General features: G+C 46.3%; 3 protein-coding genes across 3 annotated transcripts; 2 read left to right on the top strand and 1 right to left on the bottom strand.

The window, feature by feature from the left end:
• Positions 1 to 6,156: 6,156 nt before the first annotated feature.
• On the top strand, positions 6,157 to 81,774 carry LOC143768065 (uncharacterized). Its single transcript, XM_077256739.1, has 7 exons — positions 6,157 to 6,270; positions 38,151 to 38,291; positions 38,417 to 38,593; positions 38,676 to 38,799; positions 38,883 to 38,980; positions 39,179 to 39,269; positions 79,524 to 81,774. Exons 2-7 carry the CDS (start codon positions 38,214 to 38,216, stop codon positions 80,891 to 80,893), a joined length of 1,938 nt encoding a protein of 645 aa, XP_077112854.1. The 5' UTR covers positions 6,157 to 6,270; positions 38,151 to 38,213; the 3' UTR covers positions 80,894 to 81,774.
• A 2,876-nt stretch (positions 81,775 to 84,650) lies between these two features.
• Positions 84,651 to 92,833, top strand: LOC143768261 (uncharacterized). The gene is made up of 5 exons (XM_077256955.1): positions 84,651 to 84,721; positions 84,815 to 84,824; positions 91,764 to 91,905; positions 91,981 to 92,131; positions 92,215 to 92,833. The coding sequence occupies exons 1-5, from the start codon at positions 84,651 to 84,653 to the stop codon at positions 92,831 to 92,833; spliced, it is 993 nt and encodes a 330-aa protein (XP_077113070.1).
• A 603-nt stretch (positions 92,834 to 93,436) lies between these two features.
• Positions 93,437 to 116,187, bottom strand: LOC143768260 (uncharacterized). The gene is made up of 6 exons (XM_077256954.1): positions 116,021 to 116,187; positions 114,985 to 115,274; positions 112,928 to 113,475; positions 95,592 to 95,686; positions 95,368 to 95,514; positions 93,437 to 94,355 (listed from the first exon to the last, which is right to left on the bottom strand). Exons 1-6 carry the CDS (start codon positions 116,185 to 116,187, stop codon positions 93,437 to 93,439), a joined length of 2,166 nt encoding a protein of 721 aa, XP_077113069.1.
• Positions 116,188 to 119,063: the final 2,876 nt, after the last annotated feature.

The raw sequence follows: 119,063 nt of genomic DNA, 5'->3' as shown, positions 1-119,063 counted from the left end.
TCGTGAGGGTTCGGTGACCCCTCCTCAGGGGGGGGTACTGTTGTGGATTCTGTTTTTTGGCTCCCTCTGGTGGTTACAACTGGTACTGGGTGACTTTGGTGGGTTGCGGTCTCTGGTTTCCACCTGTCCATCAGAGGCTGGGTGTTTCCTATTTAACCTGGCTTTCCTGTCATTCCCTTGCCGGCTATCAATGTATCAGTGTGTCTCTGTTACCTTTGCTACCTGCTCCTAAAGCCTTCAAGACAAGCTAAGTCTGGATTTCCCTGTTTCATGTTTGCTTTCATGTGTTTAGTCCAGCTTGCAGATATGTAATTCTCTGCTGCTGGTTGCTCTAGTGGGCTGAAATTACCACTCATGTACCATAAGTTGGCACATGAGTTCAAGTAATTTCAGGATGGTATTTTGAAGGGTTTTAAGCTGACCGCGCAGTTCACCTTTTGTATCCTCTGCTATCTAGCTTTTAGCGGGCCTCATTTTTGCTGAATCTGTTTTCATAACTACGTTTGTGCCTTCCTCTCATTTCACCATCATTATATGTGGGGGACTGCTATTTCTGTGGGCATATTTCTCTGGAGACAAGCGAGGTCTTTGATTCTTCTGATAGGGGAAGCTAGATCTCCGGCTGGCGCGAGGCGTCTAGAGTCCCCCCAGGAACGCTCCCCGGCTACTGTTAGTTGAGTGTTGAGGTTCAGGATCGCGGTCAGCTCAGGTTCCATCACCCTAGAGCTCGTCCTGTTTTTGCCCGTGTTTTGTTGTTAAAATTCCCTGCCATTGGGAACATGACACTTTACCTTTGCTTTCTGATTTGTTTGCTTGGATTAAGGGGGCTAGTTGGTTTACTAAGATTGACCTTCGAGGGGCGTATAATCTTGTTCGTATTCAACAGGGTGGCGAATGGAAAACAGCATTTAATACGCCCGAAGGCCATTTTGAATACCTTGTGATGCCATTCGGGCTCTCCAATGCTCCATCTGTGTTTCAGTCCTTTATGCATGATATCTTCCGGAATTATCTTGATAAATTCATGATTGTATATTTGGATGGTATTTTGTTTTTTTCCGATGATTGGGAGTCTCATGTGAAACAGGTCAGGATGGTATTTCAGATCCTTCGTGATTCATGATTGGATTCAACCCACATCTGTGAAGAGCCTTCAGAAATTTTTGGGCTTTGCTAATTTTTATCGCCGTTTCATTGGTAACTTTTCCAGTGTGGTTAAGCCCCTGACCGATTTGACAAAGAAGGGCGCTGATGTGATGAAATGGTCCTCTGCGGCTGTTGAGGCCTTTCAGGAGCTTAAACGTCGTTTTACTTCGGCCCCTGTGTTGCGTCAGCCAGATGTTTCTCTCCCTTTTCAGGTTGAGGTTGACGCTTCTGAGATTGGGGCAGGGGCCGTTTTGTCTCAGAGAAGTTCTGATGGCTCTTTGATGAAACCGTGTGCCTTCTTCTCCAGAAAGTTTTCGCCTGCTGAGCGTAATTATGATGTCGGTAATCGGGAGTTGTTGGCTATGAAGTGGGCTTTCGAGGAGTGGCGACATTGGCTTGAGGGAGCCAAGCATCGCGTTGTGGTCTTGACCGATCATAAGAATCTGATTTACCTTGAGTCTGCCAAGCGGTTGAATCCTAGACAAGCTCGATGGTCCCTGTTTTTCTCCCGTTTTGATTTTGTGGTCTCGTATCTTCCGGGATCTAAGAATGTGAAGGCTGATGCCCTTTCTAGGAGTTTTTTGCCTGATTCTCCGGAGTCCTTGAGCCGGTTGGTATTCTCAAGGAGGGGGTGATTCTTTCTGCCCTCTCCCCTGATTTACGGCGGGTGCTTCGGGAGTTTCAGGCTGATAAGCCTGACCGCTGTCCAGTGGGGAAACTGTTTGTTCCTGATAGATGGAGTAGTAAGGTAATTTCTGAGGTTCATTGTTCAGTGTTGGCTGGTCATCCTGGGATTTTTGGTACCAGAGATTTGGTTGCTAGGTCCTTTTGGTGGCCTTCCTTGTCGCGGGATGTGCGTTCTTTTGTGCAGTCCTGTGGGACTTGTGCCCGAGCCAAGCCTTGCTGTTCACGTGCTAGTGGCTTGCTTTTGCCTTTGCCGGTCCCTGAGAGGCCCTGGACGCATATTTCCATGGATTTTATTGCGGATCTTCCTGTTTCCCAGAAGATGTCTGTCATCTGGGTGGTTTGTGACCGATTTTCTAAGATGGTCCATTTGGTACCTTTGCCTAAGTTGCCTTCTTCCTCTGATTTGGTTCCATTATTTTTTCAGCATGTGGTTCATTTGCATGGCATTCCGGAGAATATTGTGTCTGACAGAGGTTCCCAGTTTGTTTCTAGGTTTTGGCGGTCCTTTTTTTGCTAGAATGGGCATTGATTTGTCTTTTTCTTCAGCATTTCATCCTCAGACAAATGGCCAAATGGAGCGAACCAATCAGACCTTGGAAACTTATTTGAGATGCTTTGTGTCTGCTGATCAGGATGATTGGGTGACCTTCTTGCCGTTGGCCGAGTTTGCCCTTAATAATCGGGCTAGTTCGGCTACCTTGGTTTCGCCTTTTTTTTGTAATTTTGGTTTTCATCCTCGTTTTTCTTCAGGGCAGGTTGAGCCTTCTGACTGTCCTGGTGTGGATTCTGTGGTGGACAGGTTACAGCAGATTTGGACTCATGTGGTGGACAATTTGACGTTGTCTCAGGAAAAGGCTCAACGTTTTGCTAACCGTCGTCGGTGTGTTGGTCCCCGGCTTCGTGTTGGGGATTTAGTCTGGTTATCTTCTCGTCATGTTCCTATGAAGGTTTCTTCCGCTAAGTTCAAGCCTCGCTTTATTGGTCCTTATAAGATTTCTGAAATTATCAATCCGGTGTCTTTTCGTTTGGCCCTTCCAGCTTCTTTTTCCATCCATAATGTTTTCCACAGATCTTTGTTGCGGAGATATGTGGTGCCCGTGATTCCCTCTGTTGATCCTCCTGCTCCGGTGTTGGTTGAGGGGGAGTTGGAATATGTGGTGGAGAAGATTTTGGATTCTCATTTTTCGAGGCGGAAGCTTCAGTATCTGGTCAAGTGGAAGGGTTATGGCCAGGAGGATAATTCTTGGGTTGTTGCCTCCGATGTCCATGCTGCCGATTTGGTTCGTGCTTTTCACTTGGCTCATCCTGATCGACCTGGGGGCTCTGGTGAGGGTTCGGTGACCCCTCCTCAAGGGGGGGTACTGTTGAGAATTCCGTTCTTGGGCTCCCTCTGGTGGTTGTAAATGCACTTTTGTGAATTCTGCCCTTGGGCTCCCTCTGGTGGTTTCAAGTGGAACTGCTGCTCCTTGGGTTTAGCATTTGCAGCTGTTTTCACTTATCTTCTTTCCTGGCTTTGCTATTTAACCTGGCTCTGGTCTTCAGTTCGTGCCAGCTGTCAATGTTTCTGGGTTGGATTCAGATCTCTCTTTGGATTTCTCTTATGGCCTGTCCATTTCAGCAAAAGATAAGTTCTTGCTAGTTCTTTTGTTGTCCATTTGCTGTGGACTTAATCGCTCAGCTCATGTTATGTCTCTTTTTGTCCAGCTTGTCAGTATGATTTATTCAGTCTAGCTGGAAGCTCTGGGGAAGCAGATTTGCCCTCCACACCATGAGTCAGTGTGAAGATTATTTTTGTAAACTCTGCGTGGACTTTTAGTTTTTAATACTGACCGCACAGTATCCTTTTCTATTCTGTCTATCTAGATTAGTAGTGGCCTCCTTTGCTAAAATCTGTTTTCATTTCTGTGTATGTCATTTCCCTCTCCACTCACAGTCAATATTTGTGGGGGGCTATCTTTCCTTTTGGGGTTTTTCTCTGAGGCAAGATAGCTTTCTGTTTCCATCTTTAGGGGTAGTTAGTTCTCAGGCTGTGACGAGGTGTCTAGGGAGTGACAGGAACAACCCACGGCTACTGCTAGTGTTGGTGTTAGGATTAGGAACTGCGGTCAGTACAGATACCACCTCCTCAGAGCTCGTCCCATGTTGCTCCTTAACCACCAGGTCATAACAAGCCTGGAAAACTCAGAAGCTGAACACAAACTGAGCTAACACATTGCACAGGCCCAGTCCACTGGGTGGAGCTGCACTAAATACCTGAGGCCTCTTGGTAATTGGTCAGGAAAGGATTAGACAGGTGCACCTGATTCCTGTAAGAACCAGAGAGTTCAGGTGCCGCCCACCTATGCACACAGCCAGGAAGCATGCAGAGAGCAGAGGAACAGAATATGGAGCTGGCAAGAAACAGAAACCACATCATGGCCTGGAGCAGTGGGTAAGATAGTGTGAGAGATGAGAGGCCATGCCGTGATGCTAGCAGAATTGTTACACCAACAAACAGGGAAATACTGGGAATAGGGGAGACAGAGGGAGTTAACAGACACGGGGCAATCAGGGATCACAGCAGGACAAATCAAGAGCTACCAGAGTCAGGTACACACGCCGAAGGCAGAACTAGAGCTGACACCGCCAGCAGGATGCAGCGGAGATAAATAGCAATCCTGAGCCCAGAATGAGTCGGAGCAAAGTTAACCCTTGACATGATCCACCCGAAAAGAGGTATTAAACCCTGAAACAGATCATGACAATATGAAGCTAGGTCTGGACAATGGAGATGTTTACAAATTTAACATATGTGTGTATGCATTAAAATACATATGTATTTATGTCAGCTAAGTATTGATTTATGAAGATTTTAGTAGACATTTGTCTAAATGGAGATTTGAGAAAACACACTTTTGTAAGGTTAATATGTTATGAAAAACATATACAGTAACTTACGGATTAAGCTCCATGATTGGCCTGAGAAATACTAAATTGCGGGAGTACACATATTGTCTCATTTTTGAAGCACCTGATGTGCAGAGGAGGGTATTAAATTCACTCCTGAACTGGTCCCTCCCTGAGCTCCATCGCCGTTTAACCAAATCAAATGTTGGAACTTTAAAAAAGCACACTGATGACATCCTGTGCGGTACGTGTTTACACAGACCCATTGACTTGTATAGGTCCATGTGATCCGAGCAGCTGCACAAAAACAAAGACGTCTCCAGGTGGGGCACACGGTCTGTGGAAACACTGACATGTGCACAGATTCATTTAAATGGGTCTACGTGTGTCAGAGTCTCCGATACGTGTGAAAACGGTCACCACACGTACGGGACCCACTGACGAGTGAAAGAGGCCTAACATAGATTTCTCCCAGTTAATACGAAGCCTCGAAAAATCCCCAAACTGGTTAATCATAGATATAGAGTTTATCATTGACTCCTCTGTGTCCCCAAGAAATCCCAACAGGTCATCTCCATCCATTGCCTCCCTTCCTTCCACAGAGCGATGCACAAAACCCTTTATCTCCACACTAGTCCGGAGTTTAATTATTATTATTATTTCTATAGCACCATTAATTCCATGGTGCTGTACATGAGAAGGGGTGACATCAAAATACAAATATCACTTACAGTAAACAAACTAACAATGACAGACTGGTACAGAGGGGCGAGGACCCTGCCCTAGCGGGCTTACATTCTACAGCCAGGGGTTGTATCACCAATGCGAACAGCCCAGGGGGGACAGGGGGCAGCCCGGCCTAGTTCCCCTACACAGCGCAAATGTCTCTGACCTACAACCATTTATTGTAATTCTGGCACATGGATTGCAGTATAAAAGCTTCACCCAGGACAGGAATACGGGACCGAAACCCAAGACCCTCAACCGACCACAAGTACTGCCACTCGAGGTTATCAAAAGGTTTCACCTCATCGAGCGAGAGATCTGCCCTCCCCCTACATTCTGCGACTGTGCCTGTAGATTAATAGAGACGTCTCAAATTTACACCTCGTACACACACGGCTCTGCTCCGTACACCTCGTACACACACGGCTCTGCTACATCCACACTGTAAACCCCTCCTGACCCCACACAGAAACTTCCCCTCATCCAGCACCATGACAACCAGCACAGCAGAGTCCTGCATACACTGAGGCCCCTGATCATGTGACCCCCTGACTCCTCCCCTCCTGTGACCTCATCACAGGTCCTGTGTGGCTCTGCGGGTGGAGGTCGGTGCTGGAGGCTCCATTATTCTCTATGTGGAGTGCGGCTCTGCGGGTGGAGGTCGGTGCTGGAGGCTCCATTATTCTCTATGTGGAGTGAGGCTCTTCGGGTGGAGGTCGGTGCTGGAGGCCCCATTATTCTCTATGTGGAGTGCGGCTCTGCGGGTGGAGGTCGGTGCTGGAGGCTCCATTATTCTCTATGTGGAGTGCGGCTCTGCGGGTGGAGGTCGGTGCTGGAGGCTCCATTATTCTCTATGTGGAGTGCGGCTCTGCGGGTGGAGGTCGGTGCTGGAGGCTCCATTATTCTCTATGTGGAGTGCGGCTCTGCGGGTGGAGGTCGGTGCTGGAGGCTCCATTATTCTCTATGTGGAGTGCGGCTCTGCGGGTGGAGGTCGGTGCTGGAGGCTCCGTTATTCTCTATGTGGAGGGCGGCTCTGCGGGTGGAGGTCGGTGCTGGAGGCTCCGTTATTCTCTATGTGGAGGGCGGCTCTGCGGGTGGAGGTCGGTGCTGGAGGCTCCATTATTCTCTATGTGGAGGGCGGCTCTGTGGGTGGAGGTCGGTGGTGGAGGGCGGCTCTGCGGGTGGAGGCTGGTGCTGGAGATACAGGGTCAGTGGTTGCCCTCGTCCGCTGTCTCGGTTGTCTTTAGTAAGACTGTATGGACCAGGGCTCACACCACTGCATGCCCGCCCTTTATCCCCGTGGGCAGGAAACTACTCAGACAACACAGGGTGAGGGTAACACAGTGTGGCAATGCTTTTGAGTTTCCCGCCAGGGCCGTGGGGTTCTTGGTACCGTTTCCGGTGCTTAAATGGGATGTCACGGTGGCTGCGACACTGTTCGTGGCCCTGAGCGCCCAATTAAAGGGAAAGGTCTTTTTTAGGGGAATTGTAAGTAAAGTCTATTGTTCTAATAGAAGATAGAGGGCACCATCAACAATAATATTCTATGTGCTCAACCCGCAGCATGTTATACATAGACAATGTAATAAAAAAAAAAGAAACATGCATAAACGCGGGGATCAACAAACAAGATAACAAATTTTATTAAATGTGTTTTAACCACACAACTTGAATTTAAAAACATTTAAAACCGCAAAAAGCACAAAAATTACACCCAAGAAAACAATAAGGGAAGACATAGGATAATAAACAAGGGGGAACAGTCCCTAATACACTCTCCTCTGAAGTCATATAGTATCCAATAGAAAATGGTTAGCTCTGATTTGTACCATAAATAACCCCAATATTGTGGATTGGTACCCAATATAGGCAAAAAGGTGCAAAGTGCAATCTGAGTAATAGCCTGATAACCAGGAGAAATAAACATACATATATGTAGCCTAAATGCACAGATAACAATTTAGTACCATACCCACACCCATATAAACAATTCAATGGCACATTAGCACGTTGTGCCAAAAAGATGAACCAAACCAGTGTGTGCAGAGCAAAAAATAATAAGCTCCTAATGGACATGCTCACACTCTGTATGTAGCTGAGGAGTTCGAGATGGAAAACAGGAACCGGCCCGCATGTAGCCCACCCAACGCGTATCGTCACCTAATTGACTTCATCAGGCGTGAAGACACCCCTGATGAAGACACCATTGGGTACCAATCCACAACATTGGGGTTATTTATGGTTGATCCCTGCGTTTATGCATGTTTCTTTCTTCTTTTTTTTGTTATAAAGTCTATTGTTCGTGAAGCCACCTGTGGTATTCGGTCAGTAAGGACAGACGCTGCTTAAAGGGGTCCTCTGGGGTGATGGTATTGGAGCTAGATGGTATAACTTCCCACAGGTGAAGTAGGTCCCCAGGGCTCCCGTGTGTGTAGATGCAGATGGTGAATGATGCAGTGAAGAACGAGGACACAGGTTTGCAGTCTCTTTACTGAAACTTCAGGCAACCGCAGTCCAGGGCACCAGATCACAGGTACAGGCAGGGTTCGGCCGGCTTGGAAGAGAGTTCAGAGTCCCTTTCATCAGGTGGAGATGAAAGCCTTCCTCAAAGCGCGGTGGTGTTTTAGCCCCTTCCTGTCTATGGCTTTTGATAAGGTTCTCGCAGTTCCTCTCTGTCCCCCATATAGGTTAGGACACAAACCCGTATGACAGGTGACTCGAGCCTTTTTATAGGGAGTCTATCATTACCCGGGCCCTATACGTCACTGTGCCTCCTGGGTGTAAAGTCAGACAGGTAACTTAAAGTTCAGCTGTCCTGCAATTTTCAGCTATGTCCCTTAGAGTCCGACATAGACTCGGTCTTCCGGCTACCGGAATCTGCGCTAGCCAGTGAGGTAGCCAAATCACTGCTCTGCTCCCCTGGTGTCACTCTCCTGTGCCTTTTCTCTCCTGCACACTTTCCACAAGTTGTTCTTTCCTTCTAAGTTTCCTCTCTCCAGGAGCTGTAGTACCTCTGACTACACATCCCCTTCAGACCTTCTGACACTCTATGTCCGTCTGCCTTCGTCTCTGTCCTCTGACAGAATCTTTCCTCCGCCACTGTCTGCTTCAGACTGCTGTCTGGCACACTCCCCCTCCAGCCAGAATATAAGGAAGTTCCCCTTAATCTGGGCTCAGAGCTCCCCCTTCTGGCCTGGAGTATGAACGTGTTGTGTTTATGTAATTCCCTGGTGAAAGATATCCTTCATCATTTCCAAGCGTGACATCACTCTCCCCGGGAGGAAAACAGTGGCACTGTGACGACCAGGGCCCTGGGGTGTCACACTTTATTGAACCAAAAAACAGGCAGATATCACATAAAACAGTCATGGCACAATACCCAAGATGTTGCACATTACAGAGTCTCACCCTTCCGCTGACTCGCCAGGATAATGGCAGCTGTGACTTCAGATCTTCCAGGGTCGCTACCCCACCTGTGGCACGCACACAGAGAGGAGGTAACGACAAGTGTAGGAAGAGGACAGTCCATGGAGTCCACACAAGGTGCAAGACCAGTTGTTCAAATGATCACAACCTGGCTTATCAACATCTCCATGGAAACAGACGACCGGCAGGTCCCAATCATGGCTTTCTCCAAACGTATCCATGGTTCAGCAATGGTCAAATGTGGCAACTCTGTATTTCTTCAGTTGGAGTGATGATGCCATGACTTCTGTAATGTAGACTCCCCGAACACAGGCAGATCCTCCTTTTTATAGGTCACAACTTCTCATTCAGTGATTCCTCCACAGTCTTGGGGGAAGGTGGAAGGAGGCCATCCTTCACTGTTGGAGTGTGAAAGCATGCATAGATTGTCCTTCATATTACAGAACACCAATGGGTCATCAACATATTAACAAACATTCAAACATTGTGCCTTTATTTCCCAATGATAGTAGAACAATGCTAGGACAGATACAATAGCTAATCGGCAGCCAGTGAATAATAATTAAGTGACAATAAAGGCCAACATTCTTTGTCACATGAACTCTAACTCATGTCCCTGGGCCTACTGAAATAATATGTCTGGATAATTCGGATTAAATGCGATGTTGCCATGATGGGCGTTGGGGACTTTAACCCCTTCAGCACTGAGACTATTTTGAGGTCTCTGTGTGGTATCACAGTCACCTAACAGCTGCCACTTTGCCTGGCTCTTCCCGATTGCCTTGGTGCGTTTGCATTCAAGGTAATAATTTGATTAATAACCCAGTAAGCTGAAAGGAAAAAAAAGCACTCAGAAAAATATTTTGTTTGTAAAAAACTAACCTAACCCCTGGTACACCAATTTATTAAAAACAAAAAATTTAAAAGCCATGCTGGTTCGAAGGAGTCCAAGGATTCCAACATAGTCCACAAATGGCAACCTGAAAAAACTAAAATAAAAAGGGAAATAAATGAATAGACAAGAGACAGTCCTTCATTCACCATCATGGTATAACATGGAGCCTTGTTCCAAGATCGAAGCATCATAGGTCACTATGGTTCTCACAGTACAACCATTCCCTCACACAGTATAATGTTCCACAGTACCACCATCCCACCCCCCAAACACTGTATATTTGTGATGCTAGTTACTACTCATGGACAAGCTGCAAGGCTGGGTAATCAAAAGGTCAGGAGCCAGGAGGGTACGTTATAGACGGGTGATTCAAAAATACTGTCAGGTCATGGTCCTGGAATCAAAATACCAGGGAGATAGCAGATAAACAAAGGGTGAAAACACATTGAATCAGAGCACGGTCCCAGGTCAGGCAGCAGTAGAACAGAGCAAAGTGAAACACGGCAAACATACACCAGTGAGGAAGAAGCTACAATTTGCACTAATCTGAGGCAGAGAGCTGCCTAAATACCCAGGTAATTATCTGAACCATCGTCAGTACATGAATACATCATCATTATTATTATTATTATTATTATACAGCACCATTGATTCCATGGTGCTGTACATGAAAAGGGGTTACATACAAATTACAGTAAACAAACTATCAATCACAGACTGACACAGAGGGGAAATGACCCTGCCCTTGCGGGCTTACATTCTGCAGGGTGGTAGGGAAGGAGACAGCAGGTTGTGGGTTTGCAGCAGCTCTTGTGTTGGTGAGGCGGTAGCTCCGGTAGTGGTGAGGAGGCAGCGGGGTCATTGCAGGCTGTAAGCTTTGCTGAAGAGGTCGGTTTTCAGGTTCTGTCTGAAGGATCTGAATGTGGTTGTGTAATGACACCAATGGTGTCACAGGCGCAATATAGGGGGTGCTATCGGGCCAAGGGAACAAGGGCACGGAGTAGGGGAACAAAGCACACAGCACAAGGACCTAAGACTAAGCAGTGAGCACAGGACCTGGAACTAAGCAGTCATGTGATAACAAGGCGGAGGAGACAACGCGCGTACAGCCAGGGAAGGCAGCTGGGACTACAGGGCACAGAATGTAAGTGTAGTCAAAGGAGAGCCGAAGGTCAAAATCCAGATGAGAGCATGGTACCTAGGGATAAGACAAAGAGACGAGCCAAGGGGTCAGATAACCAGGAAGGGCAGGGCAGTACAAACGCAGGATAAAGTGGCAAAAGTCAGGAGACAAACTGAGTCATACACAGTTAAAATGTAACGCCCTCCAGGCTGCTCGTCATCTCGTCCTCCATGTTCCTGCCTGCTTCACCATCTGGTTCTCGCTCTCTTCTGTGGGGGCAGAGTGTTATGATCCCAGTGGCTGAGGATCACAGGAAATACTAGCTAAGTTACTAGGCATAGAACAAGCTCTAGGGAGGTGGTAACTGGACTGACCGCAAACCTGATCCTATCCAAACACACTAAAGGTAGCCGGTGAACGTCCCTAAAATCCTGGACGTCTCGACGCAGCCTGAGAAACTGACTACCCCTAAAGAGAGAAAGCAAGACCTCACTTGCCTCAAGAGAAATAACCCCAAAGATATAGGAAGCCCCCAACAAATAATAACGGTGAGGTAAGGAGAAAAGACACACGTAGGAATAAAAACAGATTCAGCAAATGAGGCCCGCTAATACTAGATAGCAGAAGACAGATAGAGAACTGTGCGGTCAGTGGAAAACCCTACCAAAATATCCATGCTGAGAATTCAAGAACCCCCACACCAACTAACGGTGTGGGGGGAGAAACTCAGCCCCCTAGAGCTACCAGCAAGCAGGGAAATCACATATTAGCAAGCTGGACAAGAAACATATTGAACACTGATGATCAAAAAATGAACAAAACGGAAACTTAGCTTCTCTTGAAGAGACTCGTAGCAAGGTAGTCAGAAGGAATCAGAATAGCACTGAATACATTGACAGCAGGCATAGACTGAGAGTCCAAGTGAGCTTAAATAGAAAACCAGCCCACAGATAACGAGACAGCTGATGCCAGTCACAAACCTGCAGAAAGACAGCACTCACACAGTACCACTTGTTACCACAAGAGGGAGCCCAGAAATAGAGTTCACAACAGTACCCCCCTCTTGAGGAGGGGTCACCGAACCCTCATCAAGACCCCAAGGGCGATCAGGATGAGCCGCATGGAAGGCACGAACCAAATCAGCCGCATGAACATCAGAGGCGACAACCCAGGAATTATACTCCTGACCATAGCCCTTCCACTTAACTAAATACTGAAGCCTCCGTCTGGAAATACGAGAATCCAAGATCTTCTCCACCACGTACTCCAATTCGCCCTCAACCAGCACCGGAGCAGGAGGCTCAACAGAAGGAACCACAGGCGCCACATACCTCCGCAACAAAGACCTATGGAACACATTATGAATGGGAAACGATGCTGGGAGGTCCAAACGAAAAGACACCGGGTTAAGGATTTCCAAAATCTTATAAGGACCGATGAAGCGAGGCTTGAATTTAGGAGAGGAAACCTTCATAGGAACATACCGAGAAGACAGCCATACCAAATCCCCAACACGAAGTCGGGGACCAACACCGCGACGGCGGTTGGCAAAGCGCTGAGCCTTCTCCTGTGACAACTTCAAATTGTCCACCACATGGTTCCAAATCTGCTGCAACCTATCCACCACAGAATCCACCCCCGGACAGTCAGAAGACTCAACCTGACCCGAGGAAAAACGAGGATGAAAACCAGAATTGCAGAAAAAAGGCGAAACCAAAGTAGCAGAACTAGCCCGATTATTAAGGGCAAACTCGGCCAATGGCAAAAAAGTCACCCAATCATCCTGATCAGCAGAAACAAAACATCTTAAATAAGTTTCCAACGTCTGATTAGTTCGCTCAGTTTGGCCATTCGTCTGAGGGTGGAAGGCCGACGAAAAAGACAAATCAATGCCCATCTTAGCACAAAAAATCCGCCAAAATCTGGACACAAACTGGGATCCTCTGTCAGACACAATATTTTCAGGGATGCCGTGCAAGCGAACCACATTCTGAAAAAATAAAGGAACCAAATCGGAGGAGGAAGGCAACTTAGGCAAGGGCACCAAATGGACCATTTTGGAAAAACGATCACACCCAGATGACAGACATTCTCTGAGATACTGGAAGATCTGAAATAAAATCCATGGAAATGTGCGTCCAAGGCCTCTTCGGCAAAGGCAAAAGCAAACCGCTGGCACGAGAACAGCAAGGCTTAGCCCGAGCACAAATCCCACAGGACTGCACAAAGGAACGCACATCCCGCGAAAAGGAAGGCCACCAGAAGGACCTAGCCACCAAATCTCTGGTACCAAAAATCCCAGGATGACCTGCCAACACCGAAGAATGAACCTCGGAAATAACTCTGCTGGTCCATCTATCTGGGACAAACAGTCTCTCTGGTGGGCAACGGTCGGGTCTATCAGCCTGAAATTTCTGCAGCACTCGTCGCAAATCTGGGGAAATGGCAGACAAAATCACTCCCTCTCTGAGGATACCAGCCGGCTCCGAAACTCCCGGAGAGTCAGGCACAAAACTCCTAGAAAGGGCATCAGCCTTCACGTTCTTCGAACCAGGCAGGTACGAGACCACGAAATCGAAACGGGAGAAAAACAACGACCAACGAGCCTGTCTAGGATTCAGGCGCTTGGCAGACTCGAGATAAATCACATTTTTGTGATCAGTCAAGACCACCACACGATGCCTAGCTCCCTCGAGCCAATGTCGCCACTCCTCAAATGCCCACTTCATAGCCAACAACTCCCGATTACCAACATCATAATTCCGCTCGGCAGGCGAAAACTTTCTTGAAAAGAAGGCACAAGACTTCATCACAGAGCCATCAGAGCTTCTCTGCGACAAAACAGCCCCTGCTCCAATCTCAGAAGCATCCACCTCGACCTGGAAAGGAAGAGAGATATCAGGCTGACATAAGACTGGAGCTGAAGAAAACCGGCGCTTCAGCTCCCGAAAGGCTTCCACTGCCGCAGGAGACCAATTAGTCACATCAGAACCCTTCTTGGTCAAATCCGTCAAGGGCTTAACCACGCCAGAAAAATTAGCGATGAAGCGACGGTAAAAATTAGCAAAACCCAAGAACTTCTGAAGACTCTTAACAGATGTAGGCTGAGTCCAGTCATGAATAGCCTGGACCTTGACTGGGTCCATCTCAATAGTAGAAGGAGAAAAAATAAAACCCAAAAAGGAAACCTTCTGTACTCCGAAGAGACATTTTGAGCCCTTCACAAATAAAGCATTAGCACGCAGGACCTGAAACACCATCCTGACCTGCTTCACATGGGACTCCCAATCATTAGAAAAGACCAAAATGTCATCCAGATACACAATCATAAATTTATCCAGATATTCTCGGAAAATGTCATGCATAAAGGACTGAAACACAGAAGGAGCATTAGAGAGTCCAAAAGGCATCACCAAGTACTCAAAATGGCCTTCGTGCGTATTAAATGCTGTTTTCCATTCGTCCCCCTGCTTAATACGCACAAGGTTATACGCACCACGAAGATCTATCTTGGTGAACCAACTGGATCCCTTAATCCGAGCAAACAGATCAGACAATAATGGCAAAGGATACTGAAATTTGACCGTGATTTTATTTAGAAGACGATAATCTATACAAGGTCTCAGAGAACCATCCTTCTTGGCCACAAAAAAAATCCTGCACCAAGAGGGGAGGAGGATGGGCGAATATGTCCTTTCGCCAAAGACTCCTTTATATAACTCCGCATCGCGGCATGTTCTGGTATAGACAAATTAAAAAGTCGTCGCTTAGGGAACTTACTGCCAGGAATCAAATTTATAGCACAATCACAATCCCTATGAGGAGGCAGGGCACCGGATCTGGGCTCATCAAATACATCCTGGTTGTCCGACAAAAACTCAGGGACCTCAGAAGGAGTGGAAGAAGCAATTGACACCAAAGGGACATCGCCATGAATCCCCTGACAACCCCAACTTGACACAGACATAGCTTTCCAATCCAAAACTGGATTATGGGCCTGCAGCCATGGCAGACCCAAAACTACAACATCATGCAAATTATGCAGCACAAGAAAGCGAATCACCTCCTGATGTACAGGAGTCATGCACATGGTCACTTGAGTCCAATACTGAGGCTTATTCTCAGCCAATGGCGTAGCATCTATTCCCCTCAGTGGAATAGGAAATTCCAAAGGCTCCAGAACAAAACCACAGCGCTTGGCAAACGACAAATCCATAAGATTCAGGGCAGCACCTGAATCCACAAAAGCCATAACCGAGTAGGATGACAAAGAACAGATGAAAGTAACAGACAAAATGAACTTAGGCTGTAAAGTACCAATGGTGACAGGTTTAGCGATTTTTTTTTTTTTTAAGCGCTTAGAGCATGCTGAGATAACATGAGTAGAATCACCACAGTAAAAGCACAACCCATTTTGACGTCTATGACTTTGTCGCTCAATTCTGGTCAGAGTTCGGTCACATTGCATTGACTCAGGTCTCTGTTCAGAGAACACCGCCAGAGGATGCGCAGATTTGCGCTCCCGCAAACGCCGATCAATCTGAATGGCCAAAGCCATTGAATCACTCAGACTTGCAGGCGTGGGGAACCCCACCATAACATTCTTAATGGCTTCAGAAAGACCCTCTCTGAAATTTGCATCCAGGGCACACTCATTCCATTGAGTAAGCACTAACCATTTCCGAAATTTTTGACAGTACACCTCAGCTTCATCCTGACCTTGAGAGATAGCCAGCAAAGCCTTTTCTGCCTGGTTCTCAAGAATTAGGTTCCTCATAAATCAGTCCAAGCGCCAGAAAAAATGCATCCACATTCAGCAATGCAGGATCTCCTGGCGCCAGAGAGAAAGCCCAATCTTGAGGGTCGCCGCGTAACAAGGAGATAACAATTTTAACTTGCTGAGCGGAATCACCAGAGGAACGAGGTCTCAAAGACAGAAACAATTTACAATTATTCCTAAAATTCAAAAACCTAGATCTATCTCCAGAAAACAACTCAGGAATAGGTATCTGTTATGACCCCAATGGCAGAGGGTCTCAGGAATAAATACCAAGTCTGCAAACACAAAAAACCAGCTCATAGGGCAGTGGTAACTGGGCTGACCATATATCTAATCCTAGCACCACAAATAGAAGTAGCCGGGGAACGTGCCTACGTTGGTTCTAGACGTCTCGCGCCAGCTGGAGAACTAACTAACCCTAGAAGGGAAAAGAAAGACCTTTCTTGCCTCCAGAGAAAAGCCCCCAAAAGTTGGATACAAGCCCCAACAAATAATAACGGTGAGGTAAGAGGAAAAGACAAACATAAGAATGAGCTAGGTATTTAGCAAAGAGAGGCCCACTAGCTAATAGCAGAATATAGTAAGATGACTTATATGGTCAGCAAAAACCCTATTAAAATATCCACGCTGGATATTCAAGAACCTCCGAACCGTCTAACGGCCGGGGGGAGAACACCAGCCCCCTAGAGCTTCCAGCAAGGTCATAAATCACATTTAGTACAAGCTGGACAAAAATAGTAGCAAAGCAAGTAACTCAAAAAACAAAGAAGCAAGACTTAGCTTAATTTTGCAAGAGCCAGGACCAGCAGACAGGAGCAACAGAAGGATCTGATTACAACGATGCCAGGCACTGGACTAAGGATCCAGGAAGTTAATATAGCGACACCCCTGGACTAACGACCCAGGTGAGTGCCAAACAGAAAAAAGACAATCCCAGAGTCATACCACTAGTGACCACAAGAGGGAGCCAAAAAGTCTAATTCACAACAGTACCCCCCCCCCTTAAGGAGGGGTCACCGAACCCTCACCAAGACCACCAGGGCGATCAGGATGAGCAGCGTGAAAGGCACGAACTAAATCGGCCGCATGCACATCAGAGGCAACAACCCAGGAATTATCCTCCTGACCATAGCCCTTCCACTTGACCAGATACTGAAGCCTCCGCCTGGAGAGACGAGAATCCAAGATCTTCTCCACCACGTACTCCAACTCGCCCTCAACCAACACCGGAGCAGGAGGCTCAACAGAAGGAACCACAGGTACAACGTACCGCCGCAACAAAGACCTATGGAACACGTTGTGAATGGCAAACGACACAGGAAGATCCAAGCGAAAGGACACAGGATTAAGGATTTCCAATATCTTGTAAGGACCGATGAAGCGAGGCTTAAATTTAGGAGAGGAGACCTTCATAGGAACAAATCGAGAAGACAGCCATACCAAATCCCCAACACGAAGTCGGGGACCCACACCGCGGCGGCGGTTGGCAAAACGCTGAGCCTTCTCTTGTGACAACTTTAAGTTGTTCACCACATGATTCCAGATCTGCTGCAACCTATCCACCACAGAATCTACCCCAGGACAGTCAGAAGGCTCCACATGTCCCGAGGAAAAACGAGGATGGAAACCAGAGTTGCAGAAAAATGGCAAAACCAATGTAGCGGAACTAGCCCGATTATTAAGGGCAAACTCAGCCAACGGCAAGAAGGTCACCCAATCATCCTGATCCGCAGAAACAAAACACCTCAAATAAGCCTCCAGAGTCTGATTAGTTCGCTCCGTTTGTCCATTAGTCTGAGGATGAAAGGCAGACGAAAACGACAACTCAATGCCCATCCTAGCACAAAAGGATCGCCAGAACCTGGAAACAAACTGGGATCCTCTGTCAGACACAATATTCTCAGAAATGCCGTGTAAACGAACCACATTCTGAAAGAACACAGGAACCAGATCGGAAGAGGAAGGCAGCTTAGGCAAAGGTACCAAATGGACCATCTTAGAAAAGCGATCACATACCACCCAGATGACAGACATGCCCTGAGACACCGGGAGATCTGAAATGAAATCCATGGAAATGTGTGTCCAAGGCCTCTTCGGGACAGGCAAGGGCAAGAGCAACCCGCTGGCACGCGAACAGCAAGGCTTAGCTCGAGCACAAGTCCCACAGGACTGCACAAACGACCGCACATCCCGTGACAAGGAAGGCCACCAAAAGGACCTAGCCACCAGATCTCTGGTGCCAAAAATTCCCGGATGCCCTGCCAACACCGAGGAATGAACCTCGGAAATGACTCTGCTGGTCCACTTATCAGGAACAAACAGTCTGTCAGGTGGACAAGAGTCAGGTCTACCAGCCTGAAATCTCTGCAACACACGTCGCAAATCCGGAGAAATGGCTGACAAGATAACTCCCTCTTTAAGAATACCAACTGGTTCTGCGACTCCCGGAGAGTCAGGCACAAAGCTCCTTGAAAGAGCATCAGCCTTCACATTCTTTGAACCTGGTAAATATGAGACCACAAAGTCAAAACGGGAGAAAAACAATGACCAGCGGGCCTGTCTAGGATTCAGGCGTTTAGCAGACTCGAGGTACATCAGATTTTTGTGATCAGTCAAGACCACCACACGATGCTTAGCACCCTCGAGCCAATGACGCCACTCCTCAAATGCCCACTTCATGGCCAACAACTCCCGATTGCCAACATCATAATTCCGCTCAGCAGGCGAAAACTTCCTAGAGAAAAAGGCACAAGGTCTCATCACAGAGCAACCAGGGCCTCTCTGCGACAAAACGGCCCCTGCCCCAATCTCAGAAGCATCCACTTCAACCTGAAAGGGAAGTGAGACATCAGGCTGGCACAAAACAGGCGCCGAAGTAAACCGGCGCTTCAACTCCTGGAAAGCCTCCACGGCTGCAGGAGCCCAGTTAGCAACATCAGAACCTTTCTTGGTCATATCCGTCAAAGGTTTAGCAATGCTAGAAAAATTAGCAATAAAACGACGGTAGAAGTTAGCAAAACCCAAGAACTTCTGAAGACTCTTAATTGACGTGGGTTGAGTCCAATCATGAATAGCACGGACCTTGACTGGGTCCATCTCCACCGCAGAAGGGGAAAAAATAAACCCCAAAAAGGGAACCTTCTGTACTCCAAAGAGACACTTTGAGCCCTTAACAAATAAAGCATTCTCACGCAAAACCTGAAACACCATCCTGACCTGCTCTACATGCGAGTCCCAGTCATCAGAAAAAAACAGAATATCATCCAGATAAACGATCATAAATTTATCCAGATACTTCCGGAAAATATCATGCATAAAGGACTGAAACACTGAAGGAGCATTAGAGAGCCCAAAAGGCATCACCAAGTACTCAAAATGACCTTCGGGCGTATTAAACGCGGTTTTCCATTCATCTCCTCGCTTAATGCGCACAAGGTTGTACGCACCACGAAGATCTATCTTGGTGAACCACTTGGCACCTTTAATTCGGGCAAACAAGTCTGACAACAGAGGCAAAGGATACTGAAATTTAACAGTGATTTTATTCAAAAGCCGATAGTCAATACAAGGTCTCAAAGATCCGTCCTTCTTGGCCACAAAAAAGAATCCCGCACCAAGAGGGGAAGAGGAAGGACGGATATGCCCCTTCTCCAGAGATTCCTTGATATACGAACGCATTGCGGTATGCTCAGGTACAGACAGATTAAATAGTCTTCCCTTAGGAAATTTGCTACCTGGAATCAAATCTATGGCACAGTCACAGTCCCTATGAGGAGGCAGAACACTGGACCTGGACTCGCTGAACACATCCTGATAATCAAACAAATACTCAGGAACTTCCGAAGGAGTAGAGGAAGCAATAGACTCCGGCGGGGAATCACCATGAATACCTTGACAGCCCCAACTTGACACCGACATTGCCTTCCAATCCAAGACTGGATTATGAGTCTGTAACCATGGCAACCCCAAAACGACCAAATCATGCATTTTATGCAGAACAAGAAAACGAATCACCTCCCGATGTTCAGGAGTCATGCACATGGTTACCTGTGTCCAAAACTGCGGTTTATTTTCCGCAAATGGCGTAGCATCAATACCCCTCAGAGGGATAGGATTAACCAACGGCTCAAGAACAAAACCACAGCGCTTGGCAAATGACAGATCCATAAGACTCAGGGCAGCACCTGAATCCACAAATGCCATAACAGGGTAGGAGGACAATGAGCAAATTGAAGTCACAGACAAAATAAATTAAGGTTGCAAATTACCAATGGCGACAGGACTAACAACCCTTGTTAGGCGTTTAGAGCATGCTGATATAACGTGTAGAATCACCACAGTAAAAACACAACCCATTCTGACGTCTATGATTTTTCCGCTCATTTCTGGTCTGAATTCTATCACATTGCATCAAATCAGGTGTTTGTTTAGACAACACCACCAGAGGATTAGCGGTTTTGCGCTCCCGCAAACGCCGGTCAATTTGAATAGCCAGCGCCATGGAATCATTGAGACTTGTAGGAATGGAGAAACCCACCATCACATTCTTAATGGCTTCAGAAAGGCCATTTCTGAAGTTTGCGGCCAGAGCACACTCATTCCACTGAGTAAGCACGGACCATTTCCGAAATTTTTGGCAATACACTTCAGCTTCATCCTGGCTCTGAGAAATAGCCAATTTCAAGATTGGGTTCCTCGTAAAGCAATCCGAGCGCCAGAAAAAACGCATCAATATTTGCCAATGCCGGATCTCCTGGCGCTAGCGAGAAGGCCCAATCCTGAGGGTCGCCCCGTAAAAAAGAGATAACAATTTTAACTTGCTGAACTGAGTCTCCAGATGAACGGGGTCTCAGGGATAGAAACAATTTACAATTATCCCTGAAATTCCTAAACTTAAATCGGTCTCCAGAAAACAGTTCAGGAATAGGTATTTTAGGTTCAGACATAGGACTACTGGTAACAAAATCTTGTATGCTTTGCACACGAGCAGCAAGCTGGTCCACACTAGTAATCAAGGTCTGGACATTCATGTCTGCAGCAAGCTCAAGCCACTCAGAGGTAAAGGGGAGGAAGAGAGGAAAAAAAAAAAAATAAATCAGAATTTCCTTTCTTATATCCCACTTCTGCAATGCATTAAACATTCAATGTAGGCCTGGCATACTGTTATGACCCCAATGGCAGAGGGTCTCAGGAATAAATACCAAGTCTGCAAACACAAAAAACCAGCTCATAGGGCAGTGGTAACTGGGCTGACCATATATCTAATCCTAGCACCACAAATAGAAGTAGCCGGGGAACGTGCCTACGTTGGTTCTAGACGTCTCGCGCCAGCCGGAGAACTAACTAACCCTAGACAATCCCAGAGTCATACCACTAGTGACCACAAGAGGGAGCCAAAAAGTCTAATTCACAACAGGTATCTTTGGCTCAGACATAGGGCTATGAACAACAAAATCCTGAATATTTTGCACCCTTGCAGCAAGATGATCCACACTAGAAGTCAGACTCTGAATATCCATGTCTGCAGCTGAGCTCAAAACCACCCAGAGATTAAGGGGATGAGAGAAGCTGGACAGACTGCAGCAAAGGAGGAAGAAAAAAAAAAAAAATTGTACTCAGGACTTCTTTTATCCCACTTCATGAGATGCATTAAACACTTTTTGGCCTGCTGTACTGTTATGATCCCAGTGGCTGAGGATCACAGGAAATACTAGCTAAGTTACTAGGCATAGAACAAGCTCTAGGGAGGTGGTAACTGGACTGACCGCAAACCTGATCCTATCCAAACACACTAAAGGTAGCCGGTGAACGTGCCTAAAATCCTGGACGTCTCGACGCAGCCTGAAAAACTGACTACCCCTAGAGAGAAAGCTAGACCTCACTTGCCTCAAGAGAAATAACCCCAAAGATATAGGAAGCCCCCAACAAATAATAACGGTGAGGTAAGGAGAAAAGACACACGTAGGAATGAAAACAGATTCAGCAAATGAGGCCCGCTAATACTAGATAGCAGAAGACAGATAGAGAACTGTGCAGTCAGTGGAAAACCCTACCAAAATATCCATGCTGAGAATTCAAGAACCCCCACACCAACTAACGGTGTGGGGGGAGAAACTCAGCCCCCTAGAGCTACCAGCAAGCAGGGAAATCACATATTAGCAAGCTGGACAAGAAACATATTGAACACTGATGATCAAAAAATGAACAAAACGGAAACTTAGCTTCTCTTGAAGAGACTCGTAGCAAGGTAGTCAGAAGGAATCAGAATAGCACTGAATACATTGACAGCAGGCATAGACTGAGAGTCCAAGTGAGCTTAAATAGAAAACCAGCCCACAGATAACGAGACAGCTGATGCCAGTCACAAACCTGCAGAAAGACAGCACTCACACAGTACCACTTGTGACCACAAGCGGGAGCCCAGAAATAGAGTTCACAACAGCAGAGCTTCTTCTTCCTCCTCCCGCCATTAAGGATCAGGAGGAGGATCTCAGTTACTGATGGGCATGTCCTCATGGTGCAAAGGTATTTGGAGTGGGCAGCCATTGTTTTCGTGCCCCACAGCTAGTCTCTGCCCACGATGGCGCACTTTTCCAGCGCTCCTCGTGGCGCTATAATGGCGGCAGTTTTTGTGGTAATTCACAATAAACAGTCTCTCAATAAATCACAATTAGGCACAGTCTCTTAGGCGCACATGACCTGATTCTCAGGGTCGGTCCATCCTGTTCGTGACCCCAAAAATGAGTGGCCCACCAGAGCCGTAAGGTACCCGGTATCGTGTCCGGTATCGTGTCCGGTATTCACGGGGATGTCACGGTGGCGACCCGGTCCGTGGCCCTGGGCGCCCATGTAAAAGGGAAATTGAATATAGTTTATGTTCGTGACGCCACCTTTGGTATTCAGTCAGTGAGGACCGACGCTGCTTTAAGGGGTCCTCTGGGGTGGTGATATGGCAGCTAGATGGTATAACTTCCCACAGGTGAAGTATATCCCCAGGGCTCCCTGTGTGTAGATGAAAGATGGTGAATAGTGCAGTAAAGAACGAGGACACAGGTTTGCAGTCTCTTTACCGGATTTACTGTAGCTTCAGGCAACCGAAGTCCAGGGCACCAGATCACAGGACAGGCAGGGTCCAGCCGGCTTGGAAGCGAATTCAGAGTCCCCTTTACTAGGTGGAGTTAAAAGCCTTCCGCATAGCGCGGTGGTGTTGTCCCTTATTGCCTATGGCTTCTGATAAGGTCCTCACAGTTCTCTCTGTCCTCTATAAAAGTGGGACATAAACCCGTATTGCAGGTGACTCGAGCCTTTTTACAGGATCTCTATCATGACCCGGGCTCTATGTGTCACTGTGCCTCCTGTGTATTAGGGCAGACAGGTGATGTGCAATCCAGCTCTCCTGCCGGTTCCTGCTGTCAGTCTTAGAGTCCCTCAAAACCGGCTACCGGTATTCTGCGCCAGCCAGGGAGGTAGCTAATTCACTGCTCTGCTCCGCTGGTATCACTCTCCTGTTCTTCGCTCTCCCACACGCTCACTACAATCGGTTCGGCTTTCGGTATTATCTCTGTCTAAGAGCTGCAGCACTTTCTCGTGGCTGCACGGATCCTCATATGTTCTTCCTACCTCAGACTGCTCCAGTCTGCTCTCTGGCACTATCTGACTAACTTTCCCTCCAAACCACAATATATCCCTATATGCAGGGGAGTCATCTAGAAATAGGATCACAAGCTCCCTCTTGTGGCCTGGAGTGTGAACATGTTGCATGTTTGTGTTACCTAGTGAGAGTTATCCTTCATCGCTTCCAAGCGTGACATCACTCACCCAGTGAGGAAAGCAATGCCACTGTGATGACCAGGACCCTGGGGCGTCATAAAAGCTCACACGCACAGAGGCACAACGATTACGGACGAGTAACCTGGGTGAGCAACCACAAACCGAGTAGACGGAAGTATCATTGACACCAAACCCAGGAACTACCAAAATTAAATAGCCACCCCAGAACCAAAGAAAGGTGGACTAGAATGAACCATTACCTGACCAGGATGGAGGTGGAACTATCCTGTCATAGTCATGACAGGTTGATAGTCAGACTTGTTGGGGCAAAGAATTCCAGAGGATGGGAGATATTCTGGAGAAGTCTTGGAGGCGGTTGGGTGAGCAGCGAATAAGTGTGGAGGAGAGAAAAGGAAGTCTTGGGAGGATCGGAGATTACGTGAGGGAAGATATCGGGAGATTAGTTCAGAGATATATGGAGGAGTGAGGTTATAGATGGCCTTGTAGGTCATTATTAGTAATTTGAACTGGATACGCTGAGGGAATGGGAGACAGTGAAGAGATATGCAGAGGGGAGAAGGGGAGGAGTAGTGAGGAAAGAGATTAATTAGTTGGGCAGCAGAGTTAAGGATGGACTGGAGAGGTGCGAGGGTGTTAGCAGGTAGGCCACAGAAAAGGATGTTGCAGTAGTCAAAGTGGGAGATGAGGGCATACACAAGCATTTTAGTAGATTGAGGGTTCAGGAAAGGACAGATTCTAAAAATATTTTTAAGCTGGAGGCGACAGGAGGTGGAAAGAGCTTGGATGTGCAGTTTGAAGGACAGGGAAGAGTCAAGGGTTACTCCGAGGCAGCAGACTTCCGGTACAGGTGAAAGCGTGATGTTGTTAATTGTGATAGATAGGTCAGGTAAGGAAGATCTGTGAGATGGAGGAAAGATGATGAGTTCAGATTTGTCCACATTGAATTTGAGGAAGCAAGAGGAGAAGGAGGATATGGCTGATAGACACTCTGGGATTCTGGACAGCAGAGAGGTGACATCTGAGCCAGAGCGGTAGATCTGAGTGTCATCAGCATAAAGGTGGTACTGGAATCCATGGGACTTTGAGTTGTCCCAGGCCAAGTGTATAGATTGAGAAGAATAGGGGTCCTAGAACAGAGCCTTGGGGGACTCCAACAGAGAGAGGGTGGGATGAGGTAGTGTGGGAGGTATGCGGTTGGAAAGATGTGAGGAGATCCAAGATAGGGCGAGATCTTTGATGCCATATGAGGAGGGGTATACATAATAAAAACAAGTACAGTAATCTTAAATGGTACAAGTCACGACTGGTACAGGAGGAGAGAGGACCCTGCCGGCGAGGGCTCACAATCTACAAGGGATGGGTGAGGATACAGTAGGCGAGGGTAGAGCTGGTCGTGCAGCGATTGTTGGATCGGTGGTTACTGCAGGTTGTAGGCTTGTCAGAAGAGGTAGGTCTTCAGGTTCTTTTTTGAAGGTTTCCATGGTAGGCGAGCGTCTTATATGTTGGGATAGAGAGTTCTAGAGTAAGGGTGATGCGCAGGAGAAATCTTGAATGTATTGTGGGAAGGGAAAATAAGGGAGTATAGAAGGAGATCTTGTGAGGATCTGAGGTTGCGTGCAGGTAAGTACCCGGAGACAAGTTCACAGATGTATGGAGGACACAGGTGGTGGATCGCCTTGTGTGTCATGGTTAGGATTTTGAACTGGAGTCTTTGGGTAATGGGGAGCCAGTGCAGAGATTGACAGAGGGGAGAGGCTAAGGAATATCTGGGGGACAGGTGGATTAGTCAGGCAGCAGAGTTTAGAGTAGATTAGAGGGGTGCGATAGTGTTAGAGGGGAGGCTGTTGTGAATTCTGTTGTGGGTTCTGCTCTTGGGCTCCCTCCTGTGGTCATAAGTGGTAGTGCTGCTGTTTGTCCTTCACAGCAGTCATCAGGTGTGACCACTTTGGACAGGGCTATTTAGTTTGGCCTCACCCTTTGGTGAGTGCCAGTTGTCCATTGTCTTCTGGAGAATTCACATCTCTGCTTGGTTTCTCCTGCTGGATTGTCCAAATCATCAAAGATAAGTCCTGGCTTTGTTTTTGCAGTCCACATGCGGTGGACTTTATAGTTCAGTGAATTGCTATGTTTTTTCTTGTCCAGCTTTGTCTGTGTAAGGATTTATTCAGCCAAGCTGGAAGCTCTGGAGTTGCAGAGTTACCCTCCATGCCTTTAGTTAGGTGTGGAGATTTTTGTATTCTCTGTGGTGGATTTTTGTAGTATTTTAATACTGACCGCACAGTACTCTGCCCTGTCTTTTCTTTCTAGGTAGCGTGGCCTCTTTTGCTAAATTCTGTTTCCAGTCTGCGTTTGTAATTTCCCTCTCCTCTCACAGTCAATATTTGTGGGGGGCTGTCTTTCCTTTGGGAATTTTCTCTGAGGCAAGATAGTTTTCCTGTTTCTTTATTTAGGGGTAATTAGTCCTCCGGCTGTGACGAGGTGTCTAGGGAGTGACAGGAACATCCCACGGCTACTTCTAGTTGCACTGTTAAGTTCAGGGTCTGCGGTCAGTATAGAGGCCACCTACTCCAGAGCTCGTCCATGGGGCTCCTAGGCCACCAGATCATAACAGGAGGCCACAGAGCAGAAGGTTGCAGTAGTCAAGGCGGGAGATGATGAGGGCATGGGCTAGGGTTTTTGCAGATTCTCGGTTGAGGAATGTACGGATCTGTGAAATATTTTTGAGTTGAAGTCGGCAGGAAGCGGAAAAGACTTGGAAATGTGGTTTGAAGGAGAGATCAGTGTCAAGGATTACCTCGAGGCAGCGAGCTTGTGAGACTGGGGAGAATGAGCAGCCATGTATTTTAATGGATAGGTCTGTTGGGGGGGGGTCGAGTAAGATGGGAGAAAGATGATGAATTCTGTTTTGTCCATATTAAGTTTTAGAAATCTAGCGGAGAAGAAGGATGAAATGGCAGACAGACATTGTGGGATTCTTTTTAGTAGTGAGGTGAAATCTGGTCCACAGATGTAGATCTGTGTGTCATCAGCATAGAGGTGATACTGAAAGCCATGAGAATCTGTGAGCTGTCTGAGGCCGAAGGTGTAGGTGGAGAAGAGCAGAGGCCCTAGGACTGAACCTTGCAGGACTCCGACAGATAGGGGGCGAGGTGAGGAGGTGGTGTGCGAGTGGGAGACGCTGAATATCCGTTCTGTTAGGTATGACGAGATCCAAGATAGGGCCAAGTAAATGATGCCAAGAGATGAGAAGGTCTGTAATAGGGAATGGTCCACTGTTTCAAAGGCAGAGGACAGGTCTAGGAGGAGGACGACAGAGTAGTATCACTTGGCTTTGGCGGTTAATAGGTCATTGGTGACTTTAGTTAGGGCAGTTTCAGTGGAGTGATGCGGCTGGAAGCCAGGTTGTAAGCGGTCAAAGAGGGAGCAAGAAGAGAGGTGGGAGGACAGTTCAAGATGGACGTTTTGTTCCAGCAGTTTTGAGGCATAGGGGAGAAGTGATATGGGGCAATAGCTAGATTTAGACGATGGGTCAAGAGAGGGCTTTTTGAGGATAGGTGTGAATGAGGCATGTTTAAAGCTTGAGGGGAAGACACCAGTTGTTATAGGTTGAAGAGATGGGTTAGGGTTGTGATGAAGACTGTGGTGAGGATTAGGATGAAGTGGGATGGAATCGGGTCAAGTGCACAGGTGGTGAGATGTGATCTTGAGAGTAGAGTGGATCTTCTGTAATGGAGAAGTTTGTTTTGGAGGAGGGCTGAGTAATTAGAAGAAAGGGCTCTGGGTGTTGTCGACCAAAACTGTTTCTGATGCTATCAATCTTCTGCTTGAAAAATGAGGCAAAGTCTTCGGCTGAGATGAGTGGAGAGGGAGGAGGTGCTGGGGGACGGAGGAGAGAATTGAAAGTGAATAACTGTTTAGGGTTTTGAGACAGGGAGGATATGAGAGACGAGAAGTAGGTTTGTTTTGCTGCATCGAGTGTGGCCTTGAAAGTAGTGAGGGACTGTTTGAATGCGATGAAGTCATCGTTGGAATGGGATCTTTTCCAACTCCTCTCAGCAACCCTGGTAGCCCGTCTCAGTTCTTTGGTAAGGCTGGTGTGCCAGGGCTGTCTGTTGATTTTTTGAGCTTTTTTATCTGTGAGAGGGGCGACCGTTTCCAGAGCTACAGCTATTGTGGTGTTATATAGAGCAGCAGCGGCATCCGCATTGTGTAGGGAACGTATGTCTGTAAGAGGGAGGAAGGATTCGGACAGTGAGTGTAGATCGAGGTGTTTAAGATTTCTGCGAGGGTGTGTGAGTTCATGGAGTGGGGATTGTGGACAAGGAGTAGAAAAGAGAGAGAATGTGAGTAGGTTGTGGTGAGAAAGAGAGAGAGGTGAGTTAGAGGTTAGAGGGGGAGCAGAGGTGAAGATGAGGTCCAATGTGTGGCCATCTTTGTGAGTTGCTGCAGAAGACCATTGATTGAGGCCGAAGGAGGAAATGAGAGATAGACGTTTAGTAGCAGCTGAGAGGGAAGTGCCAGTGGGGATGTTGACGTCACCCATGATGATAGTGGGGATGTCAGCGGAAAGGAAATTAAGTAGCCAGGTAGTGAAGTGGTCAAAGACAGAAATGGCTTGCCCTGGGGGGTGGTAAATGACAGCCGGTTGGAGGGGGAATAGATGCGCACAGAGTGCACCTCAAAGGAAGGGAGGGTAATAGAGGGTGGCAGTGGAATTGGGGTGAAGGAGCAGTTATCTGACAGGAGAAAACCAACTCCTCCACCATGTGTGCTGCTGTGGCGGGTGGTGTGTGAAAGGTGGAATCCACTGTATGAGAGTGCAGCAGGAGAAGCTGTGTCAGAGGGGTGAGCCAGGTTTCAGTGATAGCGAGGAAGGAAAGTTTGTTAGTAATAGATCATGGATGTAGGAAAGTTTGTTGCAGACAGAGCGAGTGTTCCATAGAGTTCCAGTTAGTAGGTTTGGGGAAGCGGGGGCTGGGCGAATGGGTGTAAGGTTAGAGAGGTTACGGAAAGCTATGATAGAGCGTGGATGGGAGGTAGAAATGACTGTGGGAATGTGGTGAGGAGGACCAGGATTTGGAGCAATATCACCGGTAGTGAGGAGGAGCAGAGAGTGTTAGCAGGAGAAAGCATGAGGGGGCTGTCTGTGTTTGGAGACAGAGAATTGTATGTTGAGGAACAGTTTTGAGGAGGAGGTGAGCTGGATGGATGGGGAGAATTGAAGAACAGATGGACAGTTCCTTACTAGGTGTAGGGATTAGGGGGGTTAGCAGAAAGTGAAGGATTATAGGGGTCAGAGTGAAAACAAATAGAAACATTGTTTTCAGTGTATATTCAGTAAATGCACTCCGTACTTGGCTGGGGCTCCTTTGACATCAATTACTGTATCCAAGCAGCATGGAAGCGATCAGCATGTGGCACTGCTGAGGTGTTATGGAAGCCCAGGTTGCTTTGATGGCAGCCTTCAGCTCGTCTGCATTGTTGGGTCTGCTGTTTCTCATCTTCCTCTTGACAATACCCCAGAGATTCTCTATGGGGTTAAGGTCAGGCGCGTTTGCTGGCCAATCAAGCAAAGTGATACTGTTGTTTTTAAGCGAGGTATTGGTACTTTTGTCAGTGTTGACAGGTGCCAAGTCATGCTGGAGAATGAGGCCATGTTCACACGTTGCGGATTTTTTGACGCTGCGGATGTGCAGCAGTTTTCCATGCGTTTAACAGTGGCATGTTAAACTATGGAAAACCAAATCCGCTGCGCACATGCTGCGGAAAAAACCACGCGGGAACTCCGCGTTGTTTTTTCCGCAGCATGTCAATTCTTTGTGCGGATCTGCAGCGTTTCTGCACCCATTGACTTGCATTGAGTCAGGCAGATCCGCAGAAAGACCGCAGATGTAAAAAAAGATCTGCGGTTTAGCTGCGGGGGAAATGCTGCAGATCAGGAGGAGGGAAGAGTGTGGGCGGAGACTGTGCGTGCATGTGTGTGCGGGTGGGGTCCGCGTGTCTGTGTGAGTGGGGTCTGTGCAGGGCTGTCCCGGGGTCTGCGGGGATGTGCGGGGGGGTCTTTGTGTGTGTGTGTGCAGGCATCGTCCGATGGGAATAAAAGTCCCATCGGGCTATGCCTGCTACAGTCAGTGATTGACACATTAGCCAATGATGGGACACTAGCAGTCCCATCGTCCGGCTAATGTGTTGAATGTAAAAAAAACACATATAACATACAGTACATACAACATAGGACATACAGAACATACAACAGTACATACAGAACATATTACATACAACATATGACATACAGAACATACTACATACAACATATGACATACAGAACATATTACATACAACAGTACATACAACATATGGAAGTACATACAACATGACATACAGAACACTTCATACAACATTACATACAACATATGACATATAGAACATACAACAGTACATACAACATACGACAGTTCATACAACATATAACATACAACAGTACATAAAACAACATACAACAGTACATAAAACATATAACATACAACACAACATATAGCGCATACAACAGTACATACAACATATGACATACAGTACATACAACAGTACATACAACATATGACATACAGCACATGCAACATACAACAGAACATTCAACATATGACATACAGTACATGCAACATGCAACAGTACATATGACATACAGTACATACAACATGCCACACATGATGTACATAACATACTACATACAACAGTACATACAGAACATACAACAATAAATACAACATACAACAGTACATAAAACACATACCTATATCTACAGTACAGTATATTGTTGTGGATTCTGTTTTTGGGCTCCCTCTGGTGGTTACAACTGGTACTGGGTGACTTTGGTGGGTTGCGGTCTCTGGTTTCCACCTGTCCATCAGAGGCTGGGTGTTTCCTATTTAACCTGGCTTTCCTGTCATTCCCTTGCCGGCTATCAATGTATCAGTGTGTCTCTGTTACCTTTGCTACCTGCTCCTAGGCCTTCAAGACAAGCTAAGTCTGGATTTCCCTGTTTCATGTTTGCTTTCATGTTTTTAGTCCAGCTTGCAGATATGTTATTCTCTGCTGCTGGTTGCTCTAGTGGGCTGAAATTACCACTCATGTACCATGAGTTGGCACATGAGTTTAAGTAATTTCAGGATGGTATTTTGAAGAGTTTTAAGCTGACCGCGCAGTTCACCTTTTGTATCCTCTGCTATCTAGCTTAAGCGGGCCTCATTTTGCTGAATCTGTTTTCATAACTACGTTTGTGCCTTCCTCTCATTTCACCGTCATTATATGTGGGGGGCTGCTATTTCTGTGGGAATATTTCTCTGGAGGCAAGATAGGTCTGTGATTCTTCTGATAGGGGTAGCTAGATCTCCGGCTGGCGCGAGACGTCTAGAGTCCCCCCAGGAACGTTCCCCGGCTGCTGTTAGTTGAGTGTTGAGGTTCAGGATCGCGGTCAGCTCAGGTTCCATTACCCTAGAGCTCGTCCTGTTTTTGCCCGTGTTATGTGTTTAATTCCCTGCCATTGGGAACATGACAGTATAGCCGGCCCACAAAGTGTTAATTGTTTGGGCTGAAGCAGGAGAAAAAGAAGTGTTGAAGGGAAATTTTTTTTTTTTTCCCTCAGAGTTTTGCTGCCTAGCCCTTAATTGCTGTCTAGCTGCTTCTTACCTCCTCTTAACCGTTGAATGGCTCTGACCTTAGCTGTTTAACATGGATGTCCAGAGTTTGGCTTCCAGCCTGAATAATCTTGCTGCAAAAGTTCAAAACATACAGGATTTTGTTGTTCACACTCCTATGTCTGAACCTAGAATTCCTATTCCAGAGTTTTTTTCTGGAGATAGATCTACCTTCCTGAATTTCAGGAACAATTGCAAATTGTTTCTTTCTTTGAAATCTCGCTCCTCTGGAGACCCTGTTCAGCAGGTCAAGATTGTAATATCTTTCCTGCGGGGCGACCCTCAGAATTGGGCATTTGCATTGGCACCAGGGGATCCTGCATTGCTCAGTGTGGATGCGTTTTTTCTGGCACTGGGATTGCTCTATGAGGAACCTAACCTGGAGATTCAGGCTGAAAAGGCTTTATTAGCCCTCTCTCAGGGGCATGATGAAGCGGAAGTATATTGTCAAAAATTTCGGAAATGGTCGGTGCTTACTCAGTGGAATGAGTGCGCCCTGGCTGCAAACTTCAGAGATGGTCTTTCTGAGGCCATTAAGGATATTATGATGGGGTTCCCTGCGCCTACAGGTCTGAATGAGTCTATGGCTATGGCCATTCAGATTGATCGGCGTTTACGGGAGCGCAAACCTGTGCACCATTTGGCGGTGTCTTCTGAACAGGCACCTGAGACTATGCAATGTGATAGAATTCAGTCCACAAGTGAACGGCAAAATTATAGGCGGAAAAATGGATTGTGTTTTTATTGTGGTGATTCAGCTCATGTTATATCAGCATGCTCTAAACGCACAAAAAAGGTTGATAAATCTTTTGCCATTAGTACTCTGCAGTCTAAGTTCATTTTGTCTGTAACTCTGATTTGTTCACTGTCATCCATTTCCGTCGATGCCTATGTGGATTCGGGCGCTGCCCTGAGTCTTATGGATTGGTCATTTGCCAAACGCTGCGGTTTTAGTCTGGAGCCTCTGGAAGTTCCTATTCCTTTGAAGGGAATTGACTCTACACCATTGGCTATGAATAAACCGCAGTACTGGACACAAGTGACCATGCGCATGACTCCCGTTCATCAGGAGGTGATTCGCTTCCTTGTACTGTATAATTTACATGATGTACTAGTGCTTGGTCTGCCATGGTTACAAACTCATAATCCAGTCCTGGATTGGAAAACAATGTCTGTGTTAAGCTGGGGATGTCAGGGGGTTCATGATGATGCACCTCTGATTTCAATCGCTTCATCTACTCCTTCTGAGGTCCCTGCGTTTTTGTCTGACTATCGGGATGTTTTTGAGGAGCCTAAGCTCAATTCGCTCCCTCCTCATAGAGATTGTGACTGTGCTATAGAATTAATTCCTGGCAGTAAGTTCCCTAAGGGTCGTTTATTTAATCTGTCAGTGCCAGAGCATACTGCTATGCGGAATTATATTAAGGAGTCCTTGGAAAAGGGACATATTCGTCCATCTTCGTCCCCTCTGGGAGCAGGTTTTTTTTTCGTGGCAATAAAAGATGGTTCCCTGAGGCCTTGTACAGATTATCGCCTTCTGAATAAGATTACAGTCAAATATCAGTATCCATTGCCATTATTGACTGATTTGTTTGCTCGCATTAAGGGGGCTAGGTGGTTCACTAAGATAGATCTTCGCGGTGCGTATAATCTTGTGCGGATAAAGCAGGGTGATGAGTGGAAAACCGCATTTAATACGCCTGAGGGCCATTTTGAGTATTTGGTAATGCCTTTTGGACTTTCTAATGCTCCTTCAGTCTTTCAGTCCTTTATGCACAATATTTTCCGTGAATATCTGGATAAGTTTATGATTGTGTATTTGGATGATATTTTGGTGTTTTCTGATGACTGGGAGTCTCATGTTCTACAGGTCAGGAAGGTGTTTCAAGTCCTGCGGGCCAATTCTCTGTTTGTGAAGGGCTCAAAATGTCTCTTCGGAGTCCAGAAGATTTCTTTTTTGGGGTACATTTTTTCTCCTTCTACTATTGAGATGGATCCCGTCAAGGTTCAGGCGATTTGTGACTGGACACAACCTACATCTGTTAAGAGTCTTCAGAAGTTCTTGGGTTTTGCTAATTTTTATTGTCGGTTCATTACTAATTTTTCCAGTGTTGTTAAACCTTTGACTGATTTGACTAAAAAGGGTGCTGATGTTGCTAATTGGTCTCCTACGGCTGTGGAGGCCTTTCAGGAACTTAAGCGCCGTTTTTTTCTGCTCCTGTGTTATGTCAACCAGATGTTTCACTTCCTTTTCAGGTTGAGGTTGATGCTTCCGAGATTGGAGCGGGGGCGGTTTTGTCACAGAGAAGTTCCGATGGCTCGGTGATGAAGCCATGTGCGTTCTTTTCTAGAAAATTCTCGCCCGCCGAGCGCAATTATGATGTGGGTAATCGGGAGCTTTTGGCCATGAAGTGGGCATTTGAGGAGTGGCGTCATTGGCTTGAGGGTGCTAGACATCGTGTGGTGGTCTTGACTGATCACAAAAATCTGATTTACCTTGAGTCTGCCAGGCGTTTGAATCCTAGACAGGCTCGTTGGTCGTTGTTTTTTTTATCGTTTCAATTTTGTGGTTTCATACCTGCCAGGTTCAAAGAATGTGAAGGCAGATGCTCTTTCCAGGAGTTTTGTGCCTGACTCTCCTGGAGACTCTGGGCCTACTGGTATCCTTAGGGATGGGGTAATATTGTCCGCCGTCTCCCCAGACTTGCGACGTGCATTGCAGGAGTTTCAGGCGGATAAACCTGATCGTTGTCCACCAGAAAGACTGTTTGTTCCGGATGATTGGACCAGTAGAGTCATCTCCGAGGTCCATTCTTCTGTGTTGGCTGGTCATCCTGGAATATTTGGTACTAGAGACTTGGTGGCCAGGTCTTTTTGGTGGCCTTCCTTGTCAAGGGATGTGCGCACCTTTGTGCAGTCTTGTGAAGTGTGTGCTCGGGCTAAGCCTTGCTGTTCTCGGGCCAGTGGGTTGTTGTTATCCTTGCCTATCCCGAAGAGGCCTTGGACGCACATTTCCATGGATTTTATTTCAGATCTCCCTGTCTCACAGAAAATGTCCGTAATCTGGGTTGTGTGTGACCGCTTTTCTAAGATGGTTCATTTGGTACCCTTGCCTAAGTTGCCTTCCTCCTCTGAGTTGGTCCCTTTATTTTTTCAGAACGTGGTTCGTTTGCATGGGATTCCGGAGAATATCGTTTCTGACAGGGGATCCCAGTTTGTGTCTAGATTTTGGCGGATGTTTTGTGCTAGGATGGGCATTGATTTGTCTTTCTCGTCTGCATTCCATCCTCAGACGAATGGCCAGACGGAGCGAACTAATCAGACCTTGCAAACTTATTTAAGGTGTTTTGTTTCTGCTGATCAAGATGACTGGGTTGCCTTTTTGCCACTGGCCGAATTTGCCCTTAATAATCGGGCTAGTTCTGCTACTTTGGTTTCTCCTTTCTTTTGTAATTCGGGGTTTCATCCTCGTTTTTCCTCTGGTCAGGTGGAGCCTTCGGATTGTCCTGGAGTGGACGTGGTGGTGGACAGGCTACATCAGATTTGGAATCAGGTGGTGGACAATTTGAAGTTGTCTCAGGAGAAGACTCAGCAGTTTGCTAATCGCCGTCGCCGCGTGGGTCCCCGACTTCTTGTTGGGGACTTGGTGTGGTTGTCTTCTCGTTTTGTCCCTATGAAGGTCTCTTCTCCTAAGTTCAAGCCTCGGTTCATCGGTCCTTATAAGATCTTGGAGATTCTTAACCCTGTATCTTTTCGTTTGGATCTCCCAGCATCGTTTGCTATTCATAATGTGTTCCATCGGTCGTTATTGCGGAGGTATGAGGTGCCCGTTGTTCCTTCGGTTGAGCCTCCTGCTCCGGTGCTGGTGGAGGGAGAATTGGAGTATGTTGTTGAGAAGATCTTGGATTCTCGTGTTTCCAGACGTAAGCTCCAGTATTTGGTTAAGTGGAAGGGTTATGGTCAGGAGGATAATTCCTGGGTGGTCGCCTCTGATGTTCATGCGACTGATTTGGTCCGCGCCTTCCATAGAGCTCATCCTGATCGCCCTGGGGGTTCTCGTGAGGGTTCGGTGACCCCTCCTCAAGGGGGGGTACTGTTGTGGATTCTGTTTTTGGGCTCCCTCTGGTGGTTACAACTGGTACTGGGTGACTTTGGTGGGTTGCGGTCTCTGGTTTCCACCTGTCCATCAGAGGCTGGGTGTTTCCTATTTAACCTGGCTTTCCTGTCATTCCCTTGCCGGCTATCAATGTATCAGTGTGTCTCTGTTACCTTTGCTACCTGCTCCTAGGCCTTCAAGACAAGCTAAGTCTGGATTTCCCTGTTTCATGTTTGCTTTCATGTTTTTAGTCCAGCTTGCAGATATGTTATTCTCTGCTGCTGGTTGCTCTAGTGGGCTGAAATTACCACTCATGTACCATGAGTTGGCACATGAGTTTAAGTAATTTCAGGATGGTATTTTGAAGAGTTTTAAGCTGACCGCGCAGTTCACCTTTTGTATCCTCTGCTATCTAGCTTAAGCGGGCCTCATTTTGCTGAATCTGTTTTCATAACTACGTTTGTGCCTTCCTCTCATTTCACCGTCATTATATGTGGGGGGCTGCTATTTCTGTGGGAATATTTCTCTGGAGGCAAGATAGGTCTGTGATTCTTCTGATAGGGGTAGCTAGATCTCCGGCTGGCGCGAGACGTCTAGAGTCCCCCCAGGAACGTTCCCCGGCTGCTGTTAGTTGAGTGTTGAGGTTCAGGATCGCGGTCAGCTCAGGTTCCATCACCCTAGAGCTCGTCCTGTTTTTGCCCGTGTTATGTGTTTAATTCCCTGCCATTGGGAACATGACAGTGTATGTATATATATATATATATATATATATATATATAGTACATACAACATATGACATACAGAACATATTACATACAACAGTTCATACAACATATGGCAGTACATACAACATGACATACAGAACACTTTATACAACATTACATACAACATATGACATACAGAACGTACTACACATGACATACAGAACATACAACAGTACATACAACATACGACAGTTCATACAACATATAGCATACAACAGTACATATAACATGCAACACAACATATAGCACATACAACAGTACATACAACATATGACATACAGCACATGCAACATACAACAGAACATACAACATATGACATACAGTACATGCAACATACAACAGTACATATGACATACAGTACATACAACATAAAACAGTACATACAACATGCAACATATGATGTACATAACATACTAAATACAACAGTACATACAACATGCAACATACAGAATGACATACAGTACATGCAACACATACATATAGACATACAGTACATATACACAACACATATAGTAGATACAACATAGAGTACATACTCACCATCACCTTGATCCCCGAAGCCATTGCTCACCTGTAAAAAATATTAAAATAATAAACAAACAATATACTCCCTGATCCGCAGATATCCAGTTAATACTAGTGTCCCATGACGATCTCCCGTGGAGAGCTGCCACATCAGCTGATGTGACCGCTCTCCAGGGGCTCTAAGATTCAATGACTGAAGGTATCCTTACGCACTGTATGCCTTCGCTGCTGTGAGAAATAGTTCCTACTCTCACTTGTGGCACTGCTGTGTGGGAAATTTCCCACTCAGCTTTGCCATAAAGTGAGACCAATGAACTCAGGTAACCTCTTCAGTGATGCACTGCAGGAGCCATTGTCTCCTGTCAGTGTATCACTGGAGGCCTATAGAGCGGTGACATCACCCGATGTCACTGTTCTGTTGGGGAGATCGTCATGGGACACTCGTTATTAATTGGACTGCGTCGGACAGGGAGTATACGGTTGGTTTATTATTTTTAATTTTTTGTAGGAGATCGAGTATGATAAGTATGGTGAAATTAAGAATATTAAAATACTTTTTTCTGGATCTTTTTTTTTAACTTTCACTACTATAGGATTAGTAGTTTTTCACTATTTGCAACGGATCCGTTTTTTCAAAAATTCGCCGGATCCTGCCTGCCTGAAAAAAACCTGATGTGTGAAAGTAGCCTAACTATCCATATATCTATCTACATCTATCCATAGATATATCTATCCATACATATATCTATAGATAGATAGATACATAGATCTATCTATTCATATATCTATAGATCTATCTCATTCCTTCTATCTATCTATAGATATGGGATAGATACAAGGAACGGGATAGATAGATAGATAGATAGATAGATAGATATGGGATAGATAGATATATCTATCTCATTCCTTCATCTCATTCCATCTATCTATCTATCTTATCTATTTATCTGTGTGTGTAATGGAGTGTGGGTTGGACAAGAAATTACATCACAAATATTTTTTTTTGTTCAATAATACATCTTTATTTAGCTTTCAAAAACACATCAAAAATGCACCTGCGTTTTCAGCCAAGAGATGCAGATTCAGTGCAGAAAAATCCGCAGGCAAATTTGCAACGTGGGCACATACCCTGAAATTTCCATCTCCAAAAAGCTTGTCGGCAGAGGGAAGCATGAAGTGCTCTAAAATTTCCTGGTAGACGGCTGCACTGACTTTGGTCTTGATAAACCACAGTGGACCTACACCAGCAGATGACATGGCTCCCCAAACCATCACTGATTGTGGAAGCTTCGCTCTAGACCTCCACTCTTCCTCCAGACTCTGGTACCTTGATTTCCAAGGTCTAGTGTGAAGTATCCACAATCAATGATGGTTTCAGTCCCCAAAAACATATGATTCCTACAGCCAATAAGTTGCCTAAGCAGTGGCCAACTTAGCCTGTGATTGGGAACATGGAAGAGATGTCGTGGTCAGCAATTCAACTTGTGTTCCTGTCCATACAAGACTAGAGAATACAATATCTACATATTCTTTCTCCTGATATGCCTCCCCTTGTTGTCATTCTTTATGATGTTGCATTGGCTCATTTTCTTCCTATTCATTTCCCTACAGTATCAGATCCTCTCAGTGGACATCTTGTATATTAAGAGAATTTTTCTGAATTAATCCTCAAAGATGGATATGGACAGGGACAAGATGGCAGAAAGGATATTACACCTCACCCTAGAGATCCTCTTCCGGCTTACTGGAGAGGTGAGAGATTCTGATGACGTCACATTACATTATTCTTATCTATGAAAATAACAGGCAGAACTGGAGAGGTGAGGACTCTGGAAATGTCTGTAGTGAGATTTATTAATGTGTCTCTCCATAACCAGGATTACGCAGTAGTGAAGAAGACCTCTAGTGAACGCTGTCAGGACCCTGTGTCTGAGGGATGGAGAAGACCCCTGAGCCCAATCACGGGGCCTCCACCTCACCTGATACATGAGGACATCAATGACCAGAAGATCCTAGAACTCGCGTACAAGATGATTGAGCTGCTGACTGGAGAGGTGACACTGCTGGGAATGCTGGGACATTATACAGTAACTCTATGAAGAGATCGGGGGATGATGGTATCATTGTATGTGTCAGGTTCCTATAAGGTGTCAGGATGTCTCCATCTATTTCTCCATGGAGGAGTGGGAGTATTTAGAAGGACACGAAGATCTGTACAAGGACGTCATGATGGAGGTTCCCCAGCCCCTCACATCACCAGGTAATAGACAGGACTAAATACACACGGCCTATAATTATCTGTATGTAAAGAATGAATTCAGTCCCTGTATGTGTTTCCTCCAGATCTATCCAGTAAGAAGACAACACCAGAGAGATGTCCTCATCCTCTTCTTCCACAGGACTGTAAACAAGAAGATCCCAGTGTTCCTCAGGATCATCAGGTAGATGGAGAGAAGGTGTCATGAGATCTCCCCTATGATGTGTAGACGGCTGTGAAGGTCTTGTGCTCAGTCTTGTTTTATACACCAGTATTCTATATTTTATACTTGTGTAATGAGAACGGTGGAGATGGCAGGATTAAAGCTGATCATAGATGTGACTTCTCCATCTGTCGGTGACTTTTACAATATTTGTTTCAGGGTGAAGATCTGACCCATATTAATACTACAGAGACATGTGTGAGGGGTGATGAGGTGTGCAAAGAGGAGATTCCGACATATGGGTACCCAGGTGAGTAGTGACCACTAAATGCAGAGAAGTCACAGATTCTTCTCAGTGACCGGCTGTGGCTACTTTATCAGTTGTGTAGTTCGGCCGTATCACAATTGTGTGATCACCATTTTGCCTCTAGAATAGAACATTCTCCTCCATCTGAAAATGTTCAAATGATTTTGTGAAAGCCCTTTTCTAGTGAACTTACAACATGGAGGATCCACCTACCCCCTGGGATTAGTGTGGCACCCCAGGAGTTCTGGTACCACAGTAGTCCTGCCTTCCTCTCGGAGAGGGTAGTGCTGTGCCTGGGAACAAGAAGAATTTATTTGGCAGGTAAACCACACACACAACACCTTCTGAATCCAGGCCAGGAGGGGGAGCTCTAAACCTAGTTTCAGTGCAGCTTCCCTGAATAAAGATCCTGGTCTGGAGGAGGAGTCAGTTTAGTCTGGAGCAGACAGTGAAGGGTAAGGAGCAGAGGAGAGATCGAGGGCTAGAGGAGTGTTGTGAAATTGGATTTTGGGCTCCCCCGGTGGCCACTGGTGGAATTGAACTGGTGTGCATCATCCCCTCTGTTCACCTGTTTCCATCAGGATGTGGGAGTCGCTATTTAACCTTGCTCCTCTGTCACTTCCATGCCGGTCAACATTGTAATCAGAAGCCTTTCTGTGCATGTTCCTGCTGCTAGACAACTCCCAGCTAAGTTGGACTTTAGTCCTCGTTTGTTTTTGCATTTTGTTCCAGTTCACAGCTGTAGTTTCGTTTCTGTGTCTGGAAAGCTCTTGTGATCTGAAATTGCCACTCTGATGTTATGAGTTAATACTAGAGTCTTAAAGTAATTTCAGGATGGCGTTTTGATAGGGTTTTCAGCTGACCATGAAAGTGCCCTTTCTGTCTTCCTGCTATCTAGTAAGCGGACCTCAATTTTGCTAAACCTATTTTCATACTACGTTTGTCATTTCATCTAAAATCACCGCCAATATATGTGGGGGCCTCTGTCTGCCTATCGGGGAAATTTCTCTAGAGGTGAGCCAGGACTATATTTTCCTCTGCCAGGATTAGTTAGTCCTCCGGCCGGCGCTGGGCGTCTAGGGATAAAAAACGTAGGCAACGCTACCCGGCTACTGTTAGTTGTGCGGCAGGTTTAGTTCATGGTCAGTTTAGTTTCCATCCTTCCAAGAGCTAGTACTTATGTTTGCTGGGCTATGTTCTCTTGCCATTGAGAACCATAACAGAGGAGGCTGCGAGTGGGCCTCCTTAAGCCAGAGCGCAGAAACTGGGTACCGGAGCCCAAGGCTAGGCTGTGGGGAGCTGCAAGCCCCATAGCAAAACCGGAGGGCATAGGACTATGTGTGAGTTGCCCACACCACACCTGTAGTACAGCAGCATTCTGGAGCCTGGAGTTACCATGCAGAGACTCCAGAAGGAACGGCTCAAGCTGCCTTCCATGCAGGTACTGTCCCAGGACAGGGAAGAACGAGGACCTTGTGATGACATTTCAGGTAGCAAGGGACTAATAGTGAGTGCAAAGTGGAAGGCTCCCAACCTGACCTGCCAAGGGGACTTCCACTTGTTTCCGGGCTGCCTGGACTCCTTTTGTACCTGTTGCCGGTACCCTGGACTGAGGCTGAATATCATCTCAGTAAACCAGGTAAAGACTGCAACCCTGTGTCCTCTATTTATATATACCTTAGGAGCCCTGGGGACCCCGCTTCACCTGTGGAAAGCATCACCATCTAGCTGCCGTACCATCAGCCCAGAGGACCCCTTTAAGCGGCGTCGGTCCCCACTGACCGAACACCACAGGTGACGTCCAGACAAACTTTATTCAAAAACCCCTTTAAAGACCGTTCCCCTTTAATTGGGCACCGAGGGCACGGACCGGGTCGCAGCCACCGTGACATCCCCTTTAAGACCGGACCTGGTACCGAGTACCCCAGGCCCTGGCGGACGACCCATTAGAAGATTCTGATCTTTACCTGTCCAGATCTGTAAAATCCAAATAACAGTGCACGTAGAATGTGCTGACAAGTTAGAAAATCACTTGAAAAAAATATTATGATGGGTCTGTAAGAGAAAGCGGAGGGTAATGATGCTGTTGGCTTCCTAGAATCTCGATTAGGGATGAGCGAATGTGCTCAGTGATACTCGGATATCACTTGATTATCTGGGTGCTCGGATGTGCTCGTTACTCGGTGAGCATTATCCGGTGCTCACTTTCAAAATTGAATCCCCACCCCGCATGTATAGCCCCTGTTACACAGCCAAAAAGCATGCGGGGATTGTCTGTGGGTCTCTGTAATGCTGTAGCCATCTTGGTAGTGGCATTACACTCATTCCTGGCTGTGTGACATTATCAGGGGGTTGTTAAAATGGTAGGAGGCGTCAGGCTCGGCACAGTGACGCCATTGCAGAGCTCTGTGACAGTTGTTATTGGAGGGAGAGAGTGCTTGTCCAGGCGTGTGTGTGCGCAGTACAACGTCTCAAAGTCCTGTAGTGTAGATACTGGTGCTGAAGCTGAACCATCATACTAACAGCCCTTCTAATCTTGTGCATCTTTGTATCAGATGCAATCTGCTTTTAGCCTAAGGATTATGGGAGAGTTGCAGGAGCAGGGAGAGTGGCTGAATACAGTCTGTAGGCAGTGATTAGGGCAGGGGTGGGGAACCTCGTGCGGCCCGCAGGCAGGTCCCCGGAGTCAACAAGGCTCGGGCAGCAGCCATATCCTGCCAGCTGCCGGCCCCTTAACCCTCAAGTGCACAGTATTCAGCATTCATTACAGAACGCTGCCTGCATATGAATGATGTCATTGGGGTGGGCGGGATTAGTGCCCAATGCACTCCCGTCCTCCTGTTCCGGAAGAGGAGCTGCTGCTAGAGAGTTCAGAGTGATCTGTGTCTGCAGCTCTGTACTTTTCTGCTGGTGAGCTCTGCCCCTCAGCTGTGTGCCCTCACAGTTATTTGCCCCAATATGATCTCTGCGCCCCCCCACTCTATGACCCCCCTCTGATCTGTGTTTCCAGCTATGGGCAGCCCTGTGATCTCTGTGCCCCAAAGCTATATATCCCCTGTGATTTCTGTGACCCCCCCCCAGCTATGTGCCCCCCTTTCTATGATCTTTGTGCCACCCCACAGTGATCTGCTCCCCCAGCTATATTCCCCCCCCCTGTGATCTGTGCCACCCCTGTGATCTATGTCATTCCTGTGTCCCCCCTACTTTGTACCCCCTGTGGTATTTGTGCACCCATGTGTTCCCTGTGCCCCCTGTGATCTCTGTCCCCTCCAGCTATGTGCCCCCCCCGTGATCTCTGTGCCACCCTGTTTTCTTCATGCCCCCCCCTTCCCCCCGGTGATCTGTGTCCCCTTGGCGATCTATGTGCCTGCGTGATGTCTGTCCCTTCCAGGGCTATATATTCCCCTTCCCCCAGTGCTGTATATCTCCCTCAGGGCTGTATGTGCCCTCAAATGATATGTATATGGAGTGCCCCCAGACGCAGGGCCGCGGGGTACTCGGTACCGGGCCTCTCTGTCTCGGTCCTGGGGTTGTCACGGTGGCTAGACCCGATCCGTGACCCTGCTAAGGGGCGTCCAATGATAGGTGATGGTGCGTGGTACAAGATGCGACACAGGGTTGCAGCTACACTATTATTAACAGTAAACAGCTTGGCAAGTGTGACATATTTGGTTAGGTGGACTTCTTCCTCCCCACAGTTAAGAACACGTACTGGCACCCTCCCCTTGCGGACGTCAACCACCCCTTGGGCTGTCAGGAGGGTAGGCCTATTATCTGAATACACAGGTTCTACCAGGGCCTGATAGTCTTTACCCCTGAGGCCTATGGCTGCCCGACACCATATCAACATTTCACTCCTGGGGGGTATCGCAATGGGGTTTGAATCACTCACTGTGACCCGGCCAATTTCAACACCAGTCAACTCCACCTGCTGTCTCTGCATCAGAGCTCTGATTTCTTTCTGCAAGGCACGTTGTTCACTGTAACCAGCTGTTTCTGCTACCTGCTGCAACAAGACAATAACTTCTGCAAGACAATTTTCTATGACAATAGTACCGATGGTCATCATGGGGTTACATTCACGTCGGTCAATATCAACAATGACAATTCCCTGGGCCTCCAATTCTACCCGCCCCAGCTTAATGGTGACCTCTTTATACCCCACTTGTGGCAGTGGCTGACCATTACTAGCTATTATGGTAAAATCATCATCGGGCCCACGGGTAATATCGGTGTCCTCCCAATAACATTTATAAAGGATGTAAGGCATAGTCGTCACCTGGGAACCAGCAAAGCATTCATGGGGATACCGTCGATCACAATGGGGAGAACTGGTCGCCCTCCGATGTATTTGGCTCTCCAATTTTGCGGGCCTGACCGTCCTATTCCTGGGGGTTGGCCCTCTGCCCCAGGGGTTGCTCGTTTAAATGACAGTACCTTGCAAGATGGCCCACCTGGTGGCAGCGGCGGCAGATAGGTCATCCATCCCGATGAAAGCGATCATCGTCTCTGCCTCTGGTCGACGGAACCCTCCTCTGTCGCTGCCAGGGGACATCTTCCGGTCTGGAAGCCAGCTGGATCTTCTCCTTGGGGGCCTCCTGTAGGGACTGGACGGTCCGGGCTAGGGCTGCAACTCTCTTGGTCAGCTCCTGCATCTGGAGGCGTAGTCCTGCAGGGGAGTTGTCTTCCAGGATCTGGGCATCGGCCTCAGCGGAAACGGGCGCATCCGGCGCCACCTCCTGGTGGTACGTGAGGGCTTGATGCCTGGGAAGTACGGCACGGCTGGGCTGTCGCTCTGGTAGCGCCTGGATGGCTTTATCTTTGAATTGCGCAAAAGTCAGGTCTGGATTCTACATGGCCAGGAAGTGTATCTGGGCCCTTTGGTGACTGCACATGAGCCCCTCGATGAACCGCTCTTTCAGGAGTTTATCTTCATCTTGCATGCTGTTTGGGTCACTCTGCTTGATGGCCCGCAGTGCCTCCTGGAGATTAAGTGCATAGTCCCGTAAGTTATCCTGCGGCCTCTGCTTGCACCCATAGAACGTCAATTTAATTTCTGTAGCAGTGCGGGTGTCAAAGGTGGTTTTAAGCTTTGCAAAGACCTGTTGCGCAGTTCTCTTATCTGCGGCGGGCCATGACTTCACTTCTCTCAAAGCCGCTCCAAAGAGTTGGCCTGTTATCATATGAACTTTCTGAGGCTCTGTCAAGGGATAAAACTCGAGCAGGCTACAAATCCCCTCTTTAAAGTCAGTTAATGTATGGGATTCTCCAGAGTATCGCGGGAGCCAGGCTGCACCACGTAGATACGGCATAGAGAAGGGCATTATGGCTGCCGTAGCCGCGGCGGTATCCGGCTGGCTGATGGGGGCGGCAAGCTCCGCGGCATCCGGCGGTGATACAAGGCCCGCGGCTGCGTCTACTGCGGGGCCTGGAAGTGCCCCCGAGTCTGCGGCTGCGGCCGCCGCCTCAGCTCCTCCGGGACCCGACATGGCCGTTCCTCCCCCCTGCTAATCTGCCGGGGTCGGGGTTCCTCTTCCGGAATCGGCACCTCACCGCGTCTTCTCGCTCCGCGCTCTTTTCGGCCAGCTCCGCCCACAAAGCTATGGCTCCTCCCCTCGTGCTCCGCGCGGCGATGGCAGATTTTGGCGGCAAATAGCAATGCACAGTCTTTGCAATAAGTCACAGTTCAAGCACAATTCAATCACAGTTCCAAGGCACACATGACCTGATTCTTCAGGCTTAAAGCGAACCTGTCACCCCCCAAAATCGATGGTGAGGTAACCCAGGACTAACCCAGGCTGCAGCCTTTATTGCTGGGGTTATTGTGGACTGCAGTTGGGAGAGTTAGGACCCAGGAAGTGGTGCATGGACTGCGGGACCTAGGGTTGTGAGAAGAAACAAGGAGGTGAGCCAGGACCAGGACTTGAGAAATGCTATGGTGCCCACTAGCCACAAGGTACCCACAATTGGCATCTTGGGTGAGGTCACTGCATACAACTGGCATCGGAGATGGGAGCCCATAGAGTTCAGGTTCCTTCATCACATCTCGTTCAACCAGTGGGCAGTAGAGGAGGAACACTTGCTTTGAAGGCTGCAACTGCTGCCTGCTGGAACCAGTTGTCACGTTCCTCAAAATGGAGGGGCAACATCGCTGTTATGCAGTGGGTATGATCTGAGAAGGAAGGGAGCAGGATCAACCCTTCTTGAAGAATGAACGGGCCTGGGATAAGCTCCTCGATGCCGCTTGAGACCACTCCCGAGAGATCGTACTGTTCCCGGATTCTCCTCCTCTTATGTGAGAGCAGCCGATGTTGCAGGTGACAGAGTTCTGTTGCCCATTTCTATATGTCGGGGACTCCGGCACAGCCCGCAGTCAGGTCACTTACAGCCCTTGCACCTGGGCAGGGCTGCCACTAGAAATTTCGGGGCCCCATAGTGGCAAAATTTTCGGGGCCCCCTTGAGACTCCACCCAGGCTCCACCCCAGCCCCGCCTCCACCCCTCGAACTGTCCACAGTCCCACCTCTCTCTCTCTTGGAAAAACTCCACTTCTCACACATTAACAGTTCCCATCACTAGATCACACATATAGCTGGCAGCTTTTGTTTTGGCAAAAAGATTTTTGAAGCCCTGACGAAGAAGGTCCGGAGACCTTTGAAACGTGTAGGCAATTCGGTCCTGTGCGGCATCCGTCCTTTGCTCCTTACCTCTCTATCTAGGTGACGTCACCCAGAATAGGCCGCTCCCCTTTTCCTTCACCGCTCTTTGCAGCGGCTCTTTTCCGGCCCACGTGCACCGGTCAGCGGCGCTTCAGGCGCGCGGCGGTTGAGCACCTACCAGGGAGGACGCTCCCTACATCATCAGGTGTCTCTGCCGCCCCACGCTGCCTTTTTCGGACTGCATACCCTTGGATACCCGGACCGCTAGTGATCCCGCTCTGATCTAGCTCAGCACAGCGCCGGTACCTCCACTGCAATCACACCATTACCAGTAAGTGTGCGGTCTGCTAATTATATTTATTTATACATCTGCCACACATTTATATATCCCCTTTGAGACTTCTGTCTTATTTGTAATACTGCGGCAATAGGAGGTATTATGCTGGCTTTGTGAACACCTATTTATGAGCATTTATTAGCATTTACTTACATTTTGTGACACCCTCATTGTGCTACGCCCTTTTACTGTTGATTTTTCTGCTGGTGGTCACGGCCATCCCTATGGCTGTGTCCACTGTTGGTTAACTTCTATTCTAGTATTATGTTCACCCACTCCTCTGATTGTGTTCATATCTAGTTAGCGCGGTGTCCTAATATATTTTTTATTTCTCCTGTTACCCAATGACAGATCTAGCACAGTAGCTGTCTAGGCACCTGCAGCTCTCTAGTATATCCCTCTGGGAGTGCCGGTGTGTTTTTTTCCTTTTGAGATTTTTTAAGCTGCCACCATAACACTGTAGACACTTTTGGCCGGGCCCCACTCTGCTGTAACCTATTAAATATTTGTTAAAATACGCAATTCAATTTAGGTATATTTTTAATTATTTTTTAATTTTTAAAATGACCAATAATATCACATACAACGAACAAATACTGCTACACCAAGTCCAGACCACATATTACCACCACAGTGATCGAATAATATCACAAACAAGGGACAAATACCACAACACCATGACCAGACCACATATTGCCACCACAAAATGACCAAATAGCACATACAAGGGATAAATACTGAAACACCATGTCCAGACCACATATTACCACCACATAGTGACTGAATACTACAATACTGATCAGTAATAAAAAAAAAAATACAATACTATCACCATAAGTGCCATTATTCACAGGAGATCTGTACTTAGTATACAGTGTCTGTGTACAGGTAATACAGTGATCACTGGTGACATTATACACAGGAGCTCTGTATATGGTATACAGTGTATAGTGTCAGTGTATAGGTAAGGCTGGTTTCACACTAGCGTTTTGAGGAGCTGCGGACTTCCTCCGTGAAGCCCCGCCCTCGGCCGCTAGCTCCGCCTACTTCTGCATGCGGCCTGCGTACCTATCTTTAACATTAGGTATGCAGGTCGTGCCGCTGTATGCGGATGCTTCCGCATGTGTCTTTTTGAGTATGCGGAGAAAAAAAATTGCTACAAGCTGCGTTCTACGCTGGTCGCCGCATCGTCAAAACGACGCATGCGGAAGCATCCGCATAAAGCGGCACGACCTGCGTAACTAATTTTAAAGATAGGTATGCCGGCCGCATGCAGAAGTAGGCGGAGCTAGCGGCGGGGGTGCGGCCGAGGGCGGGGCTTCACTGAGGAAGTCCGCAACGATAATGTGAAACCGGCCTAACACACTGACTCACCAGTGACGTCTCTAGGTGAAGTCCTTCATCTTTGTTTTTCATCTTTCATCCAGCACAGCCTGGGCTCGTCTCTGCAGGAAATTACACAGTTATCTCAAGCTCCGCTTGCAGAACACATTAATTAATTTTTCCCAACTTCTACAATACACCACATGAAGAAAAAAAGGCTACATAGTATCACTCTACACATTAACAGGACCGCCCCCCCCCATTTAAAGCAGTATACTCAAAAAATAAATACATCACTAAAGTAATAATATCCCTTAATTAGCCCCTATGGTAATATTAATTCCCCATCCTGGCCCCTGTGTGTCTCATTCCTGGCTTCAGCCATATGGTCTCCCATTCTACCCTCATGAGTATCCATTCTGCCCCATATGATCTCCCCATCCTGCCCCATCTGTCTCCATCGTATCCATCCTGCCCCATGATCCTGCCCCATCTGTCTCCAATCATGCCCCCATGTCTTTCATCCTGCCCAGTGTCTCCAATCATGCCCCCATGTCTTTCATCCTGCCCAGTGTCTCCAATCATGCCCCGCATCTCCATTCTGCCTCCTATGTCTCCAGTCATGCCCCCATGTCTGCAATCCTGCCCCGTGTCTCCAATCATGCTCCGTGTCTCCAATCCTGCCCCATCTGTCTCCAATCCTGCCCCATCTGTCTCCAATCCTGCCCCCAGTGTCTCCAGTCATGCCCCGTATCTCACATTCTGCCCCCATGTCCACCATTCTGCCCCCATGTCTGCCCCATGTCCACTATTCTGTCCCCATGTCCACCGTTCTGTCCCCAAGTCCACCATTCTGGCCCACCTTGTCCAGCATTCTGCCCCCCCCCCCCCCCCGTGTCCAGCATTCTGCCCCCCCCCCTTGTCCACCATTCTGACGCCCCCCCCCCCCCGTGTCCAGCATTCTGCCCCCCCCCCCCCCCCCCGTTTCGACCCTGTGGGTCTTTTTCAAACCTTACTTATGGTAGAGGGAAATGAGAAGAAAGCATAATCCCAGAAGAGGTGCAGGAGTCCCGTTAGGAGCTATCCGTATGTCGCATCAGGCATCTGCGGTGGTAGATGCCTGATGCGACAGATGCTTGATCCGCAGATGCCTGATGCGACATACGGATAGCCCCTAACGGGACTCCTGCACCTCTTCTGGGATTATGCCCTCTTCTCATTTCCCTCTACCATAAGTAAGGTTTGAAAAAGACCCACAGGGTCGAAACGTTACCTTACACCTTACAACACTGCGGTGAATTATTCTATATATTTTGTTGGTGTTTTTCAAAATAAAAAAAAACATTTGTTTGGCTAAAACTCTGAAGATACTTTCTGAGTGCGACTGTTTTGCTTGAGACTATATCTTGGAGAATTCTCCACGTTCAGTCTGCACCACCACTAGCGAGAGTGCACGTCTTTTTTTTTCTCTTCTCTGATGGCAGCCCTGCACCGGGCTTCAGGAAACAGGGGACACAGTCACTCAAGCCTACCGAGGAAGAAGATGCTCACACCTGAAGATGATTACTGCATTACCCTCCTTATAATTTGTGATGAGCGAGTATACTCGTTGCTCGGGTTTTTCCGAGCACGCTTGGGTGGTCTCCGAGTATTTGTTACTGTTCGGAGATTTAGTTTTCATAGCAGCAGCTGAATTATTTACAGCTACTACCAAGCCTGAGTACATGTGGGGGTTGCCTGGTTGCTAGGGAATCCTCACATATGTAATCAAGCTGGATAGTAGCTGTAAATGATTCAGCTGCAGCGATGAAAACGAAATCTCCGAACATTAACAAATACTCGGAGACCACCCGAGCGTGCTCGGGAAAACCCAAGCAACGAGTATACTCGCTCATCATTACTTATAATGTTTTCATGGCTTTGCACATTTTACCAAGCCTTTTTTGATTGTAGGAGTACAGCAAATACATTTTAAAAATATTTGAATGAGGCCTGCCAGTTGTTGCCTTTCAGGGGTCTATGGATTATCTTCCTTTATAACAGGGGTTGGGAACCTCAGGCTCCAGGGCCATTTATAGCCCTCAATGACCTTTTATCAGGCCCCTAGCAGATTCTCAGGGACCTGTTATGACCTGGTGGTTAAGGAGCAACACTGATATGACCTGGTGGTTAAAGAGCAACATGGGACGAGCTCTGAGGTGGTAGTATCTTTACTGACCGCAGTTCCTAATCCTAACACCAACACTAGCAGTAGCCGTGGGATGTTTCTGTCACTCCCTAGACACCTCGTCACAGCCTGAGAACTAACTACCCCTAAAGATGGAAAACAGAAAGCTATCTTGCCTCAGAGAAAACCCCCAAAAGGAAAGATAGCCCCCCACAAATATTGACTGTGAGTGGAGAGGGAAATGACATACACAGAAATGAAAACAGAATTTAGCAAAGGAGGCCAATACTAATCTAAATAGACAGAATAGGAAAGGTTACTGTGCGGTCAGTATTAAAAACTAAAAATCCACGCAGAGTTTACAAAAATGATCTCCACATTGACTCACAGTGTGGAGAGGCAAATCTGCTTCCCCAGAGCTTCCAGCTAGCCTGAAAATATCATGATGACAAGCTGGACAAAAAGAAACATAACATGAGCAGAGCAATTAAGTCCACAGCAAATGGACAACCAAAGAACTAGCAAAAGCTTATCTTTTGCTGAAATGGACAGGCCATAGGAGAAATCCAAGAAGAGATCTGAATCCAACCCAGAAAACATTGACAGCTGGCATGAACTGAAGACCAGAGCCAGGTTAAATAGCAAAGCCAGGAGAGACGATAAGTGAAAGCAGCTGCTACAGCTAAACTCAAGGAGCAGCAGTTCCACTCGAAACCACCAGAGGGAGCCCAAGGGCAGAACTCACAAAAGTACCATTCACAACCACAAGAGGGGGCCCAAGAACGGAATTCACAACAGGGACCGCTTTCTTGGGCAAAGAGGTCTATTTTGATTACAACCAGCTCATTAATTTCTTCTTGGTCTGTTAGCACACATATGCAGTGTTCACTACTAAACACTGAAGGACATGCAATGAAAGATTACATCCTGAAACCAGTGCCAGTCAGGATGTACTTTTTGGGCGGAGTTTGTACAACCCCCGAAGGATTGTATAAATATCCAAATGGCCCTTGGCAGAAAAAAGTGTCAGGAGAAACCGCTGGATGGGCACTTAACAGCAGTTTCAGCAGTCCTGATAGTGAGAGCCAGCGCCTCAGACAAACTGTGACAGCTGAACTCGCAGCATCCGGGAGCTGGGCGAGATTACAGCTGTACAGTGGGGCTGCAGAGAACAGAGCGCTGGGTGGTGAGTGTACGGACAGGACCTGTGGCACGTGACAGCAGGTCAGAGGGGAAGGAGGCGGGGCCTCGGGTGCTGCTCCTGAAGATGAGTGATGGACGCTACCGTGACTCCGGGGTCAGGGAGAGGGGAGAGAGGCATGCCAGACACCAGTGGAATAACAGAAAACAGGAGGAAGACGGAATCCAAGACAAGAGGTGGTCAGTGAACCAGAAAGGCAAACACAGTACACAGGGGGCAGGCTTATCAAGAAAATTCAGGGACGAAGCAGGAGTCAGAACATCGGAGAAGCAGATACAGAGTACAGAATCAAAGGACAAAACCACAATGGGGAACAGAACCAGGTCAAAACCATACAAGCAAGCTAGAACACAGGCACAAGGCACAGGCACACAGGGGTCGTCACTCTAAGCCGAGGGCAGAAGTATAAACAACAAAGCAGGTCCCAGAAAGAGGCTATAAAAAGCCTCAGAGAAACCAAAATGAGGCTATCCGGATTTAACCCTAGATACTCCAAACAGAATATATCCAACAGATCATGACAGTACCCTCTTCTCAACAGGGGAGGCCTCCGCACCCCCAGGTTTCTCAGAATACCGAGCATGGAAAGCTCGAACCAACCGGTCAGCATGCACCAATCTGGCAGGCACCCATGATTGATCCTCAGGCCCGTTTCCCCTCCAATGTACCATGTACTGCAATGATCTGTGAACTCGGCGGGAGTCCACAATGTGTTGCACCTCAAACTCCTTGTGTCCATCTATCAACACCGGGGAAGGAACCGAACCAGGATCTTCTACTACCGAACCCGGTTTTTTTTTTTTTTAACCAATAAATTTTTATTGAAAGATTGCATATCAAACAACATTTCAAAGAAAAAAAAACATCAGGAGAGGGAAAGAAAGAAAGGGAGGGGGGAGAACAGGGAAAGGAGGGCAACAAAGACCCCAGTACATAATACAATAGGACCATAATGTAGTCAAAGCAAAACAAATAAAATCCACAATCACAGAGTCAGTCATGGCGAGAGGCAATAACAGAAGCAAAGGCTTTTTAAAAAAAAAAAAAACCTTTAAATAAACCTTTAAATAAAACTTTAAATAAAACTTTAAATGAGGGCAAGTGCAGACTGAGATATGTGTGTGGAGGAGATCCAAGGATCCCACCACGAAAGAACCCTAGACTTCCGAGACAGATCCTGCGCCATAATCACCTCATAACAGAAATGCAAATCAATTTTCGCAATCAGCTCGGCTCTGGAGGGGAGGGCCGGGGACTTCCAGTATTTAGCAATACATTGTCTGGCGGCAACAAGGACATTAGAGATTACGGGCCGGAGAGGAGAGGGGAGGTCGATGAGGGAAATACCCAGAACAGCAAGCTGCCCACTCAGCAGAAGGGGGAGATGTGTCAGCTCAGTAATCAGAGCCTCCACCTCACGCCAAAAAGCCCGAACTTGCGGACATGACCACCAGACATGAGAAGCCGACCCCACAGAGCCACAGCCCTTCCAACAGAGGGGGGAGGAAGATGGAGAGAACCTCGCCAGACGGGACGGAGTAATATACCAGTGTAGTTGTATCTTTTTCACCTGTTCCAAGTGGCCAATACATGAAGAGAATTTAGAGGGATGTATCATTGCGAACTGCCAGTCCTCCAAGGAAGCCTCAAAGCCCAATGAGGACTCCCAGGAAGTCATAAATTGAAATTTGTCAGCGACGCCACAGGATAGGAGGCCTTTATAAATAATGGAGATGCCATGGGACAATATAGTGGAAGGTCTAAAAAATCTATGGACCAAGTCCTCTGTCAAAGGCGGGGGGGCCCCGAATGAGCGACGAGTCCTGAGGAAACTACGGAGTTGGAAATATTGGAAAAAGTCAGAGGCAGTCAGGGAGAACCTCCCGGAAAGCACCTCAAATGACAGAAGGCCATCTGAGCCGAATAGGTCCGCCACCCGAAGCACCCCGCGTCTCCTCCAGGAGGACAGAGAGATGTGTCCGATGGCATACTCCAAAGCCCGTAGAGAAACATAATCATGCATGAACCCCAGAAGAGAGGGAATAAGCAGCGCCCACAGTTTTGCAGCAGTCCTGACAGAGCGGAGACACCTGCCCACAAAGGGAACCCGGAGGAATTGGAGTTCTAAGAGCAATTTTAGCGAGTTTTGGGGGGCAAAGTGAGATTCGATAAGAAACCAGGGCAGACACGAGTCCCCTTCCCACCATATTTTAAGAGGCTCAAGGATCGCCGCTTTATAATAAGATTGAACCGCCGGGACACCCAGACCTCCCATTGAATACGGTAAACACATAATCCGACGCCTGACCCTATGAGGTTTCTTGTTCCAAACGAACCTATCAATCAGCGATTGGAAAGCAGAGATAAATTTCGAGGGAATAAAAAGGGGAAGGCAACGGAAGAGGTACATAATTTTAGGTAGGAATAACATTTTCGCAGTTTGTATACGAGCCATCCATGATAGAGTCATATTCGATAAATGATCCATACCTCTTCTGACCTCTGTAAGGGTTTCCTCACAGTTTGCACGGACTATGTTGTCTAACCTAGTTATCTTGATGCCCAAGTACGTGAATCCCAGGGGAGCCCAGATGAACGCATATTTCGATTGGATTTGGACCTGAAGGGAAGTTGGTAGAAACAGAGGGAAAATTGTGGATTTGGTCAAGTTAAGCTTATAATACGAAACCGCTGAAAATTCAGTTAGAATGGAGGTGATGGCGTTCAACGAGGTTAAGGGTGAAGTGCAAGTTAATACCACGTCGTCGGCATAAAGACCGATTTTATGTTCCGATCCCCCCACCACAATTCCCTTTATATCCGTCGACTGTCTAACTCTCACAGCCAGGGGCTACATGACCAGAGCGAAGATAATCGGTGAGAGGGGGCAGCCCTGACGCGTACCATTACGAATAGGGAACGTCCGAGAGCTAAAACCCGCCGAGCGAACCGACGCACAGGGGTTGGAGTACAAAGCCATAACAGCTCTAGCAATCTGTCCAGTAAGCCCAAATCTCCCCAGAGTGAGTTCAATATAGTCCCAGTGTACCCTGTCGAACGCTTTTTCAGCGTCGAGTGACAGAAATACACTGGGAGTGCCCCCCCCCTCCACCACATCCAAAAGGTCTATCAGGCGCCTGGTGCCATCCCTGGTTTGCCTACCCGGGACGAACCCAACTTGATCTGGGTGAATAAGACTAGGGAGAACTGCGAATAGCCTATTGGCCCAGACCTTTGCATAGATCTTCACATCACAGTTTAGCAATGCTATCGGGCGGAAATTCCCCGGAGATGTTGGGGGTTTCCCTTGCTTGGGGAGAGTCGCAATGGAAGCCTCCAAACCCTCAGCCCTAATACTACCAGCCGACATCCAACTATTAAAAAGCCGCAGGAGGTAAGGGGAGAGAACAGAAAAGAACTGTGCGTAGTAGAGAAAGGAAAAACCATCTGGCCCAGGCGAGGAACCTTTATTAGCATCTCTGACAATTTGTGAAAGTTCAGACTCAACAATGGGGGAGTTTAAGAATGCGAGCTGCTCCTGGGTAACCGAGGGGAGATTAGCCCCATCCAAGAACGCCAAAATTGACTCCCGCGAAGGCTGGGGAATCCCTAGGCCAGACCCGAGGTCATAGAGCGAGGAGTAATAAGAGGCAAACTCCTCAGCAATCTGAATCGGGTTCCTCACCTGGGAGCCGTCAGGCCTAAGCAAGAATGGGATCTTAGACTGAGCCTCTCTCTTCCTAACACGTCTGGCCAGGACAGCGCCCGCTCGGTCCCCCATTGCGTAGAACTTCGCTCTAGTTTTCCTCAGGTTCCTCTCAGCCCTGTGGAGAAGAAGGTTACGGACATGCATACGGGCCCTAGTAAGGTCAGAAAGAAGGGCTGGAGTAGGAGATAATTTATGAGCAGACTCCAGACGAGATAAATCCTCCAGAGCCGAGTGAAGGACTGCATTGTACTTCCTCTTGGCCCTAGCTGCCAGTTTAATGAAGTGGCCCCTAATTACCGCCTTGTGAGCAAACCAAAGGGTGTCATCCGCTATGTCAGGAGTATCATTGTAGGCGAAAAATTCACCCAGAGCCGCCTCTATACATTGGGAGTTGGTTTGGTCAGCAAGGAAATGGGCGTTGAGACGCCAATGCCCGGGGGGTCTAATGGCCAGGGGGTCCCTCAGGGTGAGGGACACCGGAGCATGGTCCGACCAGGTAATGCCTCCAATATCTGCTGAAGTACAGTGAGGGAGAGCCACGTCATTCACCAGCACAAAGTCAATCCTGCTATAGGAACCGTGTCTGGGAGACAAGAACGTGTAGTCTCTCTCGCCGCAATGCAGATATCTCCAAATATCATGAAGGTTGAAAGAATTAATTAGGGGACCCGCTTCACATCTTGACAGCGAGGAGGTAGAACAATCTAAATCTTTAGACATTGGGACATTGAAGTCGCCAGCAATCAATTGGTGACCATGTTGGATGTCGTGAAGGGTTTGAAAAACCCCCTCCAGAAACCTGAGCTGCCCCACATTAGGGCCGTAGATCGAGGCAATGGTATAGGGTACATTGTTAATGAGACATAACACCACAATAAACCTACCCAGCGGGTCTGCAATGGAACGGACCAATTGAAAGGAGTTGGACCTACTAAAGAAAATGGCTACTCCCGCCTTTTTAGTCGGGGCGTTAGCAAAAAACTGGTGCGGATATAAGCCTGAGTGCATTCTTTGGTTGTCACATTCCAGCAAATGCGTTTCCTGAAGGCACAAAATATCATGGCGGGATTTACCTAATTGGCGCCACACAACAGATCTCTTGCCCGGGGAGTTAAGACCATTAACATTAATTGAAAGTAGCGAGATACTCATAATGAGAACATAAAAACAATTTGGTAATCATCAAATACTGACAACCTGTGAATAAAAAAGGACTCGGTATGATCAATGGACTAAAGCATACATGTGAGCAGACCGGGGGGAGGGGGGAAGGAGACGGGAGGACACAAACAGGACATACAACAAATAACAAGTAAACTAGCGGACTGGAGTCCATTCAGGAAAACCCTGAGTCCAAAAAGGTGAGAGTCAGAAAAACAATTCACCTATGGGGCACAAGAAAGCTGTAGAGATCCTCAAAAGAGGGCTCAGCACAGCAACAAAAACCAAGAAAAAAATAAAAGAAAAAGAAAACCAGAGTACAACCGTGCGGGAAAATAGCCAGGAGCCACAAAAGCCGTGGAGTCAGACCTCCTCCCAATCAGGAGCAATGCGGGCCCTGGGGCCATTGTTACCTCCAGTCTTAGTAAGGGATGCAGAAACCGGAGATTCAGGAGTCGTGAGTCCCCATTTGGAGAGAGCGGAGGCTGCGTGAGCCGGAATTAGGCAGGTGGTGATCGAACCATCTTTACGGATGAGAAGCTTGGTAGGAAATCCCCAGCGGTACTGGATACCCTTTTCTCTGAGGATGGTGGTGTAGGGGCCAAAGGTCCTCCGAAGCGCCAAAGTACCTGGGGAGAGATCCGGAAAAACAGCAATGCGTGCGAACCTGTCAGGGAGCGCTGGATTTTTCCGTAGAGCCTGTAGAAATTCTTCCTTCATTTCGTAGAAGTGTATACGCGCTAACACATCTCTTGGAACGGAGGGACCCAAGCCGGACGGTTTAGGGATCCTGTGTATACGATCGATTATGACCTCCTTTGGAGCAAGTTGAGGGAGAGCTGCAGCCACAAATTCCTGCAGGAATAGCTTCAAGTCTCCTGAAAGGGTAGATTCATCAATGCCCCTGAGTTTGACGTTGTTTCTCCTGGACCTGTCTTCCAGATCCAGGGCTTTAGAGTGGGTTTTAGTAGCCATGGCTTGCAGGGCCTCATGAGCATCCCAGAGGTCATTATGTGAAGAGACCAGCTCCGCCATCTTACGCTCTAGACGGTCTGTACGATTACCCAGTTCCGCCACTTCCCCTTTAAGTTCAGCCAGCATATTACGCATATCCTCCTGGATGGAAGCTCTGAGGTCTCCAAGAAGGTTTTTGAGGAGAGCAGCAGTCACCGGACCATCGGCCGAATCCGACGCCGCAGCGCCTGAACGCGACGCCTCACCGCCAGACTTGAACGCTGCTGCGTTGGACTTCAGCGCCGCACCACCCGACTGCGACGCCTGAGCGTTACGTTGTGCAGAGCGGGAAGACCTGGGGGAGAACGGCGCCATCTTGGCGTCTGGCGGGAGCAGCGGAGCAGCGGCAAAGAAGTCAGGAATTCTCCTTGAGGGGTCACGGGGGCCTGTTTTCGCTTTCCCCATGCACTCACCACTGCAGCGGAGACCAGCAGCGATATCGTGGAGGTAAAGAATATAGCAGAGGAGGTAGATAAGAGCCGCTTTAGGGTTCCTGGCTGAGGAGCTCCCGCTCTGTGCGACCTACTCCATCAGCAGTTAGGCCACGCCCTACCGAACCCGGTTTTAACAGAGACCTATGGAACACATCATGAAGTTTCAAAGAGGGAGGAAGTCGCGAGCGATAAGCCACAGGATTAACTAACTCAATGTTTTTATAGGGACCAATAAATTTAGGCTCTAGCTTAGTCGAAGGTACCTTAAGACTGATGTTTCGCGTAGAAAGCCACACCTTATCCCCAAGCTGTAACCCCTGGTCAAGATTTATTTTCCTATCAGCTAAAAATGTATACTTCCCCTGAGCATTGGAAATATTTTGCTGGACCTCTGCCCACAAATTACTGAATTGTTTGACACACCCCTCCGCCCGCGGACAGCCAGAATCCATATGTGAGAATTCCCCAAAGTGTGGGTTAAACCCGTAATTGATAAAAAATGGAGACCTACCAGTAGATTGATTCACCCGATTATTGAAGGCGAATTCTGCTAAAGGCAGAGCATCACACCAGTCATCTTGCAAAACCGAGGTCAAACATCAAAGAATCTGTTCAATTGATTGGTGTGCTCTGTTTGACCGTTATTTTCAGGATGATATGCTGAAGAGAAAGACCAGGAAATCCTTAGCCTTTTACAAAAAGCCCGCCAAAATTTAGCCACAAATTGTACCCCCCTGTCAGACACCATATTCATAGGTACACCATGCAAACGCACAACATGTAGGAGAAAATATCTGGAGAGAGTTTTCGCAGAAGGTAAGGCTGCCATAGGTATAAAATGGGCCTGTTTGGAAAACCTGTCCACAATGACCCATACCACCGTATTACCCTGGGAAGGAGGGAGCTAAGTAATGAAGTCCTGGACAGATGAGTCCATGGTTTTTTGAACTGGTAAAGGAACCAATTCCCCGGCCGACCGGGAATGAGAGCTCTTAGAACGGGCACAGACCCCACACGCAGAAACATGTTTTTTAACATCAGAAGTTATTAAAGGCCACCAAAAAACCCTTGCTACTGCTTCACGTGTGGCCGAAATACCAGGATGAGCACTTAGTTTAGACTCATGAAATTCCCGCAGGAGCTGAGAGCGCAACTGCTCGGGAACAAATAATTTGCCTTCGGGTTTAGACCTTGGAGCTAAAGACTGAGCTTCCACAATCTCCCGCTCCAAATCCGATGAAACCTCAGCTACCACCACCCCAGGTTGAAGAATGGAGAATGGCGGCTCGGGGGCGGACACTGGCTCAAAACTACATGATAAAGCATCTGCTTTAACATTTTTCGACCCAGGGCGAAAGGTGATAGAAAATAGAATTCTAGAAAAAAACAGCGACCAACGAGCCTGCCTGGGGGTTAACCCTTTAGCGGACTCAATATACGCAAAATTTTTATGGTCCGTGATCATAATTAGGGTTGAGCGACTTTTACTTTTTTGGGGTCGAGTCGGGTTTTGCGAAACCCGACAATCTCAAAAGTCGAGTCGAGTGCAATCGGCCGATTATCGCGAAAAGTCGGGGATCGACCGAAACACGAAACCCAATGCAAGTCAATGGGGAAGCATAGTCGGCAGTGAGTGGAGGCCAGTAAAACACCTACAGTGCCCATTTTAATGGCAAAAACATCCATTCTTGTTACTGAAGCTTGTCAATCTTAATTTACTTTATAATAATAGATAGTCATTGGAAATTGGTGGTCATTTGGCTAAAGTTGTGGGGGGTAGGGCTGGTTCAAGTTTTTAGTGGGCCCAGGAAACGTGGACTATGTCACGGCGGTGGAGCAGTGAGAGGTAAGTATTTCAAGTTTGCAAGTGCTGTGATCCTGAGCAAGCAGGGGGGCCCACTCGTTGGCATTGGCACTGGCACAGGACCCCTCAAAGTACGGTGGTGTGTTTGCACGGCGGGGGCACCTCCCACCGGCAGCGACACTTTTGCGTACTATGAGGGGCCCTGTGCCAGTGACATCGCCAACGTGTATGCCCCCCCCCCCACGTGATGAAGGAACCTGCACTTTCATCTGCACCTTCCTCTTTGTCCCTGTGTAAGGTGGTATAGCATGCGGGAAGGGGAACCTGATTTTCAGCAGGGTCAGATTCTGGCTGTGTAGAGTGCAAGGGGAAAGTAGTGGTCTGGGTCAATGTACCAGGAGACTCATCTAGCAGTGGCTGGGCAATGGGCAGGATGAGGAGGAAACACAGATATAGGGCCAAAGAATAAAGTAGGCTAAATGCAGTTCAAAATTGGTAACAGGACTAAACAGGCGGCATTGCTTTGTTCAGTGGAGTAGAAAACCCAGGAGCGGCAGACACCGTTTTAAGGGCCCAACCACACTAGTAGGTTCAATGCAGTTTAATATTACAAATATAGCCCGAAAGCCTGAAGATTGCAGCTCTTGAAAATAACACAGGACAACACCAAGGTGCGGCAGACACCGTTACTAGGCCCAACCAAAATAGTAGGCCAACTGCACTGTCTTATTAACAACAACTACTTAATGAGAGCCTGAAGATTGAAGCTCAGCTTTGTGCAGTGGAGGACAACACCAGGGAGCGGCAGACACCGTTAGTAGGCCCCAACCAAAGTTGAAGGCCAAATGCAGTTTAATATCTGATACTATACACCCAAAGCCTAAAGACAGAAGCACAGCTTTATACAGTGGAGGACAACACCAGGCAGCGGCACACACCGTTAGTAGGCCCCAACCAAAGTTGAAGGCCAAATGCAGTTTAATATCTGATACTATAGGCCGAAAGCCTAAAGACAGAAGCTCAGCTTTATACAGTGGAGGACAACACCAGGGAGCGGCACACACCGTTAGTAGGCCCCAACCAAAATTGAAGGCCAAATGCAGTGTAATATCTGATACTATACACCCAAAGCCTAAAGACAGAAGCTCAGCTTTATACAGGGAGGACAACACCAGGGAGCGGCACACACCGTTAGTAGGCCCCAACCAAAGTTGAAGGCCAAATGCAGTTTAATATCTGATACTATACACCCAAAGCCTAAAGACAGAAGCACAGCTTTATACAGTAAAGGACAACACCAGGGAGCGGCACACACCGTTAGTAGGCCCCAACCAAAGTTGAAGGCCAAATGCAGTTTAATATCTGATACTATACACCCAAAGCCTAAAGACAGAAGCTCGGCTTTATACAGTGGAGGACAACTGTAATGGGAGACAGACACAATAAGTAGGCCTAAATAAGAAGTTTGGCAAAATGCAGTTCAAAATTGGTAAGTGGAGTACACTTGCATTATAGCGTGATTCAGCGGAGGAGGGCATGTGTAATTAGTGGCTCTGACACACGAAGTAGGCCTTAAATAAAAATGAAGGCTATATTCAGTTCAAAATTGGTAAAAGGCGTACACAAGTGGCATAGCTGGGTTCTGTGGTGGAGGACAACTGTTATGCGAGGCTTACACAGTTACTAGGCTCAAATAAGTAAGTACGATAAATGCAGTTCAAAATTGGTAACAGGAGTACACAGGCGGCATAGCTTTGTTCATTGGAGGACAACTGTAAGGAGTGGACTGGCCGAGACAGACACAGGTAGTAGGCCTACAATAGAAAGTAGGCTCTATGCAGTTTAAAGTAGGCTACAGGGGTACACAGGCAGCATTGCTGTGGTCAGCGGAGGACAATTGGAAGGAGGGACCGCAGACAGACTTAGTAGGCCTCAAATAACAAAATAGGCTCTATGCAGCTTCCATGATGTGGCAGGGGTACACAGGCAGCATTGGTGTGCTCAGTGGAGGACAATTGGAAGGAGAGACCGCAGACAGACTTAGTAGGCCTCAAATTACAAAATAGGCTCTATGCAGCTTCCATGATGTGGCAGGGGTACACAGGCAGCATTGGTGTGCTCAATGGAGGACAATTGGAAGGAGGGACCGCAGACAGACTTAGTAGGCCTCAAATAACAAAATAGGCTCTAGGCAGCTTCCATGATGTGGCAGGGGTACACAGGCAGCATTGTTGTGCTCGGCGGAGGACAATTGGAAGGTGGGACCGCAGACAGACATAGTAGGCCTCAAATAACAAAATAGGCTCTATGCAGCTTCCATGATGTGGCAGGGGTACACAGGAAGCAGTGGTGTGCTCAGCGGAGGACAATTCGAAGGAGGGACCGCAGACACTAAGTACTCCAAAAAACTAAATAGATGTCAATGTCTCGCCCCAAAAAATAAAAAATAAAAAAAAGGGGGGGCATACTTCGGTACAGGGGAGGGCTCCTATGCTGACTTTCAGACATTGTAATTTGGCGCAAAGTATTTACTGTTGTAAAAGTAGGACAGGGCCCCTGCCTATTTTAAATAGCATCATACATGTCAACAAATCGTTATTGTCAGTGCCAGGCATTGAAGGATTTCAGCGCATAGACTAAACAGTGGTGGAGCAGCGAGAGATAATTTTGCAAGTGGTAGAGTACTGTTTGAGCTGGGGGGGGCACTCTCTCGTGGCCGGCGGTACAGGCCCAGGGCCCCTCATGTTACAACGGTGTGTCTGATGTTGGGTGCGCGCCACCACCGCCAGAGACACTTCATTGTACTATGAGGGACCCATCGGCAGTGCCGTCGACCAAAAGTGGGCACACCCACCTCTTCAGACAAACAGCACTCTGACGGGTGTTTGCGCCAAGTGGCGAGACCACGGCCCCGTGGGGGGAGTTAGGCCATTTAGGGAGGTGTAAACATGTCGTATGCTGTACAAACAGCAGCTGCAAATTAAGAGATTGGAACAGTCAGTAACACCAGTCCCAAAGCAAGACCTTTTTTCAGGAAAGCTAGGTGTCAGCCGTGAAAGGTGGGGCAAAATAATTAGAAATCCATGAGTGGTTCATTTTAATGAAGGTTAGATCAGCAACATTTTGGGTCGCCAGACGAGTCCTTTTTTCTGTCAGTATTGAACCAGCAGCACTGAAAACTCTTTCTGATAGCACACTAGCTGCTGGGCAAGCAAGCTCCTGCAATGCATATTCGGCCAATTCAGGCCAGGTGTCTATTTTGGATGCCCAGTAATCAAAGGGGAATGACGGCTGAGGGAGAACATCGATAATGGAGGAAAAATAGATAGTAACCATACTGGACAAATGTTGTCTCCTGTCACTTTGAATTGATGCTGCAGTACCTGTCATGTCTGCGGTCATTGCGAAATCACTCCACAACCTGGTCAGAAAACCCCTCTGTCCAACGCCACTTCTGATTTGTGCACCTCTAACACCTCTGCCCTGTTGCCCCCTGCAGCTCGTGTGAGAACCATCACCGGCGCTGTGTGCTGGGAATGCCTGAATCAAACGGTCTACAAGAGTAGCTTGTTTGGTTGCCAATATTTGTTTGAGGTTCTCATGTGGCATGATATTTTGCAATTTGCCTTTATAGCGAGGATCAAGGAGGCAGGCCAACCAGTAATCGTCATCGGTCATCATTTTTATAATGCGTGGGTCCCTTTTGAGGATACGCAAGGCATAATCCGCCATGTGTGCCAATGTTCCAGTTGTCAAATCTGTGCATGTGCTGGGTTGAGGAGCACTTTCGGGCAAATCAACGTCACTTGTCTCCCTCAAAAAACCTGAACCCGGCCTTGCAACGCCAGCAGTTTCTGTTGCCCCCTGAGAAGCTTCCTCATCCAAAAAATACTCATCCCCATCATCCTCCTCATCCTCCACCTCCTCTTCGCCCGCCACCTCGTCCTGTTGACTTCCCTGAGCAGACAATGGCTGACTGTCATCTAGGCTTCCCTCGTCCTCGGCTGCAGATGCCTGCTCCTTTATGTGCGTCAAACTTTGCATCAGCAGACGCATCAGGGGGATGCTCATGCTTATTATGGCGTTGTCTGCACTAACCAGCCGTGTGCATTCCTCAAAACACTGAAGGACTTGACACAGGTCTTGTAGCTTCGACCACTGCACACCTGACAACTCCATGTCTGCCATCCAACTGCCTACCAGTGTATGTGTATCCTCCCACAAATACATAACAGCACGCCTCTGTTCGCACAGTCTCTGAAGCATGTGCAGTGTGGAGTTCCACCTTGTTGCAACGTCGATGATTAGGCGATGCTGGGGAAGTTTCAAAGACAGCTGATGGTTCTGCATACGGCTGGAGTGTACGGGCGAACGGCGGATGAGCGAGCAAAGTCTGCGCACTTTCAGGAGCAGGTCGGGTAACCCCGGATAACTTTTAAGAAAGCACTGCACCACCAGGTTTAAGGTGTGAGCCAGGCAAGGAATGTGTTTCAGTTGTGAAAGGGCTATGGCAGCCATAAAGTTCCTTCCGTTATCACTCACTACCTTGCCTGCCTCAAGATGTACAGTGCCCAGCCATGACTGAGTTTCTTGCTGCAAGAACTCGGACAGAACTTCCGCGGTGTGTCTGTTGTCGCCCAAACACTTCATTGCCAATACTGCCTGCTGACGCTTGCCACTAGCTGTTCCATAATGGGACACCTCGTGTGCAACAATGGCAGCTGCGGATGGAGTGGTCGTGCGACTGCGGTCTGTGGACGAGCTCTCGCTTCTGCTGGAGGATGAGGAGGAGGAGGGGGGAACAACGCCTACAGCCAAATGTTTCCTAGACCGTGGGCTAGGATGAACTGTCCCAATATTGCTGTCCCCTGTGGACCCTGCATCCACCACATTAACCCAGTGTGCCGTGATGGAGACGTAACGCCCCTGGCCATGCCTACTGGTCCATGCATCTGTTGTCAGGTGCACCTTTCTACTCACAGATTGCCTGAGTGCATGGACAATGCGGTCTTTTACATGCTGGTGGAGGGCTGGGATGGCTTTTCTCGAAAAGAAGTGTCGACTGGGTAGCTCGTAGCGTGGTACAGCGTAGTCCATCGGGGCTTTGAAAGCTTCGGTTTCAACTTAACGGTAGGGCATCATCTCTAACGAGATTAGTCTAGCAATGTGGGCGTTCAAACCCTGTGTATGCGGATGCGAGGATGAGTACTTCCTTTTCCTAACGAGAGTCTCATGTAGGGTGAGCTGAACTGGAGAGCTGCATAGGGTGGAACTAGCGGGGGTGCCGGTGGACATGGCAGACTGAGACAGTGTTGGTGATGGTATTCTTGCTGTTGCCCTACATACAGTGTTTGCTACCACAAACCTGGTGATTCCCTGACGGCTTTGGCCTTGCGAAGAAACCGCCACATTTACTGCAGGTGGTGTGGTAAACGGTGGGCTTACAGTGAGAGAATGGATGTAGCGTTGCTGACTAGCTTCATTGTGAGAGGGTGCTACAACGTTAAGGGACGTTTGGTAGTTAGTCCAGGCTTGCAAGTGCATGGTGGTTAAATGTCTACGCATGCAGCTTGTATTTAGATTTTTTACATTCTGACCTCTGCTGAAGGTCCTTGAGCATTTGTTACAGATGACTGCGCTGATCATTTGGATCTTGGTTAAAAAAATACCAGACTGCACTCTTCCTACTATCGGATACCTTTTCAGGCATTGCACACTGAGCTACTTTAACCAGATGGCCACGCTGTCCTACAACTGGTTTTGGTTTTGCCACACATTTTTGACCAGATACGGGCCTGCCAGATGGAACCTGTTGCGATGTTGATGCCTGCTGCGGCTCCTCCTCCTCCGCTTCAGAGCTACTGCCGCCTGCACCCTGTTCCCCCAATGGCTGCCAATCGGGGTTAATAACTGTGTCATCTATGACCTCCTCTTCTATGTCCTGGGCACCTTCCTCTGGGTCACCGTGTAAGCCGGTGCTATAGCGTTCCTGACGGGGCTTAATAGTGTCATCAGGGTCAGATTCTGGATCAGTACACTGCGAGGGCAATGTTCTGATCTGAGTCAAAGGAACAGCATAATAATCTGGCTGTGCATCTGTGCACTCCATGTTCGATTCATCTTGTAATGGGCATGGCCTGTTAACAATTTCCCTTTCTAACCCACGAACGGTATGTGTAAATAGCTCCATGGAGTAACCTGTTGTGTTGCCTGACGCATGCTTCTCTGTTGTTCTGGGTGAAGAACACAAGGAAGCGACTTGTCCCTGACCGGGAACATCCACTGACGACGCACTGCTCTTACATTTTGCACTTTCCGAGGAGGAGGCAAAAGAGCTAGAGGCAGAGTCAGCAATGAAAGCCAAAACTTGTTCCTGCTGCTCCGGCTTCAAAAGCGGTTTTCCTACTCCCAGAAAAGGGAGCCTTCGAGGCCTTGTGTAGCCAGATGATGACGCTGGCTCAACAACTTGAGACTTAGGTGCCATTTTGCTTTTCTCACTACCACCAGATGCGCCACCACCATCATTACCAGCTGGCAATGACCGCCCACGGCCACGACCTCTTCCACCAGACTTCCTCATTCTTGGAAAAATTAAACCAAACTAACAACCGTTATGTGGTCCTGTACAAGCTGGTAGAAGGTGAACGTAAACTTGTTGTGAATTAAAATCTCCCTTTTTTATGTGTGGGCGAATGCTGGAAAAAATGAGGCCCACTGTATTACACTACACAGTTTGATTGGCAGAAAGAGGCTGGCAGATATGCCACAAACAGGACTGACGCACGCAGATGCACACACTGTCAATAGAAATGTCCCTCTTTATGTGTGGGAGAATGCAGGATTTAATCAGGCCCACTATATCACAGTATATTTTCTGTGGCAAAAAATGAATGACATATACCACAGACAGCACTGGCACAGATTTGGCAAGATTATTCTCCCTTTAATATATTTTTTTTTTATATGGGAGACAAGTGAATAAATCAGGCCCACTATATCACAGTATATTTTCTGTGGCAAAAAAATGAAAGACAGATACCACAGACAGCACTGGCACAGATGCACTGATTGGCAATATAAATCTCCCTTCTTAGGTGTGGGACACTGCAGAAAAATACAGGCCCACTGTTTTACACTACACAATTTCAGGGGCTGAAAGTGGCTGGAAGATATTAAAAAAATAAAAAAGGGACCGTAGTACAATTACTATCTCGCTACAATAATCTCTGAAAAGTATGGCAGGCAGCAATAAAAAGGACTGCTGCACACAAAAAATGAGGACAAACAAATAAGATAGCTGTGCAGAAAGGAAGGAGCAACAGGATTTGTGCTTTTAAAAAAGCAGTTGGTTTGCACAGCGGCGTACACACAGCAACGCAGCGATCAGGGAGCCTTATAAGCTACAGAGCTGTTGCACAGAAATCTTGCCTCCACTGTCCCTGCAAACAAAAGGTGGTGTTGGACAGTGGAAATCGCTACAGCACAAGCGGTTTGGGGGTTAATATACCCTGCCTAACGCTATCCCTGCTACTGACGAAGCGGCAGCAACCTCTCCCTATGCTCAGATCAGCAGCAGTAACATGGCGGTCGGCGGGAACGCCCCTTTATAGCCCCTGTGGCGCCGCAGAAAGCAAGCCAATCACTGCCATGCCCTTCTCTAAGATGGTGGGGACCAGGACCTATGTCATCACGCTGCCCACACTCTGCGTGCACCTTCATTGGCTGAGAAATGGCGCTTTAAGCGTCATTTGAAACGCGACTTTGGCGCGAAGATCGTGTACCGCATGGCAGATCCCACGCTGGGATCGGGTCGGGTTTCATGAAACCCGACTTTGCCAAAAGTCGGCGACTTATGAAAATGACCGATCCATTTTGCTCAACCCTAATCACAATGATAAGTTGAGCCGCCCCTCCAAAAAATGCCTCCATTCTTCGAATGCCAATTTAACAGCTAGGAGCTCCCTATTGCCCATATCATAGTTCCTCTCGACCGAAGAGAACTTCCTGGAGAAGAAGGCTCAGGGCATAAGGTTAGTTAAAGTAGCGGGCCCCTGGGACAACACTGCTCCCACCCCCACCTCTGAAGCATCATCATCAGCAACAAATGGTTTGTACAGGTCAGGTTGTATCAAAATTGGGGCAGATATGAAACATTTCTTCAGAGTTAGAAAAGACCGTTTAGCCAATGAAGACCAATTTTTAACATCCGCCCCCTTACATGTGAGGTCTGTGAGGGGCTTAACTATCTGCAAAAACCCTTTGATGAATTTGCGGTAATAGTTAGCGAATCCTAAGAAGTGCTGGAGTCCTCTGAGGCCCTGGGGTTGAAACCACTCAACTATATCTTGCACCTTCTTGGGATCCATTCGAAACCCCTCTGCTGATACAATAAGTCCAAGAAAAGATAACTCCTGTACAAAGAACGAACATTTTTTCAAGTTAGGGAGAATCAACTGTTTGTCAGAGTTTCTGGAGAATACATCAGAATGTCATCTCAGTAAATTACCACAAAGCGGCCTATGAGGTCCGCAAAAACCACATTTATAAAATTTTGTAATACAGCTGAGGCATTAGTGAGACCGAATGGCATCACCAAATTTTCAAAAAGACCCTCTGACTTGAGAGAGGCAGTTTTCTATTCATCCCCTTCCCGTACCCTAATCAGATTGTAAGCCCCCCGAAAGTTGAGTTTGGAGAACCATTTAGCCCCAGAGCTGATTACACAAATCTGGAATAAGAGGAAAGGGGTAAGTGTTCCTCACCATAATTTTGTTAAGTTCCCGAAAGTCAAGGCAGGGGCGTAAACCGCCATCTTTTTTCTTAACAAAAAAGAAACCAGCACCCACAGGAGAAACGGAAGGCCATATATATGCCCCTTACAAAGGCTTTCAGCAATATACTCCTTCATGGCTAATCTCTCCAGACATGACAAATTAAATAAACAAGCTTTAGACAGTTTAGCCCTGGAAATTAAAGGCCCCGTCTCACACAGCGACGCTGCAGCGATACAGACAACGATGCTGATCGCTGCAGCGTCGCTGTGTGGTCGCTGTGTGGTTGCTGGGGAGCTGTCACACAGACAGCTCTCTCCAGCGACCAACGATCAGGGGAACGACTTCGGCATCGTTGAAACTGTCTTCAACGATGCCGAAGTCCCCCTGCAGCACCCGGGTAACCAGGGTAAACATCGGGTTACTAAGCGCAGGGCCGCGCTTAGTAACCCGATGTTTACCCTGGTTACCAGCGTAAATGTAAAAAAAAAAAAAAACAGTACATACTCACCATCTGTTGCCCGTCAGGTCCCTTGCCGTCTGCTTCCCGCTCTGACTGAGCCGCCGTACAGTGAGAGCAGAGCGCAGCGGTGACGTCACTGCTGCGCTCTCACTTTACGGCGGCAGTCAGAGCAGGAAGCAGACGCCAAGGGACCTGACGGACATCAGATGGTGAGTATGTAGTGTTTGGTTTTTTTTACATTTACGCTGGTAACCAGGGTAAACATCGGGTTACTAAGCGCGGCCCTGCGCTTAGTAACCCGATGTTTACCCTGGTTACCAGTGAAGACATCGCTGGATCGGTGTCACACACACCGATTCAGCGATGTCAGCGGGACCTCAACGACCAAAAAAAGGTCCAGGCCATTCTGACACGACCAGCGATCTCGCAGCAGGGGCCTGATCGCTGGTACGTGTCACACATAGCGAGATCGCTACTGAGGTCGCTGTTGCGTCACAAAACTTGTGACTCAGCAGCGATCTCGCTATGTGAGACGGGGCCTTAAATCAGTAGCACAATCATAGGGTCTATGCAGTGGAAAAGCCTCGGCCTCGCTTTCAGAAAATACATTCTCGATGTCTTTTAGGTACTCCGGAATACCCTCCAGACTAACAGATGACACAAACAGAATTTGCAGGTTCCACACATAAAATTGATTTATAACAGGAATTAACACATTCCGAACCCCACATGACAATCTCGCCCGACTCCCAGATAATGACAGGGTTATGGCGTTGCAGCCACGGCATTCCCAGCACCAGCCCTGAAGGCAGATTGTCCAAAACAAAACATTTTAACTTCCCCACGTGAGAAGCACCAATTTGTAACTAAAAAGACTCAAACATAAAGAATCCCAGCTTGGGTGAGGGGAGATGAGTCAATGGCCACGATTTTGAGTGGGGTCTTGAGCCTGACTATCCTTATCTTGAATTGGGAAACAACACAATTGCTGATCAGATTGATGGATGAACCACTGTCCACCAAAGCTGTGGAAGAAAAATGACAGTTGTCCACCAACAGTTCAACTTTTAGGCTGCTGTCACACTAGCAGTATTTGGTCAGTATTTTACATCAGTATTTGTAAGCCAAAACCAGGAGTGGAACAAATAGAGGAAAAGTATAACAGAAACAGATGCACTACTTCTGTATTTATCACCCACTCCTGGTTTTTGCATACAAATACTGATGTAAAATACTGAGCAAATACTGCTAGTGTGACAGCAGCCTTAGTAACATTTTAGAGCATGAGGAGAAATGTACCTAAATGTCTAGTCAGCTTCCTCGACCACCACCCAAACCTAGTCGTTTCCTGTCACATTGGAGGACTCTGGACAGGAAGGACAATCCCTCTTCCAGTGTCCAGGTTATCCGCAGTAAAAACATAGTTGCATCTCACGGCGGCGTCTCCTTTCTTTTTCCCTTAAGTGTAATGGTACCAATTTCCATAGGCTCTGGAGTGGCACCAGTTCCTTTACAACTGGAGAATAGAGGGGTATCATGCTGCATTACCCCTCTTTCCCGTAATCTGAGATCTATGCGTACAGCTTGGGTCATAGCGTCCTCCAAAGAGTCGGGTGGAGGGTGAAGTGCCAGAGCATCCTTAAGGCATTTGGACAAGCCTCTCCGGAACAAACCCTGCAAGGGCCGAGTGCTTCCCCTTACACACACTCATTACCATGTCCTCCGCCAGGCGCACTCTGTCAGATTCATCATAAATATGCCCCAAAGCTTCAAAGAAAGCATCCACCGTCAATCTCTCAGAGGCTGAGGGAAGATGGGGAAAAAGCCCAAGCTTGGGGGGGCCCCTCTAAGTAAAGATATAACGACCCCCACTCACTGAAACTCATCACCCGAGGAACAGGTTCTTAGGGAAAAAAAAAAGTTTGCACCCCTCTTTGAAGGCTCAAAGATCCTTGTTGTGTCCTGAAAATGTATCCGGAAGCTTACCCGGGGTTTCAGGGGACACCAAGGCAACATCCCGACTACCCCCGATCCCATGTTACCAGCAGAAACTGCCCCTTGCACAGTATCAGCTAATTGCCGCTGTGCATGAGTCATGGTACGCTGCTCCACATTAAGTTTCTGAAACAGCTGAGTCAGGTGTTGGATCTGCTCAGACAATACCTGCATGGGATCCATAACTTCCCCACCCTTCCCCAGAGAAGGAAAGTTAAGAAAATACGGGGTCGGTTATAATGTCAGGCGAAACTGTCGGATGGGCACTTACCAGGGGTTTCAGCAGTCCTGATAGTTAGAGCAGGGAGCCTCCGGCAAACTGTGACAGCTGAACTCACAGCATCCGCGAGCTGGGTGAGATGACAGCTACTGAGCGGGGCTGCAGAAAGCCGAGCGCTGGGTGGGGAGTGTGCTGACAGGACCTGTGGAACGTGACCGCAGGTCAGTGGGGAAAGAGGCGGGGCCTCGCGCTGCTCCTAAAGATGAGGGCGGGACGCTACTGGGACCCCAGGGACAGGGAGAGGGGAGAGAGGTCTGCCAGACACCAGGGGAATAACAGAACACAGGAGGAAGACGGAATCCAAGACAAGCCGAGGTCCGTGAACCAGAAAGGCAAACGCAGTACACAAGGGACAGTCTGATCAAGAAAAGTCAGGGACGTAGCAGGAGTCAGAACACCAGAGAAGCAGATGCACAGTACAGAATCAAAGGACAAAACCACCGCAGGGAACAGAACCGGGTCAAAACCATACAAGCAAGCTAGAACACAGGCACAAAACACATGCACACAGGGGTATAACTGACAAAGCAGGTCACAGAAAGAGACTATAAAAAGCCTCCGAGAAACCAAAAGGAGGCTATTCCGGATTTAACCCTAGACGCTCCAAACAGAATATATCCAACGGACCATGACAAACAGATTCCGCACTCTTGCTTTATAATGTTTTCCTTGCTTTGCACCTTCTGCAAAGCTTTTATAAGTGTAGAAGTACATCAACTACACTTTCAAAATATTTACTTTAATTAAAAAAAAATTCTGGATTCAGTTAGTCATCCATACAGTTGAACGTGGTTATTGCAACATTACGGTGGTATATAAAACTACAAAAAGTGTTGAAAAATATTTCTGGATTTAATTAGTTATCCATATAGTATTTGGTGCTTTTTGTGACATTTTGGTGATCTATAAGGCAATAAAAAAATCTCTTAAAATTTATCTGATTTAATTAGTCATCCATAAAGCATTAGTTGCTTTCTGTTAAATTTCTATGATATATAAGAAAGATATATATCTTGGTACCGTGTTAGCCAGTAGATAGAAAAATATTTAGAATTGAGAATCATCAGTGGTTGATACCTTTTAATGGCTAACTGAAAAGATGGTAACAAATTGCAAGCTTTCGAGACTACACAGGTCTCTTCATCAGGCAAAGACTAAAAGAAATTCTGTAGAATCACATATTTATGCACAACGTAGCACAGGGGGGAAAAAAAAAAAGGAAAAACCATGGATAAGACAGGTGACATGAAGCAGAATTACCATGAGTGATAAACAGTTATGTCTATAAATATTGGGCCAGTTCTTAGATAAGGAATGTTTTATTGTCCTCTGGGGTCTCGTTCTGTTGTGATGACCCCTCATACTCTGAGGGGCAAGTTCCTTAGTTGATGAAAAAAGACATAAATCCGTGCGACACACATATTGCTATTCCTGATGACTTCATTATTAAATTGTATGAATCATTGTTGAACCGCATGGATGCAGTCCTTCAAGCTCATGGAAGTCACACAAAATATGAACTAGCACCACAACTTCATTCACCAATGTTAGGCAACATATATTTGTATTTTAAGTTAATTATTTGTTTGAATATCACATTACTTTCTGTGGGCGACAAAACTTTTGTCTTGCCAAAATCTGACCATTCTGTGAAATATTAACTAATCAATATTTCTGCATTGATGCCAATTTATTTTCTTAACCTAAACCACATTTCGGAGGGTTTCAGCTTTCAAAAGAATAATTTATACAACCAATGGATGAATTTAATGTCAGGTTATAAGCTTTTATTTACATAACATGGATAAGCCACATAACTTCTGTCAGGGAGTGTACATAGTGTATAACCTGCTTTGGGTGAAATTTTTTGTTTGAAATGAAAAAGAAAAATTGGCCTGCTACAGGTCTGCACATTTGGTTGTTCCAAAACTGACTATTGTCATATATACTGTAGAACTTGGTTTGTGTGAAATTCCCATAGTTAGAAATAAATTTAAAAAAATGGCCTGCTACAGGTATACACATTTGGTCCTTTGCTACTTGGTCCCCAGCTGCCACTATTTGTCCTAGTATTTGTCCTGGTGTGGCGTCCCCCCCCCCCCTCCCCTTATACCAGCACGTGTTCACTATGATCACCCATGTCCTTTCCAACATGGTTACTGTGATTGTCCAATTAACGTCCAACACGTTGATAATAGTGTGTGCTCAGGCATGCTACAATTCCCTGACAGCACACTGAGTGATTTTGTGGAGGCTGGGCCCGAGTCCCACCATGGCATGGCACATGTGCTGCCTACACGTAGGATTGTTGGACCTACTTCTATCAGGGTTTCCTCCACATCCTACTCCAGTTCCTGGAGCCCCTACTTCTCATCTATCATCTTTGATTTGCTATCTCAGAGCATGTTGTCTACATCAGCTGGAAGCTCTGCAGCACTGCCTTAGCAAAGCGGAAACAGACTCCTCTGAAAGTAATTTGTCAAGGAGACAAACCACACACCGCTGCAGAGTTATTGAAAGGAATAACAGACCAGACTACAACCAGCTATGGTGGTGTGTGATAATGGGTGTAACCTGGTGGAGTTTCTGAAGGTTGGCAAGCTCACACACGTACCATGCTTGTGTAAGGTGACTGATTGAGGTATTTGTGGGCGAGCTGCTGCTTCTGCACACTCTGGCACCCTACAGACAAAATATGTCCCAGTCCCAGAGTGCTGCTGTGTGTGGGGTGCACCACACTTACTTGTGGCCCATAGGCTTCCATTGTCTCTATGCTCCCATATTCCAGAACCTTCAAAGCAAACAATCCGGGGGACATTGAATTTGTTAAAGTAGTCAAACTTTTATTGGCAGCTTTCGGTCATTACAATAAGGCATATAGGATAGGGCCCAATGGGTTAAGGACTTTCCCACAGGTACTGGACTTAACTTTAGCCCTAATTCTCGGTATGGGCAGAGCATCTCTCTTGCTAACTCCGCTAGCCCTAGGAATTCTTCTCCATCACAAGCAATGCACCCAAATTCCATCACCTCCTGCCTCTGAGAGTTTAAGTCCTTCTTTCCCTCCAGCTCCGCAGGCTTAGAGCACTTACAGGCCCCGATGTTCATCTCAGGGTTCCCAAGCCTGCAGATGGATTTGCATGGAAGGGTTTTTGACAATGCACTTGCTTGAGTAACATACTCACACTTTCCCTAGCAGCCTATTGACTGTGACTGCTGCAGTCACCTCACCACACTTTCTCTAACTGAATGTGACACTTAATGAAATTGGCCCTAGCCCTCAGTTGCTGAAAACCTACACAGTTGCCAGAGCTTCTGATCAAAGTACGCCGCATGGGCGCCCATTTCCACAGTCAGCTACAGCTACCGTCGCTCTGGCAGTGTTGCAGCAGCACATGCAGGTGCCAGCTCACCGACTGGTGTGCGACGTGGCCATGCATTGGAATGCCACACTGCACAAGCTGGCAAGGCTTTGTGAGTGGCAGAGACCAGTTGTGAAATACCAGCTCCATCGTGCTTGTCTATATTCTGGTCAGACTCCGCACATAACTGAAGAGTCAGCATGGATGTATGACATGTTTGCGGTTCTCCAAGACTTTGAGAACTCCACAAAGATCATGAGCAGTGATGATGCCATCACCAGCACAACGATCCTGCTTCTGTGCCTACTTCAACAGTTGCTGCTGACAAACATGAAGCTTTACATGCAGATCAGGTGGAGTTGGAGGAAGACATGAGACATGGAGATACTACCTAGCTCAGCCTCATTTAATATGCTCAGTGCAACAGAGTCTAGTACACACACAAGTTTCCTATGTGGATGGGCTGAGGAGGGGAATGAGTAGGAAGAGATTAGAGGAGATGGGGAATAGTCATTATGGTGGAGACAGGGAAGTGTTGGCTGTAGGGAACTTGGCACATATGGCATACTTCATGTACTGCTGCCTTTCCCGTGACTCTCGTGTTATATTCATTTTAGGCAGAAAAGAGCACTGGTTGTACACCCTCCTAGACCCATGCTTCAAGGAGAAGTTTGCACCCAGGGGTGAACCTAGCCACACTGCTGCCTGAGGCAAACTTCAAAACGGTGCCCCCTCAAACACATATACAGTACAGCCCCCCTATAGGGCTCCCATCTCATAGACAGTCCCCCATACATTACATGAGTGATAGCTATTGTACATTCTACAATAGGTCATAAATCAGACAGTATAGTCCTCTATACAGTATTCTGGGCACCACAGTGCTTTATACAGAATAATGAGCCCCATATATTGCTCCATACACATGCTGCATACTGTATATTGGCCACACATGATGCTCCATACTGTGTAATGGCCGCACATGATGCTCCATACTGAATAATGGCCACACATAATGCTACATACTGTATAATGGCCCCATATGATGCTCCATACTGTATAACGGCCGCATCCATACTGTATAACGGCCACACATGATGCTCCATACTGTATAATGGCCCCACCTGATGCTCCGTACAGTATAATGGCCCCACATGATGCTTCATACTGTATAATGGCCCCACATGATGCTCCATACTGTATAATGGCCCGACATGATGCTCTATACTGTATAATGGCCCCACATGATGCTCCATACTATATAATGGCCCCACATGATGCTCCATACTGTATTATAGCCCCACATGATGCTCCATACTGTATAATGGCCACACATGATGCGCCATACTGTTTATTGGCCACAAATAGTGCTCCATGCTGTATATTGCCCATACATGATGCTCCATACTGTATAATGGCCACACATGATGCTCCATACTGTATATTGGCCACACATGATGCTCCATACTGTATAATGGCCACACATGGTGCTCCATACTGTATAATGGCCACACACAGTGCTCAATACTGTATAATGGCCGCACATGATACTGCATACCGTATAATGGCCACACATAGTTACTCCTACACACGCGGCTGCGCTCCGTACACCTTCACACACGGCTGCGCTCCATACACCTCATACACACCTGGCTCTGCTCTGCTCACCTCATACACACACGGCTCCGCTCCGTACACCTCATACATACGCGGCTCCGCTCCGTACACCTCATCCACATGTTGCTCCGCTCCGTACACCTCGTACACATTCAGCTCCGCTCCATACACCTCGTACACACACTTCTCTGCTACATCCACACTGTAAACCCCTCCTGACCCCACACATAAGGTAGCTTACCATGGCAACCAGCACAGCAGAGTCCTGCAATCCATGGATGTCCCGATCATGTGACCCCTGACTACTCCCTTCCTGTGACCTCATCACAGGTCCTGTGCGCACAGAGCAGCCAATAGGTTCTGGGTTGTGAGCAGGGGTGCGCGCACCGCACTAGTGACACTCAGCAAATGTCAGGGATTATGGAGAGTCGGCACCACGTGTTCTGACTGCCGCCCCCTGTCTTTCAGTGATGACTGCCGCCTGAAGCAAAGGGCTCAACTTGCCTCATGATAGCGGCGCCCCTGTTTGCACCTCTCCCTCCTGAGATGGAGAGGTATACTGAAATGGTGATATACCAGAAGGCCAGAAGGAAAAGATGTTGACACAAATTCTCCATCAGACAACACTAGCAGCAGGGGGCAGCTTGCCCATCCAAGGAGGCAAGGCGAGTGAGGCACACACCATGTACAGCAGATGCAGGGGTACACTGTCAAAGACCTGGCCCAATATCATGACACCCTCTTAGCGTCTAGGCCCTGATGACTGGGTATTTTTGACAAGGATGGAAACGTTTTTAAATAGGGTCAAGCAATAACTGGCTTACAAAACAAGCATACTCCATAATTCCTCTGTGACGTTCAGATATTGGGTCTCAAAGCTGGACACCTGGCATGATCTGTCCCTCTATGCCTTGGAGGTGTTGTGGTTTCCTGCGCTAGCATCTTGTCTGAGCGAGTTCTTAGTGCCGCTGGGGAATCATAATAGACTGGCGCTTTCACCTATCAACAGAAACTGCTGACAGGCTCATTCTGCTAGAAATGAACAAAGCCAGGATTAGACCCGGCTTTTTCACACCACCAGATGACAGCAGTACTAGAACTACACTTTGTTCACAATATTTGAATAAGGTAGTACAGTTGGTGCCTTCAAGTGTGTATGAATGACCCCGCTTTTAATTTTTGGCACTTGGCGTATAGCTTTATGGGTTTACAAGTACCACTGCATGACAATTTGAACAGAATGTGTAGGAGAACCTCCCTTAAGTCTAATACAGGGTGTATCGGAGTCCTTAATTTTTGTCTCTTCTTGCTTTCTTCATAAATTACACTGAAATTTCCAGTTTTTGAATTAAAAAAATCAATTTCGGTTTACTTTAATTGATGATTTTTTTAATAAATACTTTTTATATGCAAGTCATTATATAGTAAAAGTAAAGTACTTTTTTCCCTGTAAACTCTTAATTTCTCTATTCTTGAATGACTTGTGTGAGTCCCTGCAGCCGCATGTTTTGCGACTGTTAGACAGCCACAAAACGTGCAAGAATTACCAATCCACATACTCTAATTACTCCAGAGAAGTTTCACCATTAGTTACTCATGTTTTACTGATGAGGACTGTTGAGTTTGATCATTTCAGTAGATGTTATTTTCTATACTCAGTTTTTGATTACAGTAGTTAGTTCCCGAAAGACTTTGATTTAACCACTAACCACAGCCAGTTTTATCTTCCTAGTCAGGTCTCATATTTCAATTTTGACATTTGTCACTTTATGTGGTGATATCTTTGGAATTCATCAAAAAGTGTAATAGGAAACAAATGGACCTTTCAAATAATTTTACAACTTCTCTTGAATCCAACAATACCCTAGATACAGTTGTACACTACAGTCTGGGCACATGGTGGAGTTAAGACGAGAAGGAGCGCCATTTAGCTTTTTGAATGTAAATCTTGCAGGAATAGTTTGGAGACACAATATATTGGCGGCACTGTTCATGGTCACCTGGCAACTTAAATATGGCTACTACGAACAAGCTTGGCGCGATCTACTACGTTTTCCATATCACAGGGATTGCCTTGCTCATCTTCCTTTAACCCCTTATCGACCAGAGGTATTTTTGGTTTTGCATTTTCATTTTTTGCTCTTCCCAGAGCCATAACTTTCTTATTTTTTGGTCAAAATGGCTATGTGAGGGCTTGTTTTTTGCAGGACGAGTTGTGATTTTGAACGACACCATTGGTTTTACCATGTCTCGTACTCGAAAACGGGAAAAAAAAAATTGCCAAAAAAAAGTGCAATCCCACACTTGTTTTTCGTTTTTGCTTCTTTATTAGGTTCACTAAATGCTAAAACTGACTTGCCATTATGATTCTCCAGGTCATTACTTGTTCATAGACACCAAACATGTCTACATGGTGAAAAAAAATTCCAAACTTTGTTTAAAAAGAAAAAAATTAAAACAAAATTGTGCCATTTTACGATACTAGTAGTGTTTCCAATTTTCGGGATCTCGGGTTGGGTGAGGGTTTATTTTTCGCGTGCCGAGCTGACGTTTTTAATTATATCATTTTGGTGCAGATACGATCTTTTGATCTCCCGTTACTGCCTTTTAATGGAATGTCGCAGCGACCAAAAAAAAACATAATTCTGGTGTTTTTACTTTTTTTCTTGCTACGCCGTTTAACGATCAGGTTAATCCTTTTCTTTTTATCGATGGATCTGGCGATTCAGAATACGGTTATACCAAATATGTGTATGTTTGATTTTTTTTAATTATTATTTGAACTGTTATATATTTTTTTATGATAAAAACTTTTTTTTTTTTTTTTTTACTTTTGGCATGATTCAATAGTCTTCATGGGAGACTAAAAGCTGCCATAACTCGATCAGCTCTGCTAGATACAGGCGATGATCAGATCACCTGTATGTAGCAGAATTACTCACTTGCTATGAGTGTCCACCACTGGGTGGCACTCATAGAAATCCAGCAGTGACAAACCTAGAGGTCTCCAGGAGAGTTCTGGTAGTAATGCCAATGCATCGGTGACCTGCCATCACATTACGGGGTCACCGGTGGGTGAGATTTCTGTCCATGATTACCGGAAGAGCATGTTAAAATGCCTCTGTCAGCGTTTGACAGTGGCATCTAATGGGTTAATAGCTGCGGGTGGATCGCGATTCCACCTGCGGCTGTTCTGGGCACATGTCAGCTGTTCAAAACAGCTGACGTGAGTGGAAAGATGTGGGCTCACCACCAGTGCCCTCATCAAAGGCAGAGTGTTCGACAGCGGCGTACTATTATGCCCATATGTCAGAAAGAGGTTAAAAGATATACACAGATTTGGACTGATATAGAGACCCCTAGGCTTGGGCCACGTTGTTACCTGCTGTTCTGTTGTGAGAGATGGGAAGAAGAATAGTTAGGTTGCCGGGTCAGAACCAGGAAGGCGAAGAAAATGCCAAATCAGAAGATGCAAGAGTAGTCAGTAAGGGGGCCAGGGTCACAACAGGTAACAAATTCAGAAGTAGGGAGCTTAGAACAGAGAACTGAACCAGAGGAGAATAAGCTTGTATCTGGCACCTTCCAGCAGAGCTGACATTGCTGGATTGGTTTTTAGAAGCCATGTTGCTTTTCAAAAGGCTTTGAGCCACTAATAATGTGCAAATCTGTTTTTCCACTGACAGATGATGGACCTGAGTGGGGACTTTTTTTTTTCAAATTAGTATAGTTTTAATTGGTATTATTTTTGCCTACAATACAGTTTGGTGGCTTTTTATTCGAGCACCACAATCTACTCGTGCATGTTATGAGGTTTTCGATTAGCCTATGGACTGTCATTGTCTTGGTAAATCAATATTTTTGCATAACTTGCTATTTTTACAGACAGTTTAAGTAGAAATGTTCAAAAATATAAGTTAAGGATATTTTATTAAAAATTAATAACTGATTTTATTCTTGGCAGATGACTGTACCAGGAGAACAGAAGGACAGCTGATGTCTTCAATTTTTAAATCAGATGATCTTGAGATTCCACAGGAAACAAATAAAGGGACTGCCATTACTCCAAACACACCATCATCCCTTCACAGCGATGATCTCTCATCTGATGCTTTCAAACATGTCCTGTCTTCTGATTCATTACAGACTACTAAGGAAAATCAAAGTCACAAATTAAGCATTCAAAAACTAACTGCTCATAAAGCAAAAAAATCATTTTCAGGGTTAGAATATGGAAATCATTTTCCTTCTGAAAAATCTTTACTGAAACATCAAAACATTCATTCAGTAAAGAATAACTATTCTTGTTCCAAGTGTGGGAAATGTTTTAACAAGAATTCAAATCTGATTACTCACCAGAGAATTCACACAGGGGAGAAGCCATTTTCATGTTCAGAATGTGGGAAATGTTTTAACAGGAAAATGAATCTTGATAGACACCAAAGAACTCACACAGGGGAGAAACCATTTTTATGTTCAGAATGTGGGAAATGTTTTACAGTGAAATCAAATCTTCTCCAACATCAGAGAACTCACACAGGGGAGAAGCTATTTTCATGTTCAGAATGTGGGAAATGTTTTAACAGGAAAATGAATCTTGATAGACACCAAAGAACTCACACAGGGGAGAAGCTATTTTCATGTTCAGAATGTGGGAAATGTTTTACAAATACATCACGTCTTAGCACACATCAGAGAACTCACACAGGGGAGAAGCCTTTTTCCTGTTCAGAATGTGGGAGATGTTTTACAGAGAAATCAAGTCTTGTCAAACATCAGAGAACTCACACAGGGGAGAAGCTATTTCCATGTTCAGAATGTGGGAAATGTTTTACAATTACATCAAATCTTAGCGCACATCGGAGAACTCACACAGGGGAGAAGCCTTTTTTCTGTTCAGAATGTGGGAAATGTTTTACAAAGAAATCAAGTCTTGTCAAACATCAGAGAATTCACACGGAGTCTTTTTCATGTTCACAATGTGAGAAATATTTTACAACGAAATCAAATCTTATCACACATCAGAGAAATCACACAAGGAAGAAGCTATTTTCATGTTCAGAATGTGGGAAATGTTTTACAAATACATCACATCTTAGAGCACATCAGAGAATTCACACAGGGGAGAAGCCTTTTTCATGTTCGGAATGTGGGAAATGTTTTACAGAGAAATCAAGTCTTGTGAAACATCAGAGAATTCACACAGGGGAGAAGCCTTTTTCATGTTCAGAATGTGGGCAATATTTTACAAGGAAATCAAGCCTTAACGCACATCAGAGAACTCACACAGGAGAGAAGCCTTTTTCTGTGCAGAATGTGGAAAATATTTTGTGAAGAAATCATCTCTTCTTTTTGACCAGAAAAGTCTCTTAGGGGAGAAGCCTTTTTTATAATCTTAATGTGGTAACTGTTTTGCTTGAAAATCAACTCTTAATGAACATCAGAGCAGTCACACAGGGAAGAAGCTTTTTTTCCATGTTCATCATGTTGGAAATGATTTACCCGACAACAACCCCATGTCATTACCCATGTTTGGCCTCGTTAAAATAAAAACACTCATCTCGGCTTTCGTGCCGGTGCCATTCCAGTGGTGTCGGGACTTACATTCCCAAGGCTCACATGAGGTCGTTGCATCACATGAGCCCTGCTCCCAATCAGTGCCAGCTTTACTGTCCCCAGGTGCCGACACCGCTGGAAAATGCCAGACAGAGAGAATCCATTATCATACCTATAGCGTGAAAAATGAATTACTGGAAAATCATTTTATTGACCGTCAAAAATAACTCAGAAGGGGAGAAACAATATATATATTGTTATTGACAAATTGTACAAACAAAAAAATGTAACAGACAGTCGTATAATTAAATAAGAAAGGGAAATTACTTTACAACTTACCATAGTTTTTTGACTGTAAGACACTATCATGGAAAACCTTAAAATCCATAAAGCAATGCCTGCCTATAAGCCCCAAATCAGAAGATCGCTGACTCCAGCTATGTCATGTTTACTATCTATATGGAATCGCGCTAAAAAGCATAGTGGTGATCTTGAACTTCTGCAGTCTTCAGGAGTGATGCTATTGTTATTGTTGGTAATTATATAAAATCCTGAAGGGCTGAGAACATCCCACTACTCAGCCCACGTGAGGTCATCAAGGAGGGTAGTCTGGGTGTAACTTAGGTGCTGATAACAGGTCAAGGTTAATTAAGATCTGGGTTCATGCAGAAAGATATACTGTATATCGGTGTATGCACAATCCCTCTCACTGGACATTCCCAATCAAAGTGCTCTCCTTCCCTAAGCCAAATCATGTCTGTGATCACCATAGTAAGATTCCTGCTTTAATCTTGTTTATTTTATGCACTGCATATGCTGTATTGTTTGTCCCCTTTGTAAAATTTTTTGTATTTTTTTTATAAACTCTGCCTATCATTCTGGATTACACATAAAATTTAATAGTTCTGTCCCTTTTATTCTGTAAGCCGCACCCTGAAGCCATATGCTACCAGAAATCAGGCGTCCAGTCAGCCTGTATAAATAACTGTTGGTGGCAGCAAGTTGTTCTTGGTTTAGCATGGAGTTAGCAGTGACCCGGGGTATATATACAGTCCATGCATTGAACTGAGGGGTGTATATACCATACGCTTATTGTTATTTTCCCAATAACAGTCCTATTAGTGGAAACAGCCTGAGGCCTGCTCTCTTAATCGTCCGTCAATCGCGTAATTGTTCGGAAGATAGGAGCAGCAGAGAGCTGTTCTTGACAGAAAGATAACAGTGCGCAACCTCTGAGGTGGTGATATTTGACAATTGGTGGTTGTGGAGGGATTCTGTGTGATCTCTCCGGTTCATGTCTTGACAATTGTTGGCAGCGGTGGGGTTTTGCATTACCCCCTTGGGCGGGATCTTTGATGCACACACTTTTAGCAAGAAAAAGATCTTGCTAATAAGTGAGTGCGTCTTATAGACTGGAGGCAGTGCAAACAAACAAAAAAGTCCACTCACCTTTCAGGGTATTTAGCATGAAATACTTCTCAAGAAATAAGCCAGAGTAGCTGCAGCACGAACACCAAAAGTGTGAAAAATTCAGCTAGGAAGCTTGTACATTGTTTGTAAAACTTAGCTTTTAATTAGTCATATAAAACATGCTCCAAACAAACTTGATGGCAATATGACAGTGCAACAAGGAAGTTTCAGATCTACGCGTTTTGCCAAAAGTCTTACTCATGGTCTACTTGCTGTCTGAACAATTAGGCATTTAAGAAACTGATAGTCAAGTAATAGGCGTTACCATACACGTGTGTGGTATCCAATTAGGGAATATCAAATGCCATACAAAAATTAAAAAAGTGCTCGTACAAAATAGAAATACAAATGAATTATTAAGCAAAGCATAGCAAGTAATGACAAACCCATTTGCATATAAAAATATTGTTAATATTGAAGAATAAGATCTTGTATTAAAAGAAACCCATCTAGTTTCTAGCATAAATATCCAAAAGGATTCTGTATTAAATAGTTTACGTTTATGGTCTCCCCCACGTATGGGTTTATACAATTTTTCGATCACTGAAAATCTTAAACTAGAGACATCTCTTCTATGGATCCTAGAAATAATGTTTAGACATCTGGAAGACATCCTTGAAGAAGGGACTTAAAATGATTGGCCTCCGGCTGTATTCAAAGAAGGAATTGGGTATCAGTAAGGAGGCTGACCACTTCAATTTGTAGGACACCGCATTAATTTGATGACTTCAAAGGGATTTGATGACCATTGAAGCGAGGACATTACTTGTAGAATGGGAATTTAAGACAAATGTTCTTAAAGGACAACCACACCTTATCTCCATGACAATGTGAATTCAATCATCTTTATTACACGTTTATTCATACGCAGAGTCTCCCCAGAGTGACTTTAGTGTCAAACCATATCTTCAAGAAATCCCCAGTAAGATCATCGGCGGCATGAACACCAGAAGCCGCCGATACATGACGAGGAATTCCTGGCTGTTGTCCAAAAACAATTGTGATGACACAGCATTTGATCTTAATTTTCCAGACATCTATTTTCAGTAGGCCAGGAGACATAGGCTATTGTCTGAACGTGGACTATTGAATTTGTGTTTTTTCTTTAGTTGTTCAAGACACATGGACTATTGTCATATGACTCTGAATATTGACTCTAGAATTGATGATTGTGAAATTGCTGAATGGGTGCTGTTTACCTCTTATACCAGCTCCTGCAGGTTATCGTCTGCTATCTTTGCAAGCAAGGGAGGCAGGGTCATTGAACAATCAATGTTTGCTATTGTGTTCATTACTCATTGTACCAGATCATCCAGTTTGTTAACCTGCAAAACAGAGGACAATCTATGCAGATTGATTAAATATTCAAACATTGAGAGATGAGCCCCTGCCACAATTCACCCAATCCTGTGGAAAAATGCCTGAATAAGAGCTGTGAACTATAAAAGGGATCTGCCCGTTTATCAGAGTTACTTTACAGAACCACAGCCAGGAACACAATACATGACATCTGCCAAGCTCCACCATGGCTCCATCAAAAGGAACAAAGATTTGACATTGTACAGGATGCCAGCTTAAGGACCATGGCCCTAGCTGCAAGAATACAGATCTGCTCCACTGATCACCACTGAACCCATGGTACGTTTGGGGAAGCACCCTTCACCTTGCCCCATGGAGATGTACGGACAAGCCAAGTTGTGACCCTTCAGTCATATGCCTCAATGGACTGTCAGCTTCCTAAGCTTGTCCTTACCTCCTCTCTGTGGGTGCCTGACAAAAGTGGGGTGCCACAAGTGGGAGTAGTTGGCCCTGAAAGCTCCGAAGTTGCATCTGCTCTACACCCAGCGAGTTAGCGGAGGGTGAAACTTTGTAATTTTGCAACACCATGTTATCGTCTGTTGGTTCAATAAATTATTGCTACACTGTTTTTTTTTATCATCCTGTGTTTCCTGAGTGGTATTTTGCCCACGGGAAAGGAGTTTGGATGTTCAGTGGGATGAGCCCAGGTCCATGCGGTCTTTTTAAATGCAGCCGGGCTAGCTGACGATAGCAACTACTAACCCGCATGTCTCTACAACAATGGAGAACTCGCAAAAGACTCACTTATGTGGTTGTTATAGGAGAACTCTGCTCAAGGTAAGAGTTTGACCCAATTGTCATGATGTGCATTAGTGAAGTGCCTCAAGAGGTATGCCAGTATCTGGTTGACTCTCTACACTTGTCCATTAGATTGAGGATGGTATGCAGATGAAAAATTCAAGACAAGGTTTAGAAGTTTACACAAAGCCCACCAAACTTTGTATCTGAACTGGCCACCTTAGTCAGAAATGATGTGACACTAATTTCCATGAAAACAGAAGGTGTGCTGAATGAAGTTCTCAAGTTCTGGAGCAGACTGAAGACCTGACAATGGAGTGAAATGTGCCATTGTCGTGAAGTGATCTACCATAATCTAAGTGACAGTACAGCCTGAAGACACAGGAAGATCTTTGAAAAAAAAAAAAAACACAGGAAAACCCTAAAAACGTTACTTTTATTAAATATGCTTTAAAAATTCTAAAAAAATACAGATACAAAAAAGCACCTTTCAGTCCTTAAGACCAAGGTTTGTGTATATTAGTATAGACACACTTATACAGGGATTTTAGGAAAAAAATATTCCTGTCATGTCCCTACCAACACCCTAATAATCTGGTAGCCTTCCTGACAGCAGAGGTTGGCACCCTAAATTCGATATGGCGCCCCCGCTCCACGTTGACTGTCCCTTATATCCCTGCAAACCCCTCGTCTAGGAGAATAAATCCAACATGCATACCAAACAACAAGATGTGTATAACACTAAGTTCAGCCCAGCTAGGATACAAAATAAAATGGGTGGAAATGGGCTGTTCACGCCTCTTATTTATAGCCATGGACCCATGATTACCTCAATCAGAGGCACTTGTGAGACCCTAGCTGTCTTTACAATCTCGTGTCTGCTGCGCTGGATAGTACTTCCGGTATTCGGATATTCTTCCGGTCGGTAGAACGCATATGCGTGTCAGCCTAGCTTCCTAAAAGCAGACTTCCGGTCTTTGGCACGCAGATTGCGTTCCACTGATAGTAGGAGCGCACCGTATTTACTATTCTGCAGCTACAGGCATTCTCTCCGCATTATCCATCTAGCCCGTAGTCAGACAGTTTAATCTGCTACTGTATATGTATTTAAATCCACTGAGGTGCGCATTATGCACCTTTATTACAGATGTTAATTTATTTTTAAAGCGCCCCGGATATATTTAAAACTTAGCGTCTGATTAAAGACAAGTTTTGATTGTCTTTTGTAAAATTGTGCACAGTCCACAAGGTAGGTTATACATATTGGATCCAAAGAGAATAATGGGACCCAGAAGAAGGGTTATCTATAACCCCCTCCCGTATATTTACATACCATTATAAGTGCTTCCATTGCTATAGTGCTCAATCCAATATTGGCACACATCAACCGATAGTAGGTTCAATTGGCTTAATAGGGTTCTTTTATCAGAAATTTTTCTACAAAACAACAAACTCATATGAAGCTTACAAAGCTAATTTGCTCATTTAAACCAGCTGGACTCAAACTCTAGCCAAAATGTCCACCTACTTTCCCTCTGTAGAATTTTCTTGTCCCAGTTGCCTTGTCTTACAGATGGAGTAACCACTTCAATGGTTCTAAATCTAATGCTTTCAAGGTCACCCAGATGTTGAGAATTCACATGCCTTGCTATTGGGGTGTCTCTCTTGTTCCTGATATCTCCCAGATGCTCTCCTATTCTAAAACGTAATTGTCTCTTGGTTTTACCCACATAATCTTTTGGGGCAGGAGCAGGTTCCCAAGTAGATCACCCCCTCGGTCCTACAGTTTTCAAAGCATTTGTATTTATAAATTCTTTTGGTAACTGAGCTCTGAAACGTGTTTGAGGGTGTAATATATTTACAGAAGCTGCAATGTCCACATCTAAAGGTCCCTACCGATCTCTGATCTAACCATGACCCTTCTTTTTTGGGGGGGGGTATAGTGGCTGCTAACGATTTGCTCTTTTATTGATCTCCCCCTTCTCTATGTCACTGATGGATATGGGGAAATCCATTTGGACAGATCGGGGTCAGTTTTTAGAATTCCCCAGCATTTTCTTAGTATTCTCATTATTTCTGGCTGTTGGTCATCATATGTGCCTATAAGGGTATGTGCACACCATGCAGATTTAGTGCAGTTCTGCAGCGTTTTTTTCTGCAGCAGAAACGCTGCAGAACTGCACTGTGATTTACAGAACAATGTAAATCAATGTGAAAAAAAAAAGCTGTGCACATGGTGCAGAAAAATCCGTGCAGAAACGCTACAGATTTCAAAGAAGTGCATGTCACTTCTTTTGTGCAGAACTGCAGCGTTTCTGCACCCATTGACTCCCATTCTGTGGGTCAAATCCACATAAAAACTGCAGATGTAAATACCATCTGCAGATTTTATGCGGATTTGGGTGTCAAAACCGCAGCAGAAGGAAGTGACGTCAGTAAAGAGGAGGAAGTGAGTGGGCGGAGTGTAGTGAAAATGGAGTCGTACAGTCGGATGGGGATCGATGTGAGGCGTATGGTAGAAATGGTATGTATAGTGTCTGTCTGTGTGTGTCTGTGTGTCTGTCTGTCAGTCAGTAGTGACTCATTGTAGTCATTCATCGGATGGGACTACTGCTCTCATCGAAATGTGATGATGGGAGAGTTGTCCCATCGTCAGGCGACTGACTACAATGGGTTAAAAACACAAACACACATATAACATGTAGTACATACTCACCACATAAGTCCCCGAAGGCCACCTTCCTCGATCATTCTTCTCCCAAAATGAAAAAAAAAAATTTAAAATAATCTTTTCCGTCGTAATTAGTGTTGAGCGATACCGTCCGATACTTGAAAGTATCGGTATCGGAAAGTATCGGCCGATACCGGCAAAGTATCGGATCCAATCCGATACCGATACCCGATACCAATACAAGTCAATGGGACTCAAGTATCGGACGGTATTCCTGATGGTTCCCAGGGTCTGAAGGAGAGGAAACTCTCCTTCAGGCCCTGGGAACCATATAAATGTGTAAAAGAAAGAATTAAAATAAAAAATATCGCTATACTTTACCTCTCCGACGCAGCCGGGACCTCAGCGCAGGAACCGGCAGCGTTGTTTGTTTAAAATTCCCGCTTTTACATGGTTACGCGAACTCCCGGCTTGTGATTGGTCAGGGCGCCCATGTTGCCGGGCCGCGGACCAATCACAGCAAGCCGTGACGAAAATACGTCACGGCTTGCTGTGATTGGTCCGCGTCCCGGCAACATGGCCGCCATTAACCAATCACAAGCCGTGACGTCACGGGAGGCTGGACTTGCGCGCTTTTGAAAAAGCGCGCGTGTCCAGCCTCCAGTGACGTCCCGGCTTATGATTGGTCACGGCGCCATGTTGCCGGGACGCGGACCAATCACAGCAAGCCGTGACGAAAATACGTCACGGCTTGCTGTGATTGGTCCGCGGCCCGGCAACATGGCCGCCATTAACCAATCACAAGCCGTGACGTCACGGGAGGCAGGACAAGCGCGCATTTTAAAATTGCGCGCGTGTCCAGCCTCCCGGCTTGTGATTGGTTGATCGCGGCGCAACCAATCATAAGCCGGGACGTCACTGGAGGCTGGACACGCGCGCTTTTTCAAAAGCGCGCAAGTCCAGCCTCCCGTGACGTCACGGCTTGTGATTGGTTAATGGCGGCCATGTTGCCGGGACGCGGACCAATCACAGCAAGCCGTGACGTATTTTCGTCACGGCTTGCTGTGATTGGTCCGCGGCCCGGCAACATGGGCGCCCTGACCAATCACAAGCCGGGAGTTCGCGTAACCATGTAAAAGCGGGAATTTTAAACAAACAACGCTGCCGGTTCCTGCGCTGAGGTCCCGGCTGCGTCGGACAGGTGAGTATAGCGATATTTTTTATTTTAATTCTCTCTTTTACACATTTTAACAATGTTAAAATGTGTAAAAGAGAGAATTAAAATAAAATGTTGTTCCGATACCCGATACCCGATACCACAAGAGTATCGGAATCCCGGTATCGGAATTCCGATACAGCAAGTATCGGCCGATACCCGATACTTGCAGCATCGGAATGCTCAACACTAGTCGTAATCCATTAATAGGTTGTCCCACGACATCCTCCGGTGATACACTGCAGGAGTTAATCGCTCCTGCAGTGTATCGGAGCTGCCCGTTCTTTTCCTGGAGCTAAATGAACTCCGGGAGCTCACTTTACGGCAATTCAACTGCCTTGAAATTTCTCAGCAGTGTTGTAAAGCGAGAGTCCCGGAGTTCATTGAACGCCGGTAAACTCGCGCGCATGCGCAGGCACACTGCAGGAGCTTTCGCTCCTGTCAGTGTGTTTTGGCAGCCATGGAGAGCAGTCACATCTCCTGGTGTGGCTGTTCTCCATGGCAGATCGTCGTGGGACACTCGATATTAATGGACTACGTCGGAAAAGAGAAGAACAGATTGTGTGATTGGTAAGTATGGTAAAATTTAGAAAATTAAAATACTTTTTCCTGTGTCTTTTTTTTGTGTTCAGTAATTTGGGGTTAATAATGGACAGGCGTCTTACAGACGCCTCTCCATTATTAACTGGGGTTAACGTCACCTTACAATGTCAAGGTGACGTTAACCCCTTCATTACCCCATATCCCACCACTACACGGGAGTGTGAAGAGAGAGGCTAAGCGCCAGATTTGGCGCATCTTAGAGATGCGCCATTTCTGGGGTGGCTGCAGGCTGGTAGTTGTAGCCGGGGGGGCCATTATCCATGGCCCCTCTCTAGGCTATGAATATCAGCCCGCAGCTGTCTGCGTAGCCTTTTCTGGCTATAAAATATAGGGGGACCCTATGTCATTTTTTTTCTGGGGTCCTCCTATTTTAATAGCCAGTAAGGCCACGCAGACAGATGTGGGCTGATATTCATAGCCTGGGAAGATTAACCCCTTCCCTGGCTACAAATTAGCAGCCTGCAGTCGCTGGCTTTCCCTTTCTGGACATGAAAATTGGGCGGGATCCCACGCCAATTTTTTTTCAGGGGTTAATAATGGATAGGCGTCTTACAGACGCCTCTCCATTATTAACTGGGGTTAACGTCACCTTACAATGTCAACCCCTTATTACCCCACTAGATGGTGGCCCGATTGTAATGCATTGGGTATTCTAGAATATGCATGTCCACGTAATATATTGCCCAGCCACGTAGTATATTGGCCAGTCAGGTAGTATATTGCCCAGCTATGTAGTAGATTGCCCAGCCACGTATGTCACAGGTTAAAAAATAAAAAATCATTATATACTCACCTTCCTCCACCTTGACATGACCGTGACGTCATGGCCGGTCCTTCTCCCAGACCATCCTTGCCACTGGAACCTGCCGCTTGCATGGAGCGGTCACCGGAGCATCGCAAGGAGCGGGCAAGGTGGCGGAAGGTGAGTATATAATGATTTTTTATTATTTTTAACATTAGATCCTTTTACTATTGAGGCTGCATAGGCAGCATCAATAGTAAAAACTTGGTCACACAGGGTTAATAGCGGCGGTAACGGAGTGAGTTACCCGCGGCATAACGCGGTCCGTTACCACTGTCCTTAACCCTGTGTGAGCAGTGACTGCGGGGAGTATGGAGCGGGTGCCGGGCACTGACTGCAGGGGAGTAGGGAGGGACTAATCGGACTGTGGCCGTCGCTGATTGGTCGCGGCAGCCATGACAGGCAGCTGGCGAGACCAGTCAGCGACTTGGATTCCATGACAGAGGCCGTGACCAATGAATATCCATGACAGACAGAAGGACAGAAAGACGGAAGTGACCCTACAATTATATAGTACATATAACATATTAGATTGTGGCCCGATTCTAACGCATCGGGTATTCTAGAATATGCATGTCCCCGTAGTATATGGACAATGATGATTCCGACTGTGCCCGTCGCTGATTGGTCGAGGCAACCTTTTTGACATCATCGTCGCCATGGCAACCATTGTGACATCTACGTCGATACTATGCCCGTCGCTGATTGGTCGAGGCCTGGCGGCCTCAACCAATCAGAGACGCGGGATTTCCATTATGACATCATCGTCGCCATGCTGTGCCCGTCGCTGATTGGTCGAGGCCTGGCGGTCTCGACCAATCAGAGACGCAGGATTTCTACGTCGATACTGTGCCCGTCGCTGATTGGTCGAGGCCCAGGCGGCCTCGACCAATCAGCGAATGAATAAACAGGACAGACAGACAGACAGACAGAAAAACCCTTAGACAATTATATATATACTAGACTGTGGCCCGATTCTAATGCATCGGGTATTCTAGAATATGCATGTCCCCGTAGTATATGGACAATGATGATTCCAGAATTCGCGGCAGACTGTGCCCGTCGCTGATTGGTCGAGGCAACCTTTATGACATCATCGTCGCCATGGCAACCATTATGACATCTACGTCGATACTGTGCCCGTCGCTGATTGGTCGAGGCCTGGCGGCAGACTGTGCCCGTCACTGATTGGTCGAGGCAACCTTTATGACATCATGGTCGCCATGCTGTGCCCGTCTCTGATTGGTCGAGGCAACCTTTAGGACATCATCGTCGCCATGGCAACCATTATGACATCTACGTCGATACTGTGCCCGTCGCTGATTGGTCGAGGCAACCTTTAGGACATCATCGTCGCCATGGCAACCATTATGACATCTACGTCGATACTGTGCCCGTCGCTGATTGGTCGAGGCCTGGCGGCCTCGACCAATCAGACACGCGGGATTTCCATTATGACATCATCGTCGCCATGCTGTGCCCCTCTCTGATTGGTCGAGGCCTGGCGGCCTCGACCAATCAGAGACGCGGGATTTCCAGGACAGACAGACAGACAGACAGACAGAAAGACAGACAGACAGACAGACAGACAGACAGAAAGACAGACAGACAGACAGACAGACGGAAAAACCCTTAGACAATTATATATATAGATACATACATACATACACACATATAACATATCGGTGTGTCTACAATTTCTAAAAAAAAATGTATATTCCTCCTTTTTTTACTGTCTAACTATGACATCTGAGGAAGGTTTTTAATAACATTTTGTTATCCATTATAGATAAGGGACATGCCCACCATATGGGACCCGGCCGATGAGGCCTCTAAAGACAAGTATGCCGGTGAAAATTGCTGGACGAGGATTGTACGTGACCTCTATCCGCATTATGACAGCTACACCTATAGCCTGCAGCAGCAAATTAGTAAGTTTTTTTTTTTACACCTTGCAGAAATTTTTTTTTTAAAGGGAATGTAATGCTCATATTTTATTGTTTTAGATAAAGAAGTCAGACAGCGTTGGCGCTCAGTGCGAGACCGCTTCCAAAAATTTCTGACCAGCCAGTCCAAAAGCGGGTCTTCCCCGGTCAAAGGGAGCTTCAGCTTGTATGATGAGCTAAGTTTCTTGATCACAAGCAGGACTTTGAGAAGGTGATTTGTTAAAACTAAAGTGAATGCAGTACTTATGAATATAATTTATTGTATCAAACTTAAAAATTCCTTTTTTTTCACAGCACTGAAGGGAACATTCCAGCTCCTGACCCCGTAGAGGACTCAACAGCTGAGTCAGCCGATGACGCATCTGCTTTGGGCTCACAAGACTCTATCCCTGTTGTCGCTGGCACTTCGGGAATATGTTCCAGTGCAACATCTTCGGCTGACCAAAGTGATGTGCCAAGAACCCAAGAAACCTCTGTCGTTCCGGTGCCAATAACAGTCCCACCCCCCAAAAAAAAATTAGGCAAAAAAAAAGAAGATAAAACCACAAAAAGAGTCAATGAGACCATTTATCTTCTGAACGAATCGGCCAAAGAAGATTATCTTGATCTTTTTGGGTCTACTATTGCAAACAAGGCACGGTTATTGGCACCGGAAAGACTGAGCAAATTCATGAGCTCTGTCCATGCCCTTTTGGATGCATTCGAAGAACCTGCACCAATTGCCCCACTAGCGGACATTGTAACAGGTATCACACGGAGTGTGAGACCTCCACCACCACCACCACCAACACCACCGCCACCGCCACAGCCAATGCAGCATGACCAACTGTATCACCGGCCTACCAGCGAGTACTATTCTGATACCAACTCTGACCACTTTTTATTTGGCCAAGAGTATACTATGTTAAATTAGTTACAATGTTGACAGTCATAATGCTGTTCCATTATATTCTGTCACACTATTTTTGAATACTCATACCCAACAAGTTTTTTCAGAAAATCAACTCGTGCTATAATTGTGATTTATTTAAAAAATAATTAATAAAAGAATGAAGTTAAACAAAGCAAGGACTATTTTTTTATACCTTTTTTAAATGATTTATAACAAAAATTTGGATTTTCACCATCCCATAGTGTATTTTTCAAACTGTATTTACTAAACTCCCTAAAATTTGCCTTTTCTTATTTTTAAAATAAAATTTCTTGGACCTATAGAATATACGACGAAAAAAATATCTTTCTAGGCCTACAACTAATGACTGGGCTCTGATGAAGCCACTATGGTAACCCTCCGTTCACGGGATCACACACACACAATTGGCCCTCAGCATTACATAATCTCTTTTTCCCATCACTCATAATTAGACTAAAAAGAAAAAAAAAAGTATAATTTAAAATAAAGCCAAAAATAGTTAGATTATAAATTTTTTTTAATAAGTGAAAAGAAAATACCAATTTTTTACCAAAAAAAGTGAAAAATGATTCTTGGTCTTCACTTTAATTTTCAGTGTTCGGGTTATTTTTCATCCATCCTCTGCTGGCCCGGCTGCACATCACCGACACAGGAGTATTGCCAGTGCACGGCACCTTCTGGACTCATAAAGTAGTCAGTGAAGGTTTCTCTCACACACACACCGGAGCTGGATGGTCTTCCCAGACCCACACCGACCACTGGATTCAATACAGGCTGCTGGTGCTCCACATCTATGTCAGTGCTGTAGTCACGAGCATAGTTGTGAAGCACACAGCAAGCCTTAATCACCATGTCAACGGTGTCAATGTCCGGCTGGATGGGTGTGTGAAATATCCTCCACTGACTACTCATGATACCAAAGGTCCATTCCACATATCTTCGTGCACGACTCAGCCGATAATTAAAAATCCTCCGTAGAGCATCCAGTCCCCTTCGTGGGTATGGGCGCAGCAGGTTGGTAGTTAAAGCAAAGGCCTCATCCGATACCATCACAAAGGGTACTGGATGTGTGGAACCCGGCAAAGGTCTTGGGGCTGGGAGCGTTCCGCCATCTTGAAGAATTTGCATCCCAATCTGTGAAGTTTGCAACACCCGAGAATCCCCGGTACTACCATAGGCACCAACGTCAATGGCAACAAATTTGTAATGGGCATCAGCCACCGCCATCAGGACCACTGAAAAATACTTCTTATAATTAAAGAAGCGTGATCCTGATCGTGGTGGCTGCTGAACCCTTACATGTTTACCATCGACTGCACCTATGCAGTTTGGGAAATTGGCCACAGACAGAAAGCCTGCTGCGACCTGCAGCCAAGTCTCCTCGGTTGGGGAAGGGATCACGATGGGCTGCAACTTCTGCCAGATGACGGTACATGTGCACCTCGCAATTTGAGAGATGGTGGATTTACCAACTCTAAATTGGAGGTGCAGGGATGTATAGCTCTCTCCTGTGGCCAGAAATCTGCAAGGAAAGAAAAGATTATTAGTAATGTCACCCTCAAGTTAAAGGAAACCTGTCAGCAGTTAGGGCCGCTATGTCACCGCCTTTCTGTTTTTTCAAGAACCTTTTACAATGCTGCCAATAACTCCCCAGTCAAACTTCCCCAGTCAATGTAACAATGCAGTAGATAGGTTGGTTTTCAACATGTTCTATAGCGGGAAAAACTACTGACAGGTTTGTTCCATATGTCACAATACTAACAGTAAGGACTAATTGACCAGTGATATCTGTGTACAGGTGTGTAACTGTGTCAGACATTAGTAACACATGGATGGCCACCATGGAAGAAGAAACGCGCTGGTCACCAGCAGCACGTGATAAAGAGTTTGTGTGCTGAGCCAGGGAGAATAACGCGATCCTCTTCATCACCTTCTGCTGTTCAACAGCACTTTTCTTTCGTGGTGGCCAGCCATGTGTGTATGTGTTTGTGTACCATGCGCCCGGAAAATGTAAAAAAAAAAAAAATTTACATAACACCTAGCTGACCTGTGCGTACACCCAAACATTGGACTGTGATCACACATACGCGAGATACGGCCGAATCTCGCCGGTGAAATGACTCCTCTTGCTTCTGGATTCCGGAGCGGAGCGTGCACCCACATAGCAACACATGGAGCTGCACGCTCCGCTCATGAGTGTCGGCGCCAGAGGTGGGATTTCACCGGCGAGACTCGGACATATATTGCGTATGTGTGATCCCAGCCGTCAAAGGGAAATTGTCCCCACCAAAATCGAGGATGAGGTAAGCCGACCAGCATCAGGGGCTGACCTACAGCATTACAGAATGATGTAGATAAGCCCCTGGTGCCGGTGGCCTTAGCTCAGCGTCGATTTTGGGGGGGACAGGTTCCCTTTAAATGGTCATCTGTCAGTGTCTCCAGGACATGGGAAAACTTTCGCCACACGTACCGGAGACATTGACGTGTCAAACAGTACTTATGACAAACAAAACAAAAAATTGAAAAATACTTACCGCAAGGTGATGAGCAGCCTTTCCTCAGCAGAGATGGACTTCCGCATCACAGTGTCCTCGTATGTCAGCTCAGCACGGACGACAGAAAGAAGATGATCAAAAGCGGGTATGCTCAGCCGACAAAACGCTATGAATTTCTCTGGGTATCTGGAAAAAAGGAGTAAAAAGGTTCGGTCAGACATGGATAAGTTTACAGGAAGTCATTTCACATAAGAAAAACTTACCTCCTCAAATCTTGATATAGCACATTAAAATGTCCCTTCATAGTTCTTTGTTCCACTATTGGGTGTACCCACATTTTTCGTCTTCTGGTCTGCGACTGTAGGAAAAATATGCGTTACTGCACAACACAGTCGAAAAAAGAGACATGTAATATTATTGTACACATGGTGTAGCTTAGGCTTCTTTCACACTTCCGTCGGTAGTCGCTGTCACTAGAGTTGAGCGACTTTCATTTTTTTAAGATCGAGTCGGGTTTTGTGAAACCCGATTTTGTCCAGAGTCGAGTCGAGTGCAGTCGGCCGATTATCGCTAAAAGTCGGGGATCGACCGAAACACGAAACCCAATGCAAGTCAATGGGGAAGCATAGTCGGCAGTGAGTGGAGGCCAGGAAAACACCTACAGTGCCCATTTTAATGCCAAAAACATCCATTCTTGTTTCTGAAGCTTGTCAATCTTAATTAACTTTATAATAATAGTTGGGCATAGGGAATTGGGGGTCATTTGGCAAAAGTTGTGGGGGGAGTAGGGCCGGCTCAAGTTTTTCGTGGGCCCAGGAAATGCGGACTACGTCACGGCGGTGTTGCAGGGAAAGGTAAGTATTTCAACGTTGCAAGTGCTGTGATCCTGAGCAAGCAGGGGGGGCCCACTCGTTCGCATTGGCACTGGCACAGGGCCCCTCAAAGTACAGCGATGTGTGTTTGCATGGCGGGGGCGCCTCCCACCAGCAGCGACACTTTTGCGTACTCTGAGGGGCCCTGTGCCAGTGACGTCGCCAACGAGTATGCCCCCCCACCTGATGAAGGAACCTGCACTTTCATCTGCACCTTCCTCTCTGTCCCTGTGTAAGGTGGTATAACATGCGGGAAGGGGAACCTTACTTTCAGCAGGGTCAGATTCTGGCTGTGTAGAGTATAAGGGGAATGTAGTGGTCTAGGTCAATGTATCAGCAGACTCATCTAGCAGTGGCTGGGCAGTGGGCAGGATGAGGAGGAAACAGATATAGGGCCAAAGAATAAAGTAGGCTAAATGCAGTTCAAAATTGGTAACAGGACTAAACAGGCGGCATTGCTTTGTTCAGTGGAGTAGCAAACCCAAGAGCAGCAGACACTGTTTCAAGGGCATAACCACACTAGTAGGCCAAATGCAGTTTAATATCTGATAGTATAGGGCGAAAGCCAGAATGTGGAAGCTCAGCTTTGTTCAGTTGAGGACAACACCAGGCAGGGGCAGACAGACACCTTTAGTAGGCCGGAACAGCCAATTGCATTTTTAAAAATGGTAATTTGGAACTGAAGGTTGAAGCTCAGCTTTATTCAGTTGAGGACAACACCAGGCAGGGGCAGACATTCACCTTTAGTAGGCCGGAACAGCCAATTGCATTTTTAAAAATGGTAATTTGGAACAGAAGGTAGAAGCTCAGCTTTATTCAGTTGAGGACAACACCAGGCAGGGGCAGACATTCACCTTTAGTAGGCCGGAACAGCCAATTGCATTTTTAAAAATGGTAATTTGGAACAGAAGGTTGAAGCTCAGCTTTATTCAGTTGAGGACAACACCAGGCAGGGGCAGTCAGACACCTTTAGTAGGCCGGAAAAGCCAATTTTTTAAAAAAACAGCAGTTAGTAAGAGGCAGAAGGTAGAAGCTCAGCTTTATTCAGTTGAGGACAACACCAGGCAGGGGCAGACAGACACCTTTAGTAGGCCGGAACAGCCAATTGCATTTTTAAAAATGGTAATTTGGAACTGAAGGTTGAAGCTCAGCTTTATTCAGTTGAGGACAACACCAGGCAGGGGCAGACATTCACCTTTAGTAGGCCGGAACAGCCAATTGCATTTTTAAAAATGGTAATTTGGAACAGAAGGTAGAAGCTCAGCTTTATTCAGTTGAGGACAACACCAGGCAGGGGCAGACATTCACCTTTAGTAGGCCGGAACAGCCAATTGCATTTTTAAAAATGGTAATTTGGAACAGAAGGTTGAAGCTCAGCTTTATTCAGTTGAGGACAACACCAGGCAGGGGCAGACAGACACCTTTAGTAGGCCGGAACAGCCAATTGCATTTTTAAAAATGGTAATTTGGAACAGAAGGTTGAAGCTCAGCTTTATTCAGTTGAGGACAACACCAGGCAGGGGCAGTCAGACACCTTTAGTAGGCCGGAACAGCCAATTTTTTAAAAAAACAGCAGTTAGTAAGAGGCAGAAGGTAGAAGCTCAGCTTTATTCAGTTGAGGACAACACCAGGCAGGGGCAGACAGACACCTTTAGTAGGCCGGAACAGCCAATTGCATTTTTAAAAATGGTAATTTGGAACAGAAGGTTGAAGCTCAGCTTTATTCAGTTGAGGACAACACCAGGCAGGGGCAGACAGACACCTTTAGTAGGCCGGAACAGCCAATTGCATTTTTAAAAATGGTAATTTGGAACAGAAGGTAGAAGCTCAGCTTTATTCAGTTGAGGACAACACCAGGCAGGGGCAGACATTCACCTTTAGTAGGCCGGAACAGCCAATTGCATTTTTAAAAATGGTAATTTGGAACAGAAGGTTGAAGCTCAGCTTTATTCAGTTGAGGACAACACCAGGCAGGGGCAGTCAGACACCTTTAGTAGGCCGGAACAGCCAATTTTTTAAAAAAAACAGCAGTTAGTAAGAGGCAGAAGGTAGAAGCTCAGCTTTATTCAGTTGAGGACAACACCAGGCAGGGGCAGACAGACACCTTTAGTAGGCCGGAACAGCCAATTGCATTTTTAAAAATGGTAATTTGGAACAGAAGGTTGAAGCTCAGCTTTATTCAGTTGAGGACAACACCAGGCAGGGGCAGACAGACACCTTTAGTAGGCCGGAACAGCCAATTGCATTTTTAAAAATGGTAATTTGGAACAGAAGGTTGAAGCTCAGCTTTATTCAGTTGAGGACAACACCAGGCAGGGGCAGTCAGACACCTTTAGTAGGCCGGAACAGCCAATTTTTTAAAAAAACAGCAGTTAGTAAGAGGCAGAAGGTAGAAGCTCAGCTTTATTCAGTTGAGGACAACACCAGGCAGGGGCAGACAGACACCTTTAGTAGGCCGGAACAGCCAATTGCATTTTTAAAAATGGTAATTTGGAACAGAAGGTTGAAGCTCAGCTTTATTCAGTTGAGGACAACACCAGGCAGGGGCAGACAGACACCTTTAGTAGGCCGGAACAGCCAATTGCATTTTTAAAAATGGTAATTTGGAACTGAAGGTTGAAGCTCAGCTTTATTCAGTTGAGGACAACACCAGGCAGGGGCAGACATTCACCTTTAGTAGGCCGGAACAGCCAATTGCATTTTTAAAAATGGTAATTTGGAACAGAAGGTAGAAGCTCAGCTTCATTCAGTTGAGGACAACACCAGGCAGGGGCAGACATTCACCTTTAGTAGGCCGGAACAGCCAATTGCATTTTTAAAAATGGTAATTTGGAACTGAAGGTTGAAGCTCAGCTTTATTCAGTTGAGGACAACACCAGGCAGGGGCAGACATTCACCTTTAGTAGGCCGGAACAGCCAATTGCATTTTTAAAAATGGTAATTTGGAACAGAAGGTAGAAGCTCAGCTTTATTCAGTTGAGGACAACACCAGGCAGGGGCAGACATTCACCTTTAGTAGGCCGGAACAGCCAATTGCATTTTTAAAAATGGTAATTTGGAACAGAAGGTTGAAGCTCAGCTTTATTCAGTTGAGGACAACACCAGGCAGGGGCAGACAGACACCTTTAGTAGGCCGGAACAGCCAATTGCATTTTTAAAAATGGTAATTTGGAACAGAAGGTTGAAGCTCAGCTTTATTCAGTTGAGGACAACACCAGGCAGGGGCAGACATTCACCTTTAGTAGGCCGGAACAGCCAATTGCATTTTTAAAAATGGTAATTTGGAACTGAAGGTTGAAGCTCAGCTTTATTCAGTTGAGGACAACACCAGGCAGGGGCAGACATTCACCTTTAGTAGGCCGGAACAGCCAATTGCATTTTTAAAAATGGTAATTTGGAACAGAAGGTAGAAGCTCAGCTTTATTCAGTTGAGGACAACACCAGGCAGGGGCAGACAGACACCTTTAGTAGGCCGGAACAGCCAATTTTTTAAAAAAACAGCAGTTAGTAAGAGGCAGAAGGTAGAAGCTCAGCTTTATTCAGTTGAGGACAACACCAGGCAGGGGCAGACATTCACCTTTAGTAGGCCGGAACAGCCAATTGCATTTTTAAAAATGGTAATTTGGAACAGAAGGTTGAAGCTCAGCTTTATTCAGTTGAGGACAACACCAGGCAGGGGCAGACAGACACCTTTAGTAGGCCGGAACAGCCAATTTTATAAAAAAAAAGCAGTTAATAAGAGGCAGAAGGTAGAAGCTCAGCTTTATTCAGTTGCAGCTTCTTGGCAATAATATAAAGAAGACGCGACAGGACAACACTCGGTGGATGCCATATCTGTTTTTTCAATGGAAAAAAACCTTTCAGTTAACTACTTGCAGGAGCAAGTTTTTGTAGCTGGTGGACAATTTTTTTTAAAAAAAGCAGTTAATAAGAGGCAGAAGGTAGAAGCTCAGCTTTATTCAGTTGCAGCTTCTTGGCAATAATATAAAGAAGACGCGACAGGACAACACTCGGTGGATGCCATATCTGTGTTTTCAATGGAAAAAAACCTTTCAGTTAACTACTTGCAGGAGAAAGTTTTTGTAGCTGGTGGCCAATTTTTGTACTGTACCAGTTTTTTGTTGTATGTGTTTTTGTTTTTAATGTTAAAATGTCTGCATTTGATATCTCTCCAGTATTTTCTTTTTTATAAGCAAAATACTGCAGTTTTACATCGGTTACATGGATACACAGGCAGCTTGGTGGTGAGTGGAGGAGTATTTAAAGTAGGGACCGCAGACAGGCTATCAAAGGCCTAAAATAACAAACAATAGGCTCATGGCAGCTTTACAGCGGTTACATGGATACACGGGCAGGCAGCTGGTGATGAGTGGAGGAGTATTTAAAGTAGGGACCGCAGACAGGCTATCAAAGGCCTAAAATAACAAACAATAGGCTCATGGCAGTTTTACAGCGGTTACATGGATACACGGGCAGGCAGCTTGGTGGTCAGTGGAGGAGTATTTAAAGTAGGGACCGCAGACAGGCTATCAAAGGCCTAAAATAACAAACAATAGGCTCATGGCAGTTTTACAGCGGTTACATGGATACACGGGCAGGCAGCTTGGTGGTCAGTGGAGGAGTATTTAAAGTAGGGACCGCAGACAGGCTATCAAAGGCCTAAAATAACAAACAATAGGCTCATGGCAGCTTTACAGCGGTTACATGGATACACAGGCAGCTTGGTGGTGAGTGGAGGAGTATTTAAAGTAGGGACCGCAGACAGGCTATCAAAGGCCTAAAATAACAAACAATAGGCTTATGGCAGTTTTACAGCGGTTACATGGATACACGGGCAGGCAGCTTGGTGGTCAGTGGAGGAGTATTTAAAGTAGGGACCGCAGACAGGCTATCAAAGGGCTAAAATAACAAACAATAGGCTCATGGCAGCTTTACAGCGGTTACATGGATACACGGGCAGGCAGCTGGTGATGAGTGGAGGAGTATTTAAAGTAGGGACCGCAGACAGGCTATCAAAGGCCTAAAATAACAAACAATAGGCTCATGGCAGCTTTACAGCGGTTACATGGATACACGGGCAGGCAGCTGGTGATGAGTGGAGGAGTATTTAAAGTAGGGACCGCAGACAGGCTATCAAAGGCCTAAAATAACAAACAATAGGCTCATGGCAGCTTTACAGCGGTTACATGGATACACAGGCAGCTTGGTGGTGAGTGGAGGAGTAGTGCAAGGAGTGTCTGTCCCAGTACTCCCAAAATATAAATAGATGTTAATGTCTCGCAAAACAACCAAAACAAAAAAAAAGGTGGCATACTTAGGTACAGGGGTGGGCTCATCTACTGAGTTTCTGACATAGTAATTTGGCAGTAACTATTTAATGGTGACAATATAGGACACAGACACAGACTACTTTAAGTTGCATCATAGATGTCTACAAATTTGTATTGTCAGTGCCAGACATTGAATGATGTCAGCGAATAGACTAAAGATTGGTGGAGCTGTGCGACATAATTTTGCACGTGGTAGAGCACATTTTGAGCTGGGGTAGGGGGGAACTCTCTTGAGGCCGGCGGGCCCCAGGGCCCCTCATGTTACAACGGTGTGTCTGACGTTGGGTGCGCACCACCACCGCCAGAGACACTACATTGTACTATGAGGGACCCAGTAGCAATGCCGTCAACCAAAAGCGAGCACACCCACCTCTTCAGACAAACAGCAGTCTCACGGGTGCTTGCGCCAAGTCGCGATACCACGGCCCCGTGTGGGGAGTTTTGCCATTTAGGGAGGTGTAAACATGTCGTATGCTGTACAATCAGCTGCAGCAAATTAGACATTAGAAAAGTAATTCACAGGCAAGAGCTTTTCATAGGAAAGCTAGGTGTCGGCCGGGCAAGGTGGGGCAAAAGATTTCGAAATCCAGTTGTGGTTCATTTTAATGAATGTTAGATCGTCAACATTTTGGGTAGCCAGACGAGTCCTTTTTTCGGTTAATATTGAACCTGCAGCACTGAATACTCTTTCTGATAGGACACTTGCTGCCGGGCAAGCAAGCTCCTGCAATGCATATTCTGCCAATTCTGGCCAGGTGTCTAATTTGGAGGCCCAGTAATCAAATGGGAATGACGGTTGAGGGAGAACATCGATAAGGGATGAAAAATAGTTAGTAACCATACTGGACAAATGTTGTCTCCTGTCACTTTCAATTGATGCAGCAGTACCTGTCCTGTCTGCGGTCATAGCAAAATCACTCCACAACCTGGTCAGAAAACCCCTCTGTCCAACGCCACTTCTGATGTGTGCACCCCTAACACTCCTAGTCTGCTGCCCCCTGGAGCTCGTGTGAGAACGATCACGTGCGCTGTGTGCTGGGAATGCCTGAAGCAAACGGTCAACAAGAGTTGATTGTTTGGTTGCTAATATTAGTTCCAAGTTCTCATGTGGCATAATATTTTGCAATTTGCCTTTATAGCGTGGATCAAGGAGGCAGGCCAACCAGTAATCGTCATCGTTCATCATTTTCGTAATGCGTGTGTCCCTTTTTAGGATACGTAAGGCATAATCCGCCATGTGGGCCAAAGTTCCAGTTGTCAAATCTCCGGTTGTGATTGGTTGAGGGGCAGTTGCAGGCAAATCTACGTCACTTGTGTCCCTCAAAAAACCAGAACCCGGCCGTGACACGCAACCAATTTCCTGTGCCCCCGGGAAAGGTTCGGCATTAAAAATATACTCATCCCCATCATCCTCCTCGTCCTCCACCTCCTCTTCGCCCGCTACCTCGTCCTGTACACTGCCCTGACCAGACAATGGCTGACTGTCATCAAGGCTTTCCTCTTCCTCTGGTGCAGACGCCTGCTCCTTTATGTGCGTCAAACTTTGCATCAGCAGACGCATTAGGGGGATGCTCATGCTTATTACGGCGTTGTCTGCACTAACCAGCCGTGTGCATTCCTCAAAACACTGAAGGACTTGACACATGTCTTGTATCTTAGACCACTGCACACCTGACAACTCCATGTCTGCCATCCTACTGCCTGCCCGTGTATCCTCCCACAAATAAATAACAGCACGCCTCTGTTCGCACAGTCTCTGAAGCATGTGCAGTGTTGAGTTCCACCTTGTTGCAACGTCTATGATTAGGCGATGCTGGGGAAGGTTCAAAGACCGCTGATAGGTCTGCATACGGCTGGCGTGTACAGGCGAACGTCGGATATGTGAGCAAAGTGCACGCACTTTGAGGAGCAGGTCGGAGAACCCAGGATAAGTTTTCAATAAGCACTGCACCACCAGGTTTAAGGTGTGAGCCAGGCAAGGAATGTGTTTCAGTTGGGAAAGGGAGATGGCAGCCATGAAATTCCTTCCGTTATCACTCACTACCTTGCCTGCCTCAAGATCTACTGTGCCCAGCCACGACTGCGTTTCTTGTTGCAAGAACTCGGATAGAACTTCCGCAGTGTGTCTGTTGTCGCCCAAACACTTCATAGCCAATACAGCCTGCTGACGCTTGGCAGTAGCTGGCCCATAATGGGACAACTGGTGTGCAACAGTGTCATCTGCCGATGGAGTGGTTGGCAGACTGCGTTCTGTGGAAGAGCTGTAGCTTCTGCAGGAGGACGAGGAGGAGGAGGAGGAGGGGGTGCGAACGCCTACAGCCAACTGTTTCCTAGACCGTGGGCTAGGCACAACTGTCCCTAAATTGATGTCGCCTGTGGACCCTGCATCCACCACATTCACCCAGTGTGCCGTGATGGACACATAACGTCCCTGGCCATGCCTACTGGTCCATGCATCTGTAGTCAGGTGCACCTTTGTACTCACAGATTGCCTGAGTGCATGGACGATGCGCTGTTTAACATGCTGGTGCAGGGCTGGGATGGCTTTTCTGGAAAAAAAGTGTCGACTGGGTAGCTCGTATCGTGGTTCAGCGTACTCCATCAGGGCTTTGAAAGCTTCGCTTTCAACTAACCGGTAGGGCATCATCTCTAACGAGATTAGTCTAGCTATGTGGGCGTTAAAACCCTGTGTACGCGGATGCGAGGATAAGTACTTCCTTTTTCTAACCAGAGTCTCATGTAGGGTGAGCTGGACTGGAGAGCTGGAGATCGTGGAACTTTCGGGTGTGCCGGTGTACATGGCAGACTGAGAGACGGTTGGAGACGGTATTGTTTCCGCCGGTGCCCTAGATGCAATATTTCCTCCTACAAAACTGGTGGTTCCCTGACCCTGACTGCTTTTGGCTGGCAAAGAAACCTGCACAGATACTGCCGGTGGTGCGGAAAATGGTGGCCTTACAGTGACGGAAGGGATGTTGCGTTGCTGACTAGCTTCATTGGCCGAGGGTGCTACAACCTTAAGGGACGTTTGGTAGTTAGTCCAGGCTTGAAAATGCATGGTGGTTAAGTGTCTATGCATGCAACTAGTATTTAGACTTTTCAGATTCTGACCTCTGCTTAAGCTAGTTGAACATTTTTGACAGATGACTTTGCGCTGATCAGTTGGATGTTGTTTAAAAAAATGCCAGACTGCACTCTTCCTAGACTCGGATCCCTTTTCAGGGATTGCAGACTGAGCTTTAACCGGATGGCCACGCTGTCCTCCAACAGGTTTTGGCTTTGACACGCGTTTTGGGCCAGATACGGGCCCGGCAGATGGAACCTGTTGCGATGTTGATGCCTGCTGCGGCCCCTCCTCCACCTCCGCTTCTGAACTACTGCCGCCTGCACCCTGTTCCCCCAATGGCTGCCAATCGGGGTCAATAACTGGGTCATCTATTACCTCCTCTTCGAGCTCGTGTGCAACTTCGTCTGTGTCACTGTGTCGGTCAGTGGTATAGCGTTCGTGGCGGGGCAACATAGTCTCATCAGGGTCTGATTGTGGATCTGTACCCTGAGAGGGCAATGTGGTGGTCTGAGTCAAAGGAGCAGCATAGTACTCTGGCTGTGGCTGTGCATCAGTGCACTCCATGTCAGAATCTACTTGTAATGGGCATGGCCTGTTAAATGTTTCACTTTCTAAGCCAGGGACGGTATGTGTAAAGAGCTCCATGGAGTGACCCGTTGTGTCGCCTGCTGCATCCTTCTCTCTTGTTGTAGTTTTTGCTGAGGAGGACAAGGAAGCGACTTGTCCCTGACCGTGAACATCCACAAGCGACGCGCTGCTTTTACATTTACCAGTTTCGGAAGAGGAGGCAAAAGAGCTAGAGGCTGAGTCTGCAATGTAAGCCAAAACTTGCTGTTGCTGCTCCGCCTTTAAAAGCGGTTTTCCTACTCCCAGAAAAGAGAGCGTTCGAGGCCTTGTGTAGCCTGACGACGAAACTGGCTCCACAGCTCCAGACTTAGGTGGAATATTTTTATCCCCACGACCACCTGATGCTCCACTACCACTACCATCATTACCAGCTGACAATGAACGCCCACGACGACCTCTTGCACCAGACTTCCTCATTGTTTTAAAATCTTAACCAAAGTAACTTTATTTGTTGCTGTCAAACAACTTACACGGTGAGCTATAACTTCAGTATGATTTCAATATCCCTTAACAGGTTGGTGAGACCACAAGGAAAATCAGGCACAATGTTACACACTCTGTTTTCTGTGGCACAAAATCACAGAGATGACACACACGCAGGACTGTCACTCAAGCACTAATGTCAATATTAATCTCCCACCTAATTTATTTATTTTTTTTTTTCAGGGAGACTTTAGAAACCAAATAATATTAAAAAACCCAAAAAAATAAATAGCCTTTCTATGGCCCACTGAATGAGAGAGAGAGGTGGCACACCCAGGAGTCAAGACTGGCACACAAGCTGAAAGGGCAATATTACTCTCCCACTGTTTTTTTATGTTTTTTTTTTTTTCAGGGAGACTTTAGAAACCAAATAATGTTAAAAAAACCAAAAAAATAAATAGGCTTTCTATGGCCCACTGAATGAGAGAGAGGTGGCACACCCAGGAGTCAAGACTGGCACACAAGCTGAAAGGGCAATATTACTCTCCCACTGTTTTTTTATTTATTTTTTTTTTTCAGGGAGACTTTAGAAACCAAATAATAAGAAAAAAAATAAATAAATAAATAGGCTTTCTATAGCCCACTGAATGAGAGATAGCACACACAGCAGTGGCACACAAGCCCTGACTGAGGCCAATATTTTTCTACCACTGATTGATGTAGTGTTTTTGTGTTGAGGTACAATTTAGAACACAAATCACGGAAAAAATAAATAGGCTTTCTATGGCCCACTCAGTGAGAGATGGCACACACAGGGATGGCACTGTAGCAGAAATGCCAATCTTAATCTCCCACAAAAAAAAAACAAAAAAAAAAAACAGGGACTGTCCTACAATTACTATCTCCCTGCAGTAATCTCAGCCAGGTATGGCAGGCAGCAATAGGAGTGGACTGATGCACAAATTAAATAAAAAGTGTGGACAAACAAAAAAGATAGCTGTGCAGAAAGGAACAAGAGGATATGTGCTTTGAAAAAAGCAGTTGGTTTCCACAGTGGCGTACACACAGCAATACAGCTATCACGGAGCCTTCTAGGGCAGCCCAATGAGCTACAGCGCTGAGGAAAAAAAAAAAAAAATAGCTTCCACTGTTCCTGCACACCGAAGGTGGTGTTGGACAGTGGAAATCGCTGCAGCACAAGCGGTTTGGTGGTTAGTGGACCCTGCCTAACGCTCTCCCTGCTTCTGACGAAGCGGCAGCAACCTCTCCCTAAGCTCAGATCAGCAGCAGTAAGATGGCGGTCGGCGGGAACGCCCCTTTATAGCCCCTGTGACGCCGCAGACAGCAAGCCAATCACTGCAATGCCCTTCTCTAAGATGGTGGGGACCAGGATCTATGTCATCACGCTGCCCACACTCTGCGTTCACCTTCATTGGCTGAGAAATGGCGCTTTTCGCGTCATTGAAACGCGACTTTGGCGCGAAAGTCGCGTACCGCATGGCCGACAAGCACAGGGGTCGGATCGGGTTTCATGAGACGCCGACTTAGCCAAAAGTCGGCGACTTTTGAAAATGATCGACCCGTTTCGCTCAACCCTAGCTGTCACGAATCATCAGCGCAATGTACAGATGGAAGTGTGTGCTTTCACATTTCCACCAGACTGCTGGGTGAAGAAATAGCATGAGAGCGATATTTCCTGCTAGGCATGCGCAGTCTGAAACAGTGGATGCAACGGACAGAAAATAGTTCCCTTGAACGTTTTTCAAAGACGACGGTTTGCGAAAACCCGACGCATCCAGTGCACGACGGACGCAACGTGTGGCCATATGTCACGATCTGTTGGCAATACAAGTCTATGGTAAAGATACGCATCCTGCAGGCACATTTGCAGGATGCATTTTATTCCCAAAAGGAGGCATTGTGAGGGGAACAAAAAAAGGATAAGTGCAATTAGCCAAGGCTTATTTCACGCATCCGTCAGTACGCCGCTGTCGTCAGCGCAACATACCGACGCATGTTGTGCAAAATCTGTGCAATGTGGGCAGCAGATGCAGTGTTTCAATGCGTCCGCAGCCCATAGTTAAGTCTGAGGGAGGAGGGGAGGAGGGGGCTGTGTTCCGGTAGTGCCTGCACACTTTAAAATTGCAGGACCCGGCGTACGAAAAAGTGTTCCCTTTAACGTTTGTTCGCTACAACGGTCCAACAAATACCAACGCATACAGTGCATGACGTATGGAACGTGTGTCCATACGTCGCGATGTGTCGGTAATGCAAGTCTATGGTGAAAAAACGCATCCTGCGGGCAACTTTGCAGGATGCATTTTTTCCACAGAACGAGGCATTGCAACGCTTGACAAAAGCCGGAAATGTGAAAGTAGCCTTACCTGCAATCTTTGCTGGTTCATATACTCCAGTAAAACCCCAATCATCTGGAGGCGTTGTGGCCTGCGTATCCGGACAGAAGTTTTCAACATGCTGTTCGGTATGCGGTGGGCTACTTTCTTCCCTGTGTTCTTCATTACCAGCACTCATGGTGAGGCATGTCAGAAAGTGGTTATGGCTTTCCAAAATGGAGATTGAGAAGAGGTTGGACTAGGAAATGACATCACGTAAATATATATATTTTTTATCTCTTTATTTAGCTTTAAAAAGCTGACAAATCAGCATAAAAAAACGCACAAAAAACGCACTAAAAACGCACTACAAAACTGCACCAAAACTGCACCAAAACTGCACTGCAAAAAACGCACAAAAAACGCAGCTGCGTGATCTGCCAGAAGATGAAGATTTTGTGCAGATTTTGTGCAGAAAATTCTGCACCAAATCTGCATCGTGTGCACATGGCCTAAGTCTCTTCATGGAGTCTTCATTAGGTGGCTTGCGTGGATTAACTAAAGTGAGTAGTCCAGGCATTATAGCAGGCTTGATCTATAATAGCCCTCAGATATCCACAATCACGGAATCTCTTTTTCAGTTCCTTAGACTTATTGTGATAGTCAGTGTCCGTGGAACAGTTCCTCCGTAATCTGAGGAATTGTCCCTTAGGAATCCCCCGTTTTAATGAGATCGGATGGTGATACCCTAAGTGAAAATTTTGTTTGGGTTTTTTCTAAATGCAATGGCGGGGTTCCTTTACATATAAAGAAAATATTAAGTCGTGGTGGGAGGTGCAGTCACTAGAAAGGTACATGAAACAAGGTATTGTACCTAGTGGCCTTAGGATCAATATTTATCCAGGTTTAACCCCTTCCTGACCTGTGACACAGCGTATGCATCATGAAAGTCGGTCCAATCCGACCTGTGACGCATATGCTGCTTCACAGAATGATCGCGTCCCTGCAGGCCAGGTGAAAGTGAACTGAAATTTCACCCAACCTGCAGGGAAAGGGGGAGTGGTACTTCAGCCCAGGGGGCTGGCCTCGCCCCCCCGTAGCTACGATCGCTCTGATTGGCTGTTAAAAGTGACGTTTCACTTTCAATCAAAGCAATCGTAATATTTCACCAATGAAAATTGCTGAAATATTACAATCCAGCCACGGCCGATGCTGCAATAACGTCGGCCATGGCTGGAGACTGCGATCTGCCACCACTACCGATCCACTGCCTCCATTCTCCGTCCTGTCCTGTCCTGTGCTCTGTGCCCATCTGTCCTCCTGTCCGCCCCCCTCGCAGTCTGATCTCACCCCCCGCTGTCCGATCCCACACCCGCATACTTACTGACCTCCGGTGTCCCTCCCGGTGTCCATCCGTCTTCTGCACGGGCGCCGACATCTTCCAAAATGGCGGGCGCATGCGCAGTGGCAGAATCATTCCAGGTACATTTTGATCACTGTGATAGGTTCTATCACAGCGATCAAAATAAAAAATAATAAATAAACCCCCCTATATCACCCCCATAGGTAGGGACAATAATAAAATAAAGAAAATATATTTACTTTTATTTTTCCACTAGAGTTAGGGTTAGAACTAGGGTTAGGGCTAGGGTTATGGTTAGGGCTAGGGTTAGGGTTAGAATTGGGCTATATGCACACGGTGCGGACTTGGCTGCGGATCCGCAGCGTATTGGCCACTGCGGATTCGTAGCAGTTTTCCATCATGTTTTCAGTACCATGTAAATGTATGGAACACCAATCCGCTGTGCCCATGGTGCGGAAAATACCGTGCGGTTGTATTTTCCGCAGCATGTCAATTCTTTGTGCAGATTCCGCAGCTTTTTACACCTGTTTCTCAATAGGAATCCGCAGGTGAAATCTGCACAAAAAACACTGGAAATCCGTGGTAAATCCGCAAGTAATACGCAGTGCGCTTTACCTGCGGATTTTTCAAAAACTGTGTGGATAAATCCTCACACGAATCCACAACGTGGGCACATAGCCTTAGGGTTAGGGTTGGAATTAAAGTTAGGGTTGGGGTTGGAAATAGGGTTAAGATTAGGGTTAGGGGTGTGTTGGGGTTAGGGTTAGGCTTGTGGTTAGGGTTATGGTTAGGATTAGGGTTAGGAGTGTGTTGGGGTTAGGGTTGAGATTATGCTTAGGGGTGTGTTGGGGTTAGGGTTGTGGTTAGGGGTGTGTTGGGGTTAGGGATGTGATTAGGGTTATGACTAGAGTTGGGATTAGGGTTAGGGTTAGTGTTGGAGTTAGAATTGAGGGGGTCATCAGGGGTCTCCAAACGCGACATGGTGCCACCATTGATTCCTGACAATCTTGCGTTCAAAAAGTCAAATGGTGCTCCCTCCCTTCTGAGCCCCGACGTGCGCCCAAACAGTGGTTTACCCAAACATATAGGGCATAAGCGTACTCAGGAAAATAGCACAACAACTTTGGGGGTCTAATTTCTCCTGTTACCCTTGGGAAAAATAACAAAATGGGGGCTAAAAACTTATTTTTGTGTGAAAAAAATGATTTTTTATTTTCACGGCTCTGCATTATAAATTTCTGTGAAGCACTTGGGGGTTCAAAGTGCACCAAACATCTAGATAGGTTCCTTGGGGGGTCTAGTTTCCAATATGGGGTCAATTGTGGGGGAGCTCCAGTGTTTAGGCACACAGGGGCTCTCCAAACGCGACATAGTGTCTGCTAACGATTGGAGCTAATTTTTAATTCAAAAGTCAAATGGCGCTCCTTGCCTTCCGAGCCTTGCCGTGTGCCCAAACAGTGGTTTACCCCCACATGTGAGGTATCGGCGTACTCAGGACAAATTGCCCAACAAATTTTAGGATCCATTTTATCCTGTTGCCCATGTGACAATGAAAAAATTGAGGCAAAACATTTTTTGTGTGAAAAAAAGTACTTTTTCATTTTTACGGATCAATTTGTGAAGCACCTGGGGGTTCAAAGTGCTCACTATGCATCTAGATAAGTTCCTTGGGGGGTCTAGTTTCCAAAATGGGGTCACTTGTGGGGGTGCTCCAATATTTAGGCACACAGGGGCTCTCCAAATGCGACATGGTGTCCGCTAAAGATTGGAGCCAATTTTTCATTCAAAAAGTCAAATGGCGCTCCTTCCCTTCCGAGCCCTGTCGTGCACCCAAACAGTGGTTCCCCCCACATATGGGGTATCGGCGTACTCAGGACAAGTTGTACAATAACTTTCGGGGTCCAGTTTCTCCTTTTACCCTTTTTCCCTTCCATGTTGCTTCTGCTGCTGTGAAGCACCTGAAGGGTTAATAAACTTCTTGTATGTGGTTTTGAGCACCTTGAGGGGTGCAGTTTTTTTAATGGTGTCACTTTTGGGTATTTTCAGCCATATAGATCCCTCAAACTAACTTCAAATGTGAGGTGGTCCCTAAAAAAAAAGTGGTTTTGTAAATTTTGTTGTAAAAATGAGAAATCGCTGGTAAAATTTTAACCTTATAACTTCCTAGCAAAAAAAAATTTATTTCCAAAATTGTGCTGATGTAAAGTAGACTTGTGGGTAATGTTATTTGTTAACTATTTTGTGTCACATAACTCTCTGGTTTAACAGAATAAAAATTGCGAAATTTTCTCCAAATTTCCGATTTTTTCACAAATAAACGCAAAAATTATCGACCTAAATTTACTACTAACATGAAGCCCAATATGTCACAAAAAAAAACAATCTCAGAATCGCTAGGATCCGTTAAAGCGTTCCTGAGTTATTACCTCATAAAGAGACACTGGTCAGAATTGCAAAAAATGGCCAGGTCGTTAAGGTCAAAATAGGCTGGGTCACGAAGAGGTTAAGGAGTAGATCTACAAGTTTATTAGACAAGTGGGAAAAAGAAAGCATAGCTTCATCTTTGAGGTTTATGCAGATCCTGCTAGAGGAGGAAAAGACCACCTTTGAAAAATCCTCAACTACTTTGAAAGAAATAATTGACAGCATTTTAAAGTTTAAAACATCCCCTGAGTTTACAATAAAAGTGGAAAACCTGAAACTAGCAGTTGAAAAATACCAGCTGTCCTTAAAGGACAAAAAACATAAAAAGTTTATCAAAGACCTTACAGATTTTAAGGTGAAGAAAGCCTACCCTCCATTGAACAATACCCAGACAAATATTAGACCCACCAACATGATTGATATTTCCTCGTCTGACATTGAGTCATCAGACCCTGAATATCACTCAAGGGATCCCTTTAGACCCTTTAGAAGACCAAAAGGAAGGGGGAAAAGAGGAAATACAAGTAGATGGCGAAGCTCAGAACGTATGGAACAGGGACAAGCATATGCGTCATCCTCATCGGGTGCGTCATCAGCCGCTCCCTCTTTTTTAGAGAATCGAGACATACGATACCATTTCAGGGTTGTACGATTGCACACATCAAATAAAATTGAATGAGGATAGAATACCTGAAAATATAGTGAGACGTCAAAAAGGGAATGACGGAAAAAATAACACCTATCAAATCATATTTTAACATCAGATGAAAGACAGATTTTAATGGCAGGTATGTCATTTGTTCCAACATCAAAATTTGATCCATTCTTGTGGGTCAACAATATTAACCTCTTTCTGAGGAAACTCAGATAGAGGAAGTTCTTTGCTCAAAATGACAGGACAAAATGTCAAGAACTAGGTATAGAAGCGGATGAATTAAGTGATGTGCGCCTTCTGATGGATCTAGCAGAAGAATGAGCCAGGGGGATAGGGGAACGTACTTTTATGGACCTGAAACCAAAAAGCACAAAAATGCTACCCCTAGGAGAACAGGGCACTATAGATACTTTTATGAAATTGGTAACAGAGGAAATTAAGAGGATTAATCCAAGAAATAGATCAATACCTTCTAACATAACCGAGTCTGAAAAAATGCCCTGACATCAGGACGGATCTCTGGGTCGACATCTGGATCCTGAAGGTTGAAGCTGTCTTCAACGGCAGTCTCTTTGCAATGGTCGTGAAGGAATTCTGGTCCTGTTAACCAAGAAGAGCTTGTGAAGGCACTAATGGACACTGGTCTAGTAGCAAGGTCTGCAGGGTTAAGATGGGATGGGACATGCTGCCATTGCTGGGGTTTAGAGGATTTCCTGATCCTTTCCACGTGGTTACTGACATAGACGTAGAAACGTTTCGTCTGGTTATATATGTAGCCCAGAACTACCTTACTGTCTGTGTAGAATTTTGTGTCATCCACTCGAATAGCTAGTTCGCTCTGTATGAAGTCTGAAATCTCTATGGCTAGTACAGCCCCACAGAGCTCGAGTCTGGGTATGGTGTGCTCGGGTTTAGGAGCCAGTTTAGCCTTTCCAAACAGAAATCCAACATGGGCTTCATTGTTAGAGTCTACAACTTTCAAGTAAGCGACAGTGGCAATAGCTTCAGTGGAAGCATCAGCAAATACATGAATCTCTTTCCTTTGACTTGTAGCTAGGGATGCCGGAGTGTAACAACGTGGTATGTGGATCTTATCCAAGGCTCAAAGAGATTCTCTCCATGACTTCCACCTTAGTTGTTTGTCCGCAGGGAGTGGTATATCCCAGTCCTTAATGCACTCTGAGAGTTGTCTCAGCAGGAGCTTGACTTTGTATAGTCAGGGGTGCGACAAACTCAAGTGGATCATATAGACTGTTCACCACTGACAGAACCCCATGCTTAGTAAATGGTTTTTCTGCACCACTAACCTGAAAGCAGAAGGAGTCCTTTAGCAAGTTCCACCTCAGGCCTAGGCTTCTCTGCAGTGAGATGAATCTAGATAAGGCCTGTTCTCTGTTGTTAGGAAGCCTGGTCCTTGAAGCCTTGAAGGGTAAGGGAGCAACCCAGCAGCCAGATTCATTTTTGAAGAATCCACTGTCCATCATTTTAAGAAACTCCTTGTCTTCTATGGATAAGGCGACTTTGTTGTCATCTTTTGTTGTGTGAAACACTGTTCTCCCTAAGTCATCACCGTAGGGAGTGGGAATGATGTCAGGCTCCTGGATGCAATCAGAGAACCTTTCTTTTACTTTGTAGTGATGAGGGCATGGCTTAAAGTGAGTTGCACGACCATTTTGGAGCACATACGTTTTACAGGCATTGACTTCGTATGCCTTGTGACATATATCGCCCACGATTACCCAGCCTAGGTTCAGTCTTTGGGAGTATGGAGCATCATCTGGGCCATTGCATTGTTGGCACACCTTGTGGACCTTCAGAATGTTCCTCCCGAGTAGGATTAGAACATCAGATAGCATTCATAATAAACTCAGTAAAACAAAAGACGTGCGCACTGTTCAGCCTGAGCTTCCTGTTTCACCTCCCTTCGGCTTAGGAACATTTCACTACCACTACGGACCAAGGGTGCTCATACAGGAAAAAAAGCTAATCCACATGAATCCATAGAAGAAAAGAGAGAGCACTCACCATCCATATGTTCAAGTCCGGTCTTTATTGAAGTGGCTCTACGATAAAAAACAGAGCATGGCAGGGAGATGCAGTGGAGGGACGACAGCTGTTTCGCGCTCCTGCGCTTCAACAGGTCCGATGGTAATTCTCAGGTCCTAAATTCCGAATTCTAGGAATTTAGGACCTGAGAATGACGTCACGGCTTGTGATTGGTCGCGTGGCGGTCACATGAGCGGCACGCGACCAATCAGAAGCCGTGACGTCACGGAAGGCCCTTAACGCGCTCATTTTAAGCAAAGAAGGCTGCCGGTTAACAGCGGTGAGGTGCGGGGGCCTCCGGACAGGTGAGTATATCAATATTTTTTATTTTAATTCTTTATTTTACACATTAATGTTGTTCTGATACCGATTCCCGATACCTCAAAAGTATCGGATCTCGGTATCGGAATTCCGATACCGCAAGTATCGGCCGATACCCGATACTTGCGGTATCGGAATGCTCAACACTAGTCGCAACATTTATAACATATCCCAGCTCCTTGAGGGCATCTTTACGTTCCTGCAAAGTCCTTGCTCTGAATCCACGGCATTCTTCAAGTGGGTGAGGCCTTTTGTGGATAGGGCACATATGGTTACTGTCCATGACTTTAGAAGCAACATTATTTGTTTTAGTGAAGGCAGGTGTAGTAAGTGGAACGTCAGTCTTTCTCACGGATACGGTGTTCCTTGAATCTCTACATTTGGCAATGTTGTCATACCTTGTAGATGATGATGAGGCTGGTGGAGTAGGCTCAGTGAAGTCGAAGCTGGGATCATTTTTCTTCCGAGCTTGGTCACTGATGAACCTGGAAAAATGTGAAAAAAGGGGAAAAGACACATCATGCTGCCTTTTATACCACGAGCTGTGGTCTGCCAATTTATCCTGCATCCAGAAGAGAATATAATGGGCACACTGTAAAGTTCAATGAAGGTGCTGGCTAAACATCCGACTTCAAATATACAAAAAGTAGCCGCACTCAAGTCTTGATTCAAAATGTGAGAAATTCTTTTAATTCAAGTGCACAGGCACCACCAAATAATTTTTACAGAGAAAACAAGTGATTGCGGACACTACGGTTGACGTTTCGACCTGCTACGGTCTTTTTCAAAATCTCACTTAAGTAAGCAGAGTAGTTTAGGAAGAAGAAAAATAGGGAGAGAGTCCCCAAGGACAGCTCTAAGTAGACTTCAGGAGTAAGGTGTCCGTCTCATTGGTGGTGCAGTGAATTTATCCTGCATGCCGTGTGGCAACTTGGACACTATTGGATTAACGCCATGAGCAGTATCTAGGTAGCTCAGTCCTGAGAGACGTGGGTCTAATGTCGCCAATTCTATTTCCTTTAGCTGGTCGCTCAAATCTTGAAGTTTCCTATTGTCCTTGTTAGTTATCTTTGGGAAGGTTTGCAGTCTTTTAAATAAGGCACATTCTATGGCTTCTGAGCTGCCATAGGTTTATTCCAGTCTCTCCCAGGCTGCAATAAGACCTGCATCTGAATAGTCCACATGAACTGCCCTTATTGTCTTTATGCACTCTGCTGATTCAGGGCCTAACCAGTTAACAAGCAAATCCAGTTGTTCCTTGCCAATGAGATTAAGGTCTTGGATCACTGCTTGAAAGGTCGATTTCCAGGCCCTATAATTCTCGGAACGATCATCAAACTTTGAGAGACTAATATTTATTAACTCCCTGCGAATCATGTATCTGGTGAAGTCAGACATGTCTGATCTTCCACAGTCATTGTTGCAGGATGAACTTGTGGTATCCATAGGGGATGTAAGTTCTCTGGCTTATATGACTGCGACAAATCAGGACGAAATGATGCGGCACAAGGGTTAAACTGCGGTTTAGTCTCTATAGGTTCTGCTGGCTGTGGCCTAAATTGTGAGTTAGTGCTGGAAGTTACCTTGTCGGCAGTAGGTTTGAGACATTTCTTGACTTGCGGGCGTATCCGTGTTAGAAACTGGAGGTGGTGCTGGTGCAGATGTTAAATGTCTTAGCACGTAGTCAGAAGTGCGATCAGCTGAGTCCTCCATTTCTCCTTAAATAAGACAGTCTGAATTATCTTCTTGTCCCAATGCTTGTTCAAGGACCTTCAGTTTAGCAAGGGCTGTTGTTTCTTCCTTTTCTGCTTGGAGTATTTTTAATTTCCTTTGAGCCTCCATCTCAATTCTTTGAGCTTCTACTTCCACTTCAGCCTCCCTCTTAGCAAAGGAGCTTTTTACTCTAGCTTCCTCTTCCTTCCTTGCTTTTGACAACAGAAGTGTCGAACACTAAGAGACTCATACGGAGAGGAGATCCTTCCTAACTGCATTGGTTCTTCAGCGCATACAGGGAGAACCTCGGTTTTAGGAGTATCATTGGCGAGGAGTTACAAAACCTTGTAATATTCGCTTAACTAGCTCTGTAAAACGGAAATGCTCTGCTGATAGGATATTGTAAACAACATATCTACTACATAAAATATGGCGGGGTCGGTGAAAATAGTTATCTGGAATGTAAGGGGTAATCCTGGCTTTTGGGCGACGTTGCGGCAGCTGGAGTTTGGTAACAAATTTATAAATTGGGCGTAATTGCTTTATTTGGATCCTAAGGCCAAAATAAGAGTGAATGGCTCTATGTCTAATCAATGTTTGTTTCCCAGAGTTACAAGACAAGAGTGCCCCCTGTCTCCCTTACTGCTTGCAATAGCAATTGAAACATTTGCGGCAGTAATTAGTAAAACGTCTGAGATAAATTAATTTAAATATGGGACCACGAAAAAGAAGGTGGCATTGTATGCCGGTGATTTAATCTTATTCCTAGGGGATGCTCTGCGATCTCTGAAGAGACTATCTCTAGCTGACTTATTTCTTACAAGGACTATATTAAGGACTAGGGGGCATTCATTAGGGGGGGTAGTAATTGCAGACACTATAACAGCCTTTAAAAAAGGGCTGAGTGATTTCCTCAGTACATATAACATTGTGAGTTATAGATAATTTAATGACAAAAAATGTATAATTGGTGGAGAAAGGCTGAACTTGATGGACGTAGGTCTTTTTTTCTATCTAACATCCTCATGTTTCTGCATGGCGACCTCTAATCCCCGAAATGCAAAACTTATCTCATGATTTTCATCCCCAGTTATGCAAATTTTCTAAACACAAAAAAACAGCGACAGTGAACTGACTGATCCGACTGTTAAAGGCAAAATGAGCAAAAGGTAAGAATGAAGGCCAGTCCTCCTGCTGAGCCGCAACAAAACACCTTAAAATTTGTTCCAAATATTGATTTGTCCCTTCTGCCTGACCGATGGTTTCAGAGTGGTAAGCAGAGAAAAATTGAAAATCGATCCCCATTTTTTTTTACAAAAACCTCTCCATGAATTGGAGACAAATTGCACTCCCTTATCAGACACAATGTTGAAGAATTCAATGCAGTATCACAACATGACAAATAAACAACCTGGAGTGTCTCAGCATTAGGTAACCCTCACAAAGGAACAAAATGAGCCTGTTTACTGAATCGGTCAACCACCTCCCAAATAACAGTCTTCCCACCAGACAGAGACTTTTCTGGAAATGGCAACAGAGCAAATTCCGCTTCCGGATTGTTAATTTACCATTTGCACAAACTTCACAAGCGGATATAAATCTTTAATATTATTCATAGATGGCCAACAAAATAGCCTCGTAATAGCTTTCCGCATAGCTGTCACCCCAGGACTCAAGATGGAAACATCAAACTCCTGCAATAGATGCAATCCTAGATACATATCTACAAATAATTTGGACCCAGGAGTGGTGGAAGGAGCTAACGACTGAACTTTACGGATCTCAGCTTCCAACTCTGAGTATAGCACATTTGAAAAAACTGACCGTCACATCCAAACATAGATCAAGTGTGAACAGGTGCTGAACCTTAGAGTCACCAACTCCTATACAGTCAAGCAAAAAAGGCAGCACACTGCAGCACTAAAACATGCACACATAAAACACAGAAATTGAACTGCATTACTGCACTAAAAATATGAAAATTTTATGTGTACCTGGTAGCCACTTTACAGCATCTCTCGCACACCAGGTCCTACGCTTTCCTTCCTCGCTGAGAATAAACGTCTCCATGTGAATGGGTACCTATGAAAACCTCTCATGAGACTGACATTCTCTTTCTCTGTGGAGGGGTACTGGACCTGCTGCAATCAAGACACCTGTGACTAGGAGGCGGAGTGCTCGGTCAGAAGGCTAGACAATACATTTGAAAAAACTGACTGTCACATCCAAACATAGATCAAGTGTGAACAGGTGCTGAACCTTAGAGTCACCAACTCCTATACAGTCAAGCAAAAAAGGCAGCACACTGCAGCGCTAAAACATGCAAACATGAAACGTAAAATTTTACGTTATAAGTTTGAAATGGACTCTGTCTCTTTATATGCAACAACGCCAGTAGCCAATCTTCAGTCGCAGGGACCCTGATGGTGCAGAAGGTATACCGCAGAGGGGACATTATATTCACGTGATGGGAGACCAGGGCACGTTAAAGCACATACTCCGATCCGTACACCTCGTACACACATGACTCTGCTCCGTACACCTCATATACAGTACACAAG

The sequence above is a fragment of the Ranitomeya variabilis genome, chromosome 4 (assembly GCF_051348905.1).
Source record: "Ranitomeya variabilis isolate aRanVar5 chromosome 4, aRanVar5.hap1, whole genome shotgun sequence".
Taxonomy (NCBI): Eukaryota; Metazoa; Chordata; class Amphibia; order Anura; family Dendrobatidae; genus Ranitomeya; species Ranitomeya variabilis.
The sequence above is the reverse complement of the archived record's forward strand: the minus strand, read 5'-3'. Positions and strand labels throughout refer to the sequence as shown.

What these genes read in the sequence shown, in the direction of transcription:
- LOC143768261 (XM_077256955.1), top strand. Translation starts at nt 84,651, where the DNA reads ATGTCTCTACAACAATGGAGAACTCGCAAAAGACTCACTTATGTGGTT. An exon ending in TAGCCTGCAGCAGCAAATTA is followed by an intron (nt 91,906 to 91,980) that starts GTAAGTTTTTTT and finishes TTATTGTTTTAG; the next exon opens with ATAAAGAAGTCAGACAGCGT. An exon ending in ACAAGCAGGACTTTGAGAAG is followed by an intron (nt 92,132 to 92,214) that starts GTGATTTGTTAA and finishes TTTTTTTCACAG; the next exon opens with CACTGAAGGGAACATTCCAG.
- LOC143768260 (XM_077256954.1), bottom strand. Translation starts at nt 116,187, where the DNA reads ATGTCTGACTTCACCAGATACATGATTCGCAGGGAGTTAATAAATATT. An exon ending in CTATATCAAGATTTGAGGAG is followed by an intron (nt 95,515 to 95,591) that starts GTAAGTTTTTCT and finishes CCTTTTTTCCAG; the next exon opens with ATACCCAGAGAAATTCATAG. An exon ending in AGGCTGCTCATCACCTTGCG is followed by an intron (nt 94,356 to 95,367) that starts GTAAGTATTTTT and finishes CTTTCCTTGCAG; the next exon opens with ATTTCTGGCCACAGGAGAGA.
- LOC143768065 (XM_077256739.1), top strand. Translation starts at nt 38,214, where the DNA reads ATGGATATGGACAGGGACAAGATGGCAGAAAGGATATTACACCTCACC. An exon ending in TCTTCCGGCTTACTGGAGAG is followed by an intron (nt 38,292 to 38,416) that starts GTGAGAGATTCT and finishes CTCCATAACCAG; the next exon opens with GATTACGCAGTAGTGAAGAA. An exon ending in TTGAGCTGCTGACTGGAGAG is followed by an intron (nt 38,594 to 38,675) that starts GTGACACTGCTG and finishes TGTATGTGTCAG; the next exon opens with GTTCCTATAAGGTGTCAGGA.